At 43.0% G+C, this 144,179-nt stretch overlaps 2 protein-coding genes across 2 annotated transcripts; one reads left to right on the top strand and one right to left on the bottom strand.

Annotated features, from left to right (window-relative positions):
- The first annotated feature begins 13,544 nt into the window (after nucleotides 1–13,544).
- On the top strand, nucleotides 13,545–17,396 carry LOC139341698 (protein FAM161A-like). The gene is made up of 4 exons (XM_070978337.1): nucleotides 13,545–13,731; nucleotides 14,338–14,615; nucleotides 15,880–16,044; nucleotides 16,150–17,396. Exons 1-4 carry the CDS (start codon nucleotides 13,624–13,626, stop codon nucleotides 17,045–17,047), a joined length of 1,449 nt encoding a protein of 482 aa, XP_070834438.1. The 5' UTR covers nucleotides 13,545–13,623; the 3' UTR covers nucleotides 17,048–17,396.
- A 31,147-nt stretch (nucleotides 17,397–48,543) lies between these two features.
- LOC139341051 (contactin-associated protein-like 4) lies at nucleotides 48,544–107,053 on the bottom strand. Its single transcript, XM_070977317.1, has 24 exons — nucleotides 106,881–107,053; nucleotides 90,775–90,885; nucleotides 84,753–84,946; nucleotides 81,288–81,435; nucleotides 79,214–79,417; nucleotides 71,900–72,075; nucleotides 71,663–71,809; nucleotides 70,113–70,380; nucleotides 69,427–69,576; nucleotides 69,174–69,345; nucleotides 66,810–66,916; nucleotides 65,169–65,288; nucleotides 64,778–64,978; nucleotides 63,822–63,984; nucleotides 63,170–63,297; nucleotides 62,875–63,045; nucleotides 60,984–61,202; nucleotides 59,231–59,470; nucleotides 57,761–57,991; nucleotides 54,467–54,600; nucleotides 53,677–53,764; nucleotides 52,330–52,545; nucleotides 51,378–51,449; nucleotides 48,544–50,146 (listed from the first exon to the last, which is right to left on the bottom strand). Exons 1-24 carry the CDS (start codon nucleotides 106,963–106,965, stop codon nucleotides 49,959–49,961), a joined length of 3,933 nt encoding a protein of 1,310 aa, XP_070833418.1. The 5' UTR covers nucleotides 106,966–107,053; the 3' UTR covers nucleotides 48,544–49,958.
- Nucleotides 107,054–144,179: the final 37,126 nt, after the last annotated feature.

Below are 144,179 nucleotides of genomic sequence, written 5' to 3' on the forward strand. Positions count from 1 at the left end.
TTTCCAGGAAACAGACCTACTGAAAACCGGATTATCCGGAGTGACCTGGACACATTTCTTTGTTACAGATAAACATTGTCTCAGTCAGATAAGCAATGCAACAGAGGAAAGGTACATATGATGGCTAGTTGAGGCTAATACTCAACAAACGCTGAGTGGAAACACAGGTTCTTATATACTGTGGCAGCAGGTGAGTCTTGATTGTCTGATTGTGAGCAGGTGTGCTCGGGAGAGGAGGAGGCCGGACCAACCTGTTGGCCACACCCTGACAGGGAAGAGACAGACAGAGGGACAGGGGGACACAAATAGGACAACTGCAGATCCCCACAAAGGCACATTGTTGCAGAAGCATCATATCAGGGAATAAAATCTGCTCCTGTCTCCTTTTCAACTTATTCTATAACAGTGTTTCAGCCAGTGCCCTAAAACTACATTGTTTGCATTCAAGTGACAAAGCAGAGATGTGACAGAGGGAGAGAAGCAGTCAGGTGACATACTGTGTGTTATGGAGTGACAGACTGGAGTGCATGGATTGTTCCCACCCTGTTTTGAACCACAAACCAACATGTTGTATCTTTCAAGCATGACCACCAACTTTCCCAAACCCTAACCATGTGTTTAATACTGTACACTGCACACTATGAACCCAACCATGGTTTCTGCCCCTACAACTAACCAAACCTTAATCAAAGCATCCTCTCATCATAACACAGATTATTTCTCAGCAGTGGGCTGAAGCAGTTTCGGGGTGCAATTTTGTTGTTAAATTTGAATCTGAATGGCTAAATACCAGATGCTGTGAGTGAGAAAACATGTTTTTTAGTAGTAACAGGAAAAAGTTTGTCTTCCACATCTAATAATATTCTTCCCGATGGTCAGTAAACACATCACAAGCCAGGCACCATACACGTACTGTAAGTGATAGATTATTAAGCGGCCAGTTTGGTCGTGCGTCGGCCCAGACTTTGTGGCTCGGCCAGCAGCCCAGCGAGGAGCCAGGCGGTCTAATCAGAGGAACAGAGCACTCAGATTGTGTTTTAGAGATTAGGGGAAGAGATGAGAGGGGCAGCGTGACTGGACCACAGCATGAAACACCGCTGGAACAGCATCAAGGTCCTTTTGTCAAGAGCCACAAACACAACAGAGCTGTATACATACCGAGCGCACATGTACGTACACACAGACAGGAAAACCTTCCCGACACAGACACACACAACTGTGCTGCGGCACTCAGACCCACATTCTCAAACAATTTCAAGTCAAACCGCCGCCTCTAATAGGCCACTTTCTCTGCAGTAAAACCAAAGACTCTCTCTGGCTGTTATCAACATTTTTATGGGTGTGTCTGTACCGACTGCATCTATGGAAGGACATCACAGGAGGAGATACGCTGCCTTCATGTTCACAGTATCACAGAACGCCACGCTCAGTCTCAAGATTATGTTCCTGCCGCTAACATTCATTTCATAGTTACTGTGACGTAATGGCATTAGTTTAGAGCTTTATAAGAGTGCACTCATTGTGAAACCATTATGAGGCCATAAAGTACGGTGTTCCCATTCGACATTCAAATCTTCACTTCACTCTGTATATTTAGGAAGAGGCCCATGCAGCTATGGTGAAGAATGTATACCACGGCTACAGGAAACATTAATTCTTGATTGGTGCGGCTGTTGATGCTCTCAAAACTCCTATCAGGACACTTTAAAGAGCAGCACAACATTTTGTGAAATGCTACAGATTTAACAAAGAGGACATAACGCTAATTACACAGAGCCAGGCTAGCTGTTTCCCCCCGTTTCCAGTCTTTATGCTAAGCTAAGCTAACTGTCTGCTGGTTGTAGTCATATTATTAGTGAACAGATAGGAGAGAGGTATCGATCTTCTCATTTAACCTTCAACAGGAAAAAGATTAATCATTGTGATGCATTCACTGGTTCACTTATTCTTAGATGATTAAATTCTCAATCTTCATGTAAAGATGGATGGAGCTTGAAAAATGCAGTAGCAAACGCTAACCACTCAAGCTAAATAGAAATGCTCTAAAGCTCTAAAGTTAAGGGTAGGTAATCCATTTTCAAAGCTTCCAATCATTTCATGTGGCCTGAATGAAATGATTGTCCTCCACAAGACAGATGCTGCGTATTGCTTAAGTTATCACGAGCTAGTTGCACAAGAACAACAGAGACAGTGCAGCTTTCCCAACACTAACATGCTAGCTTGACAACTGTGAGTACTATCAGTGTGTTGGCTCATCTCTTTGACTTAAATAAAAATTTAGTTTGTATCAAATGTAACTGATGCAGGATTAAATACAGTATTTGTTGGGGAATAATAGATGCTTTTCAATCAATAAAGCCTATAGCACAGACAAATAAGCTATATCAGGCTTTGAAAACATTACTTTGTCAGTAGCATCAATTCATTGCTGGGTTTGGTCACAGGATTTGCTGACAACTATCACTACACTCAGGAGAGAAAAGGGTGAATGCTGCACACTTTTGAACTTTTGCTGCTCTCTGTCGTTGCATTATGAGGGCCGTTCGAGGATAGAGGTGAATCCCAGACATATAAACAAAAGCTGTGCAGAGCAAACACTCTTATGAAATATGGAGAGGAGGAAGCACGAGCACAGACTGAGAGGATGGTCCACAGTGCTGCCTGATATGTTTGTATCTGACCTCCGCTTGTTTGGACGAGCTACGGCGATGCCTATAAAAGGGAAAAGGAATCACTCTCTCTTCTCTGCCTCTCTCTCTGCAGACCAGCCAGTGCCAGAGAAGCCTTTGTCTCCTCTTCCATTTGTTTGAGATGGCTGCTAAACAGTGATTTAAAACACACAGCTCAAAATGAACAGATCATAACATTTTTATATTCTGTTTGCTTTATTTCAAACGCTTGTGGAGAGCAGCCAAAAACATTAGCTCATTAACCATTTTCACCATGAGTCATTCTTGACTCATGGTGAAAATGAAAGTCATATTAACACCTTTTATAATACAGCACACTGGTTGGCAATGGAGTTGTATTATGTCCGTCTGGTGAATGCAAGTCAAATATTGCTTCTTTTAGCTCTTGTTGGTCTGCTGTTGGTCTCCACCACTGCCTGAGGGAAATGCTAGATGTAGCTACGACACAGACACTGTGTTCGTTAGCTTGTCTGCAACTTAGCCCGTGGTTTGGTGCAGGACAGATGGTGTCCGGTGGGATTTTAGAGCTCTAACAGTAAGAACAGCTGGCTGCTGCAACCAAAAATGCTGCTATGAGTGTGGTGAGAGTTGACCAAAAGAGTTTGAGGAAGTCTAAACAATGAGCTCAACAGTTTTTCTTATTCAAATTGAGAGTCTCTAGAGGAAGTCTCAATTCTCACTGTCACACTGGTCACATACGAGTGCTTGGTCAGGACCCCTTCCCATCACTTTTAAGGCACTGGGTACACCTTTAGCATCATTTTTTATGGCGCAGGGCTCAACGGTCAAGCACACCTAAGCTTTAGGCACCAAACCTACTTGGTTAAATTTAGCAAAAGATCATGGTTTGGATTAAAATAAGTATGTTAGTTTCATACATTAAGTTACATATTTTACTTCACATCAAAAAATCAGTCTTCACTTTTGGCTTCACGCAGGGCATGAACCTCGGTCTCCTCACTCTTTATACTGTGTCATCTGACCGGTTGAGAACAGGCTGTCTTACACTTAAAACTGACTTGAACTACTGAAATTGAGTCTTAAAATACCACTTGTAGCACAAAAATGTGCACTTGAAATGTATATTTGTTTTATAATTACTTTGAGTGACTCCCTTTCTCCCAATTTGTCTCTATTTTTCACACCTGGAAGCACAATATTTACAATAAACTGCAATTACCAGTACCAGCAGGAGACACAAGTTTTGGATATATGGGGACATGCAACATGGTTTCATGGTCTGGTAGAGGCACATTTTTGATAAAGCGAGCCTCCTATGTGTGCTGGGAACTTCACACGTCACTGCCTCTCACTGTTTGTGGTGACTCTGGTGACAAACAGTTTTTGTTGCCTTAATAGTAACTGCAGCCTCCATGACAGAATGTGCTGCATGTGAACTGCACAGACAGGAAGCAATTCCAGTGAAAATGCCATATGGGACACACAACGATGTGAGTGATAATAGTGGACCATAGAGCTTATACTGTGTGTTTTCAGGTGCTTCATTCACCCAGTGCAGTTAAAGTGTACCACACACACACACACACACACGAGAACAGGAAAACAATGAGAGTAAGAAGCACCGTATCTTGTTCCTGAGAGATTTCATCTGTGTTATCGAATGCCCATGAGATTTAGCAGGTAGGTTAAAGACAAAGAGGACAAAACCAGGACAGCAGAACACAGGAGCTGCACCGCTGCATGTTCTTTTCTTTTTTTTAGAATGATTTACATTGTGGGAACCCGCTTTTGTCCCCATAAGGAAGGTCAGTCCCCACAATGTGACTGTGTAAACAGATTAAAGAATACATGTCGCCTCACAGCTAGAAGGTCCCGGGTTCGATTCTCGCCTGGGGCGCTGTGGACGCCGGGGGGGGCGTGTGCTCCACCATGCCTTTGGTGCCTGCCGCTCGAGGAAAGAGACCTTTCTGTGTGTAGTTGTGGGGTACCCTCCAAATAAAAAAAGCAACTAAAAACATGCATGAAGATCACCACCTGACCAATGGTGACAACAAGGAACTGGTCCCCAGGCGCCGCCGTCGGCTGGCAGCCCACCGCTCCTGGTCTGCCGCGGAGGAAGGACGGACCAGGATGGGTCAACGCAGAGGAATAATTTCACCTTAAGCATGACGTGCATGTTGTGTGTGTGGTGTTCACCGATGCATGGCATGTTGTTGTGATCAATAAAGTATGGATCTTAATCTTAATCTCTTAATCTTAATATGTGTGTTTGTGTGTTTCCCAGACCCTGACATACATTTTTTCAAATAACTTTTACAACAACAATAATAACTTTAGAAATACCCCAGGTGTGTATTTGCCCTGGTTGTGTTCAGACCCAGCTCCCGTGTATGAATTGAAGGTTTTTTCTCTTTTTCCTCAAACTGAAAGCATTATTTTACACATTTGTGGATGTGGGTGATAGAGATTTTGATACATGATGGTTCGATATAAGATCCTTGTTTGATATTTTGAAATGTCGCGCCTGTATTACTGTTCTTCTCTGTGTACTTTCTTCTATGTGCTCCAGTGAATCGTTAATTGTGTTTTGAGGTTTTCTTGATGTTTACCACCCTGGGTGCTTTTGAATGGTTAACCACACCTGCCATCACGGAGCTTGCCAGCCTATTGGTGTGCACGGTGTATAATATGGGTGTGGTTTCCACTGTTCAAACATTTCGGCCTGAGTCGGTTCAGAGAGGGATTGAAACATTGCCATTATCAAACTTCTGTGGCAGGCGTTGCCTTTTTTCATTTATTTCAAGTTTGCTGCAACAGTGTGGAGATCAGTGTAGGTGTAGTTCAGCATGCTCTTCACACGAAAGCTATGACCTCAGGCTTGATATTAGCTGAGCCCTTTCACGTCAGACAATAGATGAAGGTTGATCTCATTAGACTCTTCTTGGACTTGATGTGAAACAGATGTGTTGGAGTAGACTGTACTTGTTCCTACTTTACATTTGCTCTTAGAATAATTTTAATGTAATTACATGTAATTGTTATTTCGCTTCTCTATTGTTTCGCCTGCTTCCCCTCCAATAGTCTGTGTCAAAAAGCCGCTCCTGTCTCTTCCTATCAGGGCTAAAAGATCATCTAACATTGGCCTTAACACACCAGAGATAACGATTCAAAATAATGAGAGTTTCCCCTGATATGATCTGCGAGGGAAGTTTAAAAGCAGGAAATAAGCCGAAAATAAAAAGCAAGCATTGTCGGCCTTAAGACCATGCGCTGAAAGCTGACAATAAACCCACATGTAGTAAGCACTATGATAAAGTCTGCCGAAGACGCTGACTTTGACACAGACTCCTTTCCACTTTCTCTTTCACTGAGATCGGGGGGTTTTTTATGAGTTGCAGATGTTAAAGTTGGAAATGGTGTAAACCTTTAAATGTAGGTTAAAGAAACATGTGAACCACAAGCAGGAAAGAAAGCGCTTTTGCAGCGTGCAGATGCATTGAAGGTACAGTGCATTCCTAAAGTTTCCAAACTGGCTCTGTAGTTTGTTCACTTCTTGCTGAAGTTAAGCGATTGCATCTCTGTTCTAATGCACCTGAGCATGCACAACAATAACTCATGAGGCTTGACAATAGGACGTCTGTACAGTACATGCGCTGTTCATGGACAGCAAAGAATTTGCCGCAGTGTTTTGATGTTATCATCATTTCAGCTTTTACAGTCTTTCAGGAAGCTTTGAACCCGGAGGTACTAATGGCTGACAACAATGCCTTCAGTCTCCAATGACGGACTTTCTATTAAAAGCTGTTCGGTCAGTGACAATGTGAGTCAGTACAGTCGGTCCAGCTGATGTTAAAGATTTGTTCATGCATCCTCTATATCACCTTGCCCCTACAGTTTTTTGTGGCCAGTATAGGCCCCATAAAGAAAGTTTGCATATCAGACTGTAAAATCTGCAGGTAACCTGACCGGCCTGACTTTGTGTAGAGGAAGTGACTTTCATTCAGTTTCAGTCGTGCAGTTAACAGAAAGCGCTTTCACATGTGCAGCTTTTACTGTTACAGTGGTGCAATTTAAACACTGTCAGTTGCTCAAGTGGGCTCTGTTTCCTGGCTTGCAGCATCAATGCCAGTGAGTGCTGGTGAATCAGATCGAGAGAGAGGAGAGGTTGGACTGTGGCTACGGTAACCTCAATAGACCAGAATGCACTGCAGCAATAAGACATGCTGCATTTCAAGTGAAACTTTCTCTCTCTCCTTTGTCAGGCTCTCATGTGTAACCACCAACCAAATTCCAGCAGGGTTATATGGGTTCTCTGAGGGCTGTCCAGAGGCATTCTGGGAAATGTGGGAAATAGCCATCAGTGCAGATAAACCAGAAATTGTAAACACTTGGTCCCAGAAAGAATTCCTGGAATGCATTCACCATCACAGATAAGAGTACCAGAGAATGGACGCACGATATCATCAGTTTCACACAAACACCTTCAAAGATGTCCGCTGCAGTCCCCTTTCCTGCTTCCTGTTCTCAACACATGACAACTACTGCAGTATAAGTACACATGCTCACTTTACACAAATGAAATCTGATTTACAAAGGGGGCCACATTTTATTCTGTAAGTGTTAATGTGTGTTTATAAATGTTAAAGGTTCACTCCCTCTACTGGACTACAATGATTTTAATCATTCATGAGAGATTAGGAATGATTATACTCAACATTTCTGTTTTTCTATTTAAGTAGTACAATTTTGCACACGTATTATTTTATTTCACTTTTCATTGGGGCATTTTATGTCCGTATTTGATAATTATAGATGAAAGGTGACAGGAAACAATTAAGGGAGAGAGAGGGGAAAAAAAGCATCCAACCAGATTTGAGAAGGAGATGTGGTCACTGAATTTCAGCTGTCAGGGGCGGGGCTTGAGGACAGGCAAGCCAGGCCATTGCTTGGAGCCCCCGGCCACTAGGGGGGCCCCGGCCACTTATTTACAACAATGATTATTGAACAGCCTGAACTTTCAGGGACCTCTGTTGGTCCCCAGACCTCACTTTGAGAACCACTTATCTATTTTTTCAGTATTCATCTCAAATGTCACAGAAATTGTGCATTTATGTATGCAAAAACCACATTTTTGCAGCGTGCACGGGTGGGGTGCGGGCCCCAGGGATTTCTTGCTTGGAGCCCCAAGAGACCCGAGCACTGCCACTGTCAGCTGCGCCAGGCAGATAATGTAAATAGTTGTAAACATTTTCGAAGCTGAGCTGGAATTAGTAAATAAAAATATTTCTTGAGACACTGAAAAGCTCATTTTAGCCATATTTGTATAGACTTGGGCACCGATAGATCCACCACTTACTGTAAAACCAAAGCGTTTTTCCACTTCTGCAGGATGTGTGGAAACCACAACATGTCAAATCTGTTATATGATTCATATTTTAGTGGGTTCACTGTAAGAATAAATCTTTTTCATCTTAGAGATTCGCTATCATATATTTTAGAAGTGCCCTCTTCAATTTAAGCCACTGGCTTCTGTGATGTTCACATGAGAGGTAATTAAGCGTTGAGCAGAGGTGTGTAACATCAGGTGGAAACAGGCCCACAGAAAGCACTTAAATCATAGGAGCGCCTCACAGGTAAGCATTACAAAGCTCAGTTCAGCAAACATCAAGCTTTTTCAGGCTAATGACAGTGTTAAACGCATTTCTGCATCAGCACAGTGCCTTGACTTTTACCCCTCCCTGCTTTTTTAAAAAACCGTGTACAATTATACATGATATATAGTTTGCAGGTCCAAAAGTTTCACTGTTTCTGTGTCTGTCTAGTCATCCCTGCTGTCATGTGTCATGTTGAACACATCAGGCCAAAACCATGAAAGCAGCCGCTGACCAAAAGAGCACAAAAATGTATGTGAACAGGGTCGTTTACATACATTTGGCCATTTACAGTGTATTTCCTATTTCCTTACAGTAACTTCACCCACTAAGATCCACACATTTCTCTGTAACACTTTTTTTTGAGTTTGATGGGAGTGATGGAGACTTTGGTCACATTTGTGCTCAAAGTCTCAGGATTTATGTGACTGAGGTGGAGCAGCGTTACATGTCAAGATGGAAAATATGTCCAACTAAATGAGTTCTGCCTGAATATTGTGTATTCTAGGATTTTAAGTTGCTTATTTGGTCTGTTTTCTGATATATAATCATGTTACAGACCCCTCGTGGTCACCTTTATGCGCCTGTTCTGAGAAACAGTAAACTGTACGATGTTCAAAGATTTTCTGCATTGCCAAAAATGCCACACTGAATTATTTGTTCCTCCTACGTCCACATAAAAAGAGGCATTTTAAAAAAGCAAGTAGAGAACACCAGCTTCATTTACCATCACCTATCATTCCATCCCATTACGTCGTTAGGGCGGTAGCCATGTTTGTCTGAGTCTTATATTTAGGCTGCAATCAGCCTCCCATTCAAAGCCCATGCTGTGTAACAGAAGTGGTTTGAGGAACTTAATGAGTGGGACTTGTTGACGAGAGGGTGGAGTGTCCCTCTCAAAAACAAACAGGTTGTGAAGTGCTGCAGTGAAGTGGGAGGTTAGGAGCACTCCTGAATCCCCCACGTCCACGTCAGTGTTTGTTCCCACGGAGGCCTGAATGAGTCTGTCTGCGCCCACACGGGTTTTGAGTGCCGACACTTCACGAGTGAGTGTGCGCTCCTACGTGTGTTTCTGTGTAATCAAGCGAACCTCGCTTTGCCCTGCGTGGATGTGACGTGAGGTGAGCTGAGGGGGATTTCCTCCTGGTGGTTGCGCCGCTTCTCTGGAAAGGTGATGGGGCTGTCCTGAGAGGAAAAAGATCCCCTCCGTTCGCTCAGAGAAACGACACCTGAAGGAGCTCTTTTGATTTCAACCCTTTTATGCTTTTATTGTGTCTCAGAATCTGTTCCCCTCTGTGTTATGTTGGCATTATGGAGAAAAACCCTGGGACATTGTAGAAAATGAGCTGGATTTTAAAGAATACGCAGTGCTTCAATCAAATTAAACCACGAACACGTCATATCTGGAACATTTAGAAAGCAAAACTTTGCCTCAGGAGAAAAGTCTGCCTATGAACGACCTTCTTACTCATATCCGTCCTGACTGCTCGTCTGTGGTACCTGGAGCTGTTTCAAGCTGCACCAATCAAACCTGACGCTTATGGAAGTAAATAATCAGTAAGAAGGAAACTGTATCCAACATTTTCAAAACAACAAAAGATGCAAATGAAAATGTGGCAACTGAGTGGAAAAACAGCTAAATTTTAAGTTAAGGAACTTCTTCTAAATGAGCAGTGATTTCTCTCACATTTTCTGGGAAGTTCAAATTCACCTTTATGATCTCAAACAAGCAGTAATCCTGATAACAAACCTTACTAACCTTCATCAGAATGGCTTATATAAACTTAATTGTGTTATTTTACCAAATTTGTTGATGTTTTCTGTGTCTGAAATGATCTTTTTTGTCATAACACAGCAGCTGATTGACTGTAAAGTCCAGAAACCAGACGCATCCTGCGAAAGAAAATTCAATCTTCCACGACGTGTGAAGCATTGCATCATATCAAGAGTTTCACAATGAAAATCACAAACCCTTCAGGTATCGGCGGCTAAGTAAACCGCTGTTTGTCCCACATGAAGCGGAGCAGAACTGCGGCTTTGTGCGCTCGCACTGCGCCGTGTGGCGGAGGACGGCCAAGCTTGTGATGACTGTTTATTCAGCCCCACTCCGAGCGAACACTGCCACCATTCATCCCCCGCCAGCACACTGAGCAGCCCTGCGGAAAGCTGGACACACACATACAGCAGACATACAGGGGGACTAAACGTCCCACAGTGTTGGACAGCTGTGTGTATGTGGTCCGTCTGAGGACAACCGAAGACAACGTTAATATTTATTATGAAACACTCCTGAGTCTAGTTTTCTGTCACCGTTTGAGTTACTGATTGTGTGTATTCATACCTTGACCTTCGAACAGACTGGTGTGTGTTTCCCTTTGTTGCCCAATGCATGCTGGGATATGCTCCATCCTACCTGTGACCTTCAGTAGGTATAATTTGCTGTAGAGAACCACTTAGTTTCTCTCTCTCTCTCTCTCTCTCTCTCTCTCTCTCTCACACACACACACACACACACACACACACACACACACACACACACACACACACACACACACGGGAGGATGTGGAGAAAAAGTGCGGTTAACTTTGTGATCAAGGTGTTCCGAGAACTGCAGGTACGAACAAGAGCAACTGTAAAACCACGACTTAAAAATGTCTTAATTATCCCACAATAATTAAAAAGGAATATTTCTTTGTATTTGCTCAGAATGACATTAATCATTTTTAATCATTTAGAAACGGATGACTACACTCGATGCATGTGACACATACACACATGCACGCGATCACGATGGTAAACAGTAGTGTGTCATTTACTGGAAGAGCTGAAAGCGTCTTATGGCCTCACAGTAGAAGTGCAACAGCTCCACCGTGTGGACAGACGTTGTATTGCAGACCAGTGGCTGAATCCAGTGTTTTTATTACCGTGAGGTGGTCGTTGAATGATCCTATGGGGCTCCAGTATTAACATTTGTATGATTTTATCATTCTTTGTGACATAATTTTAAACTCATCCTAATGAAGAACTGAATGAAAAAAGCACTTCTATTCTTATGAGGTACATAAAGTTCATGTTTCAGATCACTGCGTTCGTAATGTATAAACGTGGAAACGTCCATAGACATGTCAGTAATAGTGAAGAAAGGCCTCCAACCTTTACACATGCGCATTGCAGGAACCAGCAAATATAGACTAGAAACTCCCACTGTGGTATCTTGAAGCCTACAACATACAGGGGCTTTAAAGTGACCTCAAATTACATATCATAGTCATACTTGTGTTGGATTTCCCTGAAGCAGTGGGCCAAGTCCTACCTGCCAAGATAATTCTGAAGGGTCCCAACATTTTTTAAATTGATAAAAAGGAGAGAAAATCTATGTTTTTCTTTTTATTTGTCTTTTTTCCTCCCTCTGTTTTAATCACTGTCTATTTTCACCTTTCTGGGTCACTGGAAATGCTTCAGGTGAAACAATCTAAAAGGGAGAGATCACGGTTCGGTTGACCTGGTCATGGCTCACGTGCACGCTAAGGTCATGACCTGTGATGAGGGTCACATGCAATGACGGAGCGGCCATCTGGTGCTGGAGCTTTTCTCTTCAACTGTTAGTCAAGGTTTTCCTGAAGCAGCTCGACAGAGGACAACAGTTAGCTGCATATTTAACCACCGGCAGTGCCGTTTGTTGATGTCTCTCTTTTATGCTTTGTTGTCTGTAACAACTAAGTTTCCCCGCATGGGATTAATAAAGTTTTTTATCTTATCTTATCTTATCTTATCTTATCTTATCTTATCTTATCTTATCTTATCTTATCTTATCTTATCTTATCTTAATGAGGGAACAGATCCTACAAAGATTACAAATGTTGTTTGTGTATTTCTTAAACTGCTGTATTGTCCAACTGGAATTATTAATGTCATTAACATAGACTATTATATGGAAGTATATGAATATGCTAATCTTATATAATAAATATAGAACCAAATATAGTATATTAGTATATATTTATACTAATTACCCACCCAGGTTGAGGATGATGCATTTGCAGTGGACGGATGTGGATTCAGCCGGATGCCAGTGCAGTAGCATTGTTCTTGTTTTCATTCCCAGTCCATACCTGCTCATGTGTGGATATTTCTTGATTTTAGGGGGCATAAGATTGGAACCCACTCATTATGTTGTGATATTTTGCTTTAGTGACAGTGAAAACATCACCCTGTGTCTTCTTCTTCTTCAGATGTCTCTGTCTCCTGCTGCCTCGGGCTCTTAGGTAGATGGATGGGAGATGAAATAGAAGGAGACAGGAGACAGATGGGGAGAGGCGTTGGAGCACAAGGTGAAGACTTCTACTCTTGTATTGACAGTGATGAGAAACTTAAGTAAACAGATTAGCACAGTTGGCTCTGGGATGCGTCCGCCCTCCCCAGCTTCATCTGTCAAATCCCAAAAATCCCGCAGCTGAACCAAGTTAATTAGAAGCAAAAGTTTGTGCTGCTGGACCAAAAAGGTGATCAGTGCAGGACTCTCCATCCACCCTCCACCTCTCGCACAAAAGCACAATACAGCCCATACGGGAGCTGCTGTTTACTGTTGTTTACCTGTCCAGGTGCTACAGTATCTGCTGTATCTGTGGTGGCTGTCACACCTTTCCACCCTTTGCCTGAGATAACCGTTTCTGTGCATCAATTAAACAAATGAAATAACTTACAAATGAAGGGAGAGCAAGTTAATCATCTATGTGACTTAAAACAGCACATTTAACTCCAACTATAAAAATACCCAATTTTCCTCGCAGAACAGCTGATAACTGTGAGTTTATTTGTGCCATATAATGCAAAAGTTCACATCACATTAACAGTAAAGCTTTGGAGGTATTCATCATATGTCACATAAACTGTAAGTCACTTCTTCGCCTTTGTGCCTGCAGACCATCTGCAAACTGCAACAGGTGCAGGATACTGTATATAAGCACTTGTGCTGTATTTAAGAAAGTTAATCTGTAAATCAGATTGGGAGCATCCACGCAGACATCTATCTCACTTTGAATCATGTCTACGAGTGAAAAGCCACTGGACCATATGGACCATCTGTCCAACGGCACCGCCGGCGACGGTAAAATCACGGCCGTCCTGATGATAAGAGGATAAAGCTTTCAGTCTTTGTGTGTATGTCAGTGAAGTGTGCTCTAATCTTTCCTGCTGTCCTGCTCTGACTCACTTGTGCTATTTGCTGAGGAGCTCAGTTTGGAGACAGAGGACACGCAGAAGCTCTGCTCTGCTTCAGGCTGGGAGTGAAGTGTCTTATTGTTGGAGAGGAAGGAGGAAGATGGCGGCCATGTACCGATCAGCCCCTCTGGAAAACAAGGAATTAATGGCTCTGTACGGAGGAGAAAGAGACCATTACTTTGTCAGGGATGACGACTGCACCAGTGAGGTGAGGCTTTAACGATGCAAGACTCCTCAGATAACAATGGACGCCTGCTATCACTCGTGGAAAAGATCCACCACATATTTTAATGCAGATGATCGCTACTCAGGGCTTCTTTGGATCTCACACACGTCATTAGACACAATTATTCAAAAACCAGATTTTAGTGCCACGTTGCATTTAGGTGCACGGTTTTAAATACAGATGTAAAGATGGAGATGAGTTCATTCGGCTCGCCCACATCCTCACCTCAGCTCTTTAACCGAGATCTTCAGGCCTGAAATGCAACCACAGCTGTTAACTGAAAGACATGCAAGGCATGCTTTTCAGCTGCAGGGTAATAATCCTGTTGAAGAAAAGGGCTGCTTTATTATTTCCTGTTAAGTATGAAAAATGACGTTATGAGGCATAATTACAGGCATTTTTATGAGCCATTAACACCTCTCCATCACCAAGTCAGTCCCTTTACAACAACCAGTGAGAGAAAAGATAAAGTACAGTAAGCTGCAGGGTTTTTCCACCCTCTAATGCTGATAATCAACCAGCAAAGTGTGATATGACACTGGGTGTATCCACCAAACATCATAATGTGTGCAACGTCCAACCTTTCAGGAGTATGAGCTGGACTCAGAGTGCAGCGAGGAGGGAAGAGCTGACAGCAGCGTTCGCAGGTCTCTGTGTCTGGAAATCTACGGCCTGCAGAGGGAGCAGCACGTTTACTTCTCCAACCAGGAGTACTACAGGAGGCTGGAGGAGCTGAAGAGGGCTCACCTGAGGAACATGGCCGAGCTGGAGAGGATGTACATCAGCCAGGGCCGGGAGGGGCGCGGGGAGGAAGATGATGGAGGACTGGGAGGAGGAGAGAACAGAGAGGCCAGACTGTCAATCAGGTTGGATGAACTATAGACGCTCCACCTGCAAGATGTTTAGCCTTTCGTATCAAGCTGCTTTTCCATATCCAGTATAGTTTCAGCTATATTTCAGTGTGTGATTGATTAGTCAGGTGTTAATTCATTTATGTATCATGTTAGGAACAAAACAAGTATGCACACATTGTGCAGCTGCTTCTTAAAAAAGAGCAGGTACACTGATACACACACGCACATTCTGCAAGCAAGAAAACACAGAAAGGTGAAAACATATTACACTTATACTTGAGTATAGCTGAAGTGTAAACAGTTGCTAAATTGGCACAACTTTGTACTGAAGTCCACCAGTGAAAATCAGGATTCATGAGCATTCAAAATGTAGTACAAGTGTATACCACCAACGTGTTGGAAATATACTTAAAAATAAGTGAAATTAAAGTACACTTTAATTACGTATGCTAACGGTATATTAGTTGGACTTGGAAAAAGGTACGCTTTTCATAAGTACACTTTACTACTATGAAGAGTATTTGTAATTCATTGCACTTTTCAAAAGTATGTTCAATAATTACTGTATTACTGTACAATAAAGTAGACAATATTCATTTTTAATGAATGTTGAATGTAAGTGAAGTGCAAAAAGCTGAAGTATACTTCTAACGTCTTCTCATAAATTATGTTTCTCATGGACTGAACAATACTTTTAACTGGGAGAATCCATCACCATTGAACAGATAAATGTATCAGAGGATCTGCTGCGCGCTGAAAAGCCGTTTCGTTCCTGTTACAGTTCCGCTAGATGTTAAGTCCACATTCAACCTCGACATCCAGGTGTGTTTTCAACTGCAGATTACCAAAAGTCATAATGACTAGGCAGTTTTCTGTCATTGTGTCAAAGCTTTTTTAAAATGTCGGTGATTTCCAAAGCAGCTGCTTGACTCATTTTGCCAGTTCTGCAGTTCCAGGTCAGCTAATGTACGCAGTGAGGAAGCAAAATCGCTAACTCATATATATTGATCAATCGTCACAAAGCAGTGGACTTTTGAGGGGCACTCATACTGAATGAAGTATTGTTAACTTGCACCAATATTTTTTGGACTAGCTGTACTTTCATGCAGCTGTTACAGCTGCAGTTCAAAGAAATGGTCAGATGCACGTAACCATAACACATTATTTTGTAAGGTTAGGAGGTGTCTTTGTTCCTCTTTAGATTTTCATTTAGTGATAGCTTTGTGAGGACGGTTATATCTCCTCCTTCCTGATAAACAATCTCTGCTCCTTGCAGCAGTGGCCCCACCAGGAAACTCCAGAGGATCAACTCCCAAGAGGAGCTGGACTTCCATGAGACATCAAGCGGCTCTGATCAGTCTGAGCTCTATGGAGTGGACAGCATGGGGGAAGTAGAGCTGGACAACATGAAAAGGACTGGCCAGGATCAAACCTTTGGGAGGTTGGTGAAGTCGTAGCAGCATCTTAAATTTAAGATGAGGAGGCAGAGAGGAAGTTTTCTTAAGGCTTTCTAGTCCATAAGTTCTTTGTTTGTATTTTCTCCCAGAGACATCCTGCTGAGCCCAGAGGAAATCATGACCCAGAAGCAGTTTCGATTCCAGCTGAAGGCCTCCACCCTGAAGCCACAGGGAAGATCGTCCCGTCAAACTGGGGTCAGCATCAGGTCAAACGCTAAGGTGACGGTTCCCAAACCCTTTCAGATGATGCTGAGGGAGGAGGAGAGGAAGAAGCACAAGGTGCGGACGCGCTCCGAGATCGAGCTGGAGAACACTTTGCTGAGGCGGGAGCTGGAGGAGCTCCAAGAATGCCAGAAAAAGTTCCGGGCGTCACCAGCACCGCCTCACATACACCTGCCTCTCTACGAAATTATGAGCCGTCGCTCCAGTCAGCGATCCAACCGAAGCAGAAGTAGCAGTAATAACAGCAACCGTGATAGCAAGAGAAAGCAGGCCTCTGCTGCTGCTTCACCGCAGCCTTTCCATTTCCTGGAGAGAGAGAGGAGGAAGAGAGAGGCCAAGATTGTGGCAGAGCTGGGGAAGCTGGGACCGAAAGAGGAGCAACGGGCCTTCAAGGCTAAGCCCATGCCCAGCTCGGTGTACGGGGCCAGGCACAGAGAGGACACCAAGACCACACGCCGCCGGCCTCGGTTTGCCAACATCTACACACTGGAGAGGGAGGCCACGGAGGGCCAAAGCGATCCAAACTCCGACCTGGAGCTGGATGCGCTCCACTCCAAGTCAGACACCTCCCCTGCCTCCCGCGGGCCTCAGAGATGTCCGTCCTGCAAGCCAGTGAAGAAGCAGATACAGCTGTCCATCGAGATGGTGAAGGAGAGGGAGTGGTCCTGCACCGACAAAGCCACCACCTGCAACACCTCCTCACCTCTGCAGACAGGCGGCCCGGAGCCTCTGCTCTGCAACAAGAGTGGCTGCAGCAGCGTGTGAGGGAGGTGTTCATCAGTCAAAGAGGAGCAAAAGGGAGGAAACCGTTAGCTTAATTCTGCAGATGAATAGTGAAAGCTCTGATATTTTGGACAGTAAATCTTTAGCAAACGGCAGTTCATGGAAAAACACAGATGGTTTCAGTGTAGCAAGGCATGTGCTGTTTTCAGAATACGTTTTTGAGTTGTTTTTGAAGCTGTTAACGGTAAACGGTAGCACTCACAGCTTTTATTTATAATAATTTTACTCTCATACACCCATTCACTCTCACACACCTGTCTCACCAAAACATACTGCGTGTGTCTAATAAAGTTTTGAAATGCATCTCCTTCATCACAAATCATTTATGATCAAGTTCACGTTTCCTCTTCCTTCCTTTTCTGGTGCATTGCTTCACCTCTTGTAGTGTTACTGCCACCAGCTGATTTGTAGAATGGTTTGCAGTTTCACTTTCTCTATTTGGAGTGTATTTTCACTTCCGTCCCGTGCCATTTCCACAAAAACACTCCTGTAGACTGTGTAATAGACAGAAGACAGAGCCACCGTGAAACCAGCCAGGGGTTTGTGAACCTCCATTCTGAAGCCTGGAGTTTGGCACCATGGCTGTCGCAGGCTGTTTTTTGGTTTTTCTCCTGAAGTATTTGGATGAGAGGGAGGATATGCTGTGCTACGCCTCTGTCCTGATTTGATCTGACTGAGAACTTGGGGAAATGCCACTATCCTAACTGTCTGTTTTCCTCTAATGGGACGATAATTTGCAAACATCATGCTGTATTGAAGAAGGCTTGAAACTAGTGATTGAGATCATAAACTCATTAGAAAAGTGTTTTCCGAGGTAATATTTCAAGTGAGAAGTAGCGTCATTCTCTCATTATCTTACATACAATCTTACTTTTTTTGCCAGTACAGTGAACACATTTTTCAAAGGTGCTGCCTGCCCCAACTCACTCCCTTCCTCCTTTCTTCCTTTGATCGTATGACAGACATGAGGTGATAGTGACGCTCCCACCGCTTCCCCTCCCTCTCCCCTCTCAGCTGAGCATAAACGGAGGAAGGAGGAAGGAGGAAGGTGAGGAAGGAGTGAGCCGCACGCTGTAAGAGACACATAAACATACGGCTACTGTAGCTACTAGTGTTTTGTCGACAAGCAGCAGGATTTATCGCTTCAGGGATGACGATGATGATGCGCAATCTATGGATTGTTTTCGGTAAGTGAAGGAACATTTTATTTAACAACTGAAGCAACACGGAGCCCAAAGCTTGCATGACGTCATGACCTGCTTAGCACATGGCACAACACAACAAGTTTACAGAATGAGAGTTCAGGAATTCATATTTTATTTCTTAAGACTCTTCACACATGCTGTCTTTTGCAGTAGGTTAGTAGGTCCGTGACGGTCGAACAGTGTTTGCTTTCGGCTGGAACATTATGATAAGAAACACTTGACGGGGCGAGTCGTCATTCATTGATTCATAAAGTGCAAATTAACAATCATTAGTGATAATAATGATGATCGTGAGCGGATGCTGTTATTCTTGAGCCCCGAGTATTTCCTCGGTACATACGCACAGCAGGATTGATCAGCGATGTGTCATCCGAGTGCGCGTCCTTGTGCGCGGGCGAAGTGAGAGCTGAGACAGCAGGAAACACCGTTTCCTCGAGACATTTTCAGACGACAAAATAAAAATAAATACAGGAAACTGGCACAAAGTAAGTGACACACAGTGAACCTGCAGCCTGTGTGTGTTTGCAGGAGTAGCCTATTCTTTGATAATTGTCTGTTTCCAAGCTCATTTCTGTAGCTTGGTTTCTTTACTTGTCAGATTGGAGAATGTGCAGCTACAGCTGCATTGGCAATGAGCCATGATAAACAAATGAGAGGCAGGGGGGCTGTAAATGGAGGACTAGCACCACACCTTCTCTCATGGCCCCTGATTTTTCTCATCCAGCCACATGTTTGGCATGACAGCTAGCCTATGCTCGAGATGCCTTCATGGGTTGTCCCAGTTATCACCACAGGTAGACCATGTTGGTCTCTGGGTGGGGGTGGTCGTTTGTGGGATTGTCTCTTCATCAAAATTCATTAAAACACATCAGACATCTCTTTCATAGCAGCATGCTGTGGCTAATGATGCATACACGGCCTCAGACAGCGTTAGGAGGACTGTAAGGCAGCCTGTGTGGTCAGACATAACTGTTACTATATTAAGAACAAATCCTCATTCTGCTAATGTGTTTTTTGTCCAGTCCAGTTTCTGCAGCTTTGCAGTGCACAAGTCCTGAACTGCACTGTCACTCTGGATGCTGGATTGACACTCTACCGCGTCCCAGCGTTTGTGGCAAGCGACTGCCAGTACTGGTGGACCAACGTCACTGTAAGATAGACAAACCACAATTGCTTATTACTGCGTTTTCAAACATTTGATGCATCTTCTCTATGCTAAATAAATCCCAGAGCACGACACTGACACCTAATCCCTACATAGACCTTCCTAATGGCAGACATCACACATCTTCATCCTCCACAATGATTTCACATGTGATACATGAGCACGTTTTGATGTTGTGCACCTGAAAATCACTGTTTATAAGAATCCCAACTAGTTGTAGAGCTGTAGCGATTCCACTGTCTTTCATGTCTTTACTTAAGGACCATGTGCTGGCAAATCACATGGGCAAAATGGACAAGCTGGTGGTGACGAACACTAACCGGAGTCTTCTGACTCTGAGCTGCTCAAAGGAGATCCACTACTGGCGAGACTGCATCTCTGAGGTATTAAAACTGCTGACATGTGAAAATACATTCACTGCACTTTTATCAGCAAGATTATGCAGAGATACAAAGCAGAAGTAGATTCAGTTCAGCTGATTATGGACCTGAGACAGACAATTGTGATCTTATGACGATGCTCCTCTGTTCTTGCTGCTTAGGGGATACAGTATGAGGCCAAATGCACCAGTGAGTATCATCACCTGTCAGACTTTTCCTCGTACCTGAGGGATATTTTAATTATCTCCTCATTTGCCAAGTTGTTCTGATGTCGGAGTATCTTCTTTTTACAGCCAGCTGCAGTGGAAATCCTGACCCCTGGGGCTGGAAAGGTAGGATCAGAGTGAAAGTGGTTTATGTTTGTGTCAGGTTTGGGTTACATCCAAGAAGTATGAACAGTTATTATCTAAAAAAGAGACCAAAAGTGATTTGAACCCAGCAGGAAGGCATGAAGTGTGAATGCATCTGGACGCACCGGACCACCGAACGCTCAGTCTGGTGACGTTTTTTGGACGTTGCTTGGTTTTGGTATCTGTTTTAAGGCAGGAGAAAATGGCGGCCTGGTCACAAACCTTCTGGTATTACAGCTGTAATTTAAAATGTGTGTCTGAATCTCAAGACCAAGTGAAAAAAATATTGTACATAAATTATACTTCTTGAAGAATGTACTAAGTACACTTTGTCACCTTCAAGTTAACTTTAGTAGGCCTAGAGTACCACTGAGTAATTCTTGCTCCCCATAGTGTAGATTTTCATTGAAAGTACACATGAATTGTAAAATAAACACATTTTTGGCAGCCTGTAATGATGATTATTTAATGTGTCTAATGACATTATGTGAATGAACTGTCAATCTGCTCTCTTGACAGAGATTATCATCCTGATAACTGCTGCTGCTGTCGTCATCTTCCTGCTGATAGCGGTGCTGTGCTACAAAGTCAGACAACACATTCACAGGTATTTGTAATCATTAACTCATCATATGACATGATACTCACGGCCCTTGTGTGGCGTTTGTCTAACGCTGTGTTGTTGTGGATTTGAAGGGGTGGAGAGCGCAGAATGATTGTGTGACGCTGCAGAACGATCGTCCTGATGGAGCACGCCGCGCTTTTCTAGCGGGAGAGTGAAGATTCGATCAAATTGATCTTTCCGTTTGGTGTGTTGCAGTGGTGTCACAACTTCTGTTTGTTCATTTTCATTGAATGTAAAAGTAGGCTTTCATTTGGACAACTCAAAGGTTTTCATAGTGTTTCCCCGACAGCGGCGTGCTTTCATTGCCACACTCCCCGTCTGATTTGTCTTATGAATTCATGTTATAGTTAATGTTAAGTTACTGCAACAAAGGACTGGGTTTTAGCAAACTATGTGCCTTAATATACCTCATTGGTTTTAATTAGGTTCTTACAACCCACACACCACTTATTATCCAGTACCACTGTGACAGTAACACATTAGAAGAAGGTCCAGTTTCTGGGAAACACTTGACTTTATATACAGTGTTGTCTAACGCTGTAGTGTTTGTTTTATTAAGCTTTTCATTGTTTTAGTTTAGGAGAATCATGTATGCATTCATTTAATATATATATATTTAAGCTTCATTTTTCTATTTTGTTGTTCCTTTACAGTTAAGCTAAAACTGAGAACAGTTGTCCACTGAGATTTTGCAGATGTGTCTGGTAATTCCCTTCATTTCCATAAATTATTGAATCACAGAGGTGAGACTGCCACCAATAAGATCTCTTAAAGCAAGCACAAGCATATCTCTATGCTTTAAGGTTGACACTTCTGTAAAACACTTCCTTTGTTTGTTTTGGAAGCAGATCTGAGTGATAACAAGTGACTCATAGTCAAATAGCGAAGCCCGTCCCTGCTCCCTGTTACATTCAACACAGCAGCACTTCAGGGAGATAGAAGGTTTGTCTCGTAAACAAAGCATGAAGAAATTTTTACAGCTGATATTATCTGGACAAGCAGCAATGCAGTAACCTCTCCACAAAGCAAGTTCAGCTTGTTCAAGCAAGTTGGGAAAGCTGGCTTTGCTGAGTCTAGCACAGTTCAGCTTCTAGAGATCTGAATCACAGTAATCACAGTCACAGCGGCAGCCTGTTGTGCCAAATATACAAAATGATTACAAAACTTGAGTAGATTAAGAGGCTGTTGAAGCACTAGATGCAATTTCAGATTTTTGTAAATACTTGCTTGTTTTACGGGTAAACAGGTTGATTGGTAACAGGTGAGAGTATCGTGATTGGGTATGAAAGGGGGATCCTGGAAAAGCTCAGTGATGGATGGAGCGAGGTTCACCACTTTGTGAACACATGATTGTATGAATGATGTTACTACATGGACTCAGGAACACTTTGTGAAACTGTTGTCAGTGAACACTGTTAGTTTGCAAATGTTTGCATTCTGTTTTATTTGTTTCATGCAGCGTACCATCTTTTTTTGAAATCAGGGTTTGAATTTCCCCTCGTGGGACTAATAAAGGAATATTGAATTGAATTAAAATTCTACACTCTGCTTAAATTAAGCAAATTCAAAAAAGGGTACTTAGGGCTATAAATGTTTTCATTTAATTCTTCTTCATTTGGGCCAAAAACTATTTCACATGTCAATAATACATTCGTTATCTATAATTTTCCTGTTTTTACTGTTGCTGTAATAGCCATTATTGAAGGAAAGATATACCAGTATCACCTGTGATTGTGAACTTTGAAAGCACACACTTAAAGTCACATTAAGCTGGTAATGGATCCAATGATGTGTGTGAAATAATGGCGTCCAATACAAAGCGCTGCGTCACAGAGATGTCGTGAAGGAGTCTGTGAAGGGCTAATGCCTCGAGCCGTTGTCTGTCTTTCAGCCTTTAATAACACTGTGTGTCCATCTATTAACCCTGCATTATTAAAAATGTTTTATAACACCAAATCATCAAGCATTCACTGTGCCAGAGCTCTGTTTCAGCTCCTTAGTTGTGATTTGCTTTTGTTGCCAAAGACCAATTAAAGTTGGTACGACTTGAAAAACGAGTGTTGTTTTTACTTTTATTGTTGTGCAACCGCAGGGGTGTGTTATCTGATGTGTGAACACTCATTATGTGAGGCATCACATCACACATCACAGCCGTGAGTCATATCCGAATATTCATGCTGGAGGAAGCTCACCGCAGGCCATGTACTTGAGCCAAAACACGACGTGTGGTCACAACACTGGCATAAGAGGACAGAAGCATGTTGAAGAGTAATAAAGAATAAATGAATATATTTAAAGTTCCCATAAAGCCGCGTGTCCCACTCCAGCTTCTCCACAAACTGTACTGCTTTATGCTTCTCTCTGTCCGGACATGTTCACACACAACTTCTCACCTGAAAAAAAAGTTTTTTAAGATGTGAAGACAACAGTGGAAGTAGCGAGCACCATACTGATAAAGAGTGGAGGAATAAAAAAAAACCCCATAAATGTCATATATATACATAAATAAAGTGAAATGAAATGTGCAGCATATGTGTTTATGAGCCTGGAAGGTGAACCTGTTAGTGACAGTAGAACAACAGAAGAGAGAAGAAGAGAAGAGACGTACTTTATCACAAACAACGCACACCACATGCACACGCCAGCTTTCATGAGAAAGAGGAAGCACTGATTCCTAATGATTTGCCCGAAGGGTTCAGACTTTTGTGTGCGTGTGCTCGCATTCCCAAAGATATCACTGAACCAAATGTAAGGTTTTTCCTTAGTGTTGCTCTGTGACTAACATATTAAAACTCTGTCACAGACAGCGTCACTTACAGTAATGTTTAAAGACTGACCCCCGTGCTTCTGTCATGGGTTTATGACCTTAAGAGGCCCGTCATGTTACAGCACTATCAGCGTGTTTAAATATAGAGCGTGAGTCAACACACGGTATGTGACAGACAGACAGCAGCCTCAGTAGTAAGAAAACATGCTGAGTGCTGTGTCACAATCAAAGTCTGAATGAAACGTGTTGTGTGGTTGCCAGGCAACCCTGATAATAACACGAACACTCAGGCGGACTTTCTCCCTGTGAATCGCAGCATTTCTCAATTCTTAAGCTTGTATGAATCAATCTTGATCCTCTCACGTTCATTCAGTTGCTCACATCACGTTTACTGAGACGGGGACATCTTCCATACTCCTCCCTGCAGTCATCTGCTGCCTTTTCCTGTAACTCGCATGACCAAAGACATTCAGACCTGAGACGCAACACTGCAATTTTTTATGACTATATATGGAAGACATTTTCTTTGTGTTTGAATGGGAATTTCCCATCATAGAAAAGATGCTCAGTCGCAGTCTCTTATTTGTTTTGTTGTCAAACCAGCCACCATGGGGAGGAATATATCTGTATATCTGTTAATCTATTAATGCACATTAGCCATCATCATATTTAGAAAGCAGTCAATACCCAAACCCCAGAATGCCTTTCTTCTCCAGCAGGGAAGGTAAATGACCTGACATAACTTAAGTATTTCCATTCTGTACCTCTTTATTCTCTTTATACTACTCAACAAAAATTATACTTTTTACTTTAATTTGACAGTTAGTTACTATGAAGGTCAAGGTTTTCCGTACAAAAAATATGATCAGTGTGTAAAATATGATGCATTCATCATGAAAAACAACCCAGCAGTATATAAAGCAATTAAAATGCCTTCATTTTTTGAGAAATGCTGCATACACAGCAATAGTAAAGCTGCAGGTCGGACAGTCAAACAATGAGCTGAAACTCGCTATGAAGCTCAAGTATAGCCGCTTTGAATAATACTGAAGTACATTCAAGACAACTGTGTCAGAAAGGACTAGATTAGCTCAGATATGTTAGATATTCTGCAAAGCTCTCCAAACTGAAGGGTTCATGTCTTTCCAGAAGTAGCAGAGTATGACAGAGCCCATGACAAGTGAAAGTGTCTCAGGTGCAGTAACAATAAACTCAACAGCTGCAGTGACTGAGGAATCAGTTAAATTCAGTAATTAAAGGTCTGCATCTTAGCATCCACCAAAATAAAACCCGCTGTGTGTTGTACAGTAGATGGAAAGAAAGCACTGATTTGTTGTGATTTGTTCAGACTCTGGGAGCTGAAAAACAGTGAGGTGTTGAAGCAGAATGAAGGAGAGCGACTGAGGTTCAGTGACATCTTTGGGAGCATGAGACGCACACAAAGCACACAAACTTTGCACACTTTCATCGACGAGCATCACTTGCAGTAATGTTTAGAGTCATCTGACAAAAAGTGGTTTCTGTGGGCAAAGACTAATGCGCATAAAAAATCTACCTTCCTCTTCCGCTGAGGTTGACTTGACAAAAGGTTACTGAGGCAGCTGACTACTTGTGGCATCTGCAGTGTGATTGGCTGACCAACTGTGGCCTGTTGTTTGAAGGAGAAAACAACAGAAGAATAATTGAAATGGCGAGCTCTATCAAAGCTCATTCAGCCTGTAGCAGTTCTCATCCCATCCTGCCATTCACTCCTCATGCATGCCAACTCATCACTTCTTTGCTGCCATTACCCACAGGCTGTCAATAAAGATATCGGCTGTTTGCATCAGGCGCTCACATCTATCCAATAGCAGAGCGGCGCACCTTCGCCGGCCTGCCTTGTTTCTTTCAAACACCATTTCATCATCCTCATGCCACCAGTGTCCGGACTCCACGGGGGGATTTTTTCTTGCTGCTGCTCAGGGTGTTCAGGTCGGAAGTTTCCTTAAACTGAGATATTTCCTTATTTAGTAACTCAACTCTCCAAACAGTCTTACTGAAGAGAAGAACTCAAAACTACCCCTAAACTTTTACACATAATCTCAGTACCGAGCTTGGTATGAACCACACCCTCACCACCACAGCCAACATGACCTGAGCTAAAAATAGCCATGATCAGAGGAGGAGAATTTCAGATTTTCAGTTCACTTTGTTTGAAAGGTGCAGCAGCATAGCTTTGTGTGTATGATGGTGGTTAAGCTGGTAAGTTTTATGTCAGTTACCTGCCACAATACAAACTCAACTGGACAAAGAGAGAGCTTTCTCGGCCACAGGATGTCAGTCAAGCTGCATGTTTCTGCACACCGACGGTCCACATGCTGTCTGCTTCTTCATGCTTTTAAACGAAGATGCAAAAGATATAGATGGATAATGAAAGTGCACGTTTAAACGTGTGGCAGTTTAAAGAAATGTTTGAAAGTTGTGTGTTTAATGTAATCGTGTAATCATGACAAGCCTTTTTTTTTTAAACACTGATGCCACTCAACTGTATCTGATATTCATGTGTTAAACCAAGCCAAGCTTCTTAAACCCAGCAGAGGAGCAGATTTCACATGTATTAAAAGGTCAAACAGGCCCATAGCAGAGCACAATGGGTCAGCCACTTCTTCTTCTTCTTCTTCTGCTGGTATTATTGTGAGAAAGCATGCAAAGTCTCCTGGTGTCCTTTGCATCTCTGGAAAGTCCATCCTCAGTGCATGTGGAGGTTTTAGGTTTCCACTTCTCACACATGCAGGTTGAATCGTAACACACCTGCCTTCCAAAGTAGGCGACTGTATACCAGCATGGTTTGAAGACATTTTTAAACTCAAATTTAAGGGGAGTTCAGAGAAACTTCCCTTGCAGGCAGATGAACATGAAAACAGCCTGCTTGAGTCAAATCTGCACAGTGACGCTCAAACTGGCAGGCTGAGTTCACTGCGTGTGTGTAGTCACGTACCCACACCCTGTGCTACCGTTTCCTGCTCTACACCCACGTTTTTCCCCTCTACAGTCAATGTCTTTTGTGATCACATGCAACAAAATGCCATTCAGAAGCCTCAACTTATCTTTTCTGCGATCCACTCAAACACATGCTGCACAACTGTTCAGTGAACAATAAGAGCTTAAGCAATGAAAGGCCACAGGTTCTGTTTTGGAGCAATGGACGCTAACATAGGAGATATGTTTGAAAATAAAAATGTAAAAAAAAGGACTACTGCACAGACATGTTAAGTGGAAATCTGGACATGCTAAAGTGTGTTTTACACTGAGCACATTCATTTGGTGCTCAGAATAAACGCAGCAGAGTTTCATTAAGTGACTCGTGGAGTTCTGCTTTTTGTGTGTGCGTAGTTCTGGATTTGTGTGTGGAACACAAGAGGTACGCTTTCAGAGACTGTCTGTAAATACAGAGGAAAACTGTGAGATGTCGGGAAATTGGCAAATTGTTGACTGTAACAGAGGTCACAGTCAACAAGTTTACATGAAAATTCATCTGGGTTGTTGCACATTGTTTCCAGTCAAAGAGCCCTCCAAAGAGAGGAAGTAAGGGCAGAGAGAAAGATTAAAAAAATCAGAAGCAGTTGGTCAACAGCGGCACTGAAGAAAGCGATTATCTCCTTAAATCAGGCCAACGTGAGCTTGTTTTGTGTCTGATTTCACTTTTTGCCCTTAATTATCTTAATAAGGCATCATAACTTCTTCTTGGGATTTTGTTACTAGTTCTGAGTCAGCTAACGTTCAAAACTAAAACTCAACTGTAAAGCTGACAAGTGCAAAAACTGCTTTGTCCAAAATGCTTTCAAAATCTTGGGAAATGAAATTTTCCTGTTCTTGTTTTTGAGGGCTGAGCTTCTGCTGTCAATCATTATCAATCAAACAGGAGTTCTTGCACACTTTTTCTCGGAGCTGTATTTTGGGTTGTGTCCTCATTTCTTAAAAACGTTTGAAACTGAAGCTCCTCACAGAGATAGATAGATAGATAGATAGATAGATAGATAGATAGATAGATAGATAGATAGATAGATAGATAGATAGATAGATAGATAGATAGATAGATAGATAAGGACAAAGCACACACACAAACCAGGGTAAGCCAGAGTCTGGAGTTTCCCAAGAGCAGAAGAAAATGTTAGCAAATGGAAAACTGTTAAGCAGCTGCTGTCATATTGTTACTCTGTGCATCATCTGGACCCAAACCCAGATCTGTCTCCCAGCCGCAGACCTCTCCTCCCTGCTACCTGTCAATCACCTCCAGCTTTCGGCCGCGGCTCCCTTCACCGCCTCGGCTTACCCATCACCTCGCCTCAGGCAGCAAAACCAATTAGCGTCTGATAGTAAAGCAGAGACCTGCTCCCTAAACTCCTGAGCTCTGTTGTTATTTCCCTCTGTCTGCGAGCACAAGACAATCTCCACCATTGACCCCCGGCGTCTCAGGTCAAGTGGAGAGATTTTCTCAGATAAAATAATGTTTTTGTGCCTCACTGTTCTTGGAAAATGAAAAGCAAACCGCACGGCCTTGTTTTTGAATTCTGTTTGTATCCCTCCGTGGAATTAACGCTGAGGTATTTTGTTGTTTACTGACTACATTTTCCAGGCGTGTACATATTAACATAAATACTTTTTGGCCAGCCCTCTAAACGGAGATTAAACCAAACAAGAACGGCCCTGGTGAAGCTCTTTTTATTTGCTTTATCTGCTTTTATTTGCATTGGAAATGGCCTTCATTGTTTCCTGATGAGTCACTGTGTGCTTTTGCATTTGGCTGACGGAGCAAGATTAGCTGCTGCAGGACAAAATCCCACACAGCGAGCAACAAAAGAAAACATCGTCCCCAAATGTCTGAATCATCTCCTCAAAAGGCCCCAGTCCTCTTCTTGGCAGAGAGGCTGGTAATTAAGGTCAGTCCGTCCCAGTGCTTTGTGGGGATGATTTCAAAGGGCTGAGTGGGAATTTTGTTCCCCAGCATCAATAACTTTTCTCCCTCGGCGTCGCTTCCTGTTTGACTGACAGACTGCAGATCTGAGCAGCTCCAGCAGAAGATAGACGGGTCATTGCTCTGAGATAAGGAGGCCTGCGGGTCATTCAGAGCATCTGGAAATAAATTCTACCAGCATCGACACTCTGTAATAGCTCTATCATTTCAACAGCTCCGTGGTGATGAGTGGTAAGGAAAAGTTCACGGCTGTACTTTGTGATAATGATGTGATAATTTAGTGAGGAGGAACAAAGCTTCAGCCCTGCTTGGAGGGAGTCACTATCTCGCTGTATGACCCTTTAACTTTAATGTCCTGCTCCTAATAACAGGTTGATGGATAAATTAGAAAGTTTTTAAACAAATTTAAACATTTTAATGTGAGCAAAACCGTTATGTTGGATGAAACAGGCAGAAACAGGAAGTGGCCAGTATCTAAATTTTCACATTTTACAGTTTATACTTGTGATTCTATAACATGACATGACTTTATTTCCCATTCATTCCCTCTCATCTCATTAATCCTGAGCTTCACAAGCTGCTGCGTCATAAAAGCAGGGACACTCAGACACAGAAAGGATTTCCGTCATGTTTTGGCTGCCAACAGAAAAACACAGCAAGTTGTGCATGAGGCGGAAAGACAAGCAAAGTATCAGGCTGTGACAGACTCAAACCTGTGCGCCTGAAATACGACGGTCTGTTTTTGTTTCCCTTCAGAGAGGAGTTCAACAACCTAAAGATGTTTTAGGGTTTGAATAATTGAAGGATGAGGGAAGCCCTGCCACGGTCTGTGAGTAATCTCTGAATAGGAAATGACTGTCAGCCAATGGTGCATGACAAGCGTGTATACACAGCATTTCATAAAAGGGAAACTGAACTGATGCCTCGGCGTTAATCAGACTGGCGGCGACACAAACATCTTTCAGTCAAAGAAAATAATCCTGAACAATGCACACAGGCCGAGTTTAGATCACCAGCTGGTCAAAGAGCTGCTGCTGTCGCTCCGCAGTTATCAGTGTGCAACAATGAGCATCCCTCTGTGGAGGAAATGCGCCTGTTCCACAGCTGCCAGAAGTCTCTCCAACAAGATCCCATTGCTTTGTTGTGATGTTATATCAGCGCATTCAGTCTGTTTCGGAGGATCACTGCGAGCTAACTGCCTGCTTTTTGCATGCTCGCCTGAAACGCACAGTTCTAGAAACATTTTGCACCTGAACGGGGTTTGTGTTTAACCAGCATCACATCGAATCAACGGATGAGTCCTGATGATCAGATCTCAATGACAGGCCTGATTAAGCATCATATCACTGTACAATAAGATATGAATGGTCCCAGGCCAAAAAGCAGTCTACTTTAGTGTATTAGAAATATAATTTAAATATGGAAAAGTGCACTTTCACTTTTTGTGCTTAATTCAAAGTATGTTTGACAAATACTTCTAAAAAGTTTACTTCTAAATTGATAGCAGTCAAGGCCTCCATGAGTACACTTGAGTAATACTTGAAGGAGACAAAAATAGCCCAAAGTGTACTTTCAGAGTACTTTCTTCAAATTAGGATAATTTAACAGCTTTTCACCTGGGATTTCATATTAAATAACTAAACAGCGCCACCCTGTGTCTAGATTGCTTAGTTTCCTGCTGCACAGTGGGATGGCGGTAACACTGTCGCCTCACAGCTAGAAGGTCCTGGATTCGATTCCCACCTGGGGCGCTGTGGGCGCCGGGCGGCGTGTCCTCCACCATGCCTGCGGTGCCTGCTGCTCGAGGAAAAAAGGGCCTTTCTGTGTGGAGTTTGCATGTTCTCCCCGTGTTCACCTGGGGTATCCTCCATAAAAACCCCCACTAAAAACATGCAAGAAGATCACCACCTGACCAATCGTGACAAAAAGAACTGGTCCCCGGGCGCCGCTGTTGGCTGGCAGCCCACCGCTCCTGGTCTGCCGCAGAGGAAGGACTTACCAGGAAGGGTTAAATGTGTGCAGTTTTGCCCTGTAACTCTGCGTTTGTGTTGTGATTAATAAAGGGATGTCTTCTTCTTCTTCTTCTTCTTCTTCTTCTTCTTCTTCTTCTTCTTCTTCTTCTTCTTCTTCTTCTTCTAAATTAAAGCTTCACCACAAACTCTTTAAACTTAACACAAGCACGACAATTTTCCTGTAGCCTGTTGCTTCATTGTGTCTTTAAATGTCACTTCTTGTCACCTGGAGATCAGCTGATTAAATCACAAGAGGGCAGCCAGTTTCTGATGGAGTGTAAACAGTATTTTCACTCTACGGTGGCTGTTATGTTACTTTTATGAAGCACAATCTGATAGAGAGCTTTGGTTTCTGCTACATTACCTGTGTAGATACTTTAAAGTTGTTTAATGTCGTGTGCATCTAATACATTAATTTTCAGCACTTATGACACAGAGACAATTTACATAATTCATGCTTGAATCAAAAATGACGCCTGAGATCAAACAGAGAGAAGATGAGAAGGAACCAGCAGGCTATGATAAAAACCCAACACACAAACAAATACAAACGGACAGGACAAAGTGGATGAGATTCTGCAGCATGTGGAACAGATGCAGGTAATTTCAGGAGAATCAGGAGGCTGAGTCACCAGCAGGGAATCTCTCTGTGGCGAAATGAACTCAAAAAGACAGCAGCGATAAAGAGAGAGAGGCAGGCGGACGGCGACAGAGAACGGGAGATCAGAGCTGTCAAGGTAGACAAAGGGAAGGGAGAACAAACAAACTTTTCTTCTTTCACCTTTACTGTCTGTCTCTGTCCTTCTCATCACAGCTCCCTTTCTTCTGCAAGCATTAAAAAGGAGAGCGCCGACGCTGCTTTGAAAGGTGCCAGAAATGTGTTCGGCTAGTTTCAGCACGAGCTCTTCATTAGGTACCTGATGCCTAAAAGACTTCGGGTCAAAATATGAAACTGGCTTTTGTTCTTTTCCGTGTTTGGATTCATCTGTAGGACGTGTCGGTGGGATACGAGCACACCCTCCCTCTCTTGCTCATCTCTTCCTGCTGGCTCTCCTCCCTTCTGGCATCTCGGTCTGTCTTCACACTTTCCTGCAGCATGATGGCTGTCTTGACCCTTGAGCATCAGGTTTATAATTAGAATCAGCACCAGCTTTAATCCCAAATCAGACTGCGAAATAACAGCTCTGGCAAAAAACTGTGACCTTGACACTATCGCAGGACGTACATTGGATGCTGTACATGTTGGATTATGCTGATCACCTATAGGCCTTTCATTATGCCTGTGAATTTAACTCTGTTATTCACCGATAAACAGCCGTCAAAGCCACTACTTCTATCTGCACGTTGAAAAAAAGCTTATTATCAACCCTTTGTTTGAGTGAATTTAAGGTTGTGTTGCTCTTGTTGCACCAGGCCTGCGCTGGTATATACCGCCTCCAGGAAATAGCCGCATGCTCGCAGATCATACAAACCTGCAAACTGGATTTGGTTGCTGCTGATACCGGCTTTTGTGCATAGTCACGGCTCTTGACACTTACGGTGCATACTGATATACTGCCCCTCTATAGCGGAGAATACCAAAGAGACCGCTTGGGGGCTTCGACGCTCGCCGAGTTCATTCACGTACCAGAGACAGAGACAGCATGCCCAGCGCTTGTTAGCCTGTTAGCTGCAGGATGTTATTCCTGGTTGTCTCAAATTGTGCAGACTTCCTGCTGCAGTTTGGTCAGCTGGACACCTTTCAGCGCCTGTTACTATCAACTATTAAGCATATTGATTTAAGCATTTGTATCATGACAGCAGCAGAAATGAGACCTCAGTTAAGCAAAACAGCTTGCTGCAGATCACGACTGTCTCCTACTTGTTAGCTAGTGTACTTCATCCTTGAACTATAACATTATCTGTTGTGAATTCATCTCATGTTTTGACCTCATGTTGTACCTCTTGTATGTGTGGCACACCAACATAACGATACAGAGCAGATAAGCAGATGCTTCACCATGACCACAGCATAACCTTTGTGTGTCTCTGCACAGGCGTGATTGTATCTTTAAATGTATACGTATATATATTTCTATGTGAATCAAAGAAACAGAAAACAAATGTAATTCTATCCTACTTTTAGGGTGTGTGTGTTCATTTGTATGCATTTTGCCTGGGTGTGTTTGTGTAGCATGTTTGACTGCACAGTGTGTGTGCATCAGTGTGTGCTGTACAAGCTGACATAAGCCTTGCTAATAGCTTCTGTATTTGCCTCAACAGTAGATTATACTGTAGACAAGCTTCACACGGAGAGGAAACAATCTGTTTCCCCAGAGCCTCCCGAACAGCACATTGCTCCAAACTAATCAGCCGTTCACTTACTAATATCTCCACCGGAGGAACAGCTCTCTGATTAATGTGGTGCTGAGATTTTAACTTGGTGATGTCTTTACAAGGACGAGACGGAAACAGATGGAAATTAGTCGGGGAGAGAGAGGACCAGCCATCGATTTATCACCATCAATTATGCTGATTTATTTTCCATTAGCCTCTCATACCTGTCTTTGTTCAGTTCATTACTACTGCTAGAAACAATTGGGGCAAAATGTGCATACATTGAAATACATTAACACAGGAAAGAAAAGCAATCAAGCAGGGACGTCAACAAAAACAAGCATATCATTTTCAGCTTGTGCAGGCTCAGTGCTGCTGCGTGCAAAATGCGTCTGATAGACCTGCTGTTTCTCTGCATCCCATGGCTCCATATAACGCATGCGGAGGGTTTTTAGATATTTCTGGCCTGAACAACCGTGTGACACGTTCTATCTGCTGACCGCAGATGAAAATTACAATGAGACGCTGAGCTACAACCGTAATCTAAATGACAGCACATTATGAAAAGGCTGATAGAAACAGGATTCACACGGAAAACAAACCAGGCAACAATCAAGATGCGATTACAGAAGCCTCGTGATGGACAAAGGCGGAGGAGGAGGAGGAGGAGGAAGAGGAGGAGGAAGGCTGCTGTTTTATATGAACCTGTGACACAACCGGCGTTCTATCTCCTTTTGGCAGTGAAACCGCTCTCCTGCTCTCCGAATAGAAGCAGTGCATCAACATGATAACATGCTGACAGGATCCAACACACACGGCGCCAAGAATTCATAATGGAGGGAAGCTTTAGAAGAATTTATGGTGGCAGCTCAGCCTGAGCAAGAATTATGAAGTGAAAATATCAGATCTCTGTAAGTTTGGGAAGATGAATGCGTGCATAAATGTGCAGCACAATATTCAGCTTGTTATACCTCGCATGCACGCAGCGACATGAACATCCTTCAACCCTGAGCAACAAACTACAACAGGCCCTTCACTCCCACTGCTGATCAGTCAGCGTCAGCAGAACCATGCATCGTTCAGGTTTGTCTCATCTACAAACAAGACAACAGCGTTCCTGGCCAATTTGTTTTAAACAAATTATTCTTTCAACCTCATATAATCTCATTATTTCTTAATATCAGCGAGAGCATAAGTGTTTCCACTCCCTTTAAACTAGCATGATGAGGAGGGCCTGTGGGTAAGTGAGAATAAAGAAAAACAAACAATATCCGAGCTTAATCAATACCTGTGTCTGTTTTGATTTAACCAGGAAACGAGGATGTAAATGGAATATAATGCCAAACACGAACAACCCCGGGACAGTAAACGTTTGCAGAGCTACAGATTGCAGATGTTGGCAGAAGAAACAAATAAGCGTGGTGAGAAAACGTGTACAAGTGTGAGCGGAACAAAGTGAGCTGTCACCCACTTTGTCAGAGAGACTCCTGCAATCGCTGTGTTTATCTTCTTTTATTGATTGTGACACGGCAGCGACCGCAGCGAGCAGACGGTTTGTGGAAATGGTTTTGATAGATGTGTTGCTTTTTTCAGCCTCCTTCATGTTGTCTTCGGCAGCCTCCACCAGCCTCAGAAACACGGCGCTGACGTGGGCCCCCACACGTCTCCCACCTCGGCGATGACACATGAAGAAGTAGTGCAAATTGTTCTCCAGATGCAAAACACGTTTGTTTGGCACAAATGTCACGTCAACGTGATTTTAATTGCTTTTGCAGCGAAAATGAAAATTGTGATGCAAAAAGTATGTTTCTCACTCATCATTAATCACATCATCGTCATGTTTAAGCCCAGACGCTTTGAACGAAGCTGTCTGTGCTTGTGGCAGTTGCAGTTTTATTGGGACTGATGTGAATCCACTGCTGACAAATGCTAATAGTTAGTGAGTGACAGTGTGTTTTGATGTTTTCAGATAAACACAGTGCTGTTAGTAGAGATGGGTCCTAAAACCAGGTATTAAACAGGCCCCAGAGCAAAGTCTACAGGTTCTACAAGCAAGTCAGTGCATTCAGCAGGTTGTTTGAGCTGCTGACAGTAAAAACAAAATGTACCTTTGAATACTGGAGTATTTTTAAGAGCAAGTACTCCACTTCTTTGACTCACTTGTGTTGGAGTAACGTTTGGCCATGAGTACTGTACTTACAGTATAATGTGCACTTGGCTAAAGATCAGTCTGTTTCATAGTTCCTGTAGGTGATTCTCACTGTGAGACCGAAACAATCAAGTGGTTTATGCAGCGACTTCATGAGCCTCTAGACTGATAGTCACCATTAAAAAAAGGTTTATCAATGCAGCTGCATGCACATGTGCAGGTTCATCCCTCATCTTCACACACACGCGAAACTGGATAGATTGAAAGAAAGATATGCACCTGCTTAAAGTTAATTTTACTGTTTAGTGAAGTTTAGCGTGTTAATTAAAAGGTAATTGAAAAGGGGATCGGAGCAATCAGCTGTGTAACACATCTGTGGGGAATCCAGCTTCTGTATTAGTTTCCCTTCACTGCCAAGCATTAAAGCACATTAACATACCTTCATATATTCATTTTAAGAGCTCAGCCTGAGAGGGCAGAGCCGAGGACAGCACAGGAGGGACGATGAGATGAGATACCTTTTAGTCTTCATCAAAACAAAGTGACGACAGCTGTTCCTCCCACATGTTTTGTGTGCAAGTGTGTGTGTTTGAGAGAGAGAGAGAGAGAGAGAGAGAGAGAGAGAGAGAGAGAGAGAGAGAGAGAGAGAGAGAACATGCGCCATTCAAAGTATGTGTCTCTGCGTGTGTGCTGCTTAGCTTGACTTTCCATCAGGGTTTCATAATGTGTTTGATCCCTGTTCTCTCAGAGGGACGGGAGGCGCGTGCGAAGGATAAAAGAAGTGAGGAAGTGGGCTCGAACACTGCACGCTTTCCACGGACGACCTCAGCTGCCAAACCAATTGATCAGCTGGATGTATGAGGCCTGAGAGCCGGATCACACAGCATCTCTAACAGCAGCCTTTAGAGGCTCCTTCTCAGTGCGCCTTGTTTAACAGCTAATTGGCTCACACCGGAACGTTTTGTAGAAACATATCAGCTGTGACTCTTCAGCCATACTCCCTCTGGGTTTTTAAAACTCCAATTTAGTGTTGTCAAGTTAATTGCCATTGACTCGGGGAGATAACTGTGCCCATTTCTGCTCATACCTGCTTGAAACTGCTGCTAATTGCGGCATTTAGTGTGAATGGTGCCCGGCTCAAAAATACTTGACTAGTTCACGTCAGGCTGCTCAGCTTCATTTGCAGTCAGAGGAGCGAAGCGACAGCCTCTGCTCCTGCAGCTGCTTGGGAAAATGGAGAGCGCTGATCGATCCAAGTGCTAATTGTGAATATAGGTTTTTGTATTAGAGAGACGCTGACAGAGATGGGCAAAACAAAAGCGCGGAGCCCTTACAGCAACGATAAGCGTCGCGGTTATCCTGTCCCAGCCTCTCAGGTCGTCTAATTGGGGACAAGTGCTTCTTCTCTGCAAAGCTCTACTTCACACAAATTCACTTCTCACATTAATACTCAGGAGATGAAGTGCGACAGACGTCTGAGTGCCTCGAAACAGCAGAAAGAGGCATTCAAGCGTGCGTGCATGTGAAGTGGGTGATGCTGGAAACTTGGACTTGACGAATTTGGACTTTATTTCATTCACCAGTGTTTATGTTGTTCAATCCTTCTGTTGTTTGCATCGTTGCATTTATTGTTATTGTTTGTAAAGCACTATGTAGCAAAAGTGCTACACAAATAAATTATTATTATTATGACATAAATTACTAAATAAGGAACTTGTGCTGTGAGGTTATGAGGGGCAGCAGGACAGAGGTGGTGTGTTTAGTTCCGCTGTTCTTCATTAAGGAGTGAGCCATTTATCCTGCACACAGTTAGCTGCTTTTTAATTATTTATTAGGCAGTGAGATGAGGTAAACTATTGTGGCTCCCGCTGTAGTTACAATATTACTATTCATCATTTGCTTTGATCGGAGATGTTTTGATTAATGCTGTGGATGCCAGAGGTGGTGTCTAACAGGAGAGAAGCAGTGTTTGGCATGCTGGCTGTGGAGGCTGACAAATCAAAAGTCACATCATGACACTTGTGTTTACATGGAGTCAATGGATGGAAGATCACCCATGAGACTCAGGAAGCGGGCCATGGCATGCAGACATTGTCTGCGGATTTGACAGAGTAGGGATCTCTCAGCTGGCGGCCCGTAGGGAGCAGGAGTCGGCGCTGGACTGAATGCCGAGTGGGTTTCAGACACACCTCGACACTTCAAACACTGATGGCTGAACAGCTGCTCGCGTGTTGGTGTCACATCACGCCGGTGACTGCATGCAGTGAATTGATTCAGTACATTACTCCACCTTCTCGCAAAACAAAGCCACAGAACTGAGTGTTTATCCAAACTTTATGAGCAAAAATCCTTTAAAACTGAACAGAAACGGTGCATTTAAAGTTCATTCCACCATTTCTTTGCTCATCATCTACCCGTCAGTCCTCCACCTGGAGACATGGCTTGTTTACTTCATGCTATTCATTTTGTTTAGTGTGAAAAACAGCATCCACAGAGGAAGATGATCCATTGATCCAACAAAGCAAACGTCAAGTCATGATTAGTTGTTTTTTCCAAATCAGTAAAATGCAATATGTTATGCTCTTCTTACTGTCAGCCACCAACAGCTGCAAGGAAACAAACCTCATGTCACTTTACAGACATTTGCATTTTGTATCTCTGTTAACGGCAACAGCTTATGTTGACCTTCTGAGGCGACGCTGGCATTTGCATTTAAAGGAATGGCCAACAGTTTTAGTCTCAAACTGAGTATTTTGGTTTGTTCCTGGGATCCTGGCTAAGTGTGTAGTTATCATTCACACTGATATAGACTACCAAAATAAAAAATCACAGTGTCTGCTTAGAAAAAATCTGGTCTTTGGACAAAACTAGTTGATGTACATGATGAATTTTGGGCCTCTGAGCTCATCTGCCAACAAAGGCAAAAGGAAGGTGGAAAACACTCAGTATCAGTGGTGTACCAGGGGCAAAAATGAGTAAATAAATCAATTAAAAGAGCATCCTTGAGGGCACTCCATCACATTTTCTCCACTGGAAGGCACTTTATCATGTTTTCTTTCACAGTGGGCTACCGCACAGGGCATCATTCCCATGTTTCATTTACCATGGAAGCATCCGACAGGGCGCTTTTAATGCAAACATTCAAACACGGGTCACCAGGGAGGCAAACAGTTGCCTAAATTTGTTGGTTCTTCATCCATAGCTGCATCAACAGACACGCTGATGATAGACGGGGACGGTGAGTAAATGCGCCTGATGTTTTTATAAATCCTTTAAAACATTCCTGAATCTGCACCAGAAACAAATCCCTTGTTGCTTGACCCACAGCTGAACCTCCTAACACATCTAATTAAAATCTGTTCACACTTTGGAGATATCCTGAGAACCAAACAACAGAAACAGCTGCGACTGAGCTGGGGACTGAAAACACAACCTCCAGTGGAGGAAGTAATGACTGTTCAGTGTGGAATTGAGAAAATGGCTTTATGGGATATATATTTTTCGTCTTTGGAGCCAAAAGCAGAGGCTATCTGACAGTGTGCTGATTTGCTGACTGAGCCAACAGAAGTTATTGTTTATCCTTTATCCTCCTGTGTGCTAACGCACTGATTAACAAACATGACAGAACTCATTTCTGACTGAAAATAAAACTGCTGCTTTTTCTTTCCAATGTAGGAAAGTAATGAAACAAATGAAACAGCCTCATTAGTTGATACATAGATGAGCGAGAAGTGATGCTCAGATGAATTTATTCAGAGCTTGTTGTGGCTGCAGGTGCCTCTTTCAGCTGAGAGTGAGTTCATCCCCGCTAATAAAGATGTCGGTGGGATTTCAATGAGAAATACACAATACTTTTAATTTGGGCAGGGTTGCTTGTTTAGTGAGAATTAGTGTTATTGCTGAATATGAATTGTGTCCATATGGTATCAGAAATTGAGTACTAGAGGTAATTCACATGCTGGATTGTATGCATGTGTATGTGTTGGCACAATATTTGTCTTTGCACCACGCAGAGACAATGAACTTCCTCTGCAAAGAAGCCAATAAAATGGGCGACTTCCTCTGATGCAGCAGAAAATCTTTGCTGAGTGCAGCCTTTCTGCATCATATCTCTGAGTCTCGTTTCAAAACGAACCTGTTCGCTGATAAAAAAAAAAAAGCCCGCCAGACCTCAGCCTCTGATCTGCAGCTCTTTTATGTTCATATCAAGCGGTCTTGATGTTATGGAAGCCCCGCAGAGTTCTGAGTTGTGCTTGGTAAAAAAGCCCTGGAGACTGGAGTTAAAAAAAAAGAGAAAGAAAGAAGAAAAAAGAAAGAAAATCAAACCACAGCACGACCGGAAAATTGTGTGGGATGGTGGCTGTTGAAGTAACACATTCAGTGCGTTCTAACGACTGGCAAACCTTATTTTAAAGCTGCATTCACAGTTTTCTGGCTGCTTGGAGGGGGGATGGAAACCAGAACAACCTGGAAAATGCAGACTAACATACAAAGCAGCATTATCATCAGTGTGGAGTTAAGCATCTGTCCATCTGACATGTTGAACATGCACTCGTCTTTTAGCTCTGTTTTACTCTCCATCAACTCCCGATGAAAACATTTGAGGTAAGGGAAGAAACCAGGCAGATGTACTCAGCTGTTGGTTTCCATTTGGTGTTTGTGGGCAAATAAACAGTGAATATAAACTTGAAAATGCATAAAAATGGTCACCACTGAGAAAACTAAGGCCTACAAATAAGGACTACAGATGTTGCCAAGTCATTAAATAACACACAAACTCTACTTTCTACTAACTTACATTCACATCTGGTTGACAAATCGTACTTTATACCAGAATACGACAGAAGCAGCCACCTCTTCACAGAGTGAGCTATACCAGCCTGGTGTCATTCCCAAAGTGTCGAATACTGATGCTTTGTCACGCCCTTCAGTGTCTCGGAGACGCACTGGGCTTTCAACCAGTTCATTCACAGCCAATATTAGATGTTCAGTGCAAAGTGACGTAGTATAAAGAGCAAGAAAGTCCATTAATGAAGGAAGGTGGGGTGGATGGATGACTTTCACCTAGGGGGCTGGGGTTCGTACCCAATGAGAAACCAAAACTGACTCTTTTTCTAAACCTAACCAAGATGTTTTAGGTGGCTGGGTTCACGCTGGAGTTAGCTGAAGGGTACCTTTTGTGTCTGTAAGAGACAGAGAGCGGCGTGATAAACTGTTCGATATCTGGGAGTAAGAACGGGTTGATTATGCAACAAGGGACCACATGTGGGTGCACAAAGGACTGTGTAAACAAATTCAAACTGTTCGCTCCCAAAGCTGCGAGTGTTTTCTGTGAGTTCACGATCTGCGCATTCACAAGCTAACGAGCTAACGAGGTCATCTACACAGCGTCTAGTTAGCAACGTGGACGGCTGCTCAGATCGAATCACAGCTGCTGGATTTAGGCACTTATTCCCTCTTTGTTCATCTCTGCAACTGCTGTGTTTCATATTAGCTGTGGGCTACTCGCAGGATGGGTTGTGATTATGGGTACGACCCCCCCCCCCCCCAGCCCCTTTCCAATGACTGAACTCCTCTCCACCTTCGTCCAGAGATCGCTGCCTCTGTCCCTCTAGCTGCTGGCTCCAACTCACGACTGCACACTACTGCAATATTTATACTCTCAAATAACAGTACATATTGCACCACAGTCCACACTGTATATATCAGCCCCATAGTGTGTTCATATTCACACTGCTGTCCATGCTGCACGAATCTGACCACTACATTCATATCCAGATGTTTATGCTGCATTTTACTCCGCTTTTCTCAACTTTCACTCAGTAGAATGTAGTCTAATCTGATGCTTCTGTGATGACCGAAGTAATGATTTGGACTCAGATGCGGACTCAAGTGTGGAATGACCGGTAAAGGGTTTATTGAAACTAGAGTTCAGGCTGACTCTCGAGTTGATGGTATGGAGGTGGATGGTAGAGTGGTGAATGCGGCGTTGTGCACAGGAGTCTTTGTCTGTTGGGATGCCACGTGGTGATGCAGTGCAGGAGAGGACGCAGAAGGTGGTGTGGCTTGAGGCAGGTGGCCGAGCGGGGTCCAGCGGCGAGGAGGCAAGGTTGAATAAGCAGGGAGCAGGATGCCAGTAGCGGGAAGCGGAGGAACCTCTGCGGGGTGGAGAATGAAGAGAGTTCTGATGAGCAAACAAGAACTAACGAATTATCACACGAGTGTAGTATTCAATGAAAGTCTCGTAGAGGGCCGACTATACCACTGAGAGGTGGAAATAATCTGGCGACGAGCCCTCCGCTGAACGCCGGTTTTATCCCGTCCGGGAGAGAGATGGGAATCAGCTGCGAAGTGCCAGCTCCCCAAAACTCTGCCCAACCTCAGCCGAAAAAGGACTACACACACCAAAGACCAGCCCCACACACTATAAAAGGAAACTAACAAAACATAAATATCGCACCAATCATAACAGCTTCGAGTGTCGCCAGTGTTCATCATAAGAGCATGACAGCTTGTGCTCTACTCCAGCTTATCTTTGTATCTATAATAAGAAGGTCAAAAGGTGAGAACCAGAATGTGCTGACAACTTACAAACTGAATATGTACTGTGAAAGAAGTTAGTGATTATATATGTTAATACAGAGCGGCACTGGGGAAAGACATTAGTGCTGAGTACAGGCAGGTGTGCTTACTGCAAAGCAACAACCCATTAGATGAAGCAGAGGAGGAGGAAGATGAGGGAGGTTGACTGCAGCAGGGAGGGCAAATTTTCCCTTTTAACAGTGAGGAGATTACAGTTTCCTCAGAGGGAGACTCTCCATTTAGCCTACAGGATGATGGGGGTCCACATCAGAGCATCACAGGCAGGAAAACTCTCAGGCTATTTATCCTTCAGGCGCTCTGAGGTGTCAATAAAGACTCAGAGGGAAAAAAGGTCTTTTTCTTGATTTGGTGAAATCTGTCACTGTCCCGCAGAGTTCAAGGATCTGGAAAACAGTAATCCATCACTGCTGTGGCTCTCTGGACACTTGGCTCTGACCTTGAGCCACAAACAGCATTACTGATGTATTACAGCAACTGAGACTGAATCATTACACAAGAGAGGAGAGGACCTTTCGCGCACAGCCTGGCTCGCTCATGGATGGCTATAAATATGGATAGAGAGGTGTGATTTGAACAAAACGTATTATATGCGGAGTGAAAAGCACCGTGTGGGTGTTGATTTTGATTGAGCTGGAACTCCATGCAGAGCTGTCACTCCGAACCCCCCATCTGTGCTTAATGAATATGTATGGCTGCAAATGTGATATGTAAAACACACGAGGAGTGACGACTACGGTGTGACGGTGCTACAATACAACAATGTGCAAGATAGTTTTGTGATGTTTAAAGTATGTTTGGGCAGAGGGGCTTCACCTGGGTTTAGTCTTATGGACGCTACATGTAGTTTGTCACAGTTTTAATGAAGTATTCATGACCTGAAGCAACAGGGCAGGTTCAGGAAAGAAACGCGCATTAAAGGAATAAAAACTTCCTTTTCCATTAGCAGTCCTTGATTTGCAAATAACTTGCTAAATAAGCCTGATGCAGCAGAACTTTGGAGTGATGTGAAGGTCAGAGGGTGCATGATGGCTGAGTGTTTGAATCTTTTGGATTAATGCTGTAAAAGTGGATTCTGTCACAGGACTGGTTTGAGAAGATATTTTACATTACATTTGTTACGCTTTTACCCAAAGCGAGACACAATAAGAGCATTCAACCATGTGGATACAACCCAAAATTTGCAACTCATCATGCAGCTTTTTTTTTAGTATAGGCCAAGATGCAATACAACAGGTGGGTGTTCAGTCTGTGGAAGATATGCAAAGTTTCTGCTGCTCTGAGGTCAGTGGGGAGCTCTTTCCAGCATTGTGGAGCCGGGACAGGAGACGGTGGTGGTAGCTGGGTCCTCTTCGTAGTCAGAGAGTAACAGGCTGATTGGTAGTAGTAGAGAGTAGTGGAAACGCTGGGGTGTGATTTGAGCAGCTAACAGGAAGTAGTGCAGGGTGAAGAGTGGCGGTGTAGCATGGGTGAACTTTGGTAGACTGAAGACCGGTCAGGCTGCCGCTATCTGGATGAGCTGCAGAGGTCGGATGGCACATGCAGGCACATCAGCCAGGAGGGAGCTGCAGTAATGTAGTACCAGAACCAGACCGGGAGCTGGACGAGAGCCTGCGCTGGCTGATGGGTGAAGAACGGACTGATGTTGTGCAGCATGAATCTGCAGAATCAGGTTGCTGCTGGCAGCGAAGCACAGCTGGTCACCCGGTGTCACACAGGTTCCTTGCCGTCTGAGCCGGGGCATCACGGAGGTCTCGATGTTAGAAGAAAGGTGGTTAGAAGCTTCAGGTAGCGTGCAGACATCCACTCTGAGATGTCAACACAGATTCTCACTGCTGTCTGGGTTTCACGCCGGAGAAAAGACAGATTAATTGTCATCTGCATAGCTGTGGGAGGAAAAGCCATATGAGTGAATTATGTTTTTGTTGGGCTGAGTTTACTGTAACTGTTATTCAGTCAAGCTGGCTGCAGCTGCCGTCCTTGGAAAGCACAAAATACATCATAAAACTGATTTATTTTAATGGTTTAAGACACATCGAGGCGTCAGATCAGATATCTATCGTTCTAAAGGACACTTCCAAGCGACATTTTTACGTTACATTTGGAGAAGTTGTTGCCACAGGTGGTCAATGAGTATTATGTATCACTAAACGTGCATGGTGGGAAAATCAAACTGCAGCTATCAGACCTCTGCGTTGGCTCGGCTGCAGAAAAATAAAACCTAGAGAACTCATCCGGGCTGAAATAAATCAATTTGCATTCATATTCCTCAGGTAACCACAAACATTTATTTAATCTAAACCTAATTTAAACCAAGCTCCATCTGTCGTGCATTCCTTGTCTTTATTTCTTCTGTTTGTCTTGCTTCTTGCTGGATGCAAACATTTTCCCTCTGCAGAGAGCTCACTCGTTCTGCAGAGCAGGCGGCAGTAATGAACACTCGCTCTGAGTGAGTCTGCATTTTTAAATACACTTTCAAGGAGAAAGTGCAGCTGTATTAAATGTTAGTCTGGTGCTGTTGTGTAAATCAAACAAAAAAGCTGATGCGCTAAATCCTGCTTTAAGATTCTTGATCTTTACACTGTGAGCTTTAAAGTGAAAACGAGGTCAGTAAATCATTTTCTCTGCTAGTTTTGCCAAAACACCCGTCTGAGTCTTTCAGTCAGTCGTGTTTTACTGTCTGTAAAGTTGAACTCTGTTGATTCAAAGTAAACTGTGACTTCTACAAAAGCGCTGTCAGAGCTGATCTCCTCCCACACCGCCTCTGGTACGAGCCTCAGAAAATAAGAAACCTGCAAAAGAACTTTAAGGCAGAGATTTTATTGGCAACCGTACAATCCCATCAGATATGTAACGGTCAGTTTGTGCTGTGCAGTACGACAGATTCGAGCAGCATAAACTGATTTAAATAAACGTGTTGCCGTCCACATGATTAGTTCTTCTCCAGGTTTTCTGAGGACAGCCAGTGCAGCTTTTAAAACAGCATCTTTCCCTTAAATGTTGTCATAATCTGACCAGATTCTGATGAATTAAACGGGTCATTAGGAGCATATGTGCGATAAAAGAGCACTGATCTGTGTGATGGTCAAAGTTTCCCCTGATGCTTAACATCAGTGGCCCCATTTTATTGATTTTTAGCAAAATAAAAAATGACAAGGTGACCTCGACTTCAATTCTCTCATCACTGCCTTTGATATTTTCAATTTTTAAAGGACAGACTTCATTAGCTGGGACGTGTTACTCAGATAACTGCAGGACCAGCTCAGTCTCTGCACTAAGTGACGAGTAGAGACCGTGTGGGTTTGGTGCTGGACCCGAACAAACTGCAATGACAGTAAATAAGATGGAAAACCTTTGCAGCTTTATGCGTTCCTGCTCAGCTCTTAGACGACTTCCTCTAGTTCCACTCATGACAGCAAAGCCATGTCAGGTAAGCTGTTAAATACAGACAGCACCGAGGTTCTGTGGAAAAGAACGGCCGTGCTGCCGGAGAGGCATGTTTGTTCAGATAATTAGGTGATGGAAGTCAGGTGTGTCAGCTGAGGCAGGTGAGGTGAGTGCCTGCCTGATTGAAGAACTTAACGAAGACAAGTTTGTCAGAGTTGATAAGAAAAGCTCTGTACTGTTTAAATGAGCCTTTTATTTAAATAATTTGCTGAGAAAATCATCTGAATTTTACTTCAAACATTGAGCTTCTCTCTACCTTTGAGAAACATTTCAATAAGACTCAAATCTCCTGTCTTAAACTGACTCATAATGAACAGTAGATGAACAGAAATGAGTCTTCTGCTTGATTCAACACTTCAAAAGTATTTTTTACGACTCCACACTACTAACGCTAATTTAGTCATGTAGAAAAATACTCAAATCTGCTGCTGAGAGAGAAGAGAAATAAAGCTGAATGTAAGAAAATGATATTTTTGTGCGGCAAACGACGAGACTCTAAATCCACTTTATGGATGAAAACTAGGAAAATAGGCCTTTTGAACACAAAGAGATGAATTCCACTTCATCTTCAGAGAGGCTGAGATTAAGAGCTGTCCCATTGAATTGGGCCAGTTAGTCCAGCGTCCTCTTTCTCAGTATTATCTCAGTTTAGGAAGCAACTCAGCGCCAAATGTAGTGAATGAAACTGTGTTAATCTCATAAATATTCCCCAGAGACCAGCGGCAGGGTGGGACCATTTCATCCACAGCAGATAACCTTTCAAATGAACCCTGACTAAGAGCTCTCATTCTAAAACCATCATGGCGTGAGAAAAAAAATCTGAAGACAGGAGCTGCTCTGACATTTCAATCAACTCTTGTTGAGAGAAGAAGCAGATGCTGGCGTGTGGATGCAGAGCGTCGCAGCTGAGCACCGTCAACAGGCGACAGATGTGTCTGCAAGTTTTACTCTTCCTCCACCTGTAGGAGTTTAACAGCTGCCTGTGGTTGTTTTGACATTTTCTAATTTGCAAAATATAACAGTCAGAGTCTCAGAAGAAATGTGTCAGATTGATTTCAGCTTGTTAGGATTTTAACCTGCATCTGAAGAACTGGAGAATATTCTTAAAGACTATGATGAGTTGTGGTGGCTGTGGTTCATCGTGATGTTGTGTGCATGTGTTGTCTGTATTTGGTTGAAGTTGCCCACTGCATCGCCTTTTTAAAACAGACCACAAGAATTTGCAAAGTAATTACAGAAACTAAAGAATAAATCAGTATAAAAGGGATGTGGCCTGCGCTGATGTTGGCCTAAATGCGAAGCCCTTTTTGTGGCATGTGATGTGTTATTTTTAACTTTATTTAACATGATTTTAACATGCGTGCCACATAGCATTTCTCCCAGCGCTACAATCACACCAAAGGCGAGATGACAGGAATGAGGAGGGGGGGTGATGACAGCCATGCTGTGCTCTCTGCTGTGATGTCAGAGGGTAACCATCACATTGTGTCTGTTGCTTGGAGTGAAGTTGTGTGTGTGTATATATATATATATAAACCTGGTGATGACAGCTAAAACTGTGAAAAAGAGCAACTGTTTCTGTGATTCTGGTGTCATGAGCCAATCTGCCACTGTGTCTCTCCCAACTGATGTGCAGCCAAAAAAAAAAAAAGTTGTCATGAACCACATTGGACTCAGTGGGAGTTTCGCTTGAGCGGTCCAACCTGTGGCCTGCGTGCTGCTGACCCCTGACGACTGCACTGTCAGCGGCGCTCTCGCTGTCAGCATGGCTTTTTAACGGCGCTGGCCGGCTGACACGAAGAACAGCAGGAGCTAGACTGTGACACGGCCAGCAGCGGCGCACAGCTGAGAAGTCTTTTAACATCAATAAAAGTCACATTCATATTCTGGACGCATTTCCGTCCATCATGATGGATGCAGAGCCAGAAGCCTGTGCTGTCGTTTAAGAAACAGTCATGCGGTCCCATGGGGGTCTCCGATCAGATGGCAGGGGGCTGGTAATTATCCAGACTGCATAGTGTTTGCTGGAGCACACACCATCATGAGAGCTCTCCTCTTCCTTTCAGCTGCTTTATCAAATACACAGTTTTGATTTATTTTTGTAAACTGTGGCTGAGCAGAATGGAAAATAATGTCTCCATTTAACCAGCACAGCAACACAAGCTCCTCCAAAGCCTGATTCATCGAGCCTGACTGCAGCTCTCTTTAAGCTCGAGCTAACCCAGACGGCATCACGGCAGAGTGGACGCTTTTGTTTTACTGAACAGCTGCCTGCTGGTTTGTTATGATGCTGAGGAGCAGACTGACAAACCCTCTCAAAGTCTTTGCCACAATCCACAGCAGAAACCTCACAACTCGACAAACTGTTGATAGTCTAAACTTCTGTCTTACCTGCTTTAGTCTTTGAGTCAATAACCATAAAACACACTCTGGACAGGAGCTGCAGAACGGCGCCAATGTGATGAATCCAGACAAGGAAACCAAAGTATCCTTTAATGTTCGCCCCCATGCTAACTCAGTGTGGATGCATGCAAACTAAACCTGTTAACCTAAACCTAACCCGACTTTGATGCAGACCTCAACACAGATCTACATTCAGAGGTGGTGTCTGCTTTGTGCCCCTGAGAGAATCCGTTCTCGTCTGTTTCGCTGCATGTTCGCAGCATAATGACGACAGTTTCTCAGAACAAATGAAGCTCGCAGTCCTGGTGTCAGTTTTCCTATCGCAATCTCATTTTAATAATCCAATTTACGGCAGCACACTGTCACATAATCCAGGTTTAGTTGAAACAACATATTGCTGATGTAATTGTCTTCACCTCAAATCACTGAGGTGATGATCTTGAGTTATAATCTGAATTTATTTCCCCTTCTGACGCCAGCGTTTGTCATTACAGCTCGTCCTCTTGTTGTTCTCCCTAATGAGGTGTTATTGGAGGCATGGATGCACCCCCTCTGTAAATAATACCTGCTGACAAACACCCATTCATCTGGATCAGAGTCCTGTGTGTGTGTGTGTGTGTGTGTGTGTGTGTGTGTGTGTGTGTGTGTGCGTGCAGGCAGTGGGAGGCCCCATCACATCTCAAAGCTTTGTCCGTGTTATCGTTTCAGCTTGGAGAGAGAGGCGAGGTGGGCCCGTGACAAGAATTAGCCTGACATCTACAGCACCTGCCGGCTTCACAGGGCAGCAGACGGTGAAGTTATCTCCTCTCTGCAGACCGGTGCATATTAATGTCCATCAGAAATGTCACACGGTAGAAAAGAACCATCCAGTAGCAACTTTTAAAGGGCCAAATATGCACAGGTGTAAATTTATGGTGATCAGATCTGCTGCGTTTGGGCTCCACATAGCAGAGGAATGATTTTGCTTTTCGAGGTGTTTAAAATGTGTTCACCGACTGACCTCGTGTTCATTGATTCAACTTTCACAAAGGCTCTGCTTTTACAACAGATGCTACCGGGGGGAAAAAAAAGTCATGAATTACAACAGAGCAAAAAGAAAGGAAGTGCAGCTTAAAGGAAAAAAGATCCAATGTTTTATTTTCACACAACAGAAGTGCTTCTTACTAAAATATCTGTACAAATTCAGATGTTAACATTTACCCTCCGTTGTGTTATTATAGTTCAAAAGTGATGCACAGCCAGGACAGAAACCAAACCCGATTCCTCCAAACTGCTTCAAACGACCTTCAGTGACCTGATGTTCAGTGTGTGTGTTTCCCAGCATGCTCTGCTCATCACGTGGATTACATCCAAACTTCCAGGCGTCATGTTTGTCGGCTGTTTGGGGACATTTCTATGCTATGCTATGAAATTTTGGGATGAAAATGTGACTTTTTCTGATAACACAATAAATTCTGGTCACAGCAGTGTTTGATGGAAGAAACTTTGAGCAAATTCGTTGAGCAAAAAGCTGAAATGTGCAATTTTTTTTGGTCAAAATCCAGTCCTTTGCTTTAAGTCTAGCACAGAAGGATAAAAGCTGATTGTGTCTGGTCGACTGGTTTGGACCTGAATAACACCTGAATCAGCTCATTTCGCATCTCTGAATCTGCCTTTCAGAAAAAGAGATTTGTCTTTTGATATAAATAAAACGTTTTAGTTGGACTGATGATGGAACGGAGAGTGTATTTTTAGCCAACGGTAAAAACAGATCAGCGTCTGCCTCAGTGCTTTTACTATTCAAAACTACATTAAGAGCCGGAGGCAGGAAAGGCCCAGAAGAAGAAATCAATTCATAATATATGTAAAAATATTTGACTTAAGATGTAACGCAATGAAGGAGAATCGTGTTGGATAAACGCAAAAAGTTCATGGGAAAATGAGAAATGTTCAATGTGAACGGATACATTTTGCTTCCAGCAGGTGTAAACAAACAAAAATATAAACAACAACAAAAAAAAACAGCAAAAAACACAAAAACAACTGGAAATTGAATTAATTGGGCTCACTCACTCAAGTACATTACAATCACGATTGTTTTCCCACATTATCCACGTTGGAAAATGTATTTAAATCAGCTCAAACCCGACGAAGCTGCTTCAACTCTCATTCCAACGATTCCATGAAAAATACAGTTTTTCATTTCAAACATGTCACTGAAGCACAGAGAGAATCAATATAAAGTCAGAATTTGAAGATTTGCATCGTTAGATATTTACACTTGTTCCACTGACGGTGTTGACATATTATGAATTCAACACTTTGCATTGTTGCAGTCTTTACGGAAAAACCGACCACAGAAGCAAAAGCAGAACAAACCCAGAGAAGACGGAACATGACTGCGTGCTTCTGTTCGTGTCTTCCTGTCTTGTTGAGCCGCCGCTCGGGCTCAGTCTGTGGTGTAAAGCACTGAGGCTTGACGAGGCATCTCTGTCTCTGTCCGTCTCCTCAGCTCCTGCGCCGGGCAGGTCGGACCTCCACCTAAATGAAAAACTCTTTCTGGTTCTCGCTGGGGCCGTTCTGGGAGCTGCCGAACGCCAACTCGGGGCTCTCCTCGCTCGTCACGGTTTTCACTTCCTGGCTCTGACACGTCCCTTTCCTCCTGTAGAGGACTCGAGCCATGATGGCCAACGCAGACACGGTCACAAAGATGGCCACCGCGATCACACCTGCAAAGCAGAGAAGAGAAGAGGAAGGTCTCATTTCAGACGAAGATCACAATGACTTCTGCCAATACGTGCAGGTCTGTGTCTCACCAGTTCTGTTCTGGATTGAGGTCTAGACTCCTCCAGGACATTAGCAATGCTGTTTTGTGCTTTCTTTAGGGATCAGTGTCTTCTCACACAGACTGCAGCAGCTTTTCCTTCAGGATTCCTGTTTCTATGCTACAGTCATTTTACCCACTAGTAAAATAAGCTTCAGCTTTAATCAAGTGGTAATGAAAGTCCCGTACGATGAGTCAGGTACACCTGTCCCAGGTGCTCGACTATCATCATATATGTTGTGAATTTCAAAATAAAAGCCTCCCACACAATGAACATTGTGTTAAAGTCGTTAAGTGATGGATATTTTGAACAGGTTGGTAGATATTAGCTGTATAACTCAATGCTAAATTCACACTTCTTGCAGCTGAGTTTCAGTACCTGGATAATTTAACTGTCTGTCTGTCTGACTCATGGTTTCCACCACAGTGTGTGACATAGGCTCAAAAGCATGTCTGCAGGGCTGTCAGACAACAGAGTGTGTGACATTTATCTGCATCTATGTTGTTTTTCACATTTTGGTACATTTAAAATTTTTAGATTTTAGCATGCAGGTACCAGATTATAACTGAATGCATGGTGATTTATAATCTGGGACAGAAAAGAAGTGAAGAAGCAGAACATGAGGAAATGAAGCTTCTTCTTCTTAAAAGCAGCTGGTCAGTGGCGCAACAGGCGGAGAGAAAACATTACTTTTGCTCATCATTAGCAGCGCAGTCAGCTCATTTCCCCCAGGCTCTCCGGGTAATTTCAGCTATTAGAAGGTCTCTGCACTGATGTTAGCATTAAAAAAAAGTGCTTTTTTATGTGAACTTTAAAGTCATTTGTATTCTAATTAGTTGTGGTTTCCTTTGTGTGCTCAGACACAGTCACGCTGCTTGAGCGACAACTCAGGGCTTTCATTTAAACCGCTACACAGTATGCAAGTTTCATGAAAAAGCTCTTGTCTGACAAGCAATGAACATTTCAAAACAACTGACAGGTCTCCACTCAGATACATACACTGAAATGTGTAATATCAGGGTGCATGCTGCAGGTGTAAAAATACATGACAGGAGCGAGTTTTGAACTGCATCTTAACTGAAACTGATTGATGATAATGGTAGTGTGACAGGGAAGATCGTCGCTGCTACAGTACCTCCAATTAGAGCTGAGTCACTCCTGATGGCGTTCACCACAGGCTCACCTGTTCCCACTGATCCAGACTGGCCTGTAGCACACAGAGACACAGCAGATAGATGAAGAAGAGATGCAGAGGAAGCATCACAGGGGAGTAAAAAGACGAATAGAAGATGAGGGGGATCGTTTGTGATATGATAAGTAGGAATGGAGAAAGGCACTGCAGAGGGATGCTCAGTGGAGACATGCAGAGGCAAACAGGAATCATATCCAGCCTTATTGGACACCACAGCACATCCACACAGTCCTCTGTAAGAGTGACCTCAGGGGAAAGATACGGCAAAGGAAACTCTCCTCCTTGGCCTAAATTAACTGCCTCATCTCGAGGCCATTAACCCAATGCCATTACATTATTAGAGACCCAAAGGTCCCTTTGTGAAATCTGAGAGGCAGCACCCACACAGGAAGCTGGGCACTTCCGCTTATGATAACCTCAATATTCATTAATTTGAGCCCCTTGAGAAAGTAGGTACTCTGTAGGCACACACCTTCAGGAGCTATCACTATCCACCATTTCTGTGTTTGCTATTCATCCATCCTTATTTTTTGGGTAATGTGTGCCACGGTTTGCTCTTTTTTGTTGGATTTGAGTGAGCGTGGAGCCACATTAACAGACAGGTTTGCGGTTGCAGAACGCTGAGTCAAACTTTTGTTTTACGAGTGCTGACGTCGAACTGAAGTTTGAAATCTTGTTACCTTTTTGTGTGTTTTTGGACACATAAGTCTCAAGCCTCTGCGTCATATAGCAGTGACTGACTGACATCTGAGAGCCGGCGTTGTTTGGAGACGCGCTCACAGCTTGAGCAGACCACATCATACTGAATATTAGAGACCATGACTGTTAACACAAGTCTTTGTTTTCTCACCAGGCGGTGACAATGCCAGTAAAGAAAACAACAGTTTCCTCTGACCTGATAGGTGGTGTGTGGTTTCTGCTGCGTAGGGATTGGCTGAAGTGGAGCCACAAACGGACTGGACCAATGGGCCGGACACGGTGACGGGGCTGGTGCTCGGGTGGAGCAGAGCAGCTTTCAGGGGGCTGACGGAGTTAAAGAGGACGGCAGACAGACAGCCCGTGAAACCCAGAGAGGCGAGCCGAGACAGCTCCGGGTCCAACTCAGCAGAGTCTGGAGACAAAGACAGACAGAGACACAATCATAGGCCTTCACTGAATATAACAGGCATCAAACACTTTGCACCAGTCTCATTTACAAAACATTTATCAATTCTGCATTACTTTTTACAGTGTGTTTGCAGTGGCAGTGCAACACCTGGTTCTGTGAAGTCCCACAGCCTCTCATCTTATTAAGAACCTATTTCTTAGCCTGTCTCATGACATGACAAAGTAAATTACAGAGGTGTTGTGTCACTGTCTCTCTATGACGTCTGAGCTGTTTAACAGGCACACCAGGTGGAAAGGAATCAAGAGCGGAGGTGTTTTTCTTGCTTGATCTCTTTCATGCTGGGAAAGGTGGACCTGCTGGTTTAGTTAATAAGGTGGTCAAATCCCCCACATCGAGTGGCCTGATGTGTTTTTTGTCCATGTCGGATCAGAATCAGAGGCAATAGTTTCATCGCGCTAAACCCGCTGCATGAAAACACTGTCCTAACGCTGCAATACAACCACTATACCCAAGTGGGACCAGATGATTGGTCCAAAGAAGATGCAGTATGCATGAGGTGGCGCCATTGAATGACCCAACGAGAGAACATCCTCCACACTTAGCACAAGCACAGCAGCGAGTATGAAAGAAAAAACCCTCTCGCTGAGATGAGCTGCAGAATTAGCAGCAGGGAAATATCACAATCATCTCAGCAAACAGATTGGCTGATAAACACTAATGCACACGCTGCTCTTAATGAGCAAAGAAAAAGTCTGTTTTCTCCACTCGAGACAAATGCACTGATATTAAGCACCGTATGAAACCCTGCATTAGCTGCTAAGTTATACGCAGCTCTGTTTTTTTGCTTGTCTAGTACACCAGGAATTCCTCTAAAAGCCACAGTGGAGGGCAAACTGAAGCCAGATGAACAATCATAAACATCCTCAAATTACTGTGTTTTTTTAGTCATGTTACACTGTTTTTACCTGCTTAATCCTCTCGACAGCAGCTGTTCTGGGGAACCAACCATCACGATGATGAAAGTTTCCCTTCCTCGCTGTGTGGTAAGTCAGAACATCTCATCTCGATCAGTCTGTCTGAGTGCTCTGCAGCCTGAACGGCCTTGTCTGGGTTTTTTGTAGCCGCCTCACTTACCGTGCACTCTGCCAAGAACCAGCGACCTGATGGCATTGAACTCCACATCAGATGTCAGGTTGAAGTCCTCTTTGGTGTTCCGGTCAATCTGAGAAAAAATGATGGGTTCCACTTGAAAATGAGAAATAAAACCCTTGCAAACAAATTGCACTGTTTAAGAATAAGAAGTGACCTCCTTCAGCTGGATGATCGAAGCTCTTAAAAGCCTCTGCAGAAAATGGAAGGTTAAAAAGTCTGGAACAACACATCGCACCCTTAAAAGCCAAATGTTAATACATCAGAAAGCAGCTAAGGAGAGCAGATCGGAGTACTTTTCTGAACTGATATCTGGAAACATTCCCAAAGTTCCCTCCAGTTTTTTTCCATCCTTTGTGTTAATTCTGCCTCTTTTACCCAGTTTCAACCATCACAGTGTCAGTGAGAGAGAGCACAGTCTCCCATATGAACTCCTGCATCTCAGCCTTCACCGAGGAGGTGTTCCCCTGTTAGCCCCGTTAATTAGCAGATTTTCAACAACTCTCTGACCTCTGCTTCTTTTCCAGACAGCTTTAAGCATGCCGCTGTTCACCCAACGCTAAGCACACCTAACCTGTCTTTAAGGGACTACAGAACAATCTCAACACTTCTCCCGCCGGCCGCTAAAGTCCACCGACAGAGAGGATGCAGAGAAAACCAGGTGCCTCAGTGTTTAGTGCTGACTGAGAGGAATATTTCACTCTGTGTGTGTGTGTGTGTGTGTGTGTGTGTGTGTGTGTGTGTGTGTGTGTGTGTGTGTGCGTGTGTGTGTTACCTGCACGGAGACAGCGTCTGCCAGTCTGCTGATGGTCACAGCATGTAGCTGACCGTTGGCGAGGTTCCTCACTTTGCTCGTCAGGACCTCGGCGTCTTTGCTGCCATCCAGTCTGTATCTCACCTCCAGCTTGTCTGCACACACAAAGCAAGAAAAGACACACACCGGACCCCCCAATGAACAAATAAAGCTCTCACAACCAACCAACCAACCAACCAACCAACCAACACAAGCCACCTGACTGCTTGCAGGAAAAAATCACTAAAGTTTCCTCAAAATATTGTCTTTGCTGTGTCTGTCCTCGTCTACTTTGATGGAAATTTATTTTCGAGAGTATTAATATGTATCGAGAGATCTGGATGTTCCAGGGCAACAGCAGCGGAATAATAAGCTGAGGAGAATTCAATATTGTGCCAAGTGCTGCAAATAACGGTATGCAGTGTCAACTTAATTTATATGATTTCCACATAATTTCAGATGGATAATTTAATTCCATTCACATGAATAGCATGTAATGTCAGCAGGCTGTGCGGACGATAAGACAGCCAGGAAAAGGCTGGAAAGTGGATTTTCTATTTTAGAGTGCAAGTGCATAATAACTAGTGCATATTAAAACATCTGGACTGCAGAAACCCATGCGAGCATATCTTAATAGTAACTGTGAACGCATGTAAACCTGGTGAGGCCACAGTGTGAGAGACCTGGATATGAGAGCTTCTACAATGGAGGCAGAAAGAGAGAAAGTTTCCCCGAGTTCAGACTGATTCATTAATTATATTCTGTATCCCTGCTAATTATTTTTCACTCTTGCTGCCTTTTGTGATGTGCTTATTGAGACGAGAGGCAGCCTGGCGGTGCGTTCACACTGTAATGACCACGATTAACAAGCCGCAGGAGGTGACTGACTGACAGACGCCTCTGACTCTGTCAGCCGGCTCGTAGGTGGCGAAAAGCTGAAGGCTCAACTTTTCACCTTTCAGCAGTTGTTAACAAGTTCCACAGGTCCTCATTCGCCATTTGGTTCTAACGATGGGAGCTACATCTCTGAGGAGAATATGTTTATATCAACTCACTCTTGTTCTCTCTGGCGCTTTCAAGTTTCAGTTGCTATAATAATACATTTCAAAGATGACGCTCTTTCAGTCAACAGTGTAAAATGTCCAGCTGATGCTCCACAGAGAGCTCGCATAAATGACATCACACGAAGACAAACTGTTCATTAATTGGCACCCGCTGTTTAAGTGTTACACCTTTTAACCGTTTAAGCACTAAAGCAGATGCGCCTGCTGATTGAAATTAGTGGCAGCAAAATGTAACAGTTCACTATCATTGCAGATTGATTATAATTCAGTGTCATTAACATAATGTGTGCTCGGCGGCGCGGCAGCAGAGAAACAAATCGAGGCATTTACGGCACAATTTAGTCTGAAAGAAATGATCACCTCGTTTTTCAAATAAAAAGGGAAATGCGTCTTCAGGCAGGCTAGTTTAATCTATCCATCATTACATGGCAGGCTGGTTGTCTGTGATTATAGCGGGCGACCAACTGAGTTTGTGATGCCTTGTCAGGATTGGCTCTGCAAGAGACAATGTAATTACAACAATATATTTTATCATATTCATTCATATTTGTTTGATTTTCAGCTCTGCGGTCTTTGATGTTTTCAGAAACTTTCTCTGCTCACAGGTGCATTAAAACACAATAAAAAATGAAACAAAAGAATAGGAGGGCCGAGAAGTCATCATTCACAATGATGGATTAGTGAATGAAGCTTCATGTGACTAAAACTATCAGATTAAAAAGGATAAAGAAGGCAGATCCCATAAAAAAAGGCCAAAACCAACATTGTGTTCATCTGTCTCTCAACACTTTCTGTGGCCCTTTTACTCTCCAGGAGTAAATAAGGCATGTGCTGGGGACTATTTTCAGGAGCGGACTGATACTCACCAATACACATTCAGTGCTCTAGCAGGATGTGTATGTGGCATTGGACAAATATGGAGGCTTATGGCACAGAGGAGTGAGATGCATCAGGCTTGGACTACACAGACAAAACTTATAAAAGACCAAATCAGTGCAGAGTAGAAAATCTGTTTAAAGCATTAAGGCTGAGGTGACACCTCTTCACAGGTGCACTTACAGCTTCTCTCATTGCTAACAGCCGAGCATCACCAAAGCTGCTCACAGTGTTAGTTCAGAGTTTTATCACCAAAACAAACCCGTTCCAGGGTTTTGATGGGGTGCTTCAGTTTTAACGCAGCTACCTGCCGACTACCTGATCATCACGGTAACTCCAATAACCCGCCGGCCATCAGCGTCCTCCGGTCGGGGTTATTAAAGCAGCCTGTTCACAGTCGATTTACAGCTAATGTAGGTGGAATCCTGCTTATAATAGCTTCATCAGCCGTCTTTGTCCTTTCCCGTTCAAATGACCCCACTTGCTGCTCTTCTGCGAGAACTCACAACGAGCTAATTAAACAGTGAAGGGAACGGCAGCAGAGGAGAGCTGGATGAGAGCAGTAATAAGAGGAAGAAGAAGAAGGGGGGGGCGACAGGAAGCTGATTCAGTCACGATGTCTTGATATCAGCACCTTCAGCGTATTGTTTTCTAATGCAGAGCTGGATAACACGTCAGGTTGTTTCATTGATTAATGATGAGGTCTGCACTCATTTGCCAGTTTACTGGCTTTGCATACCTCATCATACCTCACCAGACTAAAGCTGCTCGGTTTTTGCTGAAATTACATTAAGAGAGGTGTTGATTCACCTGTTTGAGCATTTTGAAGGATGCAGTTTTGTGTTCAGAATGAGATAACTGAAGGTAATTAAATTCCCTTTTTCATGTTACCTCATTATTATTATGTTTTATGTATGAAATGCACATTTACATGAGCATGTTTTGTTTAATGCGTTAATACATTTGGAGTTTATGTAATTTGATTATCTGAAAGTTAACAGATTTTACATTAGCACTGAGCACCACAACTAAGCTTTCTATTTTTTGTACTTCAAAGATGCTTTTTCCTAAAGGCTCTATAAAGCCACCAACACATCAAGCTTAATGTGCACCACCACTTCTGACACCGTACTGGAGCATTCAGGGTCTTCCAGTGAAATGCAATGAATGAAAGAAGAGCAAACATAACAGGGCGAGTTACAGAAGCCGTGGAGCTTGTTTACAGGGTAAAGCAGGCGAAGAAACAAAAGCCGCCTTCATTCAGTCGAGAGATTTAGCTCCTGATGATGTGAAAGGCCAAGCCAAGCCATGGTGGTGGGAGGATCTGAGCGCTCACCGTGCTTGTTGAGCAGCAGAGCCAGGTACTCCCTGTGATAGGAGCCCACGTAGAGGAGCAGAGCGGGACTCTGGCTGGTCCTGAAGCTCAGGGACACGTTTTCTGCTCTCAGGCTCATGTCAGAGACGATGGAGGAGGGCAGGGCGCCGCTGCTCCTGTTCAGCTCGTTCAACACCAGCTCCTTGAAGGCGTAGCTGACGGATGTTCCTGACTTGAAGCTGGCCGAAACCTCTGCAGGGAGGGAGAGACAACGTCCAGGAGGTTAATTACAAAGCGCTGGCTGTTAAAAGCTGAGTTTGAAGAAGTGAAAGTTTGGCTCCCTGTCTTATTTCTCTTGTTAGTTAGGCTCTAACTTTTCTAACTCCCACTGAACAGTCCACTTTGCCACATCAACATTGTCTCCCAGAGACGACGTGCATTTAAATTTGAATGTGTATATAGAGCACATCCTCGCAGGCGCAGCTAATGTTTTAAGGGAACCGTATCAGTGATTCACTTACTGTACATACAGCGTCTGAGCTGCGCTGACAACACCTAATTAGTGAGCTGGAGAAAAAGCAGCCGCAGAAAAACCGCCTGACAGGTGAAAAGTACAACACGAAATTTGGCTGCTAATTATAACACAGTCGTGTGTCAGGGTTGTGATTTCCGCCGCAGATATACCTGTGGAGCTCCAACAGACAACACAGCTGGGCTCGTTAATTATTGAATACATATGAGGCTGTGTTACCGCGCTGACGTGATGACTCAATGTTCCTGTGATAGCTAGGTGTAAGAAAGTCTAGGTGTGCGCTCTTAGAAGAACTTTAAGTGACGCATGAAGTGAGAATAAACTCACAGGACGGCCAACCAGAGTTCCTTTACAGTCAATAAGTTTTACTATCAAAGGGTTTAAAAAGGACAAAATATTATTCAGGAAATGATCAGCTGTTTTCTGCACTAAGCAGACAGACAACCTCTTAAATACTGAGGACTTCAGAAAACCTCATAGCAGTATTTAAAGGCCAGTGTTTGACAGGAAAATTTAAAGTAATTGTACAGACTGACAATATGAAGCACACTGATTTTAAACATTCAGGCTGTAATGCTGCAAATGTAGAAGAGAGCTGGAACCTCGAATTAATTGAGGTTTAATTAATTAATTATGGTTTAAACACTTAATAACCCTTAATTACTTAATGGTTTAAACACAGACATCCAGAATTTGGTCCAGCACATGATGGGGTCCCAAAATCCCCAACATTTCCCACCAGCTCACTGTTCTGAAGTCAGCCGTTAACAGCTGACTAAAAAGCTAAAAAGGTTGAGGTCTCAACTTACAACTCATACAGCGTTTCATTAATCATTACAAAGATGGCTGAAGAAGAGCTGAACCCAAATCTGCTTCATCACTATGTTTCTGAACAGACCTACAGTACATGTGCACCATAACAGTCTTTGGAGGCTGCAGTGCATCTCCACGATGCGTACCTCTGTCGCAGAAGGCGCCGGCGTAAGCCGACGGGCCACAGTCGCAGGAAAAGCTGCTGGGTCTCTCCACGCAGCGACCCTGGTTCTGGCACAGCGAGCCATAGCTGCTGCAGTGGCCCGGACAACCCGCCTGAACGCCCGGGGTGATCTTCGCTCTCTCCTCCAGGTCCAGGGTGACGCCGTTCAGCTGCAGAGCCCGAATACAACCCCGAAAACCCTTCTGCCTGGACGCCGTGCCTCCTGAGTGTGCAGGGAAAACATTTTGATCTTAGGAGAATTTAACTGAAAAACATACAAATGTTTATTTAGTCGTGAGTCTTAGCAGCTCAGAGGACGTCCATACACTCTTTAAGTCACTGCAGACCATTTTTCAAAGAATACTGTCGGGTTTTTGTGCATTCTAATATATTTTTCCACCTTTTTCCAACTCTAACTGTATGTGTCATACCGTACAGAAATGAACAGAAAGCAAATCATATCAGCTCTGTGATCAAATTGCAGAGTGACAGTGACTGATACCTGATTTTAATATTAACAGTCACGTATACTCTGCACCTTCAGGGAAATGTGTCACCGTCCTCTGATTTTCTGAAATGATGCAGTGATGAAACACAGTGAAACACAAACTGGCAGGTGAAAAATTCAAGCAGTTGACTTTTTACTGGCTGTCTTTTTGCCAGCCGAGCACCTGCTGATTGTTGATACCTGGAAGGTTGGCGAGCTGTCAGTCTGTCTGTCAGTCTGCTGGTCCTGCCTGGCTGGCAGACTGTGGCAGAAAAACAGTTTCCCCTTTTCTAGGGCAGAATTTAAACTCCAAAAGTTATTGTTTTCTGACTTCTCGCGTTACAACCTCCAACTGTCCTCAGAGTTCAGGTTCTGCAACATTATAATTGTCTCAGAGTGCCAAACTGGCAACCTCAAGACTGTTATGATGAGATAAACAGCTTCCCAGGCCTGCAGAGTTGATGAGGTTCATATCAGGCCTGCAGTTTCATCAGGAGCTGTCAGGAAAGGACTAGCTTAACTAATGGACTGAGTTCAAACACTGTTCCAAGGTTACTGCAAGGAAACTGACCACTACAAACGCAACTCCTCACTGCACGGTCCGGAGGGTGTTTCTATCAATTTTCGAGGATTTTGTGTCAGTCGATTAAGTTTATATAAAGGAATTTCTTCCATCCACTCAGCCTTTATACCTTACATTGAGGTTTAGGAACAAGGATTGTTATAGCCTGATTGATCTCGCTTAAAGCTGTCACGTTCAACGTGGATCAATAACCAGAGACGGCACTGCAATATGTTCCCTGTGCAGTACGAACTGGGATGGGTGATGAGTTTTTCTGAGGGGTTTAGTTTCTGTCACTATCTGCTTGATTCAGGAGGAGCAGAGGAGAAGGAGATGGAAAACCGCCAGCCTCCCTGGGGTCACTGAAAATGTGCCGTGCGAGTCATTTTTCATGTGGCGTGTGGGTGAAAGAGAGACGGTAAAAGAGCGTGAGTAAAAGAAGGAAAGTGAGAGGAAGGCAGAGACGGAGCATTCAAGAGGTCCTGAGGTACACAAGGAGAAAAAGCCTGGCAGCCATTAACATCAACACGCTGCAGTAATGAGAGCTATCGCATGGTGTTGTTCTCCAAACAGAAATCATAATTATAGAGACAGAGAGATGGTGTGAATATTATATAACAATCCTTGAATTGCTTTTAATTTGTGCAGCACCCCGTCTCTCTCTCTCTCTCTCTCTCTCACACACACCTATAAACAACTGGCTGTTGAGCTGCAGGTGGATGTGCCCATCAGCAGGCGCGTCCTGCGTGGCAGCAGGGAGCTCGTCGAGGCGAAGCGACGCCTCTTTAACGTTGCGTTCGGCTCGAATGTGATGCCACCTGTCGTCGTTCAGGGGTAAGGCGGCCTTCACGCGAACCTCCAGCGGCCCGTTTCCCACATCGAAGGAGAAGAGGACCTCAGTGGAGGCTGCGTCAGGGGAGGGAGAAAATCAAGACTTAGTGTGCATGTTCAGAAGTCTCACCTCGTCTTCTGCGTCTCTCCTCAGCCTGTCCTTCACACGTCACACCTGTAGACAGGTGAGGTGCGCTCAGGCATGAAGACCGCATGCACAAGCTCCTGTCCCATTTCTCCAAGGGGATAATTCAATTGTTGTTGCTGTGTTTTCCTCTTTCATGGTCATGTTTATCTATAGCTGTGAAGCAAAACCTACAATATTTATTTTTCAAACACAGAAGAAGCAAAGAAAAATGCCTCTGGCCAACAGAGCTGCCGTAGCTGCACGTACAAACTCGCAGATGCATTAACAACAAACTCACCCTGCCTTGCTTCAAACACGCCGAACCTGTGTGATTTACTCAGCGATTGTGAGACCATAAAGTGCCTTTTCTCCTCTCCAACCCTCTCTTGTCTGTGTTTTTCTCTTATTACCCTCCTACCAAGGGCCAGGCTCACTCTGAAACCATAATTCCCTGTTACAGTTACACCACATGTGGAGGGAAGAATGTGAGGTGCATTTGCAGAGCCAGTCGAGCTCTGATAAGAAATATATTCCGAGTAAAGTCGTGTATAACTGAAGTGATGCAAATCCAAAGTGATACCTAACAGTTCACAAGGATGTCACACTAAAGAGCAGTTGTCATAGCAACACTTACAATGACTCTTTGACATGTAGTGGTCCTTGACAAGCAGGTACAGAGATGAAGAAGTACTTCAGGCTTCCTACAGCAACCAGCTACAAGGACGCAAAGCTCTTCGATATGATCGGCTACATTCGGTGCTTTTACAAGGCTGAAGTAACGGCTTTACTTCTTAATTCTCACAGATGCATTTCTGCTGGATATGTGCAGACAAAATAGTTCCCGTTCTGGTGACAAATGTGTGAATCCTGCTCCACAAATGATTTACAAATGACTGCTGATTTGGGAGTAATGGAGTATTCTGGTGTCATGTGGCTTCAATTTGGATAACTTCATGTTCACTGACTCCAAAATAAAAAGCCAAAAGCCTGAAAGCCAGAATAAATATATGAGATATTTACTTTCTCACTGCAGAGACTGTCCTCCTGTTGTCCAAAAACTGCACATTCATGTACTTTTGCTAATCAACACCCTGCACTGGTTCAAGCGGAGACATCGGATGAGCATCTGCAGCCTTCAGCCTGATTCTTACATAACCTGGTTTCTTACACTGTATTGTGTTGAAAAAGTAATCATAAACAGTTACCTGTATTTCTGTCAACACCAGCCACAATGGTAGATTCATTTTCTTTGTCAAACAGATAAAAAGATAGAAGGCTTCATCCAGAGTTGTCATAAAGGACAGCTACAACAGCACATGTGCACTACCATAAAGTGTTTCAGTGCAATGATACAGAGAGCTATAAACTCTGGTGGTTATAAAGGAAATGTGTTGCAGTGGATGGGAAAAATACCATGGTAGTGATTTCCCAAAGGAGGTAGAATAAATGGCGGCGTTGCTGGAGAAATATATTTATTTTAGGGTGAGAAACACTGAAGTGGAGTCTGAGGCAGGACCGTCACCTCCAGCTGAGCTCAATCCAGAATGAAACTTTAATTCCCAGGATGAGCTTTCCTGTCTGAGTCCGGATTAGACATCTCACCTGGAAGGTTTTACTCACAGCTGAGTTCAATCCGAATGAAGTCTTTGATGCCCAAGTTTTCCAGGAAGACCCCGGACGACGAGGCGGTTTTAAACAGGAAGGAGATGTCTGCGCTCAGCTCGCCGTGAAACGTGGGAAAGTGGAGGTAAGACGTCTCCTTGTCAAAGAATGCGGCGTTCCACACATTTTCTGCAAATCAATGGAAATCTGTTAATTCACATGACAACTGCAGAGTGGAGGAACGAGTGGAAACATCAGCTTTCAGTCCGAAAACATGTCCAAGGTGACATATAGGGCTCTGGGCTGGACTTACTGTCTCCATGGCAACGGAGATGCCCCACCACGTAGGCGCTTTCTGATCCAGGCCTCTGGACGTCACCCAGCACCAGAGACCTGACAGGCAGGGTCTCTTTATGGGTCAGCAGGCCCGAATCGTTGGCCCTGGAAGAAGGGAAAGGCCGATGCAGAAGAAGAAGAAGAGATGTGGATGCCTGATGGGAAATGTAGTCAACTGCAGCGATAACTAACAACACAAGCAAAGAGGTCAAGGTTTTGTTTTTTAGCAGCATCGAACACACCCCCTGGCTACCCAGTGACAGAAAGCCAAGCCTCTAGCTCTTCCATGCTCCACCTCATCAGCTCAGCTTTCTCTGGAAATACAGCATCCATCAACACTGACTGGACAAATGTGGTAAAATTTCCCTTTAAGAGGGGAGAAAGATAAACTTCAAGCACCATCAACATGAGACAGATAAGAAGGAGAAGACAGAGCATAAGAAGTCATTTGTTTATCACTGCTGTCAGCTGCGGGAGATGAAATAAACAGGAATAAAATGTCCACCAGCAATAAAACGTCAAAAACAAAGAGAGGAGAGGTCAATCATGACGAACGACCACACTGTTCTTATTTCTTTAACGCAGCCTAATTCACCATCTTGATGCCTTGATGATGTGCGTAAATGTACCATTCAGGGCGGTCAGCGTCACAGTTGCAGTGGTGTCTGGGGTCCACGCAGTTCTCCTGCAGGCCGCAGGCACACTGCTGGCTGCCCGGTGGAGCCCCGCCCCAGTAAGTCTGCACCTGTCCTCCACCTGGACCCCCCACCCACCAGCTGAGAGGGGGGCCGTCTGCAACACACAGACACACTCATTTTTCTCACTTGTCAGGGCACTTCATTGGCTTACAGCGGAGGCTTTCCCTAAATTCAGCCTAATCTCAACCTCAACACGAATCAAAGGCTAAAATTTTTCTCACACTTTCTCATTACAAAAAACACTTACACACCAGTTTATTAGATGCACCTACTTTAGTGAAGTGTACCTAATAAACTGATGCAGTCTGGTGCTGCATCCCTGCCATTAACGCTCCCTTCTTGGCGGTTATGACGTTCAGCTTTTGTTCAGTGAGTCGCTGATTCAACTTTATGGGCATTTTGGAGGCTCCAGTTTGTGCTGCTGTTGAACTGTGTGTTTCTATTATTTTTGTCACCCCGTTTCTATCAGCGAGGACAGGTGAAACCGCAGAAGCACCTCATGCAACACACTTCAACAGCTCCACGTGCTTTTCGGCCACATTAGCTTCAGCCAGGTGTGCCTAATAAACTGCCGCCTGAGTGTAAATAACCATTAATCATAATTAACTTAAAGGGTCACTTCATATAGCTTTTGTACTGCAATCCAATAAAGTTGCAGGACTTCCACTTCAGGTCAAGCTCTGAAAACACTGGATGCTGCATTCCCTATAATGCAACTCAATAGTTAACTGTTTGCACAACTTTATTTATAGTGGCTTCATTAACAGACTCCACAGCAGCAGCTGCCTTCACTGTGCTTGTCCCTGCCAGTACCTGCTCACCCGACGTCCTTTCTAAAAGTTTCAAACGATATCTACGTGGTGCCACAGAATATCAGCGAGCTTCACCCGGTGTGTTCAGGAGGCGTGACTTCCTGCAGTGGTAGGTCAGCTCCTGTTCGCAGTGCTCTGATTGGCTAATGATGGCCGCCAGCTGCTCCTCCTCGGACGCGTACTCGAAGTGAGCCGAGTGCTGATTCCTTCCCATCGCCGGCCGCACTCTGGTCAGCTCTGTGTTATTGTGCTGGATCACCATCCACGTTTTGTCCTCTGGCGGAGAAAAATACACAACATGTATTTTTTATTTTTCATTTTGTGTTTGTATGAGAAGTTCTTCACTCTGCAGGACTGACAGACAGAAGGAGAGGCGGGATGAAAGAGGGAGAGAGAGGGAGTGGACACAAGGGTGCCTGCAAGGTGTGTTTTGATGTGTGTGTGTTTTGATGTGTGTGTCAGCTACCTGTCATGTTGCAGTATATTAGCTGTGGTCTGACAGGCCCGCTGCCATCAACATCAATGTAATAATGCCCAGACGTGTTGCCTTTGTGTTTGTATGCCTCACAGGACTGCTCGTATATTGCTGAGGAGAGTGAAGACACACACTATCATCATCACCATCACACAACAACAACAACAACAACAACATCGCAGGATGTTTACGCCGTCTTTTCTCTGCTTGGTTGCTGACCGCTTTGGAGCTTCAGTGTTTTGTTCACAGCGGAGACGGAAAAGCTTCCTCCAACAACAGGCCCACACGTAGACTCCTCGCCACAATTATCATGCAAAGTGCAGGACAGTGTGCAAAATATTAAAGGTATTCTGCTATCAAACCATTTTACACTGCTTTTCTAAACTTTACGCTGGCAAACTGTAATTAAAGTATTCACTAAGCAGCTATGTAGGAAAGATATAAACCAGCTCATGGTGATGACAAGGAAGTCCAGAATAATCTCTCTCCCAGTTTGTCAAATACTGATGTTACCCTCAGAAACAGATCACACAGATGCAGAAAGTTCCTTTTAGCGTGTGCATAAGAGGCACCAGTAAGTCAATTAACTCCAGTACAAACTTTAATATTTGACGTTCAGAGTGAGTGAGTGTGTGAGTGATGTGGTATAAAGAGAAAAAAGTCAGCGAAGGGAGGAGGTCAGGGTGGATAAACCTACCCAAACTGCAAACATTTCACAATGTTAAACACGTTAGAAAGGTTTTCTGGCAGTGTCATACAAACACAAGCTTAACTTTGTGCACTTACGCTTCTGTGTGAGATGCTGAGAACAAGCATTGGTATTTGACGACCTGGGAATGAGGCCAGGTCTCAAAGTCACAGCTACAGACGAGTTTGGCACATTACACGCCATCTTTATACTTTTGTGTTTGTGGTTATTAAGTAAATAAGATATTACGTGGTAATTAGAAGTGCTGTTCGGTTGGTTTTGCTACCTTTATACAGAGCCTGACTGGCCCCATTTCCAATCTTTACCCTAATCTAAACTTATTAATAAATGAAAAAATGTGACAGTGGAATCAATCTCCTCATCTCACACTCAGAAAGAAAGTGAATCCTCACCCCTGACCGCTGACTGACAGGGGCCTTTTCACAGATGATCGCCAAAGGACTTTCTTTACATCTTTATAACAAAGTAATAACACTATATTTGAGCACTTTTGCGAAGTAAAATCCTTGATGTTTTTCTGAATAATAGTGCACATACATTCATATAAAACAGTCATATTTTTCTTAAAAGTATGGTGATGAGGCAAAGAACTGACATGTTCCTGTCATGGATCAACTTTGGCTAAAAATTGGAGTCTCTCTTACAGGAGAGCCATGTTATTTATCGCTCTTTTTAAACCTTTCCAGCTCCCTTTGTTCCCGCTCCTCCTCTGACCCCCTCCAGCTTCCCAAACGATGACGATTGCTGCGAACAGGTTTGATCTCAGCCTGACCTCCTGCCACAACGGCGTCTGCAGGGACCTCCAATCGAAAGCAGCAGGTTGTCTCATTACAGGAAGCGTGTCCACGAGTGCAAACCTGTGCATGTACACACACAGAGCCCATACTGTGTGCGTGACCTTTGCGCAACAATAACCTACGTACAGCTGTGACAGGTGGCGCCGCTGTAGCCGGTGGTGGAGCAATTACAGTGGAAGGTGCTCCATGATTGACTGCAGCTGCCTCCGTGTTCACAGTGACTCAGAGAACACCTACGAGACAGAAAAAGCACGTTTAGACCCAATTCTCCCCTTCGCCCTTCCCTGTGTTGTACAGGCAGCTATACCTGAAGGTGCTTGTACTTAAGTATTTCAGTTTTCTCCAACTTCGTGCTTCTACTCCACGAGTTCACTGAGAAATATTGCACTTTTTACTCCACTATATTTACTTCATAACTTCAGTTACTTGCTACAATGGCTCTTTCACACATTTTTCATTTAATCTGCAGTATTTTTAATTGTTGCTTTTATCTTCTAAAGGAATTTGTTAATAATAATGAAATGATAAAGCTGCACCAGTCTTATCTTTAAGCTGCGAAAGGATAAGAAAGACAAGAGGAGTGAATCAGAGATGCTCCTCCTTTTGTTCTTCCCTCCCTCCACAGGAACAGTCATGGTGCATTAAAGGTGCACAGAGTTTCCAAGCATGAATATGTGTAGCTACATGTGTGTGAGGCAGCGTGAAGTGTGTGTATCCCTCCACCAATGACGGCTGAGGCTTCCTGTCATCTGCTGCAGCTGACTGGAACAAATCTCTGAATACGATGCTCACACACTCAGGGGAATATTACTTTTGTCCTCAGTGGACGTGACTTTAGAGGAGCTGCTTTCCTGTTGATCAGCAGCGTGTTTGTGGGAACTGCTGATTTCACTGATTGGAAAATAATCCCGGTGTTATTATTTTCTCCTACAGCTCCATGTGAGTTTCATCATGGGCTGCGGCCTCTGAAATACACACAGTGAAACGCATTTGTGCACATTCTGCTGCTGTTAAATGCTTTCCCTCCCAGTGTCAGCCCAGTGTCAGGAGTGAGCTGGTGCAGCAAGCAAGCAAAAGAAGGAAGAGAGGGAGGAAAAAAGGAGTGGGACATGGGAAACAGTGAGAGGAATCACGGCGATACTGTAAAGAGAGGGAGAAATCCAGGAAGGGGAATTAAGGTTGAGACACGGACCAGAGGAGGGGAAGGAGGGAGGGAGCTACAAAGGGGATTGAAGGCTGGGATGAATGGAGCTCAGCGGCGACTGCGTAAACATATTTGGAGGGGAAATGAGGTCAGCAAAATGTGACTGCAGAAAAAGAGAAAGAGAGACGGAGAGCAGCATGTATTTTTAATCTTTTAGTCAGTTGGAAATTCACTGTTAGGAAAAGCCTTACTCAGCAGGTTTGTCAGAGGGTTAACGTTTGCTTTTTAGCACCAATTTCTTTCCTTTTCTGTAGAAGTTAGTTGGGATGGAGACAGATGCAGGACTTTGCATAGACTCCACGTCTTTGTGCTTTTAATATATGCTTTCTAAACTAAGCCAGTCCATTGTTGCCCCACATTTCTGCAAATATGCATGTCTTGCAAAACACGTCTTTTTCCTGAGTCCACTGATAAATTCAGTGTGCATATGACCAGCCGAGTGGCGCTCAATGCAGGAAAGGACAGTGTAGGTTGGAGGGTTGGAGAAGTGCAAATCAATCCTTCAAGATGACCTTTTATTGACACAAAAGCTGCTCAGGGGATAATGTGTTCGTCATATATCGGTGGGCAGTAATGGGTTGGAAAGAGGTCTAATGTTATTGCTCTCACATAACACAACATTAAACTGACACAGCGGAGCTTCATTTGACATTTTGTGTAATACAGAGAGAGGAAAGAGACATATCGGTATTTAATGATATGGAAAATGATATGGAAACGTCCAAACTAACTAGCAAGATATCGGGATTTTTATGGAGTGTGTTTAACTTGTAACACTCATCCAACTGCTTCTTATTGTTCTGTACATCTAAACCGTAAGAGTCAATCACAAACATACGCACACAGTCGAGCGTTAAGAACAGCATTATAATGCAGAGCTGATTCATCTGCTCAGACGTGTTTAATCTTCTGCAGATTCTCATGAAATCTGTGCTTCACTCACGGCCGGGTAATAATACTTTAAAACTGTTTTGCTCCATGGAGCATTGGAGTCCAGAACATATAAAACAATCAGTGTCAGAGGTGGTAATAACGATCATGATCATCTGGCAGCAGCTATTTAAAAAGCAGGAGCAGAAAGCAGATCGGACAAATAAAAGATGTTTTTTTCTATCGTGCCAAAACTGAAAAAAATATCCCAGAATTCTTTCAAACTCAATCACCCAGAGAGACACAGAGCCGAGCATCTCTAAATGTGTGTGTATGCATATGTGTCTAGATATTAACAGATAGATAAATAGAGCTTGGGTGAATATTATCAAAAGAATGTTGCTTGTAGGTCTGACCTGTCGATGATGCCACACATGTCGATCTGCAGGTGACTGTAGTTTCCCATCAGCCTCTGCTGCACCATGATCAAGTCCACCGGTTGGCCGTCCACAGTCAGCAGACGCATGCAGCCCTGGAACGCCTTGAAGGGGTTCATGCACTCCTGGCTGCTCCCTTCAGCGGGGCAACCTGCACAGTCAGCCAACCAAACATGAAGCCCCCCGAACCTGTCTGAATAATGCCTGTTTATGCTCTGCTTATCTCTCTTACCACCGAAGAAAAGATGACTTCCTGTTGTAACAAGAAACGAGGGGCTGGCGTGAGCAGAGGTTCCTTCATCTCCGTCCACGGCGACGATCAGATGTCCCCGTCTGCAGATCAGCTCCACAGAGTGCCACTGACCGTCATTCAGAGCCGAACCTGAGGACGCTCACGTGCACACAGATACAGTTTACTGTACGCCAAGACGCTGGCTTGCTTTCAGCTTCATGAGGGGTAAGATCAGAATTTCAGTCGTTCAATTATTGATCCTCTGTGTTTGCCTCATCTTGTGGGAAAGTCATGGGTCGAACTCAGCGAGCGAGGATTAAGTACGGGGCTCAAACACTCGGCTATGTCTTTCTGATCTTCAGGCTTATTGGCACTAACATTTTCGTAGTTATATATCGTGCCAAGTGTTCAGCTTCCTGCAAAAAGCCACTGATGCCCCAGTGCCCCCATAGCTCAGTTAGTAGGGTGTGCACCCTATGTATTGAGGCTGTCAGTCCTCTACAGTGGGAGGAGGTTACAGGTTCGACTCCCACCTACGGCTCATTTGCTGTGGCTCATTTGCTGCGTGTCGTCCCCTCTCTCTCTGCCCCCCTTTCCTATCACACTATCATAAAGGCCTGAAGAGATTGAACTGCGCACAAATGTAGAAAATGAAGGTTTAAGTGGAAGTCTGGGGTCAGACTGACCTGCACTGAGCTCCAGCGGCGCTCTGCCAGACTTGTGGATCTGTAGGTGGAGCCTGGCTTTGCTTAGGTACAGCCTGACTGCACCGCCGTGTTTCAGGAGTCCAAAGGTCAGCAGCAGCCCCGCCTTGTTCCACGTCCGAAACTGAAGCCCCACCGATGTGCCCGCCAATGACGGCTCTGTCACCCCCGGCAACCAGAGGAAACTCTGGGGGCTTGTGAACGTCACAGCGACAAAAACGGGTTCAGCACAAGAAAAGGTCACATTACCCTGAGATAGGAGGAGAAGAGGAGCGGGGAAAAGATACGGAGAGAGAGGAATTATTACAGCAAAAGAGGGAAAACATGATAAGGCATGAATATGAATGCATTTCCAAGGCTGCGTGGCGGCGAGATCTCAACAGCAAGTCTCCTTAAAGAGCATGAGCTTATTACCATAATGATAATAGCCAGGCTTAGCCAAACTGAAGGCACCAATGTCACCCAACAGCTTTCTAAGGTCAGAGAGGAAGTGTGGGGGAGCAGCAGGGGTGAGAGACAGAAAAAGAGAGGGGGAGAGAGGGAGAAATGAAAGTGTGATTAAAGGACTGGGAGCTGCTGTTGTCTCTGTGTGCAGGCTCATGGTTTTGAGACGTAATTGCAGTAATTCTAATGCCAGAGCGCCAACAGTGATGCGTTTCGTCCCAGGTTCCCGGCTGGGTTTCTATTTTCAGTGGAGTATGCAACACACGGCCACTGGATCAAATCTCAGAGCTCTTTGTGGGTTAGTTAAGGCGATATACAGTAACGCAGACTCCAGAGGAGAACGCTGGAGAGATTCAGCCGAGCACACACACACGCACACACACACACACACACACACACACACACACACACACACACACACACACACACACACACACAGGCAGATACACACAAACATGCCGTCTCATTTACAATGAAAGGGATGCAAGCGAGGGGGTATTTGCCTCACTCCTTAAAATTTTAATAAGTGCACTTTAAGATGCGTTTTTCAGAGACAAAGATTCAGAAATGGTTCATAAAGGGGTCATTCTGCACAAGGCGTACTTTAGATTTTATACTTTGAATTCAGCAAAGCTTGACTTTTACTCCTAACAGAATATTTCTACACTGCATTACTTTACGCAGGTAAAAGGTCCGGGTACTTCATCTACCACTCTTCATGGCTGTAGTTCAGGTGCTAAATATCCCAAACCATTCTTCACATTAGAAGCATCTCATTTATTATTTATGTCACTTTACACGCCCTAGAATACATCTCAGATTGGGATGCTGTGTAAAAAGTAATCTCATTAATCCAATCGTGTGTTCACAGAGTGGTGAACATCGCTCCATCCTCGCTCGTGAATGACTGAGCCTTTCCAGGATGCCCCTTTCATACCCAATCATGACCTCACCTGTTACCTGTTGAACCTGTTTACTTGTGGAATGTTCCAAACAGGTGTTTTTGGAGCAATGACAGTCTGTCTACAGTACGCACATGGTAACAGACACACACACACTCTTCATCAACACTTTGTGAGCCAGGTTACCTTCACAGTGACCCGCTGGTCCTTCTGTTTAGTGAGGTCCACCAGATTCACACCGTTGTAAAGAAGGTTTTCCAAACAGCCGTGGAAATTTCTGTGCGACCCGACTGACCTCCGCGAGCCGAGGTCCTGCTCCGCTCCCACACTCATCTGTCCAAAGAAAAACATGAGTGTACCACAAATACATCTAAAAAACAGAAATGTGAGCAGGTGTGACTGTTACCACCGACACAAACGCACCTGGTCATGGTCCCAGTGGGTGAATCTCGGTGGGATCTGCACCCACAGCGTGCTTTTATCCACGGTGAGGTTAAGGTGAGTGTTGTGATACTCCACTGCAACGTGGTGCCAGTGCTGGTCGTCCAGCAGGCTGCCCACAGACACCGCATGCTGGGTGTCGGGAGAAGAGCTCCTGCCTGGAGGAGGAAGGCAAAGAGAGATGAAGATGTGGCGATGGTGGATAAAGGAGAAGATGAGCAATATCTGAAGAGAGTTGAGATATTTAATTTGTCTTTTAAATAAAAGGAAATAAGCTTGAGTGGATGCTTGAAAACTGATATTGATGGCAAATATTTACAGCTGCTGAACTGTCTTCCCTCTGGCTGCCAGCTCGTCTCTTTTGTTAATTCTCAATGTTTTATTCAAGGAGGGAATCCTGCTTTGATATCTTTGTATTTTCAACAGCACAGTAGGAAAAGCAGCCTGTGCGTGCACCATATCCCAGTTTACTCCTCATGAACTGGGAGTCACACTTTTCTGTTGGGGATCACAACTCAGGACCAGAACCTGATCGACACCTACAACTGAGAAAGAACCAGAAAAGCTAGCTGATTACACATAATTGACAAGAAAGGGAGCAGCGAAAGAGGTAGAGATGCATGAATAAATGACAAAGGAAATGCTGCTGGTTCTGCCAACACTTCTGGGAGTGCCGAGTTTCAACTGAGAGGAGCTGAGCTAAATGCAAAAGGTCATTTAATATGAATTAGATATTACTTGAAAGGAGGCAACGTTGTCTGTGTGGGAAAAGAAGCAGAAGAAGAGTAAAGAAGACAGAGGCCGAGACAGACAAATGTGTTCGGTCGTCAATCGTCATTGATCTGCCGGGCAGATACCTGGCAAAGCTGAGGCGAGAGGGAGTGAAGAAGACAGACAGAGGTAGAGGAGGAAAGAGCGAAGTGTACTTAATCACCAATAGACAGATAATAGCACGTCAACGAGAGAGTGAAACAGGCTTCACTGCAGCCCTGTCACCAAGAATGCATGCTTTCATATTACTAAGTTGCAGCAGCAAATGCGTTTGCTTTGCCACAAAATGCTGATGAAAAGGTACAACTGTATTTAATATTTGTTTTTCTACATTATCAGCTCCTGCAATTCAATATCTGCTCATAGTAAATCTGTTTATCTGAAGGTGGTGGAGATGTGCCAAGAAAGGCAGGGAAGAGGACGGTAGCCAGAAAACAATCCCCTCTTCTGATTTCTTAGTTTGTACACTTTTCCTTTCCTCGCCTCCTCTCCTCGCATCTTGAGGAGAGAGGAGATGAGGCAACATGCATTTAACAAAATGAGACAGCCTGGCTTCAGAGCCGTCATTGTAAAGCTGTGTAAATTAAATATGACCTGTGGTACAGCTTCGTCATCTGGCTGTTGTGTTTTTTCATGGTCTGCTGCTGTTTTTCATGAGCTCTGTCAGATTAACATATCAGTGTTCATGACAACTTAGATATTTAGTTTTAATTGAATTACAACAAGGCTTCATGTGACAGAACGTACAGATATATAAGATACAAATATGGTATATGGTTTTATATTCCAGCTGTGTGTCGCACCTCTTTTATACATCACAGGTGCTGAAATGAACAAGTTTACACCTGTGCATCCTCGCTCAGAGCTTCTCTGGCAAGACTCCCCTCTCCTCATTTGCGTTTCAGGAAATGAGACCTCCTTCAAGATGACACTCTGCAAACGATCTGCAGGTTGCAGGCAGGACGACGGAGGAGAGAGGAGTCTCCAAATATGGAAATGAGAAGAGCCCAGGTTCCAAAATGCGATGCATTCAATGTGTTTTAGTGAGTAACACTGAATGTAAACATAACCTTTGTTTGTCTAGCTGAAAACAGCACAGCGCACCTTCAAAGAAGTTATAAAAATGAGGTTATAATAAGGTGCAGGATAATTCTACATGAGCTTTACCAGCTTAGGTAATGTTTGGTAAGTCAATCCTTCATGTATGCAGAAAAGTTCTCCAGTGTGAGAATCACTGGGGTGACCTTAATGTTCAGTGAGTATCCTCGGGATTCATGCAGCCCCTTCAAGGGATTTTCACAGGGAACTCTGTGAACTTCTCCTGTTTTTATGACCTGAGAAGTGGCTAAAAGTTCCTCAAAGCTGTTTTTACTTTTCGCCGTGTAGCTCTCTGTTAGATCATTCCAGACAGCTCCCCAAGGCAATATCAGCTAATCATCAGCTGTCTGCTTCTGCATTACGGCTCTTCACTCCGACTCCAAATCTAATTTTGTTGGAAGACACTGACAGGTCTTATCAGATGACAGCCTGCTGTAATTGTTTCAGCATTTTCATTTTATTCCGTTCGGCTTAAATGATTGAGACTGTGCACACACTCAGTCAACACAGGCGTAATGTGAACCGGCTCACAACAAGAGCTCCAGGAGAAATGTTCAGAAATCCTGTTTCAAGACTTTTCAAGAAGCCTGGAGAAAAAAGAAATAAGGAGGAAAAGTAGACTTCATCAATATCCTGCTGTTTGATGTATAGAAAATATGAGTTTAAACTTTCTATTATTGTACGTGGGCTGTCTAATTGTCAAAAAAAAAAAAAAGCCTCTGTGCTGCAGGAATCAAGCAGAGGTTGTTGTTCTTGTTTCTTTCTTTTCATTTTTCCCTTTTCTTTTCTACAGTTTCTTTTCTTCAGTCTACAAAATCAATCAACACACAAGACTTTAAAACGTCACCAACAGTCAGCAATCTCCGAACTCATCCAGTGTTTGAAGGAGTCACGTTGGACTTGACACTGACTGGGCGTCTAAATTTGAGCCTCGTCGTTTATGCATCTAATCAGCTTGTCATTGTGAGTCAAACGCGCCCTCTGGAATCAGCTGTGGGCTGTAAGACCACATGTCTCTCTGACATGAGCACGTTGCTCCTCGGATGAAGGGCTAAGCGGTTTATTTACAACCCTGAACGCGACTGAGACACCTTCCTTTAAATCACTGTGGATAGAGAACAACATGGTAAGTCAATACAGCAGCATCGAGCACGACACACAGCCCACCGTTCACTGAGACAGCGGATCTGACAGACCGAATCCAGGATGAGTCATCGTCTGTTTGTGTACGAGCCAGATTTCAGATACGTGTGAAACACGAGGACAGAATGTAATCAATGCAACTGTGTTCACTGGCAAAAGTTTTCTGAAGTGTTCACGTCTTAATCTCCTTTATCCAGTCATGTGTTCACAAAGTGGTGAACCTCGCTCCATCCTCGCATGTGAACCACTGAGCCTTTCCAGGATGCCCCTTTCATACCCAATCATGATACTCTCACCTGTTACCACTGAGCCTGTTTACCTGTGGAATGATCCAAACTTTCCCAGTCTTTAGCTGCTCATGTCCCAACTTGTTTGAAACATATTGCTGCATCAGAGTCCGGGTAAAAAAAAAGCTCTCATCACTCAAGATTCTCTATTTTGTGCTGAGAATAAATCAAAGAACCCAATAAAATAAAGTGGAGCCAGACCCGACCTGCGCTTTTGACACATATCTGGTGCTGACAGTCCCATCAGCCTGTTATTGCATGATGGAGGCTCCAACAGCAACTGAACCTCCATCCCGAGCAGTTTTAATGCAACCACAAATCAATCTTCTCCATTTCAACAGCTTCTATCTGAAACTCTGAGCTCCGCAGGCAGCTGCTCTTCACCCCTTTGGGAAGAATTTGAGAGTCTTCCTTCAGGTCATAAGTGAACCACATGAATGAACTCAAGCGATCTTTCACATTTAGACTGCAGCCATGATCTGACACAAAATGCTCTCTCTGTCAGTTCCTCTTGTATTCATACATGCACACAAACAGCGTGCCATCTGTTTGCCTTCGTGCAAACAAATTTCCCATTTGGGAGCAAATTAATGTTTAATCTTGAAATGTAGCTTAAATAACAAACTGCAGCGCAAGGATTTAATTTGCGTATCATTGTACATTATTTATATCTGGCAAGCTCCTTCTTATTTTATGGGGAAAAGAAAAACACTCAGCTAAATCCCGTCTTCCTTTCTGAAAGCTTCTTTCTTTAACAAACAAAAGCGCAGCCAGAAGGCACAAGATCAGGGAAACCTCGCATATTTACTTTCGCAAAACATCCCAGTGGCAGGAAAAACAGAAAAGAAGCTGAGCTTAATTATGATCCAGTGAGCTACAGAACTATAAACATTTTGATGAATGTATAGCAGTGAGGAAATGGGATGCTTTTGGAGAGAGCGCATGAATTTTAATAAGTCAGTGTATTTATTCAAACAGTTTGGACGGCTCCAGGCAAACAGAGTGGAACTAAGTGTCTTCTGCTAAGTGCTGCTGAAGGCTGCTTAAGGTACACTGGGGAACAAAACGCGCATAATGTGGTGTTACAGCGGGGCGCAGACCACTGCACAATAATGAGAATTTAATGCAGGTAAAGGTGCAAATGAGTTAATTGGTTGTTTTCAAAGTTAAAGTTTGTTAATTGTTTAAGGAGCACACAGTGGCCTTTAATTAGATCGGCTGATGTTACATCTTAAAGTGCCATGGAGCAAGGACTTGAACCAAACTGCTTCTGGGATGCAACACCGTGGAGACATGTAGAGCTGTGAGTGTTTGTAAAATCCATGTGAAATCCATTTCATTTTAAGAATTCCACATTTCAGGATGTTCGAGAAGCCAGTCAGAGAGGCGTGAAAACATGCATTTGTCAGCATATTTAATGAATTAGCATTGGAATTTCATGGGTTGGTGTTTTCATAGCAGGCCACTTCACGTGTCACATTTTAAGCTTTCCATGGGTCATTTAACGCTGTGCATGTTTTATTGGTTTTGGACATGCAGGAGAGGACATCATAGTCACATGACCTTCATCATCATGGCTACAATAACAAACATGTAGTTAATGTATGTGATGGAAGGTGAAGGCGTTAAGTAAGTTTATTTTGAGACAGAAGTTCAAATAAATCGTTGATTCTTGGTTTCACACGGGACACAAACACAGCTCTCATTGGTGAAAGTCTTGTGTTTGACCCATCCATCCACCCACCTCTTCCATACTTTCTCACTCTTTATTCTACGTCGTCTGACTTTTTTTTAATATAATATTTGTGCCTAAAATGACACGTAAACTGGCACACTGAAAGTAAAAAATGCACCTCAGACTCTGGCATGTTCTTCATACACCATCTGGTGTGAGACCAGGCTGGATTTAAAACTTAATCATAGTTGACACTTTCATGGTTAGCCGCCATGTACACCTGATATATAACACCATCTGTATCCAGAAATGTTATCCAGATAAGGAAAAACGCATGTGAACACAAGGTGTAAATGCAAATTGTGTTTGGTTCTTAAGTTGGCGTAAACACAGTCTGTATGACATGCTGCCATCAGTAGGTTACACAACATGAAGATAGGGAGAAGCCTGAAAGAGACAGGCCTCTATTTACTGATTATCTGTTTATTGTGAGGCATAAAAGTGCCAAAAGTTGTGCTATTGAGCAGAGCTGCATGAAAAACGAAAGCAATATGATGAGAAATAAAGGATATACAGTGAAATAAGTGTGTGTGCATTACGTTGGACTCATCTGTGTAGCTGATCTGCTGTTAATAAGGCATTTAAATTATCGAGCCACAGACAAGGTACTGCGATACAAAGGAAGGAACAACTTAATGTATTACACTTGCCGAATTTACAACAAGGGACAAATAATTAGGAATTTTTCATAGACAGTGTTTTACAAAGTTTACAAAGTTTCTCCTGACTCATCAACTCACAAACCTTCATGATTTCTTAAGGGACTCTGGGGATGATTTCCTGCTCTCACATGACTTTTTTTGGTTTTGCTTTTGCTTTGGAGTACAGAGATCTGATGTCAGTGAGGACAACAAGAACGCATTAAAAATACCAGGTGTAAATACAAATGCCAGATAAGATCATTTATACATAATTGATTATTCATTTATACAGATAATGTTTTAATACCAGGTGTCAGTGGGGTCAGAGAGTTTGATGCAAAACAGCCGCTAACAATTCACCATTTCGCATGTGCGCTGGCGACTTTAAAATCCTAAAACCCATCAGTGTGCAAGGCACAAGTTCAGCAGCAACAAAGTCTGCCTCTGACAAAGCCTCATTTCTGTGCAACGGCAAAGAAGAAAGAGATACACAATTAACCTTGTTGTCACTCTTCCAAGATAGCAGCATGTCGTCCATAACCATGAGAAATCAAAGGAGCACAACCTTTGCACATCTATGGATGGACCGGCACGTAGGATAAGACCGGTCGACACAGGAGAACAAAAGACTCCTGCACAATATCCTTTACACTTGCAATCAGAGAAATGTATTCATAGCAATGTTTTGGGAGACAACCTTTATTAGGTTAAAGGTCTTTTTTTTTTTTTTTGCCTTGTCCTGACTGATCTCCTTTGTGCTGAATCTTCCAAATGAAGCCAAAAGAATATGTTCCCCATCACACCCTCCAATCCAACCACCAACACCAAGCACGGCAAGCAGAGAGCGGAGTGACGATTATAACTTTTCCCTCACAGCCACATAATGAGCAGACGCCAAGCTAGACGCCAGCCATCATATGCTACTGCTACACACCTCACACAGCAAGGAGAACATACTGTTTAATGAATTCAGATGCATAAATCCAATCCACCAACTGCACCAGCAGGCTAAGACCTTTAATTATGCATACTACAATCACAAAAGTAATATAGTGGTCTGCAAGGAGGACAATCTCTCATGATGTTGCTCAGCAGACGACTTCAGAATAGAAGTCATGAGCGTAGAAGCAGCATTAACTACAGGACATGTAGAGCTCAGCAGTTCAGATGCAACTGAAATGAAGAATAGTAAAGCAAGGAGACGCATAAATCCAGTGCTGGTGAATGGAAGTGTTTCTCTAATGCTTGAAGGGAAAGTATTTCAAAGCTACGCGAATAAACAGCATGAAGGAATACCCATGCTGAACCACAACCACTAGAGGAAGGGCTCAGCCACCAGCAATTCAGTATTTCACCACCAAAAAGCTTGAGAACTCAAGAGATACCTTTCTTTTAGTATGACGAACGGGTCAAGCTCCAAAAACACTTGCACTACCTTGGATATTGTCTTTCATTCAACCCTCCTAAATGCATAATCCAAGGAAGACGGCATCCCGAAGGTCATTTCTTCAGACTTTGGAAAGCTCTCTCCACAGCTAAGGATGACATTATGCACCTATTTGCACTGCAGATGATAAGATCAGATCATAACGTCGTGTGCGCAGGTGTTTGAGAGCTGTACCTTTTCTTAGCAGCAGGAGAAGCTTCCCTTTGTCTAACTCCAGGGTGAGGCTGTGCTCGCTCCATCCCTCTGCGTGAAGCAGTATCCCAGAGTTCCTCAGGGCTTTAAAGTTCAGAGAGATGCTCTCCCTGCTCATCTGCCTCAGCCTGGGACTCAACCTGTAGAGAAGGCTGCTGCGGCCGTCGAAGCTCACCACGTCGGAGTCTGAAAACACATCAAAACCAAGCATTAAACCCACGTATGTCCAAAAATGCAATTAGAACCAAACGTGGCCAAAATGCCTAAAATTTAGTCTTTCTATCTAGTCTAGCACTTTTTTCTGCATCTTCAACTAATGATGAACAAAACAAATAAACAATTCTGGTTCCACTCTGACTAAATATCAATGAATAAAAGCCTCTCATGCCTTCACTGATCATCCTTAATATGGGCCTGTCTTTCTATTATGTGTAAAAGAAGCACCAGAAAGCATTAATCATATATTTTGATTTTATTTGGTGGGACTGCCCTGAACTTTCATGCTTATGTATCCATGAACACATTCTTAAAAAAAAAACAAAATCTAATATAATGAATGTCACAAATATTTTTTTGGGAGCATCATTTGTATTATTATTTCCACTCCATGACAAAACATTGAAGGCCATGAACCAAATGCAGGTTTTCCCATAAGACAGCTGGCTGAGTGAGTGATCAAGCATAAAAAAAATGTAGAGGAGCTAATGTTGTCGCTGTCATGTGAGTATGAGGAGCAGATTATAGACAATGGAGCATCTGTCATGTCACTCTAAAGGAAATGATACGCTAACGTTGCCTGTCATGGTGCTGAGTGTCGCTGTGCTGCGAAGCTCACGCCTACAGTGCTGCTATCGAAGCATCAAATTAAAAATGTCAGCCGAGATGCATTTGAGCCTTTGCTGCTGACAATGATGCTGGAAACACAACAAAGCCAAAACGTTCATTATTCAAAAGCCTCAAAGTGTTTTTTTCTCATCCTTTTTAACCTTTTTCTAATTAAAACCTATCTAATCAAACCGAACCACCAGACAAGCACGCACTCTCGATACGCTTGTTACTCGTCAGAGGGTGATTCATTTTTGAACCAGGTTCACAAAAAACATCTTATTTTCATCAGTTTCATGCGCTGATGTTGTTTTAGTCCCACATGTTTTGATATTGCAACGTAATTTATAAAAGTCAAAACTCATTTTTTCTAATTTTTCATTGCCTGCCTGGTTTGGTTTTTTATCTAACTATGGATTTGCATGACAAGTCTGTGGAAATACTGTTTGAGGCCGAGGGAGAACTGATTAACTTTTCACACTGGCTTGACTTCTTACAGACAAATTACTTCTGCCTGCATTCATGTAACATAATGAAACTTCTCTGCCGAACTGCAGACAAAGAAACACGTCATGACTGCAGCTCTCCTTCCTCCTCTGCCCTCACTCCTCTTCTTCCCATGCTGTTTCTGTGTCTTTCTGCCCATGACTCACCTGTCCAGGTAGGCTCCTGACGTTTGCCACATTTGGCTCATTCCTAACCAGCACTGATGTGCTGCCTGTGCTCCTCATCTCCAATCAGCCTTGTGTGTGTATTTTGTACATATAAGGTGTCTTTCCATCCATATTTATTACAAATCTGCACATTAAAACCTGAAATTTAACATGATGGAAGTTTGAAATAATAAACAAATATTGGAAAAAGTTTTTGCAGTAAACAGCAGACGTAAAAAACAATGACATTCTGGTAGTTTTTGTAGGATCATGCTGCATGTCACCCTCTGCTCCTTTGTGTCAGCCACAGCAGCTGATCAAAAATGCCAAAGGACACGGGTGGATGAGAGAAGGCGAACTGAAATAAAACACTGTGAATGCCATCTTAGATAATGGAAATGCCATGACGTGACATGGTGCTTGACTAATTGTGCAATCCTGGTGGAGTCTAAACTACTTAAAACAGTGCAAAGTGTCATTTTTGCAGGATATAAACAAGAAGGCGTCAGTATTTGGTGCAGGAGTCCAGTTTTCTTTAGCGTATGTCTGTATGTGAGTAAAAAAAAACCCAGACTGACTGTAAGGACATCCGTAGGTCTCCAGTCTGAGTCCAATCCGACCATTGGGATTCCAGTCCAGGGGGATCAGGCGGACGTAGCGAGCGATCACTGAGTGCTGGAGCTTGTGCTGGACCACACTGTCTGCGTTACTGTTACCTGGAAAAGCCTGGAAAAACACACCAACAGCGGTGAGTTAGCCTGTTTTCTGGCTGTCCATCCATGCACCTGTCCACCTTTCGCTTTGTGTCACCACAGAGATAGCTGTGAAGTTTCTCCCTCTGGATCTTAACTGTAGTCAAGCCTACTGCTCTTTAAGTGAACATGTTCTTTCATCTTTGTATTGAAGCTGAAGGGCAATCCCCAAGGCCTCTGAGAGAAATGATACGTTTGATTTTCCTCTTAATGAAGGGAGTATTGTGGAGATAGGGCCACGTTCCTGGTGAATGGTTCCTCAATCAGGTAGAAAATTAGATTTGTGAAGCACTGGTTGTAGTTTTATATCTTTTAGATGCTTTGGTAAACACTCGGTTGGTGGAGAATAACATTTATTAACCTCTGCAGTGCTAACACACTCTTTCTGCAATGCTGTTTCCTTTAAGCTTTATGTTGGACTTGATCTTATTCTTTCTTTATAAACCATGTAGATTACTTTAGCCTTTTGTCTTTTCAGGTGCTTCTTTTCATGATGGCATAGACATAAAATAGTGTTGGGTGAGTAAACAGTATTTTGTTTGATCGTGCTCCAGCCTGAATCTTGATATCTTTGTGACTTGGTGTCTGTTCCTCCTTAATTATCTCTGCTTGTGAGTTTTGTCTTGATTTTCTTCTCTCTTGGCACCTTGCCATCTCAGTGTTTCACTTAAAACTGCGTTCCAGCCCTGAACACTTTATCCGTTTTTTAATTTATATGCAAATACTGTAAACTCAACCTACAATTAAACTGTAGGATTTCAGCACTTTGAAAGTAAAGGGGCTGCGGGATGATGTCCTTCTTCAAACGGAGGACACCTACACAGCTGATATGTCCTTGAACACGCCACTAAACCCATACAGTAGCTCCGGGCTGCTGGTCTCTGGCTGATCCTGACCTCTGACCTCCCCATGGAGGTGGGCAAGTAAAGAGCATTTCTGAACAGGATCAATCTCATGACTTTGACATTTCCACCAGATGTTTTGAGTGCAGACCTCCACAAATGACAAATGAGGTGAACAACACTTTATTTTATTCATTTTGTCATTCAACACGGGTTTGAGGGAAAGTCAGGGAGCAAAGCTGGGACAGAAAAGCTCTGATAAAACAGGATTTTAGAGTAAAAGAGGAACAATGTCAAAATTTGCCTGAGCCATTCACTACAGCACGGATTATGAGACAACAGCGTGCATCAGAAAAGCTAAATCTTCGCAAACTGATTGGTTGCAGTGTGGATTCATCAGGGATAAAAAAGAAAAATGGAATATACATTAAGGAATATGTTAATGGATTCAATTGTTATGTGTGGCAATAGCTCAAATTTATATCCCCTAAAGATTTATGTAAAATGTTAAGTATTTCTGTTTTACAGAAATATGAATGACATTAGATACCCATGACTAAACATTCAGAAATCAAAGCAACTCAGCACATAATTTTCACCTCAGGATGACGCTCATTTACACATCTGCCTTCACCCGTTCTATAGGGAAATCTATAATTTACCACCACTTTCTTAACCTCCATTAACACTGGTGGACGCCGTATCCCCTGATTAGGAGAGTATAGATTCCGAACACCATTTGCTCTTTCACACCTTTGCCGTGGATGTGAAGAGAGGAAGAGGAGGAGGAAATTAGAGAAAGAGAGAGCGTTACTCAGTCTCACAAACTCTGGCCTCTAAGCTTAAAAGAAAGGGAGGTCCTGCAGGAATTGTGACTGATGAAGCAGCTCAGCAGCCGACTCTGTTCCCCGAAAGCCATAATAAACTAGGCTGACTAATATGTGGAGCTTTAGAAGGACTTTTGAGACATGCCGTGGATTTATCCTGATTTATGCTGAGTGTGAAATCAACAAGCTTTTAAGCCGTGAGAAGCCCTCTTCTGGTCTGTCTCTCTGAAGGAGTCTTAGCCTGACATTAGCTTTACCCTCGCTGTGAGAGTCTTACCTCTCATCAGCTTTAAATTGAAGCTGTTTGCCACAGCATCGCTGTAAATGGGAGAATTTTCTGTCGATAGCAGGAGCTGCGAGGTAATGCTTGACTGCCTCTACCTGCTATATGAGTGTAATGTGGTTAACACAGCAAGTGAGAGAGCCCTGAGGTGAAGAAACACACAATCTCAAAAGGAAATGAGATGCTAATTCCACTAGATTTAGTACTTTTGAATAAACTGTAAGATTTTCCTTGAGATATAGCAGGCCAGGCATTCTGCACAGCGGCAGAGCTCATCTGCAGCTAAGTGAAAGATGGTCTTTCAGTTAGCACAGACAATATTCTCATAGTTAAGGGGTAGTTTGCCAATCTGGTAAACTCACCATTAATAAAGGGAAAGAGATTAATGATGTTGTTAATGAGCGGTGCACCATGGGAAAGGCGGTGTTCAGCTTTTCATGCTGCTTGTTCTCTGCAAAAGGAGTTGTGCTGTCTGCAGCATGATGCTTTTAATGGCGCTGTGTTAAAAGCTAATAATGCTAATTATTTGCAGAGCTGTATAATTGACTACACGTTCTAATAATGCTGCACAATACAATTATCCATCCATCCATCCATCCATCCATCCATTTTCTATGCCGCTTATCCCTTTCGGGGTCGCGGGGGGGCCGGAGCCTATCTCGGCTGTCAACGGGCGCCAGGGCACATACACACAAGCATTCACACTCACACCTAGGGGCAATTTAGAGTCACCAAGCAGCCTAATGAGCATGTTTTTTTGGTCTGTAGGAGGAATTTTCTGCAGATCTTCCCACGCATGCACGGGAAGAACATGCAAACTTCACACAGAAAGGCCCGACCCGGGAATCGAACCTGTGACCTTCTTGCGGTGAGGCATGGGCACCACCTGCTGTGCCACCGTGCAGCCAACAATACAATTATCCAATAGTATAATTTCAAATGGTTTCCTTAATATCAATTACATAAGCTATTTGTGTCATCCTTTAAAGGAACATCATTATTGTAATAGCGCCTTTTTCTTTTTTCATTTTGACCTGTCGCAGCGGGAAAACAGGTGTAAATAATTAAATGAATTTAGCCACTTCGGTTTCAGGGTATTGTGCATTGCTGTCACACTATCATTACTCACAATACAACAGAACCATTGTTAATGGTATTAATAACAATTAGTTAGCTGTGACATATCAAAATGCCTGCTGGGAAAAGGGCCTTTCGTCTCTGCTGGTTGTGTCTTGATGACTAATTACAGACACTTTCCTCCTAACACTGATAAATCAGTTCTACTGTTAATTGCATTACACATAGAGCTGTCTGTACAGTTTCAATACAATGCACTCACCCCTATACTGTCTTCCTGTCGATACTGTCTCCAGTTGTGTCCCGTGTCGCTGAACATCAGCAGGTAGGCCGTCAGCCAATCAGAGCTGCCATAGCGGCCTTGCGTGGCAACGGCAGTGATTTGTGTCCGCCCACCCAGGTCGACCTGCAGCCACTGATATCTGTCTGAACTCAGAGGAGACCAACCTCCAGCTCCTGGAGGGAGAGAGAAACTCCTCTGTATGATCCAAAAAATGTGACAGAAAAATCACATTTGGGTTCTTTTAAAAAGCAGAGTGAAAAACACTGATAGGAACATTAATTGCAGGACACTTTTCTCATGAAAGAGCGCTGAAAAATCAAAGGGGAATAAGATTAATTAAACACATCAACTAAGACTCGTGGAAAGATGTGCACTGCTGAATCCTTTAAATACTGTCACTGCACCAACAAGAACAAAACGTTTTCAAACAAATGCAAATGCATGAGTGTTCAGCTGTTTCTTAAAAGAAGCCCAAACTTATTTCATCAGACACAAACTTTTCCGTCTAAAAGCTCAAATGCTTTTCCCTGTGATGTTTCATTTGGAACAGTCAAAAGAGTTTAATCTGCAGTTTAAGGACTCTTCTGTGCATAATACAAGCTGCAGCTGAGGCGTTCATGGTCAACTCTGCGAGCCTTATACAATATTAAAGTGGCCGGTTCACAGCAGATGTTCATATATATTCTGAGTAACAGGGCAGAGGACCATGAGCTTTAGACACGTTAAATAATTAAAACGTCAAAAGGTGTGCGTGTGCTTGTGTGCACAAGTGAAAGTGCTGAGTCATACCAAACATTTGTCACTGTCAGAACATCATATGGACGGATTTTTCATGCGACTGGATTGCTTTAATGAGGACTTTCATGACACAGTGCCTTCCCATGACCTTCAGCATTCAGCCCTCCTCATTAAATCCATCCTTTTCCATTGGCTTTCCCAAACTTGAGCCATGACGCAGGACCATGAGTGGTGCTATGGAGTAAGAGTGGAGCAATCGACACGCTGAGTCGACTCTAGCCAGGACATTTTTGTTAACAGACCAAAGCTGACGTCAGACTCGAGCTCATTTAACTTCTCTCATTGTGCCATAAACTGTCTGCACAGAGCACATTGGGGATATTATATGGATTTTATTCATGTGCATCATATGTGACAGTTCAGTTGACCTGATTGTTGGTGCACTGGTCGTTACATGTAAGGCCTAAAACAATTTTACCTCTTAGTAGCATGTGTGTGTTTTTGTATCAGTGAGAGCTTAATGTGATAATGGTGCTGTTCTCAAGTGTGTCAGACTGGGCTCGAACACCATGGACCAGTGCCAGACCAGGGCTGGAGTTTTTGTCCCTGGCCAGGCTCTGCTATGGAGGAGTGCTTTTACAAGTTCATCCCCACTTTGTTTCATGTAGGATACACTTGTGCCACTCAAGGCAGTTAACAATGTAGGATTTGAATTATTAAAAAAAGGAAATGCATCTCAAGGACACAAAGTTATTTTGGTGAAAAACAGTGAATGTGGAAGTAAATTTGTTTGTTTACAAGAAAACTCCACCACAGGGAACCTCTAACAATCGCCGTTAAGGAGATTCAACAAGCCCTGCAGCTTCCTCTGAGCATCTTATCCCACTGATCAATGGTTTGCTCATCATTAGCTCCCCCCATTTGTTAACCATTTCCACTTGAATGCCAAACACTAGCATTTTCTCCCAGGAGCACCTCTGGATCTAATCCCCATGACCACCTTTGCCCTTCACCTCCAGCAACATTACAGATGCCATTATTCTCCCCTTTCGATGGTGGAGAGAGTGTTGGGCAAAGCTGGGAAAGCCAGAGGGAAACATAAACATAAATTAACCCTAAAACCAGGACTTAATCAAAAGAAATGCTCTTCATAACGATGTAAGAAGAGGAAAAAGTCCACCATGAAACCTCTATTGTTATACAGCAGTAAGTCACAACCAGCCATAATTCACACTGATATTAAACATGTGCTTTTAGTTTAACAAAAAAACAAAACAAAAAAGCTGTATTTCAAAAAAAATGACTACTGCTCACTTGTGGGTGACTTTGCAGACAAATCTCTCATTAATAATGACAACCACAGAGCGTATCAGTGTCTTCCTTTTGTCACTACAATTCCTTTGGCAGTGGCAGCCATAGATTGGAGAAAAGTATTGATGTCAGTAACAAAGCTCTTTCGAGTCGGGGCTCTGTGCCAGTTGAGCCACTTGGTTATCAGCAGAGTTTGGGCGAGGGCCTTCAGGAAAAAGGAGGAAAATCACTCCATGCTTGAATCTTCTCAAAGCTGCGAGAAGTTTCAAAACTTCTTCAGGATGCACATTAAAGGAATCAGACAGTGGAAAAACTTCATCGACCTTGCATTTCCGGAGATGTCTGGAAGTTTTTTGTCATTAGAGGCATCGCTTCTCCACCCAACTTGGATGTGCAACTGCAGCACTGCCAGAGATAAGTGTTTTGAAACCAGTATCAAGACTGCACCCAAGAATCTGTCTGCTCAGAATGAAGTGTCCTCTGAACAGTTAGGAACTGGCACTTTAAAAGTCTTCATGATGTGATCGATGATGTCTGGGCATCAGCCATTCCAGGAGAGGAGGCTGTAACACAGTGCTGGTCAAGCTGACAGCTCCAGCAACGGACAGCTAATAAAAAGTCCCTTTGGCTGCTTTTTGGACAGAGAGGAAGAGACGAGACTGAAAAAGACAGCCTGGCAGTAACACAGTATCAGCTATACAGGACGTCCAGCATGGACAATAAGTTAATATGCAGATATAAATCATTAAGGGAAAGTCTGTAGTTGATACAGAATTGCCAGATTTAAGATTTAAACTAGTATTTGGCCATTTATTTATATGTTTCAGGAGAAAACACAAGGAGAAAAAGTGTGAGTTCATTAATTGATTTGATCTATAATGGAGACATGAAGCCGAACTGGATCACCAGTCAGCCTTCATTTTCCAAACAGTGGCAGACAAGACTACATAGTGAAAACGAGGCGTGTAGGGGACCAATCTAAACGTCGATGGTGCCATTAGTCTGTAGCCAGTCAACATTTACCTCATAATGATACGTTAAAGCAAAGGAACTTGTCAATTGCCGGTTTGAATGACAGCCGACAGCGCTGGAGCAGAAGCAGCAATTTTGATCAATGGCAGTTCCTTTTTGTTTAAAGGCGCTGTGATTAAAGCTTTTTTTCACATTCTTCTGATGGTGCTAGGGTTTTGTGGGCCTCTGTGTTGCTTTCAGCCCATTCACTCAGTGAAATTCTAAAATCCTAAATAAAGGCTTTAATTTATGAGATACAAGTCATGCTGTAAAAATAGCCTTGATTAAATAAGGTTTTCATAATGGGAAAACATGCATCTTCTATTTCATGAGCTTTGAATGAGTAATCAGTGATTGATTGAGGATGCGGCTGACAACCAGTTGAGGAATTTGGGTAAAAAGTGCATTATCAAAATTACTCTTTCCTCAGTGAATGCGCAGGTTAACAGTTCAACAAGACTGTGTTTTGAGGAAGCAAAAATAGCTCAGTGCTTCTCTTCAGCTGAGCTGTGTGTTGCCTCTAAGACTCTCTGCTCATTTTGCTGGTAAATTAACTCAGAATGAGGCAGCTCCTCGGAGGATGACTATAGAGGATGAGGAGCGTTAGCAGCAGCTGGAGGAGACGGACCCGAGCAGGGGTTTGTAATTTAGCCAATGATTTCTACAGAGAACAGCTGGGAATCTGGAATTAAAGCAGTTTTCTTTTTTACATCTGAGGCGTGTGCTGTTGCTCTCAAAACTGAATGAGATTTATTGATCAGTCTAATTTAGTTCTTAATGCTAATTCGATTCAATCCTCAGGCTGGGAATTAATAAGGAAATGTAACCTGCGAGTTGTTATTGTTGGCAAAAAAAAATAAAAATCATTGACAGGGAAGAGCTAATGAGCCAAACTATCACCAACCCTGAACAGAATAAATTTGTATATTATTTATTTACGCACATTTGATATTTATAGCACATTGTGTGCATCTCGAAGCGATTGCATGTATATGAACAAAACAGTAATTATTACGTGGATACATTTACCAGCATCTTTATTTCCTTTGTTTGGTGTCAGATGAAAAATATCAAAGACATAACATGTGTTCACCTTTCAGTCTCCACCTTGTTCCATTACCTCTTCATTTAGCTACTTCTCTCTTTCTCCAGTGCAGATAAGTAACTTGTGTTTTGCCATTCGGATGCGTGTCATCGTCCTTTAGAAGCATCTGATTCTCCTTAAGGCAGATCAAACTCAGATCGGTAAACAGACAGAGCGGCCGACTGAAGTGAAGGAACACAGCGGGTGTGTTTGCTCGCAGCTTTTGCCATCAAACGCACCATGGAAACGGCCACCTGCGGGCTGTGCTTCCTGCAGTCTCCCAGGTGGTGAAAATCATTCAGGTCCTCTGTTGTGTCGGAGACAAAGATATCACAGTGCTTCCATCGGATTCTTGTTTCTGGGACGAATGTAAATCAGCCAACTCTGAGGTGTGTTTCCTCAAAGCCTCAGTATCAGCACATATGTTTTCTTATTCATCTTTCTTTTCAGTTACGTACGTAAACCTTTTGCAAAGCGTGTGATCCACTTATCTAAATCACATGCATATATATACCTAAAAACAGAGCAGAAAGGAGCCAATGGCTGCTCTACTCTTTGGCCTTATCTGTCTGTATGTTTGTCCATCATTCACCCCGGGGTCTCTGTCAGTTTGTGTGAATCCAGCTGAGACTTGTCCTTTGATGCTGTGTGCTGTGTGTCCTGCAGGGAGTTGAATCATGAGGTGAGCAGTGCTGCTGCAACACATCAGAACAGAAACAAAGGGGAGCCTCCTTTTACATTTTATTTTATCTGCACAACTGGTTAAAACACTGGAGGTAACAAAAAAAAAGAGAGAGAGAGTGAGAAGAAAAGAAGTCAAGAATGCAGCAATAAGTTATTGATGTTAAACTGATGAATTTTATATGTGAATACTGGGGAGCATAGCTGGGGGAGATGTGGAATCGTTGAAATCACACTGTGGTCTCGCTGACAAGTTACAGGCCTGGAACAGTAACAAGCAGTCTCTCAATGATCAGTCAAATATTATTATGTCATGCTAGTCCTTAATTGACCTCAATATAGAAATTTGCCTTCAGTTTAGTCTCATTAACAGTGTATGCAATTGGTTTAGATATAAAAATCTGGTTGAACAGCTACCACAGAGATCTGGGTGATGAATGAGCACAAACTGCACTGGTGAAGTATCTACAGTGGAAACGTTGTGTCTGATGCATGTATCTATATACATGTAATCAATAAATATGGAGAAGATAAAGATGGAAAAGACCAGCTCTAAGTTTGGCAACTGCAAACAAGCACCCAGATCCTACAGAGGGGGAAAAATGACTCCAGAGCAACCATGGAAACAAAATCCTGATACTCATTTGGGATTACCACGTGCTAAAGGCTAACCTGCTCGCAAACAACTGCTTACTCACATATCCAGCAGACATAATGCTTCATGGGCATCCCACTGCAGTTTTATGAAAGATTCACTTAACTTAAAGCTCTTGTCAACCAAATCCAGAGAAAAATATCAATGTTTCTTTAGCTGTTTCTTCATCCGCTGCTTGGTTATTGTTTTTCTATGTAGTCTTATGCTAAGAGGGTAGACTAGCATTTAGAGGGCACGTCTAAGCCTGGTTTCTGGTGAGACTTTCAGCTGTGTGTGGGCTGCAGAAAATAAAGCAAGGAAGCAACCACAGTACAATACCATAAAAGCAAAGTTACAAGCTGCATAGACCTGCAGACGTCTACGTCTACGTTAACCTGGTTTTGAAGGCGAAATCTCAAGTGACCTCGTGAATCCAGATGCCTCGCAAGGTCAGGGAGAGTCCCCCACTGCAGAGAATGTGCTTCGTGTTGTACAATAGTCCACCACACAGATTTAGTGACCAAAAAAACCATGAGACTCACCTTCTCTGCGGTTCAGCTTAGCAAAGCCCGGCCCATGGCTGCCAGACAACTGTGAGGAGCTTCTGAAGGACGATGGCAGCAGATTGGAGACCAGCGGACTGTGACAAACCTCTGTGAATCACAGGAGGAACAGGCGGTTTTAAATCATGAAGGAATTCACAGGAAACAAGTTACTGCTGACCATGAACTGCTGTGGATCTTCCTTCCACCTTCACAATAAGAATGCCCTCCTCGACTTCAGTGCTGAAAACGTCTCTAAGATTTATGGGGTCTAATCGCCGATTATTAGGCCTTAAATCAACCTTGTGTAAACAGCTTTCTGATGCTAATGAGACCCTGCTCAATAAAAAATACATTGTGTCCTATCTGCCTGACAGAGCAGACACATTAATGAGACAAACTGGCAAACTGGTCAGAGGAGGCTTTTAATACCATACACACTCTGATGGTCACGGCTGTACGTAACACAACACACATTTACCCTCTTTCTAACTGCTGCACAGCCACATCTGCACACATGTAAACATAAGCTTTAATCCAGCAACCCCACATTCCATGTTTGTTTTGTTTGTGTGCAAAGTCACATTTTATATTTTGGTGAAGTTTATGGTCAGCTCATACTTGTAGACTACACAGAAACATATGCATTTATGAGCCTTCATGTTTGATTCAGTAGCTTAAAATAGCTATTTTTCGGTGTAACAAACTGTAACAAACACTTGTAAACTTAAGTGACCCTGTGGAGCCTTAAGCTGAGTCAACCCTCTGTTAATGGATGTTTCCTCTGTCCCTGAGAGCCAAACATGTCTTAGAGCCGAGATATCTCTCAGTGAGATTATATTAATGAAGGATCTTGAGCTGTCTTTACTTTGTTTAGTCGAGATGTAATCAGACTTGGCCCTGGCGCTGTGATATTGGATTTCTGCCTGTTAAGGTAACTTACACGGAGAGTTTGACTTTGGTCTCTCTTTCATTAAACTTTGATTTAACTGCTTATTGTTCCTCATTGTGTGCTAGTTTGTTAGTGCTATAACTTAGCCATGCACACTAATGTTTAAATGGTCATTAAAACATTAATCATTGGGTCAATGAAAACCTGACATAATAGCCATGTGCAAAGGATTAAAATCAAATCTCTCACCTATTTACAACATGGAAAGCCATGAGGAATGTGTAAAAGTGTAAAACTGGTCAGGAGATCTACTCACATGAATCTCATGAAAATTAGTAAAGGCTTGAGTGCAAAGATGCAGTTCTGAGTCTGTATTTAATATACGAATATCCAGCTCTGAAAGCTCCAAATCAACATCTGTGCACTTCATGATCGATGCAAGGCAACAACTCTGGTTACGAAAGAGAATATTTGATCATAAAACACTTGAAAAGCTGTCTCCAGAAAAAAAAGGCTATGCAGAGAAACATCTCAGTTTTAGGCGTGTACCTCATTAACATTGATAAATTAACAGAGAGTGAAGTGCCATGTGATACAGATTTTGATGTTTGACACTATTGATCTTGCCGCCTTCCCGCACCTTTTAAAAACTAGGTCTAAAGGGAAATAATCCCACAACTGCTGCACTTCATACCTGTCCAATACAACCATTTCAGTTGTTGCTGCAATGGTCAGTTCCCCTGCTGCTGCTTTTAACTGTGGTGTCCCGCAAGGATCCACCCTTGGCCCGCTTTTGTTCTGAATCCTCTTAGCCAGATCATCCAGGACCATTGTGCTTCCACATCAGTGTTTTGCAGATGATACACGGCTCTATGTTTCTCTCTAATCCAATAACTTTAGATCCGTTCGTCAGATATCTCTGTGATGTAAAATGTTGGATGTCCTACAAGTTTTCAAACTGAGATGTAAATGGCAGTAAAGTCAGTGAAAGTGAACCTTTCTGAACCTTTTCCCTTTCTAGACTTTACAGGCAAGTTTATGTAAAAAAAAAAAAGAATGTTTCCTGATTTTTTTTTGTTGAAAGTGATCAATCTATGTCTTCATGAGTCTCTGTTCATATCAATTGTCAGAAACAGTTCAGAAATCTGTTTACTATTAAAGTAAGTAATGCAATCTCTTTTACTCTTTTACTCGTTGCTTCACTAATTAATCCAAGAAGCATAAATGTTGTCTCACAAATTGTAGCAACTGTAGCTCATGTTGGAGATAGAAAATGACTTACAAAACACAAAACAAAAATTTTATTCACTTACGTTTGGGTCGCTGACTGAAACCAGTGGAGCACAAAATTCCCCATCACAACAGCAGGAAGTGAACATAAATGTAGAGTAAAAGCTGGACTCCACACTGTGAAACACTGACTGAATGTAGTGAAGGAAATCCTATGAGACATTAATATACTGGATCCTTCTGCCCTCTCCCAGGAGCTTTGCTGAGGTTCCTTTCAGGGTCTCAATCCTAAAAGTTCTGACATGTCAGATTAGCTTTTTAACTATTTAAATCAGGAATTATTAATGAGATTTACTCCTAATGCTTCAGTGAGAGCTGGCTGTGTTAGTTTGGTGGTCAGAGTGGGACAGGTATTTTTCCATCAGCCAGCTTTTTAAATACAGCTTTTTGTGTGTGCAGCTTAATGACCCAAATTGAGTTCACCTGTGCATGCTGAGTATGTTTCTGTTCTACTCTGGTTGGCCAGAACATTAAAAACAACAGTATAGCAATGACCAGAAGCTGAAATGTCTCAGACTGCTATCTGTTAAGCTAGAATGCTGCTTTGAAACCGACAAAAAACAACAATTTGTGATGGAAATGTAAAACAGAGGTGGGAACTTTTCTTCACTTTCTATGGGAACGCTTACTGGTGACACCAGTGTTCCTATGAACAGAATGAAGGCAACGGAAGACTGGAGCACCTCTTGAAACCTCTTATATAAAGAATTCATAGTTCACTTGTTTTATCTGAGGGTTTTGTTTTGTTTTCGGTCTTGTGAGGTCTCTGCCAGGACCCTGAGGGGGTGAGAAGGTTCCTGAAGGTCTATCAACAGCCTTTTCTTTTTCTTTTTGTTTGAAGAGCTCAATACATTTTTAATCAGTGAAAAAATATATGCCATATTTAGGACAGAAAGTTGTAATTGGCCAATTTTGCCTGGAATACACGATGAGGGTGAATATCTTCAAGTCTTGTTGCTTCCACATTAAACAGAATCCAACAGAAGGCACACAGTCCATTGTGAAGCCCTCAATGCCGCTGGTTATCGCTGCTGGCTCTATTCACCTCAGTTTTTCTCTGATTTTAGGCAATTTTGAGCACACCTAACATTGAAGCTTTCACAGTGTGGCAGTTCTAGCACAATTTTAACACACTGCAGAGGCATTTCAGAGGCACACAGAGGACTGAGTGTTACGGCTGCTAAAGGAGCATTAGCTCGACAGCCTTTGGCCTAAACACAGATATAGTGAATCGTTAGTCTTTCCCACGTCGTCAACTCCCACATCCAGCAGAGTGAGTTTCACCAGGGTCCTCTCACACATCCTCTCATCCACCCATCTCTGCATCAGCAGCATCCAATTTACCATGTCACTGCAACAGCACAGTATCCACAACCCTCATGATTTAATCAAGCTGATGAGCATCCTCCTCCACCTGAATAAACAACAGCAATCAGGAGATTTCCAGGTTCACAGCTCTTTGAGGGTCCTGGACACATCTGCATCTCTCACGGTGATACCATTAAGCCATGCATCTGTGAGCACAGTAATCATGCCAAGGTTATGCCCTCAAACATGAACTATAATCCTCAAACAAAAAAAATCACAGCTTTTCGAAAATCTGCACAACCTCAATGACAAAGAAGAGCCAAGGCTGCTCGTCCCTCCAATTAAATTTGTATATTTGCTCTAAAAATCTGAAAAAAGGGCTTATTCTGAATTATTCTGAGGTTACATATGCAGATGTTTGCCTTTTCCCTGCATCTGACACAGTCATTTATGTCTAAATGCAATGTAAGGGGGAAATGAGCAAGAGAGCAGCATAAATAGTGCATGTAATGTACATTTACATGACACTTTGCATTTTTGTTACGCAAAGCAACATTCTGAGTGCCTGAAAGCACTCTGAGCAAAACCCTCCAGCCTTACTCAGCACAGACTCTGGAGAATTTCCACATGTGGCCGTAGTCTACTGCAGAAATAATAATAATAATGATGCTACCAGGATCTTAGGGTTTGTAATCAAGATCATGAAAGCTGTGTAAGCACTGCCACGAGTGGATAAACAATAACTGATGTAATTAAGCAGTGATTATTTTCCTCCCACTCCTCAAGACTTATGAATAAGTACAGTCTTGTACTGTGTTCACATTTTTGGAAAATCGAGGTGTAGCAGAGCAGCAACTCGTCTAGCCTGAGATGTAATTACCGATGACTAAATTTAGAATTGATGGAGAGGAAACAGAAAGTTTTTCTACCCCACTTTGACTGGGGGCTTTTGTTGGCTGATAATGACAGGGCATTAATTTGACTTGGAGTGATTTGGGTGAGACTCTGCCTGCCTTCCTCCCAGCACTCCTCACCGGCTGGAAGAGGAGCCTGTCTGTCAAACAGCTGCTGAGCTGTGAGGATCAGCACGTGCATGGGCCTGGATGCTGAAAAACAGTGTTTATTAAGCCAATTTCTCAAAACTAATTATACAGTTTTATTTATTTAATAGTGATTTTGTAGGTGCTTTCAAAGACACAACATTGCAAAAGCTCATAAACACTCAGAGACCACACAGAGAAGAGCAAGAGAAGAAAAGACAACATACAAGCTCAAGGTCCTCATCATGTCCCCCTTGATTCGTGCTACAGATTAAAAATCCACCTGCTTTTCAGCACACAACCTGCCTGTCGTCTCCTCCCCTGGTGGGAGGGCCTGACCCTCTGTATGGTGGAGAATCCTAACACTGTGCAAGTGTCTGCGATCCACGCAGGAAATTAGAAGCAACAGCCAAGTCAGAAGTCTTCCTGTTGGTGCTCCTCTTGTGTCCACTGATGCATGTCTTAAGTGTACTCACTGCCTCACCCACTTATAATTTAGGACAAGGGCACTGAAAAACAACGTAGCACCTTGGGAAACATGAGTAGTGAGAGATTTCTGTTCAACAACCTCACCAGTGTATAGAATCGCTACGTTCGTGGCAGCAAGAGTGCTCTACTTTGCAGCAAAACTTTTTACAAGCACAAAACTTCCAACCATTTACTTTAAATTAAACTCGCAGCCACTTCAGAAACGCTTTTTCCTGCTGTTTTCTGACACCGACACATATAATTTACGGACTATTCTGCTCATTTGATTACCAAAAGAGCGGCACTCTGCTGCAAATCCTTTTTACTACCAATTTGCCAGATTTACCTTTCATCCCATCTACACAGGCAGAAAACTGAAAGCGTCACAGCTGCAGTGTTGGAAAGGTTACAGAATCTGGCTTGTGTAGAGAAAGTTACAGACTTTAATGGCCGTCCTGGCAGGAAAAATATGAGTGACATTGCGCCCTTGAACAAGTCATTTCAAAGCCTTACCAGTGGAGTGATGTGGGGATAAAAGGAACAAAACAACAACAAAACAAATCAGTAGTTCATCGGTCAACGGACTCATTTAACGCTGAATGTAATGTGTAATATGTCTTCAAAATAGCTGGTAGCTACTAGTTAATGACATGAACAACATGACATTTTCTCACAGCAGATGACTTTTTCTCATTTCAAACACATTTTACTTTTTCTCGTTTAGGCAAAAAAGTCTCCGGGCTCTTCAATTTAGTCAAATCACAGGATACAACGACGTTCACCCCATCAGTAAAAAACATTTCAACAACAAACACTGCACTGCACCAAGAGCAGAACTTACACTATGCAGGACTCAGGTGAAAACATTTACCCATGCTGTTGAGGCCAGCTGGTCTCTGTACAATCCAGGTTTGTACAACGCACGTCACGTGCACTCATTTAGCCTTCACCAGCACTGCAGCAGCCTGAATTATACATAAACATCAACGACAGACGGTGTGTGTGTGCTGCAGGTCAGTGACACGTGACCGCCTCATTTCACCGCCAACACTGGCGCTGCGTTCATGCTTCATAATGGCCTCTGCCCCGCGGAAACGTTGCAACATAATCAACCTGTTGAGCAGTTCTGCACTGTTACTCTCCTTCTCCTGTCTTACACTATCGATTCCTGAAGCAGTGTGTCACACATTAAGCTACTGATCAGCTCTTCTGGAGTTGGCAGGCGTTCAGCTTCACACACAAACAGGTTTCAGCAGAGGCCCGCTGACACGGAGGACTGAACCCAGGCTTTCTGTTTGAAGGACAGACTCTGAAACTTCACCCTGCCGCCTCTAATTTACTCCAGGGTCCCTGCACCAACATGCAATCAAAATCAGCTTCACTGATGTCCGCGATTAAATGAACATTTGCAATGACAGTATGTAAATGCAAATGATGGTTAATAATCATGTCATAGTTTTTGACTCTACCAAATATCCTAATTACTGTCTAAACTGAGATTGTGGCTGTGGTTTGTGTTACAGATTGTTTGAGCTCAGCGTAATATTTTTATAAATATGCAAAGCTCAGCTTGTGCATATTTAACCACATTTCCCTCCGTGGAGCAGAGAGAAATTTACAAGGATGCGATGACAGTGGCACAGACACTTTTCTTGAAATAGTGATGAAGTACATTTCCATTTCTGGAGAGGCGTTACAGAATGAAGTCGCTGAAAAAGCCTTTGAGCATTTTCATCATATTTAACTTGAATGGTTCCTTTATCATTGCAGAAGATCAGACTGGTGTGCTTCTTCAGCCTTGTTTTCATGTTTTTTTTCTGACATGCGTGATGTGAGGGACTAATTTGGACAGACAGATATATTTCTCAACATTGCATTATGGGAGGGGATTCTTTGATGCTTGCATTTGCAGCCATGGCTGTCAGCGCTTTGACAGATTTTAGGATCATTACAAACAGTCCTCTGTTGTTTTGCACAGCCTGTATAGGTTCCCTGTGGAAGTTATTATGACCCATATTTATGCTCATTGTTAGGCGGCGGCTTTTATGACGGGAGGAAAAGAGGAAGTCAGATGACGTAGTGTAAAGAGCAAGAAAGTCCACATATGGACGAAAGTTGCGTAACGTACACGTTTTTCACCCAAACCATGACCGATGCAAAAGGAATGGTACGTCTATCTCTGGTAATATAACAATAATGAACTTTGTTTGTATTGCACCTTTCATACAGGAATTGCAGCTCAAAGTGCTTTACAAGAAAGAAATCAAATGCACCAAATAAGTGCTGTACATAAAAAAGGACATAAAAACAGATAAATAACGAATGTAAAATAAGATGGAGAATAAAAGCCACTTGATAATGATCATAAGGATGAAAATAAAAAGTAAACACATTGCATAAACCCCAGGATGAAATAATAAAATATAGGTTAAAACAGAGTACATAACATCAATCCGGCTTCCCTGATGTCTGTAGGCCGTTCAGAGCTTTGCTAATCTCCAGTGGTTGTGTGTTGTTAATCGACCTATTCAGTCATTTTTGTAGGAGGAAAGTTTGAAGAAAACTCCAGTACTCGAGGAACGGCAGGTGTGCTCCTCATTCTCTGCCATCTCTTACATCTCGTTAGCTGAGTCGTTAAATTGCTCCTTATCTCTGCTGCGTCTCAAAGGCTTGGCTTCGGCTCAGCCTCGTCCTGCGGCGTTCAATGTCAGCTACAGGCTTTAATACCAATGACATTTCTTCTGCACTCACGTTTACCAAGACACTGCATCTGATCTAATTATCCCCTGTGGCAGCCTGGAGTGAAAGAGGGAGCAGATGGCCATTTACAGTCTGAGGGAAGATGGAAACAGCTCCAGTGTGCTGCATGGAGCCATGTTTTGTTAGATTGTGCCCAGGACTCCTCCAGAAGCCCCAGAAGAAGATTCAACTGGCAGCGAAAGAACAACAAAGCTGTTATCTGCCGAATCCTGAATGCACCACATTGGCACCTTCATCATCTTCCTCCTTTTTCTTCATTGTCATCTGTGTCTTCTTTATGTGAATACTCCTCATCCTCCTCCTCATCTTTCTCTTGATCTTCTTTATTATCTTCTTCATTATTGTCATATTCATCTTCATCATCTACTACATGTGCTTCCTTCATTCTTGGTCTTCTTCTTCTTCATTATCATGAACATTATCTTCTCGGGCTTCTTCATCATCTTTATCGTCATCATTCTAATCTCCTTTACTGTCTACTCATCTACGTCTTCTTCAACATTTTCATTAGCATCATCATTCTATTGTCCTTTTCTATCTACTCATCTACTTCCTCTTCATCATCTTTATATCCTCACTGCTTCACCATCTTCATCATCCCCGTCATCATCGTTCCATTCTGCTCTACTATGTACTCAATGTACTCTTCTTCACTTCACTGTCATCATCATCATAATTTCCTGTCTTTCTCAACATCTTCATCATCAAAACCACCATCATTTTTCTTCATTATCATTAGCATCAGTCTTTTCCTTTTATCTTCTTCTGTGTCATCTTCGCCATCACTGTCATCATCTTCTTCTTCCAGTTGAGGCCAGCCTGTGGATTTACAGTAATAATGATTAATCACTTCACTTGCAGCCTTCAGTGGGAGGTCAGAGCTTCAGTATCAGATCGTTGTAGCCGAAGAAAACTTTTCCACCACGAGGGTTCGAATCCTTAAAGCTGTAGCTCGTCTCACTGCTGCACCTGCAGCCAGCATCGCTTTAATTCAGTCCAAACCAGGACCCAGAGTGACAGACCGCCGTGACCTTAGCAGAGTTTGACAGATTCACGGATCATCTACAAGTCATCTGAAGTGATGACGGGGCCGTGTGATGAATGAGTGTGTGTGTTTAGGGAGCCAGAGCTCCAGAGGGACTGGCCTTCAGCAAATATCAGTGCGTCACAGACTCAGATGGATGGACTGCAGGCCTCAGGTTTACCACTTAACTACTTGTCCCTGGGTTAATAAATCTGGATTCTTGACTGACGGTTACAAGTTTACTCCAACGTCCGCTGCTGCCATAATGTCGCCTTGACTTCATCGGATGGCATTCATGGCTCCTCTTCTCTGAGCACACATTTTCATAAATGACACTAAAGGAGAAATATGAGAGAGCGTTTCTCCTCAGCTTTCTCTCACTTTTTCCATCTCTGCTGTCACAAACTCCAATGCCTCATGAATCACAGAGGACAGGTGAGGTTTTACAGGGAAATGCACAACATATTCACTCTAATTATGTATTATATCCACAGGTTTATGCTCCTCTCTCGACATCCAGCTCTGAACAATATTAAATTCTGATATTCTGGCTGGAACAGGCTCCATTCCTAGAACTAGTGATGTTTATTAAAATAAATCTGAGTCTGGAGTGGAAGACAAATAGCCAACGCTGTCTGCTAAACCAAACATTACCCTGCATCATCAATGATTATCAACCTGAGGCAAAATCACATGTCCAGCAGGAAACAACATCCTGTGATTAATAACCCGCTTCAGTCCAAATTACTGCACAATGCAAGGTTGAAATGAACCTGAAGCCCTAAATAATAAGACACAGATATTATCAAAAAGTCTGCAAAAAGCAAGATTAGATTTTCTTCAAGCACAGTAAGTTTAAACCAAATTAAATTAAAGCTTCATGACTATGCAGATAGATTTTTGGCCATGCATCCTCATACCTAAACGACTGATTAATCAATTACAACTGACATATATCAATATTTCATCCTCACGTCTCAAACTTTGTGAAATGGTCGCAGTTCCCGAACGTTTAGGAACCAAAATTTCTTGGTTAGCTTCAGGAGAAGATCCTGGGCTGAAATAAGGCAGTTTGCAGTGGCACTGCTAGGGTCTCTTGGGGCTCCAAGCAAGAAATCCCTGGGGCCCCCACCCCACCCGTGCATGCCGCAAAAATTTGTTTTTTGCACACATAAATGCACAATTTCTTGGACATTTGAGATGAATACTGAAAAAATAGATAAGTGGTTCTCAAAGTGAGGTCTAGGGACCAACAGAGGTCCCTGAAAGCTCAGGCCTATCAATAATTGTTGTAAATAAGTGGCCGGGGGCTCCAAGCAACTGTCTGGCTTGCCTGTCCTCAAGCCCCGCCCCTGGCTGTTTGATATCTTTAGGTCAGCTGACTTCCTCCTTTGCTCCTCCCATCATAATTACTCTGAACACTAGAGGTCACGATTAACAATAAATATAAACATGGGTCGAAATAGCCAAAGTCATCGTATAAGGCTGTTTTGTTTGTACATGACTGAGCTAAGTCTTCTCATACTCTTAAATTCAGCTCCTGAGAAATAGCAGTATACAATATACGACTGTGTTTTGAGGGAAACAAAATGCCGACTGAAGTGAATTTACTATAAACATAATGAGGAAATGTTGTTACTTAACTGTCTCAGTGATCAAATTCAAGTCTCAACCCTGTGCATCTTAACTTTCCCCTAAAATGGAGGGTTAGGAGAAATCCAGTCAGAATTCAGTGTAAAAAGATTTATTTCTGATGAGACAAAGAAAAGAATATTGTGAGGAGCAAAATTTTCCTGTGGGCGAAGAAATCTGATCTTCTGAAGGGAGTAAAAGAGGATGTGTGGAGCTCTGCTCCCATCAGAGAGGGCTGGAATCTGGATGATTGGCACAGAATTAAATGCATTTTCATTGTCCTTTAACAATCACACAATCCAAATATCCTCCTTCATCTGATGCCGACTGATTTCTACAAGACTGAGTGAATAATAATGGCAGACTGGTGGTAGTGATGTGATAGTTTAGACCACAGACCACACAGGGGCAGTCCGATGGATCTGGTGGGGGCTCAGAGTTTTGCTCATGAACTTGTGTACATTCCTGTCAAGGTACTCTGTGTTAGTGAAAAGCGAGTGAAAAGCTTTTTCCCTTCATGAAAGATTACAGAGACAGGCGGCACTTGCGCGTTGAAATGAGGCCATTTGTCTTCAGCTCCTACAATCGATGCTCATTAGACGCAAAGACCAAGAAGAGCAAAAGTTTTTCTTTTGTTAACGCGAGCGAAACCTTTTTTCTCGCCTAAATTGGTTTTATTGGCGAACAAAAAAAAACTAGCATCCCTGTTTTTTCAAGTTAAAATCTATACTACGCTTGTACTGCTGCTGCTGCCTTGACACTTACTTGACGCACCTGAATCTACAGCTACAGCCAACAGTCCCCACCTTCAGACAGCTCTGGGACCAGGTCAGCTGACTGAACGCTGCTCCTTGGAGACTGTTGACTGTAAGTGAGTCATTTGTTATCTGAGCACGCTGACCACATTGTAGCCATTATGTGCACACACGCACACACATACACGCACACACACAGACATGCATGCATGCACACTCACACAGTCTTGTTTCTGTCATGTTTAGGACATTACACAGACTTCCATTCATTTCCCAGAAGAGCATAACCATAAACACTACTTGCCTAACCCTAACCCAAGTCTTCACCCTGCAATTTAATGATTTAAGTGATGGGACTTTCTTTTGTCACCATAAAGAAAGCCAGTCTGCAAAGTGTGAATGTGTAAGCAGAATTATCTCCCCACAATTTAATATACATCTACACACACACACACACACATGCACACACCATGGTGCTGCTTTGCTGTTTAGCATTCACTTGCTCTCCTTGCATCATGTTCACACATGGTTATTTGCTTTGTATCTCAGTACGCACACACACACACACACACACACACACACAAATGTGCACACACATATATGTGGACATGCACGCACACACACACAGGCACACACAGGCATGTACAGGCAAACAGGTTCAGAGAGCAGCAGTATTATCTGTCATTAGTCTGCGATTACTCCGCTGACTCCAAATCAGCTGAGGGAAGCAATAACGATCCCGTGGAGGACTAATGCAACCACACTGGAGACGCACGGAGAGAAGGAACGAAAAGTCTCTTGCGCCTCTCTTTTGTGCGTCTGACAGTCGCAGCAGCCTGGAAGCGCACGTTGCCTCATCAGAAGCACTCGCTGCATGTCAGCAGCGAGGAGCAGCGCTTCTCCTTCTTATTGCTTACGCTTTTGAGGAAGCGTTGTTCAGATAATTTAGAGGAGATAAGCGGCCGTGCATTCACAGTTGGACCTAGTGGGTTCAGACAATTTGCTAGGACCAGTGTCAGGTGGAAAACTACATCTTTGAGGAACAGGTGCAAACAGTGCATGTGTCAAAAAATAAGGCTGTGGTCGGAGAAATAACTCAGCTTTTCATTTTAAGATGACTGAAGAGGATGAAATTTAATGCCCCTGTGACTATATGACTATCACATTAGTTAGCTGGGAACATGTTAGGGCAAGCAAGGCAGCTCAGGCTGCGCAAGAGGTGTCTTTGGACCACCCTGTGCTTTCTCATAACTCTGCAAACTGTGTCCTTTTATTACCAACAGTTTAAATAAACCTTGATGCTGCAACACAGCTAATCTGATTATTAACACTGGTGCCCCACAGGGATGTTTTCTGTCTCAACTGTTACACTCGCTTTACAGATATTTAAGTTTGCTGATGATGCCACATTGGCAGGGCTGTTCTCTAATCTCAGGACCAATTAAAAAACAGCTTACAGACCAAAGGTTTCATCCCTGGTGGACTGGTGTGCAGCCAACAACTTGGAGCTGAACGTCTCTAAAACAAAAGGAATATTGGTGGACTTCTGGGAGAGTCAGATCGGCCGTCTGGTAATAAACGGTCAGGGAATTAAACAGGTGGAGCATGACAAATTCTTGGGCAACAATCTCCTCTTCTTTAAAGTGGGAAGTCAAGACTACAACAGTGCTGAAGAAGGCTGACAAAGTGGGGTAGACAGCACACCTCAGCACAAGACAGGAAACATCTGGACAAAACAGTCGGCAGAAATCCTCCGCCAGGAGCTTCACCCCTCGCTGAGATCTACACCATTGCAGCATGCCATCTCTCTCTCCCCTGCCTTCCCGTCTCTCTCCAGCCATCATTATCATAATAACACAGCAGTAAAGAAAAAAACTTGACGCACAATGCCAAATCACTGCACTCCGGCACCTGCACTCTTTTGATAAGACATTTATAGTTTGCATTTGACTGCGTTCACCTCAGCGTCCCAGTTAGACATCACCTGTATCAGCGCCATCTCCTCCCTCCACCTGCTCCGCTCGGAGCTTCTCCTGCTGTTCCACAACCATAAATTTATTAAAGAGCAATTTATGCAGCATGTAATTTCTTCTCAAAGTTTGGTGATCTCAGAGAAATGCCACCACTAAACTGCAACTGAGCCCTCCTGCACTTGCAGAACACACCTGAAGGCAGTCACAGGTGCTGCTGTGAGGGGGGGATGACAACTGAATTAAATGCACTCATTTTCTCTGCGTTTGCATGTTGGTAACTTTGGTCCAGAGGGGTACAAATACCTACAAATGCTAAATTTTATGTGTCTCATTAAAATTAAAAGTCAACATAAATGTACATTTACTGTTCAAGAGCAGCCCAGAGGAACTAGTGTACGACTTTAATTGATGCAGACGGAGAGAAAACGGTGACATTCATAGTGCATCAGAGTTAAATGAGGAGGTTTTATTCCTCAGCTGTGTCATTTAGCTCAGTAATGTGCAGCTTGGCTTGGCATCGTAAATATGTAGGAAAAGGTTTCTGCAATCGACTTGCAGCAACTTTCTACTTCACACCTGCAGTGAAAAGTTCCCATCCACACCCAATTAACCTCTGAGCTTTGTGTTTCTGCCTCTCCTCAGCTCTGTTTCACTGTTACTGTCCTCGGTTGCTTTGCCAAGTGCCGCTCTGGCATGGAAGAGAAACCCCCCACCTTTTGAAGTTTCAGGATGCTCCGATCCCCAGCCCCTCCCCGTACCTGCATTTTTAATGGTACACGACTTTGCTTTGTGGTACGGCATATGGTCTCCCCTCCAGATGTTTCTGTTGTATGTCAGCTCTAATTATCTGGTGCAGGTGTCTCTAATGTGGTCCGTGGTTTATAACGAGGTTATCAGCAAAGGCTCAGCGCATTTCATGAGCAGGTCTTATTTTTATTATTACACATTTATCTCTTCTCATTGTTTTTGCATTTTTTTGCAACTCTTTTCTAAAATTTCAATGTAATCTAATCTTATGAGAAAGTTTTCAAAACAATTTTCTGCATCATTCTACAGAATCTGATCATGAGCCTGTGTTGCTTTGAAGTTTGTACAGTCCATCATTGCACAAAGCCCTGATGCACCCGTACCCTGTCGGCTAACAAGAATATCAATATTGGGCTCTTCTGCAGAGAAACTCCACATGAGGGGGTGCTGCACGTTTTCTGTCGTCCTTTTCCCTTTAGGATTCTTTATGAAGAAGACCCAGGGTGGTCATGACTGACTTATCAGCCATTAGAGGGCTCACACATCATGTCTCTCCAGCCACTGCTTCCCCTGTAAGTACACTGCTGCTTCAGTGCTGAGCGAGGTCACAGTGACCGGCTGCAGAAACAGAAACATCTGCCCTCTCACGACAGTTTTACCTCTTTTGTTCACTCTGACAAATAGCTTGAGTCAGACCTTGCCTGTGGCACTAGCTCAGCACTAACACAAAGTCAAATAAAGAGTGGAGAGAGGGCTGGGCATCAGAGATTATTAAGTGGATGATATACTGTATGTTTGCTCTCTAACAGGGCAGAAAAGAGATTTAAGCGCTACTTATTGATTTGAGAGGCAGCTGCAATTTCTTGTCTTTTGGTTTTGGGTTCTGATAGGCACTCTGCAGAGTCCAAACTATTTCCTTCAGGGCAAAGAAATCTCTTTATCTCCTTTATTTTACTCTTTCAAAGCCCATAATGTCAGTGTGCCTCTCTCCAGCAGCTGTTGTCTGTCATGGGGGATATAAAGCTGACATTGTAATAACTACCATTTATCTGTCTGTCCTTACTCTGCCCACACCGGATCCCCAGTGGCATCTGATTCCCTCAAATGTTTAATAAATCTTATTTCGCCAGACATGTTGACTCAGAATACATTTTAATAAAGCATCGGCCTCATGATAGACAAACATTTACCATCTGACACCCTCTTTATTAGGCTGTGTTAGCAGTATTGGCATTGGTATACCAGCGTTTGGTACATGTAAACACTTCCTATTTGAAGTGGTCCTTCTGTGGACATTTCCATCAACACAGTTTATGATGAGGATCCCATATGGAGCATAAATTATGTTGTAGGCTTTTGTGACTTTTTGGGATAATTCTTTTTTAATTGCAATTTTCTCATCAACCGGTATCTCAGATCTTACACACACCACCACCGATCCTCTGAAAAGTTTAATGCCGTATGCAGAGAAATTGGGCACAGACATGAAATTGTTTGAAATTGGAAAAAAGAGAGAAATTTATAAGGAAAAGTGCATGAAAAGAAAAACAAAAAGTCCCAGAGGGCTTAAGAAACATTCCGCCACAAAAAAAAGGATTAGAAGAAAAATGAAGTTGATGGAAAATAATCAGTATTTTAGTCTCATTTTTGCTTTTGACTACAATAAAGCAGAGACAGGTGAAGAGTCTCTCTCCTCCTGGTGGTCATCCTCTCCTCTGTGATCAACGCCGAATGAATTCTGGCATCAAAACCTCTGAGAGGAAATTAATTATGAATAACTAAATCACAAAAACCTTCTCTGATAAGCAGCTGCTTCGCACTTCAAAGAGCCACCACAGACTTCTGCAGCCTGTGCAGCTCCACGGGAGTGAGGCTTGAGTGCCTTGCTCAAGGGCAAGTGTTTAATAGGCTGAGTCACATGCTTCCTATACTGACTCCTGCTGCCCGTTTAATAACAGTGCCTGGAAAACTGTGCATTAAATGTATGAAATTATATCCATTAAAAGGTGATAAAATCTGATATGTGAGTAAAAAGTAAGTTTTTACAAAGAGGGTGAAAATACCTGTATGATCTGTAACTCCTGCTTTCTTGCTGCAGAAAGCAAAAGAACGACACTTTTTCCAACATTTTTGAGATGTAAACTGATCAGCATTCAGATTAGCAGCCCAACATCTGATCTCCACTGTCACCCAGAATGGAAATGTCACCGCACTCACCTCCTCTTGTTGCCCAGTGCGAGCTGAGAAGTATCAGGACGACCTGTGTAATAATTCCCTGGACTTTTTTACTCCAGAGATCCATGATGAAGTGGAAGGATGCTGCAGAAAAGCCCACCAGGTGAAGGAGGGAGATAGTCTGCCTCTCCTCTCCTCTTTACTCCACTCCTCCTCCTCCTCCTCCTCCTCCACACTCTCACACTTTCCAGATCCCTGATGAATTTTGCACTTCTGCGTCTGCAGCGCTCAACATCAACATCCGCCCGGCTCCACGGCGATGACAGCAGAAGCAAGAGGCTACTTTCTGTTCGGCTGCACTCTGCAGAGGGAGGGGAAGGAGGAGAGAGAGGGAGGGAGAGATAGAGAGGGAGGGAGAGAGGGAGCTTTCACTACTGTCACTGCTCCAGTGAAAGGTACTCTAGTCATTAAAAGGACTTGAAGACCCCGTGCTCTGCCAAAATCCTCCAGCAGAAAACCCACTGCAGGCTACGTTATTCTGCTCCGACAATGTTTGAGAAAGAGTCATCTCAGGTCCCATTAGGCTCCAGGCTGCTGCTCACAGCCTGTTTGTCATCATGTAATGCAGCAGTTCGGGTCTGGTGGTCACGGAAGGAATCCCCAGCACAGAGAGTCACTGCAAATCAATTGAAAGAATCCCACTGAGAGAGGATACAAGAATTAAAATGACTGTTTAAAATCTAATTACAGTTTCTGTTCTCTGTATCGTGACCGGATCTCGTGTCAAACATAAATTTGCAGATTTCCCTTCCTGGGAAAGACGTTTGGTGAAATTTGCTCTGCTTCATTTTGTTTTCCTTAATTTACCTTAATTTAAGACCAGAGATTAAAATATTATTTCTAAGACTAAAGTAAATCCAGATAAATTAACAACAGTGCTGTTTTCAAAGTCCTTAAACACGGACTTGAATACTAATTACTAACTAATACTAACGCACCTGAAGACTAAGTTCACCACCTGAAAATCGTGTTTTTGTGTGGTTACAAGTAAAGCAGGGCACACTTCTAAGAGGCCAAAAAGACTCAGGTTGGATGGATTGTAATATGGGACCACGATCACTAACCTTAACCAAGTGTTTAGCATTGTAACCATGCTGATAAAGGCCCCTAACCGTAAGGAAGTAGTCATTTTAAGCCAAAGGATGATCATTCTCTGACCCCTTAACAAAATCCTACTGCTCTGCACAGAGAAAGCTAATTCGATGCACTTAACTGGCGTGTAAAAAAAGAAAAATAAGAAATTCTCTGTGTCCTGAGTGTAATAAGAAGGCGTTAATATCACGGCCTGTCACCAGCGACGAAAATCAGAGTGTAACAGTAAAACACAGAAAAGCATCTTTTCAGTAGATCAATACACGTCTCATTGTGAAGACATGTACATATGATGTCTGTATTGGAAGGTGGGGCAGTGTCTCGGCTCATAAAGTGCCTCCTCATTGATCTTCCCGCTGCCCTGCCTTCCTCTTGAAGTCCGTCCATGGGGCTTTAACATGTGTCCTGTGGCATTTAAGTGTTTGTATTTCACTCCAACACCCCGATGAAGGCTCTCAGCTGAATCTCAATATGAAGGGCTTTTTATCATCCTCAGGACTCAGGGCGCTTTGGATTTTACCTTCTTTGAAATTGTTTTGGCCCTTGACGCCGCAGAGCGCCTTTGTTTGCTGAGCCTGACTGATTCTTGTCATGCCACTGTATGAATGCTGACATAAACTTTTTGTGTATTCATTGAATACAGATAATACAAGTATGCAGGACTCTTTGCTATCCAGCTATTGATGTCGTTACATTGCCGAGCTGCTGCTAACGTTGTCCCACGTCATACACCTGTTGCTTGATGGTCTTTTCTGCATGACTTGGGTTTGTATAGATAGTCTTATTTTCAAAATGTGGTATTAATAGTTTTTATAATTGTGGCTTAGGTGTTGGATGTTTATCTGTCTTGCTGCTTTGCATGGCTAATGTGTGCAAATTGTGGTTAATAACAGTGTTGTTCATTGGTGTTCTGTTGCTCTGCGCTGCTTGCTCTGCATAAATAATGGTTTATTGTATGTATTGTTGAATCAATGTTTTGCTTCCTCCTGTGCCTTTGCGTGTTCTTTACTCGGTGCTGTGCATGCTGATTATGTCGTCATGTTGGCATCGTTTCCTCTTCTTCTACTCTAAATTAAATATGCATTATGTTAAGTGTGCAGCTTGAAAGGGCTGCTCTTAAATTTTAGTGTGCAACGCTGTGTTGTAAAAACACAAAAAATAAATAACCTTTATTATTGTCTTATGTTTGTTTTTCTGAATCTGCCACTTCAATGCTTTTAGAGCATCTTACCAAATAAATGCAGCTGCATATTAACACCAGCGCTGGCACAGTCATAGAAATGTTAATTAATGTGCGTAGTCCTGATAAAAAAAAAAAAAAAATCAAATTCAATTCAATGTGATTTATGAGCATTTAAGTCCAAAATCTTCAGTCTGTTGTTCCGGATATGGGTGTAACTATACGCTTGTATGCTGTATGTTTGACATAAACAGATACAAATCATCAAAGTTTTAATAATGCATGAAAACAGACACTTAAACTGCAAATTAAAATTACATGAAAATGAGAGAAATTGCTGAGAAATGGATAGAATGATCTCAGTCAGTAATTTAGATAAAGAAACTTTGAGCAGGTTTTTTTTTTTTTAACTTCCAGCCTTTGTGATTAAGCACAAAGACATGGAGAAGAGGACAGATGATATGTTTCCCTTTGAAAGGATCCCTGCTTTTTTCTCCATCTGACACAATCACTCCGCATTCATTTGAAAGCCACCACACAATGGGGAGGTGACAGATGTAATTTCTTGTCTGAATTGGGTTTTCACACAAAGTTCTGTGTAAATATCTCAGTTCTGCGGCGTGAAGACAGAGATTATGCCGCAGTCTTTATCAGGATTATCACAGTTAATATTACTATTCCTGCATCACGCCACTGTGTTTGTTTTATCTGCCATGATGACTTACCATACAGCCACACAGGGATGCTGGAGAGGCTTTTCAGGAGCGGCAGGCGGCATGTGAATGAGGCAGGCTTGTGTGTGGAGAGAGAGCAGAGACGCAGACTAATTCTGCCTGTTTTAAACATTTTAGAGGGCGAGAAAGCGTAAAGCAGGCAGAGCTTGATATTTGGATGCTAACGTCTCAGAAATGTTTATATACTCAGTAAACTTTGTCAAAGTGATGAGGAGACTGTCAGCTCTACTGTAGGTTAATGACCAGGGTGACAGTGAATATCTGCATTAGAAAATGTGTGTGTGCTGGTTCATGGTTTTGTATATGATATATGTTTTGTATCCTGCTATGATGATAAGCAAGGCCTTTGGTCCCTTTTTTTGCCATGCTAGCTGCGCAGCTATATGGACGTGAGTGTTTGTCTGTGGGTCGTCAGTCCTTCACTTTGGTCCAACAGGAAACGTCGGGTGAATTACCATCAGATTCAGCACCAACATTCATACTCGTGCTGTACATTGTGCTCTGTCCTAGCAAATGTTAGCATGTTAACGTGCTGCCCTGAGACGGTTGAAATGGTAAACATTATACTTGAATGAAATCCATATGTTACCATTGTCTTTGTGAGCGTATTAGCTTGCTGATGTTAGCACCACTGTGCCTACATACTGCCACACAGAGCTGTTAGCGTGGCTGCAGGCTCATAGTTTAAAAATACATTTGATGGAGCTCTTATGCAGATCAACTGACAGACATGTTAATAACAAATGTTACAGTATACACACCAATCATGCAAAACCTGTGAGATTTTGCAGTTTCTAAAAACATTTCCATGCAAATGATCAACTTGGGAAACAGAGGCTTACAGAGGCACATCCAACGTCTTGATTAGCTCTCCAAAGAGTTTCTAATGTTTGATTTGTTTTTAATAAGTGGAGCACATTACATTCTATATAAGTTCTTTAAACACCGCTTGCATTGTTTTAAATAAAACTGCATTGAAGTACAACTTTTAGCTCAAAGTTTTGGAAAAGCTACTGCAAATTCAGTGTCACAAAGAAGTCCCTGTGAGGTCCTGGAGGAACTGACATGAAAGGCTTTTATAGTCTGAGATTCAGTCAGTGCAGATGTAAGTTAAGTTAAGGGATGTCACTAATGATGGCATTCATATGGTAAATGAACAACTTGCTTTGCGTTTCTTGCTTTCATTTTGAATTGGAGCTGTTGAGAACTGAAACAGCTGATGAACTTTTAGCTTGTTTTAAGTGAAACAGCTGACTTTGCTTCGACATTGAACTCCGTTTGGTGTTTTGTGGCAAATTGCTTGTTTTGCTTCGACTTTGTCGCTTTGCTTTGCAGCTGTATTTGAGCCCCTCCGCGGGCCTGTGCCAGGTCTCGTTTTGTATAACTCATTTTTATTTTGCATACCAAATGAAGCCGGCCAATGACTGATGCACTCACACTCTGCTTTATATTCACAACACCTGCTGCAGGCCGTGCACGGATTTTGGCTTTGGCCGGCAAGCTGGTCAGCCAAAGCAGAGAAGACTCTTCGTGTTTGTTCAAGAGGTGAGCAGAGGTGCTGTAAACTCCCATCCATGAATGTAGAAGCATGTTGTGGGTGATGATGGCTTGAAACAAATCCTTTTACTGGTTTTTTTTTTCAGTCTGAAAGTGATTCTGCTGCTGGAAATTAGCTTGATCGTCAGCTCACAATTTGAGCTGCAGACACGTCTTTCTTTTCTCGATGGATCAAATGACGATCATATTTTACTGGTTTCATGAATTTTTAATGAATGACTTCAACATTAGAAAGTTTTACCTCAGTATTCTGATAAAGAAGACACAGCAAAGAGAGCCAGAGGGAGAACGAACTGTGGAGAACGACAAACTATACTTTTGAGTATTTTCTTCATGTCATGTAATCTTGAGTAATTCTGTGGTTTAGCAGCAATCTGGATGGAACGACAGACAGTGACAGCAGCCTCGTATTATGAGTCAGACTGAGCTTGGTGTAACACAGGTGTCCAACATGAAAGGCACAGACTGATAACTGAGTGGTGAATTGAATGGGTCGTTAGGTCAGCTGGAGCACATCCCAACAAAGGAGCGATTTTGATTCATTCTTTAGATCAAACCGTTGTAAAAACTGATGACCATACCATCATCCCATTATACTGTTACATTTATCCAGTGTTTCATTGTGGAGGGATGGCTTTGATGATGTCATGAAAAAAAGTGTTGTTGTACCAGAGAATAAGAAGAAGAGAGACGCCGGCGTTGGTTTTTCATTCCTGGGTGATGCACAGACTTTTCAGCATTTCTCTGTCTCCCTGTCACAAAAAGTGAGATGCTGATGTTCAGTCTTCGGTCACCTTCAGCATGAAGAAACGACAGTGTGGGCTTGCCTTGTTTGGGCTGCATGAAGCATCCCCCTCCTCAAAAACCGCATCCTCTTGCAGGACTGTCCTTTTCAATTAACTGCCCACCCGTCTCTGATAAGAGTATGACAAGCAGAGCCCCTCTGCATGAAGACTCCAGGTTTATGTCCAGCTCTCCGCGCTGGTGCTGCTGGTTCGGCACAAGCGGCTTCGTTTCCATTATCGACTCCGCTTTGTTTTCCATTATTGACCATGAGAAATGTTTGCTTTCTTTGTGCAGCTGACCTCCAACCAGCTGCCTTGAATAATATCTCCTCATGAATAATGTTAAGAAACATCAATGAAATGAGTGATTCAGTCTCTCGTGCTCTCCCTTTGAAAAACCCATGCCTGGAATCTCTGTATATTGTTACTGTAAGATTCATCAATTGTGTATGATGTGCTGTAGTTTCCCCTCAACCTGTCTTGAAAGGAGAGTGGGATAGCATCTAAGCCTTTTACTTTACAAGAACAGACAGCAGCAGTGTTGTGGGTTGAGCAAAGTTGATCAAAACACAATGAAGCCATAGAAGCAGAGGATGGATATCATGCCAACAGCCCCCAGAGACGTAAGCCGGGGCCGCGCTGCATTCAGGTCTTTATTGGCCGCTGCCAGCAGAGAAGCTGCTATCGCCGTATCTCTTCGGCTTTCAAGCCTTAAATGGCCTTGCTCAAAAAATATCACAGATTTATTGACTCCTCTGCTTCTCCTTGGATCAGACGATGCGGCTCTGCTGGTTTTTTCCAGACTTTTGCTGTTAAAGTTGCCAAACTTTTCAACTCTCCCACCACTGAGATCAGAACAGGAACATCTTTCATGTCTTTTAAATCTCTTAAAACGCACATTTTTAACAACGTGTCTCTTTCTTTCTTTCTTGCTTGTCTTTTTATTTTATTTCATTTTATTTCTTCTTTTACATAAATGTTTTCTTCCTTGTGTTTTTTTAGTTTCATTGTCTGAATGCCATTGCTTTTATTTTCTGCTTCGTGTGCTCCTTTTTCTATAAAGCTCTAAAGTTTGTAAGTAAAACTAGAGTACAAATGAAGTTGCATACTTTTATCGCTAAACTCTTAACAATAATAGTTAGAATAAGAGTTACAAAAAGAGTTACTAAAATGCATATCGGGCTGCTGTGCGAGTCATCTGCACAATTTTTCAGTTGTATTATGTTTTCATGACATTTTTTCAATGTTATTCTACTTTCTGAAAGAATAAAAAACTTAAAAGTACTGCATGCAGTGTACTAGTAGTAGTTACATTATGTTTATGGGCTCATGCAGTGGCCGATCAAAATGTAGACCTCAATTAATGTGACTTTCGATTATTAATGACAACTGAACGTTTGCTTAAACAACCGTGGTTTGTGGCATTGACTCAAAAACTCTTGATTCTACAAGCTCTGACATTTTGACTAACTGACTGCACGACTAGCTAACAGGCTGTTTTACTGACTGACTTCCTCACTGACTGACTGCTCTTACACTTTCCTCCAGACAAACGACAGCTGACTTCATCTCGGTGGCTCTGACCTCGGCGAGCAGCGGGGGAAATAGTGTGTGTCCTTCGGTGTTCTGGGAGCATTTAGGCTGAGCTGGGCTTTTTCGAGGTGCTGCGGGGGTATTGACGGGGTTGTGAAGCGTGATATTAGGTGCAGGTCTCGGTGCCCGGACGCCTCAGAGCCTTAACGATCTCGGAGCATTGCTGACCTGTCGGCAGTGACTGACAGGAGCTGCTCAGCTGGAAGAAAACGCCGCTTTGGGCCACGACTTTCAGTTAGACAACAGGGGCAGAGTCAGAGGCTAAAACTGCTGTCAGAACACAGATTACTGAACAGCATGGGACATACAGTACTACACACACACAAAGAGACACATGGAAGTCAGTGTCCTGCATTGTTACACGAATATAGTGAAGATTTAGAGTCAAAAGACGATTTAAAGGCTGTTTTTGGTTGTTTTTCACAACTTTCTGGCTTTTCTTGAAAAGGTAAAGGAATGATTGAATTAGCTTCACATTTGATTTAACCTGTCAATATGCAGTCAGATGAGGGTCTCACAGCCAGTGGCGTTGCTAGGGTCTCTTGGGGCTCAAAGCAAGAAATCCCTGGGGCCCCCACCGAACCCGTGCACACTGCAAAAATTTGGTTTTTGCACACATAAATGCACAATTTCTGGGACATTTGAGATGAACACTGAAAAAATAGTAGTTCTCAAAGTCAGGTCCAGGGACCGAAAGCCCAGGCCTATCAATAATCATTGTTCTAAATAAGTGGCCGGGGCCCCCTAGTGGCCGGGGGCTCCAAGCAACTGCCTGGCTTGTCTGTCCACAAGCCCCGCCCCTGCTCAGAGCCTGATCTGGTTCAGATGATTTGGGTTAATGTTTAGGTGGTTTCTTAATTTGGGGCGTTCTCGACCCAAACCTCTGAAAACAGACTGAAAGATAAATTTGTCAATATATAATTTGTGCAAACTTCCTCTTTATCATTTCTGAAGGTAAATTCCTATGAAGGTGAAGAATAAAATGCACCCAGACTTGGACATAAGACACATAAATATACAAAGCATGATTAAAAATCAAGCTTGGAGATCAGTCAGTCAGCTCTTGCAGTATTTTCCAATCAGTGTATCCAGGATCACATTAAAGTTCGTATGTTTGTGCCTTACTGTACTGGATCCTTTTGGTGGAAACTGATAATGTAATGCATTAGATTTTCAATCGCTCCATTTTTCATCAAGCTTGAGCAGAATGTTAAAACTTGTAAGACTGCTGTTACGTTTGCTTTTCATATCCTTTTTTTATTGCTTTGTTTTTGCACAAACTGCAGCCAAAAGACAAATGTGCAGACAAAATGGAATCAAAGTCTGTTTGATATATGAGACTGATGTGCTGCTTTACAGTGATGCATTTACTTTGCATTTCCAAAAAATTTTGGAGTGTGTCTTTGAGCCGCAGCAGATATGCTCCAAACAGCCTTCAGCTGCAGTCCAGCTGAGTTCAAGGACAATAAGAAACGGCTCTTTTCTCCATTCTGCTGTTGTGCTTCAGTGGCACCTTAACATTTTACACGAAATGTGTCAAATGCATGTGATCGTTTTCCACAAGCTGCTCAGTGAAATTGGTTTAAAGATTGATATTGCTTGACTGACCTGTATCTCTGTTAGCGGCATTACACCCGGTCAGTAAATCAGTCACGGTGGTGACCCCTGACCTCGGCAGTGGGTTTGTTTGTGTCTAATCATTCGATGTATCTGACCCCGCAGATTTCTTTTGCTTTCTTTCTATTTGTCTGATGCAGCCGCACTATAAATATCCCACATCTCTGGCTGTTATTTCATTTCTCTGACAGTGCTCCACTAAATTTATGGAGGTGGTAAAAATCTCTCCATGCAGCACGTATCTCTGCTGCTCAGGACGCTGTGATCGGGAACAGGCGAATTTATAACAGAGACAGAGATAACCTCTGCTCTGCAACCCACTCGCCATCCACATCCAAGCTAACGATTCTCTCCCCGTCTGCCTCAATCCTTCGCTGTCGCTCCCTCTGTGCCTTCGTTGTTTCCTCGATGTCCTTCTCGTCTGTCACTGTCAACACCTGTTTCCTCTCAGCCAGTCTCCCCCTGAGGAGAGCCGACAGCGTTAATCTGAGCAAACTGTTTTCCTCTTGAATGGAAGGTGAAGTTTACAGCAGGGCTTTCTTTTCGTGGCCTTCGCTCTCAGGCAGTGATGGGAAACTGTAACCACTTGATAAGTGTGAATAATCTCCATCTTTTCACACAAAGTTTGGTACCAGTGATGCTGTAAAGCCAGACCATGGTATAAAACTTACAAGACACAAACAATCAAATATTTCTTCACTTGATTTCTTTTCCTTTAGTTTTCATAGCTCATCTTTTAGAGCTTTAAAAGTGCAGGAATGCCCAGAACCAGTACAAAACGATCCCCAAGGAATCAATTAATCATCCATCCCAGCATCTCAGATCCAAAGGTAACATCTTATTGTTGCTTATTTTGTCCAACCAATCAACCAGAAACAGAGATTCATCCTACTCAGGCACATTCTCACATCTGAGAAGCTGGAATGAGAGAAAATTGATCATTTTTCACTTCATATGAACTCAATCATTGATTGATATTGAAATTGTTGTCTGTCAGCCCTAAAATCGAGCAAAATCTTGAAAATACCTGCTTTGGTAAACCAAATAGGTCGTAAACCTGCAGAAATTTAAAAAAGAAAACCCTGCAGTAACAACCAGCATGTCAACAAACACAAATATGTCAGGAAAAAGCTCTATGAAGATAATTATTATGATCTCATGTATTAAAATCCCCTAAATCCCGTGTAAGATCGCCAAGTTGATGCTCAACAGGACAACCTGCTCGCTCTCAGCCAACATATTTCAAGCTCTCAGCAGTTCATTCAGCACTGCGATCCTTTTCAAGACACGCCTTGGCCTCCGAGCCCGGCGTTAAAGGGGCTCTGAACCCGTCCTCTGCAGCGAGATACATCTCAATCACTAAAGATGTGCACATTTAAACACTTGGCTGCATGAAATGCCCACTGCCGGCAGTTTGCTGTGGTAAACTAGCAGAGTCTGGAGGTGACAAATTAATGGAGATCCTAAGAACTGTACAGGATGGTAATGGAGCTCTTTGTGCATCAGTGGCTTCGGGTTCACAGGGTTAATGGAGTATTACTCGTCTAAAACCACGGCGGTAAGTACTCTGCTACAGAGGGCCGATATGGAGCAATGCAGAGAGGAAAGAATGGAGCGTGGAGGTTAGGAGCAGAGAGGAGAGCAAAGGAGAAGAGCAGAGAGGGAAGGAGAGAGATGAGGAGGTGGCACATCAGCGATAGGAACCGGAAGCCAGACAGGAAGTGAGCAAGAAAGTCTGACATCCACAGCTTCTGTCCATCGGTCTCAGCCACTTTGCTATTATTCCTCATGTATAAATATAAATGTTCATAAACAAATAAAAGCTCATCATTACACATTGTTTGTTCATCCTCAGTGTAAATAACAGTCTAACAAATCATGTTTCTGTACCAGTATATCAAACTGAATACGTTAGTGGCTCACTAATGATGGTGTTAACATTCAAAGGGTTATTAAATATTAGACATTATCAAAGCTCTGTTCAACTAGGGTCAAATATATTATTCCAAAAAGTAAACAATATTCCAAACACTGTTGTTGAGAGCTCCACACTAGAGTCCACAGGGTTCATCGGTTTGTGCGTTATCACAGCCATCACTGACTGTATCGGCGGAGCTGTTAGCAGCATTGACGTTTGGGTTTAACTGCCATTGACTGCTTGTTGTTAATGCCGTTGATCTTCTGTTGCTGTACCTGCAGGCGGTGAGATAATGATGCGTTTACGGCGGTCAGTTACATAAACTTACTTTATGTAACAACAACTTTGTTGTTTATTATACACTACACACGCTACATAGACGCTACATTGAGGCAACTCACCGATGACGTCTCTCAGTGATCCACAGATCAATCATGCTGGTCTGGTAACATCGAGAGGTCCAGACGATCCACTGCAGCCAAAATATTTAGTCAAAAAAACACTATAATAATCCACAGAAAGATGTTTTCTCCTTTCAAATTAGCAGGCAATGTGCTCATCTTCCTCTTCTACTCTGTTTTTCACATTTCAGATCACACCTGTCGTCTGCTTCCTTTGTCAAGTCCTGACAAAAAGCAGCATGTCAGCGTGAGCTGAAGCAGTCCGGCCACAGCTTTGTCAACACGTTATTTTCTTGTGAACACATCCACACAATGCCAAACTTAATTAATGAGATTTTGTTTCTGCCTGCAGGAAAGATTTGTGTAAAACTCCAGGAAACCTTCGGCTGCCTCTGCCCTTTCATTAGACTGCTCTGCACTCCTCAGTGTTTCTGCTCTGAGCTTTCATACACATACATGGCAGCGCTGAGCGTCTCATTGCCTCTCTGTTTTGTTTCTGCTCACTGTTGCACTGAAGGTCGTCGTGTGGGCAATTTTTCATCTGTGCTGAAATTAATTTTGGCCGCCTGCCTTTATCTCCGTCTCTCTGTGTCTGCTTGGAGGAAATGGACGATAAATCAGATAACTTTTCCTTTTGTCTGCGAGGGCAAAGCGGTCTGCACAGAAGAAGTCAATGTTAAAACTTCATTTTTGCCGTAGTGAGACAGTGACACATCCCATCATCCGGGCCCTCCACACTGAAGTGCTGCAGAGGAGCTGGAGTGCTTTTGTTGGTTGTTTTTGGTGCATGAAGTCCACGTCGAGGCCACGTTCAGTCCAGAAACTTTGCAGGGGAGCTTTGAATCCTCTGTGTGTCACGTATTAAAGATAAATCGTGCAATCTGTGTTTTGATGTGTTTATTTATTTTGACACTGACGTTAAAGTTATTTTCACATTATAAAAATAGGATAAACGCTCAGAGAAGATCAGATTGATTCAAAATTGATTAGCCTATCCCAGTTTGCTGTATCTCTGCTGCACCTGGAGGCACGTAATGAATGACTTTAACTGTGTTTGTGCATGTGTGGGTGTGTGGGTGTGTTGTGTCCTTCAGTTTGTTTCCCGGACTTTTACACTAATTCCATCTCTCCACGGTTCTGCCAAAAACCAACATGTACTTGAAACATTCAGGAAGAGACAAACACAAACGACTGAAAAGTGGCTCCAAACAGCGTCGACATTAAAGCGTCAAATTATCAACAAACAGCTCAAATTTGGCCCTTTGTGTCCATTTAGCGATAATCAAGTAGTGGTGACAAAGCTCGAGCAGATGAAAGGACTGCATTCAGCCCGGGCCATGCAGCGAACAGCCTGTCTAATGTATTCCTGTCCCTTTGTACATTTGTCATTTGCTGCATTTCAGTTTGCTGCTTGCAAGCACCGATAAGGGAAATGGGAAAAGGAGGCTTGGATCTCCTCCAAGTTTCTAAAAATGATATTTCCCTCTTGTCGTCCTTCCTTTTGGAAGGTCTCTCACACTGAAAGATTTGGAGCTTCGTTAGAGGTTCTTTAAAAGTCCAGTGTGGAGGACTGAACGGCATCTAGCGGCCAGGATGCACACTGCAACCAGCTGGATACCCCTCGCCTCAGGAGAAGCAATGTTTGGTTTGTCTGTTCTGGGCTACTGTAGTAACATGGTAGACGACATGGAGAGGTACCCCCGTCCTCTATAGATACAAAGAGCTCATTGTAAGGTAACAATAACACAAGAGTTCGGTTTTCAGGTGATTCTACGCAAATGAAAACATATTTACGATTATTATATATGGGACTGTACCTTCAACTTGGAAGATAAACAATACGTAAATGCATGAAAGTTGTGAAAATTTGGGTTTGGCTGTATTTTACAGTGTGGTTGTTGTTTGGCAGCTGACATATTTCCGGTTTCAGGCTGCCCTTGAACGCATCACACAAGGAGATTTTTCGACAAAGGTCCTTTCTGGCAAACTTTGTCCAGAATAAAAAGTAGAGTGAAACAGCATCTGCATTTGCTGCTTGATCACTTACTTTCGGTGGCACGGTGGAAACACTGTCACCTCACAGCTAGAAGGTCCCGGGTTCGATTCTCGCTGTGGGCGCTGGGGGCGTGTCCTCCACCATGCCTTCGGTGCATGCTGCTCGAGGAAAGGGGCCTTTCTGTGTGGAGTTTGCATGTTCTCTCCGTGTTCACCTGGGCTATCCTCCATAAAAATACCCCCACTAAAAACATGCAAGAAGATCGTCACCTGACCAATGGTGACAAAGGAAACTGGGTCCCCGGGCGCCGGTTGGCTGGCAGCCCACCGCTCCTGGTCTGCCGTAGAGGAAGGACCACCAGGACGGGTTAAAGGCAGAGGAAAAATTTCACCAGTGCATGGCGTGCGTATGTATGTGGATGTCGCTGTGTGACAAATAAAGGGGATTGTCTTCTTCTTCTTCTTCTTCTTCTTCTTCTTCTTCTTCTTCTTCTTCTTCTTCTACATGGCGAGCAAGCTTCAAGTGCAGGTGGATTTTGAAAATGGCCAGCGGTAAGGTGAAATATGATCCTTAATTATTCATAAAAGTACTATTGTGCCATCACAGTCCCTCAAGTTTCTGGAACATTCTCTCATTTGCAATCCAAAAAAGTAAAAAAAAAAAAAAAAACCTCTCTAAACGTTCTTTAAAGCATTTTCTTTTCAGAGCGCAGCTGCTCCTCGCCGCCATTTGGTATTCTGTTTATGACTGCGGAAGCAGGTACGGTGTCATTTCGCCGCGCAGCAAAATCAAAGCCGATCCAAGAGCTTTGATTACACTTTAAAAACAAAAATAACTGTTTTTGTCAAGCCGGCAGAGGAGTCGGCCTGCCTCGTCGTGATTTAGCGTCTTTTGTTTGTTCAAAGGACTCTGTGATTGTGAAGTTTACCTGTCATCAGCTCCTCTCACAGCCACACACACACACACACACACACACACACACACACACACCAGCGCACACTTCAAACCAATCAGTAGTCAGGGCAGCTGCAGCACTGCTCCATTAGTGGACTATGAAATGGAAGTTAACAAATTCGTACCATGAAATATGGCCAGCAAAGGCCAGCTATGATAAGGCTGTGCTGAATCACAAGGCTGCTAAAGCTGCTCAGACTGAACTGTGCTGAAACTTCAGCAGACTCCCACATGTGCTCTGTATCTGCACTAATTTGCTCCGTCCTGCTGTGCATATTTCAATCAGTGATAGAAAATGAGAATAATTGAATAGCAGAATCATGAACCAGCTGCAGCGGCGCCGTCGAGCCAGACTGAGCAACCGTTTACGATGATAAATAATTGGCTGTTTTATAAATTGCCTGGTCTGTAGTAAATTGTGTGTACATACAAATGGCTTTGCCACACAATCTCATTAGAGGGAAGAGGTGTTCCAAAACGCTCTCAGCATCGTATCGCCTCTGTCAAAGGCACAGAGTGTGTGTTTACTGCCTGCTTTCTTTAGCTTCTCTGGAGCTTTTAGGGCTGCGTGTCACTTCAGCTTCAGGCCTGATCCTGTTTCAAGGCAGACAGCTCATCAAGATGAGTGACAGGAGGGATGTGAGCTACTGAGGTCAAGTACAACTGAAATCATGCATTCAGTGGTTCAAGGCGAAGAGTTGCATAAAGCAGCTTTAATCAGAAGAATGTACTTTATTCCTCCCTGTGGAGACTTCACACTTTTCCTCCTCCACGGCACGCAGAGGTCACGGTCAGCAGCAGAGCAACACCACTGCAGCTGCGAGAGACCGAGCATCTTGCTCAATGGCACCTCAGCAGTGCGTGCGCGTCATGCTCAACGCCGTCTCCTGCTGGCCTCCAGCTCACTCTGGGTGACTTCAAGGTTTGATTTCTTGCTGCTGAATAAATAACTGGATTTCCCTCAGTGCTTATTGCAGAACTTTCATCATCCTTCAGATCTGTAGTCAAAGCTCTTTCACATAGATCGAGTGTAGAATAAAGATAAATGGTGATGAATCCGTTTCAGGGGACTCCTGCCTTATTAGAACATCTGCTTCAAAGGAAATGGGTTCGTTTTGCTGTTTTTGTTTTTTTTGTCATAGTAGGTTTACTGTGTCAGAGGTGGCTATCATGCACATTAAGTGATAAACGCAAAGTTCAGATATCATCAAGGTCAAATTTCAGTTAAAGGGTTGGGTTAAGGTTAGGAGGTGAGGGGAAGTGACAGATCTGAACTGATAGAAACACCCAACGTTTAATAAAAACAGGCTTTGTTTGATCATTCATCACCATTATCCCAAAATGTTGCTTTTTCAGAGATTTTATTGCTTGTTGGTCCACCTGTTGTCATGACGCTTAGTTAACAGTTCAATAAGAAAGAAGAAGAAGAAACGTACTTTTATTTATCACACACATTACATGCACAAACGTGCACACGCCATGCTTCCTGAAATTATTTCTCCGCTTTTGACCCATCCATCGTCCGTCCTTCCTCCACGACAGACCAGGAGCGGTGGGCTGCCAGCCGACAGCGGCGCCCGGGGACCCAGTTCTTTTCATCACCATTGGTCAGGTGGTGATCTTCTTGCATGTTTTTAGTGGGAGTATATTTTTATGGAGGATAGCCCAGGTGAACATGCAAACTCCACACAGAAAGGCTCCTCTCCTCAAGCAGCAGGCAACGAAAGCATGCTGGTGCCCACAGCAAACCAGGTGGGAATCGAACCTGGGACCTTCCAGCTGTGAGGCGACAGCGTTTCCACCGTGCCACCAGAAGATCCTTCTGCCTTTATTCCTCCATTTTCTCCATCACATCCACTTTCCCACAATGTCAAAATCCCTACACTCACAATTCCAGCGTCAGCAGACCTGACCAACGATCAAACCCACATTCCTCCAGCCAATCAGAAACTGCGTGCTGTTCTTTAGATGTAACCGCAATTCTGTCATTCTGTCGTTTTAATCCGACCGCCGTGACCTCCAGGAAGTCCAGGGAGACCCAACTGAGAGTCTCCATCCACCGCCTGTCCACCTCACATGGAGCCACAATTAATGGGGGAACTTTCTTTGCTGCCAGCTTCCTGGAGGAGTGTCACAGACTTCCACGTTATCTCTCCACACTGAAATGAACTTTGCACATTCAGAGCGGTTTCGTAAATTTGTTGAAATGCAGCTGAGAATAATTGTAATTTTTGAGCCTTTTATCAGTTATTTTCAGAGGAAACCGTCAAAGTCACACTTCCAGAGTGGAGAAAATCTCTAAGGGACCAGCGAAACAGTGTTTCTTCTCTTCACTTAACTTTGCTGCTGAGTTCCACACAGATATAATAAAGTAATTTATAGCTGACTATGGTCTCACGATAGGTCAAGGTTTATTTATGGTTAAAGGTTAAAGAAACTGTACATATAACTATGCCATAACTAGGTCAAACACCATGTGACCCCCTCCCACACACCTGTTCTCACCTGTCATCCTCTCCTCTCTCGTCTGAATTGGCTCGCAGTGTGAAACTGGCCACTACATGCATTAATGTAGACTTGATTGGTGGGTTGGTCACTGTTATAAAACAGTGATTTAAGGACACTTGTGTAATAAACAGAATTAACAGATTGCTTCATAAAGAGGTAAACAAAGCATTAAGCAGTGACAGACTTTTATCATAAGTAGTTTACGGCTTATCATGAATATCAGTATCCACGTTGTTATTTTCCGTATTGTAGTGTGAGAACAGCTGGCTGATTGAGTTTGATGCCTGCCTCCTCTCTCCTGCTCTGAGCCCTGGAGATCTGATGCGGTTTAATTAATGATTTGATAACTGTTGAGGTGTTAAGAGGAGCACAGGCATGAAATACGACTGTGGAGTAAAAGCAGAGCCACGCAGGATTCCTCTCCACCTGCTTCTCCATATGCTCTGTGTCTTGTTGTGTTTTCCCTCTCTGTCTCCGTCCTGCTTCCTCTGCTTTCCATCTGTCTCGCTATTCTACTCATGCTTTGTCCCTCTCTCTCTCACACACACACACACACACACACACACATACACACACACACACACACACATGCATCTCAAGCAGCTGAAGGCATGAAGTGTGCCAGGAGCTTCGCAGACACTTTACCATCCGAGCTAAAAGGATATATGTAAGGAGAAGAGTGTGTTATTTTGTCTCATTAAAAAGCAGCACTGGTTCTACTTGTATCAGGACAGTGTCAACAGAGCACCAGCGATGCTATCTGCGAGTCAGCTTAGCTGAATAAACAGCTCTGCAGTCAGAGTAACAGATGATTACCAACTGTGAGTCTGAATCTGCTGAACTGGATCGTATCAGTGTGCAGGTGTGGAGTGTTAAAGAGGAGAAATGTGTGGCTTTTACGTTTGGAGGTGATACCTCATCACTGCAGTGATCACTGCATACGTTGTGACTAATACCACAAATAGCACAGTTTAGATAGATCTTTCCACTCTTTAGGTGGCAGAATCACAAGCATAAGTATAAGTATGTATAAAAACACACACACCCCCTCCCTGGTTTAACATCAGATTTCTCTTGGAAATGTCCTTAAGTCATTCAGCACCATGTCCAAATCATCCTTATTCTTTCACTTTTTCTGGTCTGGTCCTGATACTGATACTGGTGACCTGTCCAGTACATGCCAGTGCATGCTGGGAGAGGCTCCAGCCCCCTTCCAGCGTGAGCTAGAGCAGAAGTACATCAATAATGACAACACTGCATTAGAAAATGTGTATTTGGTGACAGTATGAAGCACATTCACATGCGCAGAAATGCCAGGGCCATTATTAAAAAGCGAGCACTGCTCCGAGAAGCAGTCCAAATGTAAACAGCCAGGTGAGGTGTTGAGAGGATGAGAGGGAGAAACTAGCAAGCGCTGCCAGCTCTGAGAAATAATGACCAGAGGAAAAGAAAAACACAACTCTCCAGGTCAGGATAATATGTCATTAAAATTCTTGTATTTTCTTCATGTAAATTTGTACCCTTCATCCTTGAACTAACTGGACTGCCCACAGAGAGCCTCTATTTTCAGTGCTGGCTTGGTTCCCTTATTATATTCAATATTTCATTTTCTATTCAATTATATATGCACAGGAAACACTGTTGCATGTTTCCAGCTTAGCGTTTTCAGCGGCTGTGAGTTTATATTTCAGACAGTGTGGATTGAGAGGATGACACATATAGGCTTGAACATATGAAGCTATAAACAACCTAAATCCCACTAGTGTCAGCCTGGTTGTCGGACACTTTGGCCCGGATCTCTCTCCACTTCGCCCTTGTCCGCCTGTGTGTGCTCGGCTGGCAGTGTGTGAAGAGCAGCCATCTGTTTGGGAGGAGAGCTCATCCTTTGGCTGCCTCTTTGTTGTTAGAAATAAAGCATCCCTACTTTTTTTTCTCTGTTTCAGAAAACTCGCCATTGAAATGTCATCGATAGAGGAGAAGTCTCCGCACTGTGCATGGTGTGATCGCTCCTGAACTCCTGAGTGGGGGCATCTCGTTGAACCAAAGAGGCCATTGTATCATGCCATTTTCCTTTCTATTCAATATTTGCTGTTGCTCATAGATAGGTGCAAATGGTAAATTAACATTTTTACTCTTTGGTTTTTGTTCAGATTGTCCAAAACAGAATATAATGTGTTCATCTGTACGCCTCAGTAGTGCTGATAGATGGAATTTGTGGTTACTTCGGACCAAGCAGACTAGCTGTTTAGCCCTGTTTCCTGTCTTTATGCTAATCTGCTGCTGGCTCCAGCTATATACTGAATTTAGTGTCCAGACGTGAGAGCGGTATCAATCTTTCGCCCACAGACGCTCTGTTTATCGGCAGATTCACATTTAAACCTCAAGCTGACAATATTTAAGGAAAAAAATCCGGTCCGAATTTCATTCCAGTGGTAATCAATCTCATATATCCTTTGGTGAGAAAGCGGATAAGTGTACTTCCCAAAATGTTGACCTATTGGTGGAGGACATTATAACGATCAATAACAAATATGTCCATCCACAACAAGACAGGGCGTCTGTTGACCTCTGCTCTCCATCCTGCTTCATTCACATTGCATCAGCATCAGAACAGTAAGAGCTCTGCAGCAGCAAAGCACAGGTGACACCCTCATGTCCGGAGGGAACAGTGATGTTAATGGAAATGACCTACACGATGGTTTTACTGGTTTGATTGGTGCTCCAACTCATTTGAAAATTGTTCTGTACATTGATGTTAAAAATGGCAACTTCAGTAACAACTGTATGTTCAGTATCCAAATAATACTGTTTGATAAAGAGGATCAGACACCCTCCACAGCACAGCCTCCATCGCTGAGGCTCAGGAGGGAATTAAGGTGCTTATATGCAAATAATTATCCACTCTTGTCTCATTATGATGATGCTCTGGAAAATAACAAGGTCATGATTGGTGTAAAAAGCAGCACACCTTTATTTCTGCTAAATCTTCTCATTATTTAATGGAGTTCTTAAAATGTGTGCATAAAGTTAGAGAGGGAAAGTTGACCTGGATGGAGCATCTGGTTTTGTTTACAGAAACGCCAGCGTGACAGCACTCCGCCTGCTGTGTGCTGCATGAGCACTCTCTGACATCCTCGGCTGTCAGCTAGTCACTGCGAATAAAAGTTTGCATCAAGGTGCCGTGAAAGCACAAATTACTAAACGTAATGTGTCATGAGTTGATATTCCATCTTACGTACTGATGGTGACAGACTGTCACAGTCAAAGTGGCCACGAAGTTTTTGAAGGTTTCTGGAGGAAAATGCTGTGATGCCCCTAATTAATGTCACAAAAGAAGCTGTAATATCCAAAACATGTAAAAGCAAGTTGAATACTAAAGTTTAATGGATGATGTAGCTTCACAGTTTCACACTGGAAACTCCACAAGTTTCTGTTTGTTGAACCTTTAATACGCTGTGTATATTATTCAGCATTTAGGTGCAGCCATGGCTTCATTAGCTGCCATTAAAATGCCTAATTATCTTTTCAACAGGCCCTTCATTATTGCACCCTGTATTTTGCAGAAGTGCCAGGTTTTATCTAATCATCTCGCCCTCAGCCCGAACAGTTCCTCTATAAAAGGTTATTGTGCTTCGGGTCATTGAAAACCTTTCACAGGGCCCTTAGAAGTAATTATGAATTCTTTATTCTGAGCAGCTTAAAGTCACAAAGGCATGAAGCCGCACTGTCCTCTGTGCTAAGCCTGAACAATCTGAATGGAAGCTATTGAGTGCAAAGGATGTTTCCTCTTAAATCCCACAGATGAAGGTGCATTTTATTAAAAAGGATTTAAAGCCCACATGCTGCAGAAGAGGCAGCCACGAGGACTCTTCGGTGAGACTGTTGCAGTCATTACAATTGACTGACATTCACATTACAGCTGGTGAATTCTTTTCATCACTGTAGTTCTCGACGGTAGCTGGAAATTAGAGTCAGATGACGCTATCTGAAACGCCTCTTTTAGGCCCTCATCTTCCACGATTGAAATCGGCCTGCAATCAGCAGCAACCCACTTTGCGATTGAGTTTGTCAGTTTTTCTGTCGTGGCTCTGCTCATTCGTTTTCCTAACTCAGCAAGTCTGGGTTGGCGGAGTGAGCTCACGGTAGCACGAGCGGCACTAGCAGCAACTACATGTTTAGCGTTTAAATGATAATTCAGGCTGGAGCTGCTACGGTGATAGGAAAAGTCTTTTTTACACAAGGTACAAATCACTGCGTTCTTGTTAATAGTCCCGTCTTTGTTCTTTTTATAAATAAACTTGCCGTTCAAAGGTCCAAGTAGGCTTGCCTCGCTCTCCGGTGTCGCATCCACGTCTGTTGTCACCCTGCTTTTGACTAGTGGCGCAGGTAATATGCGACCTGCCACTGCAGCCTATGGGTCACTCAAAGGGCCAAATTTAAAATGCTTGCGCATTGACTTGCCACTCATGATTAATTGCGTTAATTTTTATAGCACGTTAATTTGCAGCGTAATTAATTAATCTAATTAACGCGTTAAACTGACAGCCCTAATTAAAACGTAACATCTCGGTGGATCCTGATGGTCAAGTGATTAAGATGCAAATCCTAAAACCACAGTGTTGCATGTCATACAGCTCTTTATCCTTCCGTGTTTCCTGACTACTGTTCCTTTTGTTCAAAAACGCCCCGAAAATAACAATGAAAAGGCACCAAAAGAAAAAACATTAAAGGACATTGTATGTGGCAGATGAATGATTTTAAGACCTTTGTTTTCTGAAGAGTTCAGTCAGACAGCTCTTGGAATAGATGTGGATGTTAACATGTAAAAGCACTGATGCTTGATCACATTTTTATTCATGTTTTTAAATAAAATTCCAATTAAGGTCAAATATGGATATTGCGTGTAAATAATTTATGAAAAAAATTAAAATTCTGCCACCCATATCTGTAGATACGTCTATGCTTGCACTAGTTTGCACTAGTTTGCTGGATTAAAGCCTTAGAGAGTAAAATAACAGCAGTGCGTCTCACCTCTGACCAGCGGTGATGAGTTTGCTCTGGTGCACTTATAACCACACAGTGATGTTGCTGGAGAGCATCTATCTGTACATTACTGCAGCAAGGTGAAAAGTTCAGCCACTGGAGGTCAGCAAATTTACTCTGTCTCTGGCATCTGCAGATACCACATTACACACTGCACTTGATGCTGATGCAGCTGCTGTGTGGTTCAACCTCTTCAATCACAAGTTTCCCTTTAAAGTTCCCCTCAAGTAGCTTTAAGATGACAAAAAAACAACACCATATACATTCTGCATCTGTTTCTCCCAGCTTTTATACTTTCACATGATAAGAAATATTCAAAGACAGATGTCTTGGGCATCATTTTAGACATCTTTGCCCGTGATTTAGTCTGACATATTTGTTCACTTTGGAAACTTTTGGGTCTCCTCTTGAATTTGAAATGAATTTCTGTGGGTTTTTGAGCACTGCTGGCTACACAGCATGAGTTTGTATAATGGATCGAGCAGTAGGCTGACCGGGGTTAAACAGGTTAGGAGGGGAGCAGCCAACAACCAGTGCTCTGAGATAGTTTAGGCTGAAAGCATGTGTTCACGAGCTTAAAGGGCGAATAAAAATGATCTGTTTCAATTAGATACATGCTCCTTTACACTCATCAAGCTTAATTATCTTATTCATGAGAGTTAATTTGTAATGATGTTTTTGCAACTCCTGCTCACAGGAGATAAAGATAAATTGTTTACTGTTAATATTTGAAATAACAGTCATGTGGTCAAATGTAATCAATCATATATCAGGACCAACTAAAATCTTCCTCTCAGAATGCAGGATGAAGGGGGATGAAACTCCAGTTTAGGAGACGATGCATGAAAGTGCTTCTGAAATGTGTCACGAGCTAGTAAGGAGTCCACTTTTAGATCTTAGATCATCTCATGTTTGACTTTATCGTCGGCCTCTGATGCTCCTCTGATCATCTGAACTCCAGCCAGGCGACACACAGAGAGGCAGAGACAGAGTGGAGATCTGTTTTTAACAAGACTCCGAGTCTCAGCGAGGCTGTCAGCGTGCAGACATGCTCAGAACAACACGAGCATGCTGATGCTGAGCGGGTATAATGTTCCCTGTGTTCATTGTCGTTGTGCAGAGGATGACACAGCAGGAGGACGTCATGCTGAAGCAGCTACTGAACAGCACTCTAACCCAGATTTGTGCATTGTTGGTAGCGTTTCATCAACACTCAGCGTCATTTAAGCTTATTAGTTTCATATTTTTGTTTATTTTATTAGTAAAACTATCCAGATATTGTTAAAAGGGCAGATGCATTTCAGCTGATTTCACATATTTCTTATTGTTTTATTGTATTGTATTATTCCCACACAGCAAGTTGCTTTTGTTTTGCTGACAAGAAGACATTGTTCCACTCTGTTTACAACATAATGAGAACAACTCAGTATGTATCCAATAATAGGAAAGAGTGACAGAAAACCCAGAAGTTTTGGTGAATATGCTGCTAATAAAACACCAAATGGTAAAAGCATAAATTATTTTTTATAACCTGATTTTCTCTTATACTTTCTGCGTGACTTATTTCTTTCAATCACATTTTAACCCGTTTTATTATTCTTTAGAATTAAAATTTGCAGGGGAGAATCGAATGAGTTTCACCTAAAATACCCTCACAGCTCTGAAGCCATCACAGGCTACCAGGTGCTCTCTGCTTGGCAGCAGCAGCGTGGCAGAGCAGAACCAGCTAATCAGTCCTAAACTAATCTGCTCCAAAATAGCTTCACTTAAGCGGCGCTGCCTTTCCTCGAAGCCGTTAACATGCCTTACATGGAGCAAATTGATTTTTCCGGCCTGATTAAACTCACCTTCCCTGTGATTGGTGCTGTTGATTGACTGCTCAGTGATTTCCCTGACTGATTCTGGTGGCTGTGATTGCCAAGGCCTGTTGTGTTGGCAGAGACTTCATTTGAACACTGATTAGTGTAGGGGTGCATGGAGAATACACATCTTTGCTTTCAAAGCAAACTCTTCTCTAAGGCCTCCTCTGTTCTTATTTTGTGTTTGTTGCTTTCTGCAAAGCACAAAGACTGTAAGCACACTGGTGGGTAGTGAGCTGACAGAAAATCTGACAGAAAAAACCCACATGTGGAATCAGCCTTGGGTTTTAGTTCAGTTATTTCCTGTTTTATGCTGAAAGAATTTCTCTTCATATGTCAAGTTTTATTTTACTTCCTGCCTTCGTCTCTTTCCCTCTGTCGTGATTGCAGATTGGCTTCACCTGCCCCTCGTTAGTCTCCTCTCTTTTGTGTTGTGTTAGCCTTTCCTCCTTGAGGTTTTTAATGAAAAGAAATGTAGAAATAAAGAGCGCACGCAGTACCTCTTCCATAAATGGGGAAGGGTCTGATGGAGCAGATGATTATGGAGAAAACATGTCTGCTCTTTCCTGTGGAGACCAAAGACTGGAGGTGGAGAACTTGTTGAAATAATCACCAGAGGAGGCAGAAACTTAACGCCGACGTGGGAACAAGCTCCCGTGAGGGTGTACAATCACAACCTGTCCTCCAACTCACACACACACACAGTAACAGATGGCAGATGCTGTGGAGATTTGTGGTATTAATTCAGTCCCAAATGCTGCAGGTTTAACAGGTTCTACCTTCCAATAAATCACAACCCCAATTTCGTGGGAAGCGAAACAACGCTGTACAGAAATTCATCATGAGGATGTGCTGCAGATCCTTTTTTTTTTTTTTTTTTTTTTTTTAATATCTCAGGCAGTAAATGTGTGTGTAATGGATTGTGTTTAGCAGCTTGTTTTCACCTTTGTTTCCTTTCCAAAATTAAATCTCCATCTTTATAGAAAAGGGGCAACTTGGGAATGAGAATTACACGGTGTGTAATTGGTGGTCGTCTCGGCTGCTTCTGTGCACTGATCAGTGCATCAATAATCATGAACTTTGACCATTAGTGAAGCTTCATTCTGTAAGAAAGTTACATCATTGAGTAAAAGTGAGCCTCACTTACAAATGCTGGACAGAGAAGCACTGCAATCATTCTTTCAATGAACTTGCAGTGATGAATGTCCGAAAGATTTGTTTTTCTCAGATAAGATTCACAGTTCACAGCAACAGCCAATTCATTTTGAGGGAAAATGTGATGGTGATCGAATTACATTCACATTAACATAATGAGGAAATGTTGTTAATTAATGTACTGGGAAAGTGGAAAATGTCTTGATACTGAATGTATGTTTAATGACAACATATTTCATTTCACTTTCTGCCAAATAGGCAGTCGTGCACTATCCACTATCCACTCACAGTGACAACAGTATTATTCAAGTCTTTTAAGGTTATGTTTAGGCACTGGCAGCAGGAGTCTGGACCTGCAGCCTGGACTCTGGTGGCACAGTCCTGCACTCTGTATGAAATGTGAGTGTTTCACTCAGTGGAAACAATATTACAAAAGTTAATTTCAGACATTTATTCTACATTTTCAACTTTTTTATTTATTTTTCCACTGCTTTTGTGAACCTTAGACTTTGGTAAAGCCATGCCAAGCACCAAAACAGCTTGTCCACATTAATAAAAGTATGTTTTCACACGATATTTATAAAAATCCAAAAACTAGACTTCAACTTTTCAGCTGTAGGGCCAAATTATGTCTTTACACAGTGGTCAAGGACAAACATGTCCCTCATTATACAGAGAGTTGAGATTTTTCCACCAAGTTTTATATGTAACACATGGGTACATGTGTTACATTAAATGCAAGTAGCTGTAAAAGGTGAAAATCAGTTGTTTATACACACACGTGCTGGCTGAAAATGAGAAAATACTGAAGACACGTTAGAAAGTAAAACTGACCACAGTCACTGCAACACACACACTCTCAGAAAAAACACAAATACGGTCCACACATGAATAAATAATACACAAAATCTCACATACACATACAGTCACACACACAGCTAAACTGCTGTACAGTACATGTGAGGACCCTCAATGACATGAACCACATGAGCCCCTTACCGATCAAAGCCAAATGTCAGCAGCAGGATTTCTATTTGACGCAAAGGGCCAACAGCAGTCTTGTCATAGATACCTTCAACATAGGTTTTGATTTATTGTTCGATGTCAGATTTCACCCTTGGATAGCACTGTATTCCCCACTGCAGCTGAGCACACTATAAAAGGATGGGTTAAAATTTAAACAGTGTGGGGTGAAAATAGCACACACAGTACTTGGTTAATTTTAGTCTGTACTAATGGGTAGAAAACCCCCCAAAAGAACAACAGAAGGGTTGTTTTGATCCAGTGACCCAACAGTAATGTAAAAATTGGAGTATATGGATAAATTTGGAGAAAAAGAGTGAAAGGACTTTAGACATCTAGCCTTCATATCACAATTCTTTTAACATGCGTGCATGTTGAAATACAGCCATTTATACCGTAGTTCCGTCTAACAGTCCTCAAAACCTTCAATCCTCAACCATATTTCAACCCTAGTCCTACAGCTCATTCAATCCATGCTTAATGAACTGTTTCTTGTACTGCCAAACGTCCTTTTTGTTCCTTCAAGCTGCCAAGAAATCAAAACACCTTGTTCTGAGGGTCAAAAAGAAAACGAAACAAGTTGGTGGGTTTCCTCTTCACAAGATGTTCCTGTTGGATATCTCCTGTTATTACTGTAGTCATCCTGCTTTTATTTGTTGTCTTTGGTGTCAGTTGCTGCTTTCGCTCGAGGAATCGGGATGAATATTTGCCTCCTTTTAAGTCTCGTCATGTTGTCAGCTCTCGTTTTTGCACGAATGAATAACCCTCATTCCTAAAGGGTTCCAGTCATGGATTTAATGGTGTGAAGTTGGAGTCTTGTCCTCTTGTTTAGCCTGTGGGCAAAGTCTGCTGTTCTGGCCACTAAATGATCAATCTAAAAGGTGAAGAAATGCCATTCGATCAGCAGATTGGCCTTTCTGGATAAATCTCATTAACTTAGGAACATGCCATTCCCCCGTCACTCATCAAGCCAAAATGTCGCAGAAAATTGGCACCTTTGCTCTGGATGCAGAGGGAATTCATATGAGCCTGAAATGTTCGGAAAGCTCCTGTTCATCACTTTGAATGGCTGGGAATGGCTCATTTTTTTCATCTTAGATTTCCCTTGACCTGCAATATTGTCTGAAAGAATCTCTCATCTGATCAATAGAGGAGAGGCAGCTTGTAATATTTCACATGATCCTGAAGAAACAAACAGGTCGAGGTTGAAACAAGAACAGATTTTGCACTAATGATTTTTTTTTTTTTTTTTTTTAATAATTGTACAGCCTGCAGATTATATCAGATTTTGTGAATATGGGAAAAAATGCTGATAGGAAAATATAATCAAAATACAGAAGGTAAGGCGCCTGTGTCAAAACATTTCACAATACGTCTACATGATAATAGTGCAAAAGAAATGGCTTTAAAATTAAGAAATCATCGTGAGCATCACACACATCCAAACACTACTCTGGATTTTCTTACTGTGTGATCTAAACGAGTCTCCTGCTTACAGGATTACTGTCTGCACAGTAAATATGAGGCTATGACCAAGAGATGGTCATCTTAGCTTAGCAGGAAGTCAAAGCAGGGGGGAACAGCTAGCCTGGGTTGCTACTAGCACCTATAAATTTCAGTTTTTTCAGTATTAAATAAACAAGATCAGCAGATGTGGGAGTGGTCAAGCTATATATACGAGGTAATGTCAAACTATTTGTCTGAAACCTACTGAGAGTCATATCAGTGGTTTATTTTTATTGTTATTCATGTGTGCAGGCATGCAAACATGCTAGGTGAGCAGCTTTCACTGTTGTAAATCAGCTGCCATGTTTATAACATTCAGGGTCAGATTCACTTCCTACACTGGCTGAATTAATCTGAGCAGAGAAAGATAAATCAGTCATGCTCAATTTCCTCAGCTGTTATCATCATGATATCCTTGAGGAACACATTCATCTTTCAGCGAGAGATGTTTAGGTGCACTGGGAGGCAGCAAGGTCATGGAAAAGGTCTGAGATCAGCTACTTACGGCAGATAATTTATAGGATCTTAATGCCTCTCTGTGCAACTGGCAAGGGCAAAAGTATGCATGTCAAGTATGTGATGTTATCTTGAAAGAAATACAAACATTTCTAAGAAATGTGGCCCAAGATCACTGCTAGACCTTTGCTATGCTAGCTGCCAGTCTTTCAAGCTAGCAGTCGGAAAGGCAAACTCTAAAATCTAAATAAAGCAAAGAAGAAAAAGCATACGCTAGACAAAAAATAAAAGCACACAGGCAAAGTGTGAAGACAAGTGAAGAATACTAAGAGGAGGGGGTGGGAAAACAGGACGCTAGCTAATGTTAAAATGCTATTTAGCCAGCCTAAATGTCAAAGGTGCTGCAGTGAGATATTAGCTTTGTGATGGTAAACATCTGCTGGGAATCGATTTAGCCCTGCAGCAGCTCGTGAACTCTGAGGAGTGTTTAGATATTTAAATAAAAAACAGCATAGAAATGGAAGGTTCAAGACGTCAGTGTGATTCTGTCAATATCACGATCAATCAACAAGCACCTGTGTGATTGACAGCCCAATGTGCGTACGAGACAGATATTTAAACGTGACTATGCAACTGTATGCCATTTTCATTCCCTCAGATTCACCCAGATGAAGCCAAATAAACACCCATTTCCCAAGATTGGTTGGATGTTTCACTTCGATGTGTTGTTTCAAATGCATTTTCATTGGGGGTGACGTTCAGACTTGTTTTTTCAGTCCCAGCAGGCACAATTTGCGTAAACATCAGATTTTTTTCCATTGAAATCTGCAATGATTTGTTTATAAAACCCCTTCAAATATTCATAGCTTCATCTGAATCGCCAGTTGCACTGGCCATGCATGCATACCAATTTTTTTTTTCCCCAGGATGGCAAAGTCATGACCTGCCCTTCTCTACCCCTGATTGGCTAGTACTGGTAGTCTTTGTTGATTGGGTTGGTTTGGTTTAGGCATAAGGATTGAGATTAGCTAGGGATGAGGTAAGAATATCAGGGTAAGCCAATCAGTTCATCATTCAGCAAAAACATGAGCACATTCGAGCGGCGCACTCTTTTATTGCATTCACTGGATATCTGTGCGAAGGTGAAGCAAACTCATGATAGTCGAATGTGTCTCACAGGTGTACTCGCCACCCTGCGTCACATCCTGATAATGTGAATGATGAAGAGAGAGATGAAACTCAACAGAGAATCAAAATACAGTCTGGTATTTTGCAGTTTGTTGTATTCAAAATTCGAAAAAGAAGAAGAAGCGAGACAGAGACTCAACAAGCACAACGGGCTGACATTCAGGGAGAGTAAGAATGCTTTTTTGTTGATCCTCCGGGTGTTTTTGCTTTTAAGCTTGAAGTCTTCAGTGCCTTTACCATCAGGGAGGGAATAAAAGTTTCAAAGATAAAAATCAAAATTTTTGAGACATTTCCCAAACACGGGAGCTAACAGAGAGAAGAATCTGGGAGAGTGAGGCAAAAAAAAAGAGGCTGCTCTGACAAACCTGCAACACAGGGACTTATTAGTGAGACAGGTGGATGCTAAGCTTTCTTTGGCCTGCAAATACAGCAGCTCAAACAGAAAGGACAATCCCAAAGCTGTCATTCCTATGTATTACTACATTTACTCTCTGGATGCAGCCCAGTATTAGAAAGCTTGACTACCAACAGTATCGGCTTAAATGCATTTCCACTGTCTCTTCAAATAAAATCATTGATATATTCACTCACCACATGTTGCTCACAGTTTACACAGAGAAAGACCTGTGACCCCTGTGACATCTCCTATGAGGAGTAGATGTCATTAAAGTTAGAGGCGAGAGGAAGGAGAGAGTAAAATGAACAAGCTGTTTATGGATTTTAAAGTCTTTTGTAACAGACAATAGTTGAGATGGGAGGAAATGCACTCATGGGGATTGATACTGTCGACTGCAAAGGGGCAGTCTAGTCGATGGCTGTAATGCAACACTTATCGATGCCATAATTTCAACAGAGGAAGAAGAAGTCGGGGAAATGGCCGGTTGTACACGCACAAGGTGGAAGACGTCTTTTATTTTTTTCAGGAACATGGCGGACAAGTAGTGTTTTTTTGACGTGTTTACCTCCTGTTCTTAAATGAATAGGTACTCAGGTTACAGATTTTTTCAACTATGATGGCCGCTCCTCCTCATACTAAACAGCCAACTCTTTGTTTATTCCAAGCAGCCTTTTGTTGCACCATGCCAGATGTATGTAAATGCAACACAGTCTTACTCCCAACTCATCACATATGGATGCTTGGCCAGGACCCCCTTGGCATCGCTTTTTGAGGCACAAATGACAAAAACCTCAATCTCCTGGATGAAAGTGCTGCATTTGACCCATCCAACCAGCCCAACCTCCTCCACACTGGTGGACTTTTCTGGCTCTTTATACTGCATCATTTGATGTGTTGTGAGTGAGAACGGGCTTTCTGCAGGAGTCTATCGGACTGCACGTTCAAAAATGATGCTAAAGAGGCACCCAGTGCCATAAAAACTGACGCCAAGGGGTCCTAACCGAGCATCCAAGTGAATCATTATCTTCTGTGCGCTGTGGGATTCCCGACTACTGAGCTGCATGAAAGTAAAGCAAGGGAGTGCTTAAGAGAAAGATGCATGCACAGCAAGTCTTCACTGTAAACACAGGTGAAATATATGAAACAAAATGTTCGGAGCTTTGTTCTAATGGAGTCCATAAATAGGACAAAAGAGTCCATAAATACAGAGCAAGGCTCTGTGAAGCACTACAGCTTCCCAGGGGTTTTATTCAGCTGGTGCTACGCTCGTCTTCCTCCCAGTCCTGTGTCAGCCTACGTTGAATTGCTTCCCATTACAGGCTGGAGAGAGGCAGCTCAGCTCTTAAAGCCTGCAGTCACTCAGGCCTATCTTAATAGAGATCTCCCTCTCAGACTGAACAGTCGATTGAATCTCATCACTTTGGCGGCGAGTGCCAGCTCTAAACAAAAGACAGTTAAGAGTTTATACCTGTCGTGTGAGGGGCGACGTCACGTGGCCGGACGCACAAATAAAGATGCAGTTTGACAGCGTGGATCGAAGGTTCACACACTTCATGCTGCACGTGAAGTAAGTTTTTATTGTGTACACTGTGTCGAGTAACACAGAGTATCTAACTTTGATAAAACAGATATTTTCTGATCAATGTATATTTTATTTTGGCTAAGTTGTCTCTTTAAAACTGACACATAATTTCATGTAGAGAGAATTCGAATGAAGATCAGAAAATAATACTGTAATGTCATTGCAGTCTGCATTGTATTAATGGATCAAAGAGTGCAAGAAGCTGTACATGACTAGTAGTTTTAGCAGTACTACTACTAGAAGTAGTGAAGGATTCCAGATCACCATTCATGAAATATTAATGTGGTGCTTTCATTGATCACACATTCTTGCATGAGGTCTCTTCTTTTGAAACGCAGGCAGACTGTAAATTGACTGAAAATCGAAAGGCCAGTCGAAATGAACAATTCACGCCCACGATGTATCTGTGTATGACTAAAACATGGGAGCTGATCTGGTAAATTGGACCTTTTTCCTACTACTTTCCCACTAGATACCCATGCTTTGAAATTTTCCACCACTTGGTTTTCTTTTATTCTGAGAAATGCCTGATTTTTTGTTTTGGAGGTGTAATCTTCAATCGCCATTGAAGGAAAAACAAAGTGATGCTGCAGACAGAGGTGATTTTCCTCTAAGATGCCGTGTGCTGCCCTTCTCTACCTGGCATCAGGGTGCAAAATCCTCATAGATCACAGAGCGACACCACTGCGATCCATAAAAACAGCCTCTTCCTAACGGTGTCTCGTTTCAGAGTGAACTAGGTCAGCCCTCAGCTGGAGGTCTGCACTGCCCCGGAAAACTGAGGGCAACGAGACAGACAGATAGATAGATAGATAGATAGATAGATAGATAGATAGATAGATAGATAGATAGATAGATAGATAGATAGATAGATAGATAGATAGATAGATAGATAGATAGATAGATAGATAGATAGCCTTGAAATACATCCACAGGTTCACCTCCAATGGACTCCAGATACTGTATGTAAACATCTGACTTGTAGATAGATTTCACTTCTTTGTGAAGTTAGTTTTCTATCTGTCTTTGTTCTCTGCCATCTATCATTGCTCCCACTGTCTTGATTAAAACGCAGATCACTGCAGACTTAATTCAGCGGTCAGTCAGTTCCTTCGGTAGAGCCAAATATGAATTAGACTGAGAGCAGCAGACAGGCCGCACCGACAGAACATAATTACAGTAAAAGGTCAACAGAGACCCAATCTGCTCTAATGATAGGATGGGAAATGTTGGAGAGCATTCGACGCTGGCAGAGACGGAGACGCAGCTGCTGGTTGTTACCAAGCTGTTTCGACCAGCATCTACACTTCAGGACCTTTGTTGTTTTACAGAAGAGCAGATGAACCTGTGTTATTGTGATGCACTACGTGGTTCTTCTGATGCCAGAGTTTCTGTTTGTGCTCTTTTCCTCAGCTGCATCCCAATTATACTCAAATCTAACAGTGAACTATGCTTTGCTAAACTCATTTTCATGCTTCACTGGTTTTAAATCATACAGTTTTCATTCATATTGTTGAAATTAAAGCACTTTACTGTTGTGTACTGACAGGAAATTATGCAATGTGTGTGCCAAAGGATGCTGTCCGGAGCTTGTACGACAGCTGGTAGCTGCCACTGGTAGAAAGAAAAACATTGAAGTCATAATATTAGTAAAAAGTTGTAATATTTCTAGAATGAATTCCTATTTCTTTTCGAGGAAAACACTGTAAAAAGGGGAAAGTCTGAATAGTTTACTTCGAGTTACTTGTTATGCTCTAGGTTGATGTCATGTTGAACATTCCCATAGGCCACTTTAGCCGACAGCACAGTCACATCTCCTCTGCTTCCCACTCACTCCTAAGCAGCAACCTCCAGGGCAGGAAAATGAAGCCAGTGCGCAAGTGCCAAAAACTGCAGTTCCTCAGAGGGCCACTTGAGTCAATCCCCAAAGACCCCCATATTAAAGCTCCCAACTTTGTATCAGAAACAACCATGTTCACAGCCTGGTACAAAAAATGGTTTTGGTCTCCATAGGGTGATTTTTTTATGTGTAGCTCACTCATTTAAATGATATTAAGCCTTTAGTTATGCATAATTATGGGCATGGGTGGTTTGAGTGACAGCTAGCAACTCAGTTCCAGCAACCAGGATTCAGCTCCACATCTTTGCCCATTTGTGGATTAGCCAGCAGTTGGTCGGAGCCACTGTCACTGAGCTTTACAGTGAAACCTACGGCTCCATGTCTCACATGCGCCTTCGCTCCGTTTGTGTCTGTCTGCTCCAGGTTTCTTCCCACTGAAAGCTCACAGGGGAGCGACTGCACTCTGCATTTGATCAGAGGTGGTGAAGTGAGATGTACGCCTGATCAGGTGCGTTCAAATAGTCGGCTTTGGTTTTGAGCCTCTGATGAGGAGCACCGCGCAGCTGCTTCCCTAAATTCAAACAGTGTCTGTCAGATGGTCGTGCCTCTGCCGGTCTGAATGGGATACACTCAGGTTTAATCACATGATGCAGTGACTGCGCTCTTGCCTCAGCTCTCTGGAGGAAACGTCCCTGTTGTCCTCCAGCTGCTGCTCCAAAACACATCTGGTTATTGACTCATACATCATGAAACTGGTTTCATTTGCTCTGATAACTTATTGGTGAAGCCTGTAACATCACTCATTGGACACATAAAAGACAGACTGCGCTCATCTGTTTACTACGACGGGAAAATAAAATGTAGACTTCATTCTTGTAATATTATGACTTCCAAGACGGTGCACTGTTTCCACGCAGTGACTCAGAAATCCAATAGATTTAATATGCATATGTTGACTTTTTGAGTGAAGCTAATTTTGTCACTTTTACAATATGATTGCATTACATACTCACAGCCTGGGTGCAGTTGATACTGTGGCACAGCCTTTGCTGATTAATATGGTGGATGTCACTGCTCATTGTAATTATCTAAATCATCCTGTCTCCCTGTCAAACATACTGCTGCTGCTGCTGCTGCTGCTGCTGCTGCTGCTGTTGCTGCTGCTGCTGCTGCTGCTGGAAATGTAAAATGCACTCACTTCATGATTGGCGGTTTGAAACAGTATTAATGAAATTTTAATGGGTTGAGCCTAAATGCATCCATGTTAAATCACATCACGACAACAGACCAATGATTATTTTAATGATAAATGAGAACATGTCAGTAAAGCACTTTTTTTTTAAACCTGAAAGATGTGAATGAGATCCACCAGCTTTAGCCTGTGAGAACTGTTCAGATGAATTTACTATGGCAGACACAGCATCACCTCATTGTTTAGAGGCTGAGGTGGATTTCAACAAGAGAAAACAACACATTTGGCAAATAAAACATTGATGCTACTGTTGCTTATTGGAGTTGTTTGTTTTGTTTTTTTTATGTGTATTGTGCAGATGGGGCTCACGGGGTCGACGCGGTAGAACAGATAAGGCATTTCAAGACGAATACAGACAGAGAAAACAGAGAATACAGATTTATACAATGAACCACTAAAAAGCATCAGTTCTTTCATCATTTGTCTTTATTTGCCACCTTCCTGGTCTGGTTGAAGAAATGTTTCTGCATCTTAGGAAATACATTCAGATTTCTGTCCAAGAGTCCATCCTGGTTCTGGAAGCGGTGCAATAACAAGCTGTGATCAACGGTATTGATGGAGCAGCAGGAGGGCAGAGGAGTGGCCTGAGCCATCAATAACCAAAAGATCATTTGTTATTCCAGCCGGTGCGGTTTCGGAGGAACGGAGAGATAAAAATCCAGTCTTGAATTTGTCAAAAAGCTTATCATTGGATTAAAAAAGAGGTGGATTGCTTTACTGTGACCGATAAGAGGTCACTATTAAACCAAGTGAATCAGATGACACCATGTGGACTTACAGTGAACTCATCAAAGTGCGACTGTGGTGAGCTTGTGTCTATTTTTGTGCTTGTGCGGCAGGTTGAATCAATATGAAACCCTTTCTACCTCTCCACCCTCATGTGTTGCTGTCTGCACCGACTCTACCGCAAACTTATGATCCTTTAATGCTGAACTCTGCCTCTGAAACGCTCTCTGTTTCTCCATCATCCCTCCACAGACAGCAGCTACATTCATCATAGTCTTCCTTCCATAAATTTGACTGAAAGAGAGAAAAACAACCGCCACCCGCACTTCAAGCTGTTCTGAGGTTCACTGGCTGGCTGCTGAGTGGCTGAGCAGGTCTGTCTGGCTGCCTGTCAGCCTGTTTTTTTAATCTGTCTTTGTTGTTTCTCGGCTTTTAGAAAATAAGCAGACTTCTGGCAACTGTCTTCTCAGTCAGAACAAAAGCTCTACAGTACGATGTACTGAGCAGCGAACCTGGATGTTTGGGGGAAGATGGAGTAATGAGTGCCGTAGCATTTTATATATTCTGCTGTGATTTAGTTTGACATTACCATACCCCAACTGCAGGGTATATTTGTGTTTATGCTGCAGAACAAAGAGGCCTGTAGCCTGTGTATGGGGCACAACATTGTCATTAAGCAGAAAAGCTTTTTTTTGCAGCTTCATCTCGTTTGAAAAAACTAAATTCAGTGCAAGTGTCTGTACGCTTCACTGTAATTTATATGAAAGGGTTCAATGGACTTCACTGTGTTTAAGGAGAGAAAGACGTGCTCGTTCTCATTGCAGAAGCTTTACTGGGTCACTTACAGCAGTTCACTTTGCTGACATATTGCTCCAGTAGCTATAACACTAGATCATCAGAGGAAATTCTCCCAAGGTCTGCTGGGTAAATCTGCCTTTTCCTGTCACACACCGCAAGCTCAAAATGAGCTGCAAGGCACGCTTAACTTGGACTCTTTACCGTCACTTGACACGTTTAAAAATGTGTTAACATCAGTTTTTACAGAACGACGTTGCTGGTCTCTGTATATTCTGTGTCTGATGCGTTTTGCTATGTTGTTGTGATGTTACCTGTTATACTTTCAACCTGTTTCAATTCATCTTTGCTGCCCATCTTGACCAGGACTCCCTGGCAGAAGAGATACTGTATCTGAATGGAACTTCTCTTGTAAAGGATAAATAAGAATAAAATGCGAGCATAAAGCTTTTTTATGATGCGGCAGTTGTAGAAGATGGTCGATTTTGTGTCCAGTCTCGGTGTGACTGTCATAAACAGTAGAAAACAAAAAACACTGCAGTCACCGAAAACCTGATTGAGCATCAAAGTGCAAAACCCAGATCAAAATACGATACGACCAGCTATGAGTCATTTCTCAACTTTTTCTTCAAACTACTTCAAGTTGCATCCAAGGCTGAGCAGACCTAATGCCAAAACCACAGACAATAAAAGCTCTGAAATGTCACGGCAGACAGAATAAGAGGCATCAAAAAGCATCCATTTTGCATCCTCCAAAAGCAGATATTTTCTGTTTTGTGAATCCCACGCACAAGAGCCGTGGAAATGTTTAGCAGTCAATCTGAGAAAACACAGGGGAACAAAGCAACTGGGCAAAGTCAAAGCATCGATCTATCTCTCCAACGTCTTAAATGTTTCCACAGAAAAATAAAACCAACTCATCCTCCATTCTTGCCAGCGTGGATTTTGAGCATTAACTCGTACGGCTATGTTTGGAAATGTGTGACCTCCGAGGGTTCAGCCCACACCAAACTTCAAAACTGTGATCAAACTAAGCTTCGCGGGTTGTGTTGAGAATTTAATGAGCTATTATAGATTCCGGTCGTGATCGGGCAAAGCGCACAGAATCCCGAAGACGAGAAGAGTTGAAGAGAGGATCTGTTAACTTTGTAATGATATGTACCATGTTTTGTTTGAATGCAACCAGTGGTGACAAGAAAATAAGTATATGTTGTGTGTGTGTGTGTGTGTGTGTGTGTGTGTGTGTGTGTGTGTGTGTGTGTGTGTGTGTGTGTGTGTGTGTTTGCCTGCATGTGTGATTGATGGATAGTGTTGCCTGTGCTGGAGAGCAGAGATCTGTGGCTCTAATAAACTATGACGTGTTGCTGTCAGGGTGCCGTCGTGTTGCTCACCCCTTTGTGAAGACTCATTTCCGCTCAGCATCATCTAGAAGCCAACAAACAGCCAAAAAACACTGCTCTCCAGAGAGAAACTCGTAGTGGAGGTAGCTCAGGGCCAGAGTCTCTGTGACTGTCATTAAATAAACTGAGAGTGAAGCTGTGAGTTTTGGGGTTTTGCTGTTGTTGTCTGTGGAGTTACTGTAACTCGCACATAAAGAAGCAAACGCAGGCTGTGGTCAGAGGCTCCCTCCTTCTAAAAAAGGGAGTACGGAGGAGACGTCTCAGTTATGCAGTCGTGACAGAAAGCCAGCTCACCTTCTCAGGAATAGTGTGGCATGTCAGCAGAGGAGATCCTTCACAGATTGACTGGCAGCTCCTGAGAGGCACGTCGCTGTTTAAACTGTAATGAGACAGATAAGGTCCAGGTAATGTGTCTGTCCACACAGCAGGTTGGCTTCAGGTTTGCAGGACGATTGAACAAATTTACAGTTTGGGCACTGCAGAGGTGAGCTAAATGCACTGTATACAGTGAATGACTCCCTGCCCAAACTGTGTTTCTGAACTGGAGTTTCTTCTCCTCTGCGTGGCTGAACTGAAGCTGAATTTTCCTCTCTGTGTTTCTGGAGGTGATCCTCTGAGTGACTGAACTGAAGTGCGTCTCATCAGCTCTCCTGACACTCAGCAGCGCTGCTCGGAGGAGAGCGAATGATGACATCTCCAACCATTCTGAGACGACTAGTGCCTG

Source organism: Chaetodon trifascialis, chromosome 13, assembly GCF_039877785.1.
Source record: "Chaetodon trifascialis isolate fChaTrf1 chromosome 13, fChaTrf1.hap1, whole genome shotgun sequence".
Taxonomy (NCBI): domain Eukaryota; kingdom Metazoa; phylum Chordata; class Actinopteri; order Chaetodontiformes; family Chaetodontidae; genus Chaetodon; species Chaetodon trifascialis.

Coding starts and splice junctions, on each gene's coding strand:
- LOC139341698 (XM_070978337.1), top strand. CDS start 13,624: ATGGCGGCCATGTACCGATCAGCCCCTCTGGAAAACAAGGAATTAATG. Junction 13,732..14,337: donor ATGACGACTGCACCAGTGAG/GTGAGGCTTTAA, acceptor CCAACCTTTCAG/GAGTATGAGCTGGACTCAGA. Junction 16,045..16,149: donor CAGGATCAAACCTTTGGGAG/GTTGGTGAAGTC, acceptor ATTTTCTCCCAG/AGACATCCTGCTGAGCCCAG.
- LOC139341051 (XM_070977317.1), bottom strand. CDS start 106,965: ATGGATCTCTGGAGTAAAAAAGTCCAGGGAATTATTACACAGGTCGTC. Junction 72,076..79,213: donor TCTCCTGCTGCTAAGAAAAG/GTACAGCTCTCA, acceptor TTCCTCCTCCAG/GCAGGAGCTCTTCTCCCGAC. Junction 51,450..52,329: donor AACCACACACCACCTATCAG/GTCAGAGGAAAC, acceptor TGTGTGCTACAG/GCCAGTCTGGATCAGTGGGA.